At 41.1% G+C, this 144,179-nt stretch overlaps 5 protein-coding genes and 1 non-coding gene across 7 annotated transcripts; 2 read left to right on the top strand and 4 right to left on the bottom strand.

The window, feature by feature from the left end:
• Positions 1-952: 952 nt before the first annotated feature.
• On the bottom strand, positions 953-4,727 carry LOC124283212 (solute carrier family 46 member 3-like). Its single transcript, XM_046719243.1, has 3 exons — positions 3,590-4,727; positions 1,872-1,955; positions 953-1,113 (listed from the first exon to the last, which is right to left on the bottom strand). The coding sequence occupies exons 1-3, from the start codon at positions 4,725-4,727 to the stop codon at positions 953-955; spliced, it is 1,383 nt and encodes a 460-aa protein (XP_046575199.1).
• A 4,712-nt stretch (positions 4,728-9,439) lies between these two features.
• Positions 9,440-25,455, bottom strand: LOC124283170 (proton-coupled folate transporter-like). Of its 2 annotated transcripts, XR_006900309.1 has the most exons (6): positions 25,329-25,455; positions 16,161-17,310; positions 15,221-15,304; positions 11,938-12,094; positions 10,831-11,506; positions 9,440-10,798 (listed from the first exon to the last, which is right to left on the bottom strand). XR_006900309.1 is itself a non-coding variant. In XM_046719195.1 (5 exons), exons 2-5 carry the CDS (start codon positions 17,269-17,271, stop codon positions 11,413-11,415), a joined length of 1,446 nt encoding a protein of 481 aa, XP_046575151.1. In that variant the 5' UTR covers positions 17,272-17,310; positions 25,329-25,455; the 3' UTR covers positions 9,440-11,412. The 2 variants fall into 2 exon arrangements, 1 of the variants encoding a protein (XP_046575151.1); XM_046719195.1 differs by having other exon boundaries at positions 9,440-11,506.
• Positions 25,456-28,729: 3,274 nt separating this feature from the next.
• Positions 28,730-40,123, bottom strand: LOC124283169 (proton-coupled folate transporter-like). The gene is given in 6 exon segments (XM_046719194.1): positions 28,730-29,127; positions 30,802-30,958; positions 32,248-32,331; positions 36,028-36,371; positions 36,374-37,103; positions 39,798-40,123. Coding segments are annotated over 6 exon segments (1,452 nt in total). The 5' UTR covers positions 39,871-40,123; the 3' UTR covers positions 28,730-29,063.
• A 3,517-nt stretch (positions 40,124-43,640) lies between these two features.
• On the top strand, positions 43,641-44,336 carry LOC124283211 (putative proline-rich protein 21). The gene has a single exon (XM_046719242.1). It carries the CDS (start codon positions 43,641-43,643, stop codon positions 44,334-44,336), a length of 696 nt encoding a protein of 231 aa, XP_046575198.1.
• A 36,102-nt stretch (positions 44,337-80,438) lies between these two features.
• On the top strand, positions 80,439-140,106 carry LOC124283210 (xanthine dehydrogenase/oxidase-like). Its single transcript, XM_046719241.1, has 34 exons — positions 80,439-80,508; positions 90,814-90,871; positions 92,855-92,951; positions 93,792-93,900; positions 93,995-94,121; positions 95,575-95,636; positions 95,826-95,891; positions 96,523-96,597; positions 97,495-97,633; positions 97,944-98,111; positions 99,050-99,126; positions 99,226-99,319; positions 99,673-99,785; positions 99,871-100,058; positions 101,513-101,663; positions 101,998-102,178; positions 102,908-102,959; positions 103,935-104,082; positions 110,708-110,938; positions 111,692-111,755; positions 112,511-112,580; positions 113,446-113,533; positions 114,737-114,823; positions 117,031-117,222; positions 119,070-119,215; positions 119,890-119,971; positions 122,443-122,538; positions 123,236-123,364; positions 124,045-124,119; positions 129,203-129,255; positions 135,739-135,856; positions 137,020-137,106; positions 138,338-138,505; positions 138,729-140,106. Exons 1-34 carry the CDS (start codon positions 80,470-80,472, stop codon positions 138,912-138,914), a joined length of 3,816 nt encoding a protein of 1,271 aa, XP_046575197.1. The 5' UTR covers positions 80,439-80,469; the 3' UTR covers positions 138,915-140,106.
• Trnam-cau lies at positions 134,553-134,624 on the bottom strand. The gene has a single exon. It is a non-coding gene; the product is annotated as a tRNA-Met (tRNA).
• Positions 140,107-144,179: the final 4,073 nt, after the last annotated feature.

Here is a 144,179-nt window from a genome sequence, read left to right as displayed (position 1 = left end):
TAAAACTCTCTTCCTTATGGTAAAATACAACCACTTTCAGTTGAATGTGTACAACCACTTTCAGTTGAATGTTCCATCCACTGGTACACCACACAGCATGATACACAACTCTGACTTTCTTAAAACTCTCTTCCTTATGGTAAAGTACAACCACTTTCAGTTGAATATTCCACCCACTGGTACACCACACAGCATGATACCCAACTATGGCATTCATAAAACTCTTCCTTGTGGTAAAGTACAACCACTTTCAGTTGAATGTTCCATCCATTGGTACACCACACGACATGATGCACAGCTCTGACATTCATAATGGTAAAGTACAACCACTTTCAGTTGAATGTTCCATCCACTGGTACACCACACGACATGATGCCCAACTCTGACATTCATAATGGTAAATAAAGTACAACCACTTTCAGTTGAATGCTCCAGCCACTGGTACACCGCACAATGTGAGACCCGGTTAATTCTCGCCTTATACTTTCATACAACAACAGGATGTTTCTTCATAGTTAAGTATGTTTTCTGAGGTGGTCCTCCCAGCAATTTTGTTCCAGGTCTGTCTTCCTGTCTACATCCAGTACCAGGAATAGCTTCATCTTTACGTGGTTTAATAAGCAGGACATAGCCAGGTTGTTTCGGAGACCATACAATTACCACACTGAAAACAAAAAAAAGTATAAAACATGAGTGTTTTAATGTAGCTGTTAACAATGTTTAGTTATAATTTGTCAGAGTGAGTGAGTTTAGTTTTGATATTCCAATGTTCCTGCAATATCACGGAGGGTGACACCACAAATGGGCTTCACACATTGTGCCCATTTGGTGAATCGAACCCGGGGTCTTCGGCGCGACGAGTGAACGCTTTAACCACTAGGCTACCCCACCGCTCAGATGATTGAAAAACAAACACACACATCAAGCAGTCATATACTAATGAACAGGTTACCTACATCTTAATCACAGCGGCCATAAACATGACGGCCGCCATTACTAAGAACGCCATCCCTCTTATTGTATCGACCGTTGCGCTGTACAGGAAGGTGAAGGTCGCACTCCCAATAGCTCCACTCAGGGTTTCGACGGTAGCCATGCTGGAGAAGATTGCACCTGGTACGAAGGAAGTACAAGTACTGCATTGAAACAATACCTGTTCATCTACAGTGACAGTGTCAGCAATATATACCTAACAACAGTTACTGCAAGCCCCGAACAGTATACGATAAAAGCACAATGTCATTGGCAATAAGAGTAACATTAGATCTTCAATATTTTGGGCAACAAATATACCATAATCACAAGCAGCCTACATTTCTAGTGAGTGAGTATGGTTTTACTCCGCTTTCAGCAATATTCCAGCAATATCACGGCAGGGGACACCAGAAATGGGCTTCACACATTGTATCTATGCAGAGAATCGAACCCGGGTCATCAGCGTGACGAGCACACGCTTTAACCATTATGCTACCATACATACAGAAGCTCATTAATAAAGAATATAAACAGTACAGGGCTCAAAACGAACCCTTGTCGTAATCCACTAGAGGTACAAAAAATAACGTTTTAGAGCACTTTACACTCGCTTTTATATATTCATACGTACTTTTTAACAGATTGTACATTTTACCATAACATCCTTTTCGCAAGAGTAAATACATGTTTCCTGTCAACATAATCATCCGCTATTCGAAAATCAATGAATACACAATAAAAGTTGCCTTTTGGCCTACAGAGTTATTTTGAACTTAATGCCTGCAACGTAAAAATGTGGTTAATGGTGGAATATTGAGAACGGACACCTGATCTTAAAACGTTTGAATAACCGCTACCTATGTGCTACGGGTATTGTCACATCCATCAGTACATACCTTGTTCCTGAGGATCCACCATGTGCGACATCACCGACCGAACCACAGGCACCGACACACCACTGATTGACCCAACAACGGGCACTGAAATAATATGCCCATAAAATAATTGACTTAAACTTCTGACCCCTAGTCTCTTCAGATGATCAACATTATGAAAATTTTAGAAAAATATAATGTAAACAAATATAAATTAAATACAAATATAATATATATACAAATATCAGATATCTACAAATATCAATATAAAATTAATTAACTCATTATAATTCAAATGAATTGAGTTGAGATTTTAAGTCGCATCGGCAATATTTCAGCCATATACCGACGAAACGAAATTTATACACATACACATGTCCATCATTGCCACAAAATCATTTTTATAAATCTATGTTTTCCAGAGTTCGAGAACACAATGGCAAGTTTGGTAGATACACTTTACGACAAAAAGGGGACGGATAAAACTCTCTTAATTCGCGTTACTAAGACTGATCTAAATGTTCTAAGATGTTACTAATAGTATCTTTTGCGTTTATAATCGTGGGTAGTTCTCTCCAGCAATACACGTGAAATGTCAGTAACGAAAATCAGGACCTGGATTGCTATTGTGGTATTCAAGTTAGGGAGGTGAGGCTGTGGGAGGTGAGGCTAGGTGAAATGTGTGTCGGGTCTTATAAAGCGTGGATGTAATGTATGTGACTGCTAGTAGTGGTCCCAGAATGCGTGTTTTAGTGCCAGCTAGCCCTCTGAGATACCATTTGCAGTATCATGGATGTCCCGCTCTGTATACAGTCCTTGTTTTGTGTCCTCAATGTGCGCCAGACAGGGTAACAACAAGCACCATCTTTCAGCGCCATTTGGTATGCTAGGATTCCAAGATTCGAACAACTAACCTTCGGCTGACGCGCTCTCCACTAGACCACGGAGAGAGTGAGTTTAGTTTTACGCCACACTTAGCAATATTCCAGCTATATGGCGGCGGTCTGTAAATAATCGAGCCTGGACCAGACAACCCAGTGATTAATAGCATGAGCATCGATTAACGCAATTGGGATACGATGACATGTGTCAACCAAGTCAGCGAGCCTGACCACCCGATCCTGTTAGTTGCCTCTTACGACACGCATGGGTTACTGAAGATCAATAATATTCTAACCCGGATCTCTAGACCACTGATGTGAGACGAAAGCCCGAAGTGAAATGTTGCGAAACCTGGCCACTACTACTGACATGGTGCTGAGAAACCGTGAGAGATAACCAGAGGAAATCGGGTACAGAAACAGTGACGAAAATAAGTGTCATGGCATGTGGAGATCCTATCCTAAATATACAAGGGTTATGTGCTTTTGTAAGTAATGAGTGTAGCACCAGCGAAATACCGGGTCTTCAGCAACCCATGCTTGTCGTAATAAGCGACTAACTGCATCGGGAGTTCAGGTTCGCTGACTTGGTTGACATATCCAAATTACGTACTTCGATGCTCATGCCGTCGATCATTGGATTGCCTCGTCCAGATTCGATTATTTACAGACCGCCGCCATATAGCTGGAATAATGCTGAGTGCGGCGTAAAATAACAGACAAAAAAAAGTGAGTGTATAGTGTTCAAACACTCTGCTGAGAGCTTTTACCTATGTATTTAGGGAATATAAAAGAATTGTACAATTTGTAAAGTTCTGCATACTATTAGTTATTTTTAAGACAAACGTAGCATATTACCCGCATACATCATGGCGTCTGTACTGGCCAGGCCTTCCAGAATGAGAGACCCCATCTGTAAGAACATCCCTGTCACAGCAAGAATCTCCACCCTCACGCACGATGACCCAAGCTTGATGGCAACGAGACTGCAAATGGTCATGAATACTGTGGAATAGGCACCGTAGTAACCTATCTCTTCGGGGTCCCAGCAGAAGGGTCGACCAAGCTGGTACAATGTCTCAACTAATTTTATACCAATATTCACAATGCTTAGTAGGGCAAAGACAATCACACAGGAAATAAATATGGAACGTTTATTGTCTCGCCTTTTGCTGACGTAAAATCCGAACACTTTCTTTAAATGAACAACAGGCGAAAGTTCCTTAACCTCCGTTTTCTTTACTGTTTCCGTAAGGCCAAATATGACGATGGTTGTGGCAAGCAGGATTAAAGATGTATTAATGACTGATGGGCAGAAGTAGCCAAGCTTCTCAATAAGGAATCCTGTCATAAGCTGTCCTAGTGCTATGGCGATGGCCACCGAGCTATCGGCAATTACTATAGCGAATGTTCTGGTCGCGTGAGTCTTCGTTACGTCGGCTGCATAGGCCATGTTGGCAAGAAGGAAGGTGCTTGCTGAACCGGAAAAACCGTCCAGGAGGGTCCCGAGGATTATGAAGTTGAGATGAAGATGGAACTTGACAACCAGCATGAAACCTACATATTTACAAATACATCCTAGCAGCGGCAATATAAACAGCATCTTCCTTCCGATGTGGTCTGAGTAGGACCCTACGACTATGTTGACGATGATAGCAGGGACCTGAACAGACAAGCTTAACTTCAGTACCTCATACGACGTGGACTGTTGAATGTGCACTTGCAACTCATCAGCTTCTTCGCTTGTGTTGCGAAGACATGGTGAATGTGTACCAGGCGATGTTGACGAGGAGTTTGTGCTGTTCCTGTAGAAGTCCTCATAGCGAGAATGGATGTATTGGGTGAACAAAGCGACGGAAGGCATACTGGCACTCATGTACAGCATCAGAACGATGGTGGTTACAACTCTTTCCTTAATGTAAGACACTGGCTTTTCTTGATCACTACTTTTGTCATCTTTGGACGACGTTAAGTCGTGTTTTTTAATGTCATCCATTTTGACTTGCTTACTTCCGAAATAGCTTCATATATCTCTGAACTCGACCTCGTATACACTTGTAATGTTTCTGATACCGGGAAAAGTAATGAGTTCTCCACAATCAGTAATGACCCTGCGTAATAGTAATCGGTGAATGTTTCATTTAATTTCATGGACGACCTCTGATAATGTCCATATGTCGCTCGACCACGGGAAGGAAACAGATGGACAGAAGGTCTCAACACTCCATCATTTACACTATTATTGAGATGAGATTTCGATATTGGTCCAAAAGAGTAGATCTCTTCTGGCAGGTCGAAATATCAATGTGATTACTCGAGGATATTCCGATAAAACATCAAGGTGGTCCTATTTCTTCAGGTCATTCATATACAAGTGAGACAGACATCGGAATGACAATGTCAGTATTCGTTTCAAACTCTGGTTATCTTGGCATCTATCTGTGTCCTAGTACAACGACTCTTCATTAGATACCGTTGTGATGACCTCTGAACGCATTTCAGTACTCTGGCTCGACAATAAATCAGCATTCAGGATGTGGCGCCTTTAAACATGACAACAAAGGGAATTACTGATGTTCCTCGTCATGAATTACAGCATGAAGACGTCCGTTGTCCACAGAACAGCTGTTTAACTTCGTCACAATTCCATCAGCATATCCACAACCTGTAAAAGATATTGTTCAGGTGTTTTAGATTCGTCGGGTATGATAGTCACTCAAGCAGAACATTGGATACATTGTCGCATCCCTTGGCGGCAGATGATAACAAAGAAAATATCCCAAGGCGAATACACGTGATATTCATACAGTCAGTAAACACAATGACCAAATGTCACAGAGTTACAGAGAGCTATATGCGATGATGATTATAAGAGTTTACACTTTGTGGAAGAAGCTTTCGTGAGATTATTATGAATAAACTGACTTATGTACGTGTTGTTGATCCCGGCAGAGACCATATAATATTATGTGGTCTCTGATCCCAGGTGTTGTAACAAAGGACATTGTTAAGACGAACCTGTATGTGTCGAAAACCTCCGAAATCGGTCCGAGAATTCCAACGATATGTAATCCAAAGGTGCTGTCCCTGATCTACGACATGGTTGTCAGACTCACCCAACAGTCACGGGTGCACAAAACTTTGTGTGGGGAAGTATAAGGCAAGGCTTTCAAACAAAGTGTCTCAAGGCTCAGGGCGCACGTGCACACATGTGTCACCTGCCTCTTTCTTTCTTTCATTGGTCCGTGCGACGGCCAGCTGGTCAGAGTGGTTGTCATGGCTCACATTCCCTTTGACTGGGTTAGCATAACATCTATGTGGCCAGCGCAACCACTGATCTAAAATAAGCATTTAACCTTTGTATGACCTGGTGCTCGATGATATCAACCCAGGTCTACTCACAGTTTTCTGCTGCGGTACACAAAGAGAGACTAGTATTATCAGCTGCATCAGACGCTCTGGTCACTGCTGGTCACCGGTCACAGGTCATCGTTTTACATAACCGTGTAATTTGTGACTATACAAATCCGGCCATAGTGTAAACGTAAGCCGACTATAGACCCTAGCTATTTCGATATTGCACACCTGAAAACAAAAACCATATACCATATGGTCTATAAATGATACAAAAAATATGTTTAACATTAAAAAGAGAATATTATTTTCTTGCTAACATGCACTTTACACAAGAGATACATAATGGAATAGCGATCATGTATTGAAATACGAATGTGTACGTATGAGTGCATGTCCCACAATCCCAACATACTCTAAAGTGTGACAATGAACAGTCACGCTTAAATTTCAAATATTCCTCTGCTGATCAGCGTGAATGCCTAAGTTTATATCGCCAAATTGATTATTCTTACAATATCAAATAGTTATTCAGTCTGTCTAGGAGTCAAGTTTAGTTGACACCAGAACATTTTTCCTAGAATACAAGCAAACTGTACACAGTTCTTTATGAAACCACGTTTAGGTGCAACGACCTGTTGCAAAGATTCGATACCTATATATATAAAAGTTCTCAGAATTAAAAGTTAAAAAGTACTGAGACAGGGTAATTTTGAGAATTGTCTTAAGACCTAATTATAAAGACTCCTTATATCAAGAGTGCTCTTAGAATGAGCAAATGTCAGGAGTCCTTTGTGTCTATTTTCTCGACATTAGAGTGTTCTTTCACCTTTTACATACGGCCCCAGATATCAGATGTCTAATATCTCTCTCACATGGCGGACAAACTAATCGACACTGTTGGGCTGTCTTCTGTTGAGTGTCGTTGTGCTGTGTTCTCTGTGAGGTCTTTTAACGTGGTCATCTCACCCATAAAGGCAAAATCTTTTGTGTGAATTACTTGATATTCTCTCATATTCGAGTTAATAAAGAAGTTCCAGAGGTAACATCCCGGTCAGTTAAACCACTGTTCAATGTCCGGACTATGAGCCCTGTGGCGGCATATGAATAGAGGCCTCGTGGACCTAATGGTCTGCATCGAGGCGAGGAGCAGGTGACGAAAGGAGACAACATACAAACGTGATCGGTGAATTCTCTAACTGCAAACTGAAGTCGATCTGTAAAGCCTGACAAAGCATCGCCATACGCTCTGTGCTGTATACACATTTGTTTAGGGTCAGTTCAATGCAGGACAATTTAAAGAGCATGCATCCGTTGTACTAGGACTATTTCTGGTTAACTGGAAATAACTCATAAAGAAAATGGAGCCTTAAATTTAGTGATATCGATATCAATGATTTGGTTCACACACAGCTATTTTCTGTTTGCATTTGCATATTTGGGCATTCGAGCATAATAAAGTACGAAAGTATTGCTATTCATAATATTATCTATTCGTTCTTCAAAAGACACTTTCATCTGTGATGCGTTCTCACAACGCGTTAGACATTTTTGTGTTTGGTCGTGTTTCGTTTAAATTCACAACTATGCTTCTATTTCCTGAATCTCTAAACTCAGCTGGTCTCAATTTTACAAAGTATTGAAAAGAACAAAGTCTGATTTTCATTCGTGTGAACACATCTGAAATCTAGAGTCGGGTTCATTTTATAAACACCGATACAATATGCATTCTTTTTACTTTCCTGTATAAAAAAATCACTGAGTGAAACAAAGTTTAGTTATTCTATCTCTGAAATGTTAAACGATACTTTCAGGAAGTGTTAGTTTGTGAATAGCAGAAAAGCGCCAAGAGAAACCCTTCTCAGCTGTAGTCGTTTCCTGGTCAGCAGTTCACGGTCAAGCGCGGGTCAGCTTTTATGTAGTAGGGGTCAGCAAATGGCCAGCTGGTCACTGAGGCGTATTGTTGGTGACATAAGCGGTAAATTAGCCGAAGTTGCAGGGCGCGTGCCACACTGACGCGGACTAGGCATTGCCATAATAATAATAATAATAACGATAAAAATAACACACTTGCTTACTAAGGGCCTGATGAATTACGCCTTCGTGGTGGGTCTGGACAGAGGCATTATATATTCCCTGAACTGAACGTACCCAAACAAGATTTAGCCCCCATCAAGATATCCATCCCCTACATTGGCAAACCGTCACATCAAATCAGCCGCCTCCTGAAAGATCAAGCTGGCATAGATACCACCTTCTCCGCGTCCTCCAACCTTAACAACATTCTCCATGCCAATGGAAGAAAACCCACCACCGTAAAGAACAACAACCCAAAATGTGTCATCTACAAAATAAACTGTGATTGTGGGCAGAGCTACATAGGCGAAACTTCCCGACCCATCAACACCCGAGTGAAAGAACATCAGACCTCTGTTACCAATTCCGACAGCAAATCAGCCATTTCCGACCACATCAAAGCAAGCCCCAATCATCAAATAGAGTGGTCTGACATCACCATTCTCTCTAACAAACAAACAGACTTCACTAAACGCAAGCTCACCGAAGCCATCCACATCAAACCCCAAAAGCCCACCATCAACCGAGACCAAGGATACTTCATTCCATCCGCTTATGATGCACTCATCCACCAAGCCCAATCCACTGTATAAACTCACTGCTGTATAAACATGTCATTATCATTTGTACATCATTGGCTTCTACGCCTGTCCTTTGTCTACTCTCTGGCTTCATCAGCCTTCTGCCTAGCCAATTATGTTAATTATGTTGTTTTCTTTGTCACATTGTCACATCCAGTATATATACACTTCCCCCCCCTCTTCATGTCCCATTATGCTTGACAACGGTACAAGAATCTGTATCGAAACGTCGCACTCACGAATAAAAAGAAGTTGTTATCCATAAAGTTTGTTCTATATAATATCTTTGACCAACCATATAAAAAACACACTACTTGAGCGTGCAAGAGAGACTGGGTGGCCTGAAAATACACATACAAAGTGCATAAAAGAAAGACATTAATTTTGGGTCTGTCAACTCTCAGCGGCGGTCTGTAAATAATCGAGTCTGGACCAGACAATCCAGTGAGCAACAGCATGAGCATCGTTCTACGTGTTTGGGATACAATGACATGTGTCAACCAAGTCAGCGAGCCTGATCACCCGATCCCGTTAGTCGCTACTTATGACAATGTATGAGTTACAGAAGATTCAATTCTAACTCGGATCTTCAGGGGTCCGCATTAAGTAAGGCAATGATGTACCACAGCAGTGGACACAGAGGATCATATACAGGAAGGCGATATTAAGCGTTTCAATATGTTTAACAATTAAAAAACAGGAAGTCAGTGAAACGTTATTCAGTTTTATTACAAAACATTAACTTCAAGCATACAACGCATGCTTGGAAAACAAAAAAGCACACGATAGTTTACAGCACATACAATATAAATGTCTGCATAACATATATCAACAAATCAGATCAATAGTACAAGTCAACAAAACGTTATAAATGCATCATAGATTTGGTTACAAAAGCAAATATGAATAAAAGTGACAAAAGTCTGTCAATGTTTATAAGAAAGCTCTGCTAAACGTAGAGCTGATTGTGCGATTCCGACTATATTGCGAATATATGTTATGAACCCTCTTCAAATTGTTACCATAACAAATATTTAACCAAAACTAAACCATATATATATTATGGTGTTGTTTGTCCTTTATATCTTTTGTACAAGAGCTCTGTATTGGTGCAAAATGAATTCCTTTCGAAGAAATAAAGTAGTATTATTATCATTACTATTATTATATATTCAATATATGAGTTTGTAAAATTTCAGAAATGAAGAAATTCCTTAGAAAGGCAAACATATGCGCAGTATAGGTGACAATTAACCAATCACAATGGAAATTGTCTGTCTCTGGCAGGATAAACATAGATTTAAAAATTCATCTATCTTTGGATGAGCTGAATAAAAGGATTGATACCACAAGTACAAGTAGTTAAACTAGGGTGTCTCATCTCGAACCTTTCTTCGAGTGGCTTGGTGAATGTAGCATTGTGCTGCATTTAGCAATATCGATACCATGTCAGGCCAGGGTACACCAGAAATATGATTCACACACTGAACCCATGTGGGGAATCGATCCAATGTCTTCGGCGTGACGAGCGAACGCTTTACCCACTAGTCTACCCCGTCGTCCCTCACGACTACACGAAAAGACGAGGTCCCAAAGGATACATTAAAACAGTCAAGTCTAGATTATTTTGTTCATTCTGGATTACTCCTAAAATTAACCATTATGATTGTTCTGGGCTCCAGTTGGACGAATTTTCCGTTTGCAGAAGAATACTATTTCTCGGATTAGAAGTAAGCCAAGAATAAGGTAATCAGCAAGATTAAGGGGCTGAAAGAAGGTTTGAGTATAAACATCGTTGTCGTAATGGTTTTATTATGGGGTGCCGTGTTGTGATAACGCTGCGTTCAGAGAGTATTACCCAACATAAGGTGTGTGTGTGTGGGGGAGTGATAAGCCAAGAATAGGGTAATTAGCTAGATATAGGGGCTGAAAGATGGGTTTGAGTAAACATCGTTGTCGTAGTTGTTTTATAAGGGGTTGCAGTGTTGTGATAACGCTACGTTCGGTCGAAGTATTACCCAACTGAAGGGACTGTGAGGTAGATTAATCCTTGAATCTTTCGTCACGTCCCACATCGGTAAGGAGCACCTGTTTGCAAATTCATTTCTTCCTCATCTTTACATAAAGTAACCGGAACACAACATATATTTTAACAAACTGTCGCATGAAAGGTAGATAGTTAAACAGGTATAATTAAAATTTAGCAACATTTCTTTCAGCAATCGAAACGACGAAGCACATGACTGTGATCTCACCTTAGGCAAGTGAATTTGCTTAAAATTGCCGCTGTTCACCCAGCAGAAAATGGGTACCCGGTGGGATAAGTCATGTGACTACAACCTTCTAGCGCCTAACAGGCAGCTTGGGTTATCCGGGGTAATAATGTGCTGTGCTACTGATTTTTATCGCTCTGAGCATACTTAGCGCGGAGTGTGGCGCTATATAAATGGACACATTATTATTATTATTAATTACGTTTGAAATACACTGAAAACAAACTTGGAATACTTTCATCCGTGTATAATGAACGAAGAACGCAGTTGTCTGGTTTACATCTCTCATGCCACTGTTGCTGCTGAGAAGTTTAACTCTAAATCGTTGCTGTCGTTGTCGTCGATTTTAGTTTGGCTGTCATTTGCTGTCCAGTTGTCCTAGTGTCGTCGTCGGCGTCTAATTCACGACTCTGTGGTTGCTGTCGCTGCCGTCCAGCCGCGTATATCCCTCGAGACTGGCAGAACTGTGTCGACTGTACAAATTCAAAATGCTGTAAAGGAAGCAAAAATATTCAAGTTTTACTGCGGCGGTTTGTAAATAACAGGGTCTGGACCAGGTAATCTATTGATCAGCGTCATGAACATCAATCTACGCAATTGGGATACGATGATATGTGTCAACCAATTCCGCGAGCCTCCCGACCCCGTTAGTCGCCTCTTACAACAAACATGGGTTGCTGAAGACTAATTCTAGCCCGGATCATGATCCGTCTTCAGCCTAATGTGCGTAACCCTGTCAACCAATTCAGTGAGCCTGACCACCCGATCCCGTTAGACGCCTCTTACGACAAACATGGGTTGCTGAAGACCAATTCTAACCCGGATCATGATCCGTCTTCAGCCTAAGCTGCGTAACCCTAAAATTTCTTGTCAAAAGCATTATGGTCAGAGGGAAGCACTCGTCAGGTTACGTAATACTTACAAAAAGATACCGAGCACGACAAGCATGACGCAGCCCATGACGACGAACACTGTGTCTGGGTAAGAGGAAACCGTTGCCCGGTACAACAACACCGTCAGCGTCCCCATGACCGCCGCGCACACCATCTCCACACATCCCATCCCCGCATACAACGCACCTGCAGAGTAACATATGGCATACAAAACAAACGGCAACGTATTGTAGAACATCAGCAAACATACCAAAAACTAGAGGAGAAGTTGCACTTCATGATCATGAGTTATGTATACTAGCCACATAAAGAAACTGTGCACACAGAAAATTCTTTCAGAATTGGAATACAACACAGAAAAGACGAAATGATGTAAACACTTTATAAGCTGAAGTATCGGACCACAAGAAAATGTGGAAAGAGCAAGAACAATATCCGTAACGATGACGTCAGAAGTTCAAAATCGAGTACGGCGTCAGACGACGAAGTCACAAAGTCAATAACGGGTATGACCACCATGTGCGTGAAGCACAGCATTGCATCGACGACGCATAGAGGTTACTGAATGAGCATTGTAGGCCTGGGGAATGGTCTTGGACGTGGTCACTGCCTTCTTGAACCTGTGTCACCCGAATCCATCTGTCCTGTCTTGGCGTCGTTACGTCCGGGACGCCCATACCGTGGGTGGTCGGCGACGTCATTAGTGTTTCCATAACGCCTGACCAATGCAGATATCGTGTTACGATTGCATTGGAAATGTGCTGCCACCTGTTGTTGGCTCATTCCTGCTCGAACCATTCCATTGGCTTCATGAGGTTGAGCAGATGTTAATCTTAGCATGATGTGCATGTGACTTCTCATGTGAATTTGTGAACGTTTGAATGACCAAAGATCAAGCTTTTGATAGTGACAGCAATTTCTGAATTTCACATGTTGTGTGCAGCTGCACGGGCTGCACGTGCACTAACACATTGCAAGTCCATAGGTCACTATCAATGACGTCACGTCACCTGACACGTGCATGAGCGTTTGATTGTCTCAAATACTTACTATGTTCACACCTGTATTTATGTATAAAGACGCTGTGCGCCTATATCTACATTTTCTGTGTGCACAGTTTCTTTATGTGGCCAGTATAGACCTGCACTGACACATACAATGGACAATCCGCCTGCAGAGTAGCTCACAGTACACGATACGCTTGCAGAGTAACTCACAGTAGATGATACATCTGCAGAGTAATTCACAGTAGACAATGGGCCTGCAGTGTAGCTTACAGTAGACAATGGACCTGCAGAGTAACTCACAGTAGACAATGGACCTGCAGAGTAACTCACAGCAGACGATACACCTGCAGAGTAACTCACAGCAGACGATACACCTGCAGAGTAACTCACAGTAGGCAATGGACCTGCAGAGTAACTCACAGTAGACAATGGACCTGCAGAGTAACTCACAGTAGAGAATGGACCTGCAGAGTTACACACAGTAGACGATGCATCTGCAGAGCAGCTCACAGTAGACGATGCATCTGCAGAGTACCTCACAGTAGACGGTAGACGTGCAAAGGAACTCACAGTAGACGATACACCTGCAGAGTAACTGAGAGTAGACGATGCACCTACAGAGTAACTCACAGTAGACAATGGACCTGCAGAGTAACTCACAGTAGAGAATGGACCTGCAGAGTTACACACAGTAGACGATGCATCTGCAGAGCAGCTCACAGTAGACGATGCATCTGCAGAGTACCTCACAGTAGACGGTAGACGTGCAAAGGAACTCACAGTAGACGATACACCTGCAGAGTAACTGAGAGTAGACGATGCACCTACAGAGTAACTCACAGTAGACAATGGACCTGCAGAGTAACTCACAGTAAACGGTAGACGTGCAGAGAAACTCACAGTAGACGATGCTTCCGCACAGTAACTCACAGTAGAAGATCCACCTGCAGAGTAACTCACAGTAGAATATACACGTGCAGAGTAACTCACAGTAGATAATGGACCTGCAGAGTAACTCAGAGTAGACAATGACTCTGCAGATTAACTCACAGTAGACAATGGACCTGCAGAGTAACTCACAGTAGACAATGGACCTGCAGAGTAGCTTACAGTAGAAAATGGACCTGCAGAGTAACTCACAGTAGACAATGGACCTGCAGAGTAACTCACAGTAGACGATACACCTGGAGAGTAACTCACAGTAGATGATACACCTGCAGAGTAACTTACAGTATACGATACACCTGCAGAGTAACCCACAGTAGACAATGGACCTGCAGAGTAACTTACAGTAGACGATACACCTGCAGAGTAACTCACAGTAGACGATACACCTGCAGAGTAACTTACAGTAGACGATACACCTGCAGAGCAACCCACAGTAGACAATGGACCTGCAGAGTAACTTACTGTAGACAATGCACCCTACTGAGTAGCATAGCATAGATGATGTACCCTGCAGAATAACAGAGAGTAGATGATGCACCTCCAGAGAACATATCCAATTGTGGTCACTTGGGTCAAACAATAACAATCCACGTGCATATTCTGAGCTTCGATTAATCCCTTTGAAAAATTTGAATCCAGCTATACCTATACAAATAATATGCATGCTGCCTGTATCAATTTCTTTATATTCACTGCGACAGGCGTATTGTATTATCTGCCAAACAGGCCTTACTTTAATGTTACAATTCTATTGAGTGTCCAACATAACGGGGGCACGGAGAGATGACCTTTGTCATAACCACGACCATGCTTGTTGGTGTCACTGAAATATGTTCACAGTCCGATTCATAGCACATAAAGCAGTCACGCGGTGAAATCACTGAGATCTTTACAAAACGGAGTTTTAGTCAACTCACTCCCCCACGACGTCCTTCACTCGCCCACAACTGAGTAAGACATCTTTCCGAGCCCAGGAATAACCGGAACTCGCATTATAATGTGTCCATAGATGCAGCGGCCACTCATCACACAATACGAATAACGTCTCACAATACTTTCAAACTAGGTGTGACGGAACTGTATTGCGTGTCTTTAATTTGATCAAATTAATTTGAGCATTTGGGGAAGATATTATCATACCCAAGTTCTCGTTCGAATTAAAACTATTTCTTTCTGACAGAATCATGAAGTAACTGTTTTGAACAGTGTTAAAGTCAGAGGAGAGCAGGAAAATGTCACTTTTTTAAGCGCAAAACAATCTCCCTGTACTCAGTCGAATAAACAAAATCTTTCAAATATATTTCCGCTCATTCAAGAATATTTCTATACAAATCTAGACAGGAAATGGCTCACTGACCTTGCTCGTCTTGTCTGACACTGCCTGACATGATGGAGCGAAGCATGGGGATTGACAGTCGCATGAATACGCCGGTCCCGATAACTAAAATAAACATTCATATTGTATGCACTACCCGAAACAACAAGCATAACGGGGACACTTCATAAAATCTGGGGCGGGGCGGTATCCTAGTTGTCACGCCAAAGACCCGGGTTCGATTCTCCACAGGATTGAAGCTCATTTTGGGGTCACCCACCGTGATATTGCTGCGATACTGCTAAAAGCGTAGAAAAACACAAACCGCACTCTTTCATAACATGAAAACTACAAACTGCTTGCCCAGTATTGCGTTCAGTTAAAAACTGTAGTTAAACACAGTGGTCGAGGGTTCGAATCCAGAATCCGCCCTCATTTTGATTATCTGACTTTTCAGCCAATTTTTTCCTTGAAGATCCAGTTTAGAATCTTCAGCGACACAACTTGTCGTAAGATGCGACTAACATGATCGGATGGTCAGGCTCGCTGACTTGGTTAAAAGACGTCATGATATCTCAGTTGCGTACTCATGATATTAATGACTGGATTGTCTGGTCCAGACTCGATTATTTACAGTGCGCCGTCATATAGCTGGGATATTGCATAAAGAGGCTTAAAACAACAACGTTCATCCGAATGAATCAAATACCGGCCTACGAGAAGCACTGAAGTCAGTAATAGTCTTACTCAGGGCGACTGGGTGGCCTAGTGGTTAAAGCGTTAGCTTGTCACTCAGAAGATCCGTGTTCGATTCCCCACATGGGTACAATGTGTGAAGCCCATTTCTGATGTCTCCCTGCTCTGATATTGCATCCATATTGCTGAAAGCGGCGTAAAACCATAATCACTCACTGAGAGGCTGACTCACAGGCTGACTCACAGGCTGACTCACTCACTGACGCACTCATCCAGTAGAACTCACCTGCATACACAATTTTATCATTCGTTGCGAACGACATGATGAAGCACGCTGCGATGGATGACACACACCCAACGATCCCGATGGTCCTGTCCTCCATTCCTAGCACTATCTGGAACACCGGCATACAGCAGAGGATCACCAACCAGTAGACTATTACCTTCGCTGCCAGGACGATGTTGATCTTCTCTTGATCCCAACACAAATTGGGTTTGAACAGGTACGTGCTCACGATGTCTGATTTGGAGAAGTTGACAGCTACGGTCAAAATGAACGCAGTCATCCCAAGGATTAACTTTAGTTGTCTCCTGTCCTCAGTATCTTGACAATAGAAAACGAAGCATCTCTTCATGTTTTTGAGAATGGCATAGCAGGAGGTTCGGACTCGGACAATGAGTGTCTCTGAAAGAAGTATGGTGGTCAGTATTATGTTCACTACATTCAGAACCAGCGCGATAATAACACTGTTTCTGAATCCCAAGTACTTTATGCCGAAACCGGTTGCAAAGCCGCCCAAGGATGAAAAGATGGCTTGTATTCCTTCCACTATGGAGATTTTCAAAGTCCTGTCTCTACCAGGGAGGGTGAGATCTGCTACCATAACAAAGGAAGCCATTAGCATTGTAGCAAAACCGCCCGTCAAGCCTTCAATTGCATTACCAATGTATAAAATTCGTACAGGTAATTTCTTGCAAATGACCACAAGGTATATTATTTGTTTTACAAGTGTTCCAGTCATTGGTATGAGAAAACCAATCTTCCTTCCGAGTCTATCAAGGAGGGGTCCAATCAGCAATGTAGGAATCAAGCCTGGGAAGAACGATAAGAACGGATTTGGCGTCATAATCTCAGTAACCTTCTGCTGAAGCTCCATCTCCTGATGGCGGTGAGTGCCGTTACTGCAAGGATGTGAGGCACTAATGTTGTAGTGGTTCTCTTCGCTGACGACGTTGATGACGTAGAAGGTGAAGACGGGGAAGCATATCGCGTAGTTGAAGAAGTGGAGGCTCACAGACAGAAGGAGCACAAGGAAAACCGTGTTGGTAGTACATCGAGTGGTTCTGTCGTCCTGACTCGCCCGCAGCTCGGTGCGGGATGAGATCTGTGCAGACATGAGGCCTAAGAACACCGCAGCCTGAGTGTTTGGATTTCTCTGTAATGGTATTGAAGAAAAGACAATATTAAATGTATTAAGCACAGGCATACTCCTAAATTTTGAACTTTCACAACTCGATTTAACGCAATATCTACATCACACGTTATCACATAAGTATGTGTGTTAAATACCCTGTAGTGGGCAAATTTACAGCTTTTCGAGGCGACCTTGTATCAGGAATAAACATTTTGTACTTAAAGTCCCTAAAACGCACCAGAGTGGCATTATAACCTCTTGACCATATAATGTCATTCTTAACGTCTGTGCCCTGAGCTCTCATAAACGATACCAAAACATTGGACGTATTACTGTAATTCGTCCATAAATCACAAGAGCCAAAAAGTCGGTGATCAGTCACAGTTATTATAGACATCATCGTTCACACGGAAACTTGCTGATCAAACAGCGGCGTACAAATCAAAACATTGATTACACAACTGTCTCGTTTCCTTTTGACTGGGTTCCGTCCTATTGCGCAACTTAGTACAATAACCAGTCCAGAATTTTTAGACCAATTCAATTCACTGGATACATAAATATTAATCAGTATTATTTGATACATCTAAGCACTTGTAAACTCATGTCCAAAAGAAACGATACCAAATATTTTTTTCAATATTTTTAAATTAATGATACTTTTTGGAGAAAAAACATATTTCTGTGTATCCCACGTTCCTAACCAAACGTATTCGATCGAAAAACCCGGTAACATTTATTCACTTAAGAAGCAATCGCACGAATACTCAAAATGACGTTAAGTCGTGTACCACGAAATGCACGTGCAGATGAACTGTATAAAACCGCTGGTCCGACACGTTGTGCCCACAGCAGTTAAAAGCACACAAAAGAAATGGCACGTTTGACAGCGATCGAGAGAGAAAGAGCCGTTGGAATGGTCCGACAGGGAGCATCACACGCCGCTGTAGCAAGAACGTTTAGATGTGCGCGCATAATCGTTACCAGGTCAATGCGACGGTTGCGTCAAACAGGCCGAACAACAGACAGGCCGAGAAGCGGGAGACCCCGGGTGACCACGCCTATTCAAGACAACCACATCCGGTTACTTCACCTACGTAACCGCTTCGTTCCTGCGACGTTAACGGCGGCGACGGGACTGGGACACCGGATCAGTCGACAAACCGTCTACAGGAGACTGCAGGCACATGGTATCCGTGCACGTCGCCCCTACCGCGGAGTCTACCTGACACGTCAAAACTGAGTCAACCGATTGATATGGGCCAGGCGTGTTCGGCGGTGGCAACGTCGAAACTGGGCACGTGTCTTGTTTTCAGACGAAAGCCGGTTTTGCCTTTACAAGAACGATGGTCGGCAGCGAGTATACCGAAGAGTTCGTGAACGTTTGGCGCCGAACTGCATCCAGCAAGTCCATGCATTTGGAGGCGAAGGTGTAATGATGTGGGGAAGTATCTGCGATGATGTGAAAACGAGGCTCGTAATTATTCGGGGGAACCTGAATGCACAGCGTTACCAGGATGAGGTTTTACGACCAGTCGTGCAGCCATTCGCCCAACAGCATCCAGGAGGAATCGTGTTCCAGCACGATAATGCTAGGCCTCATACGGCAAGATTGACCCAGAACTTCCTTGCCAACGCCAACATACAGGTTTTGCCATGGCCAGCGTGTTCACCGGATTTGAATCCCGTTGAGCACATATGGGATCACCTCAATCGGAAAATCAGAAAACGCCCTGCGCCCCCAGCCAACCTCCAACAATTGGAACATTGTCTCCAGGATGAGTGGCAGCGAATCGCCCCTAACGTCATCCGACGTTTGACGTCATCAGCTCGGAGGCGTGTCATGGCATGTATCGCAGCTGCTGGTGGACATACCCGGTACTAAAGTGGCGTTAAGACTGTTTTCAGAGACTACCCTCACTAGCCTCCTCCACTGTGCTAAAATGAAATTTCAATTTTGGGCACCACACTTCGTTTAAAGCCCTGTGTTAATGATTGTAAATCTTTGGTTGCCATGACCTTTTGTACACATGCCGTAAAATCATTTATCTAATGAAAGATATCAATTTGAAATGTCTATGTTGTTTTGTTTTCATTTAGTGATCTTTGAAACACGTGGTATCGTTTCTTTTGGACACTAGTTTATATTGCAACACTACGCTCCTTATAATCCTTGCAAAAATGTCGTGCAGCGTGCTCTGTCGTACAGCGAGCACGGACAAACAGAAACCTGGAAATCGTGGAAATCTCAAAACGAGGCTCTGCGCGCTAGAAAGGTTTGGCGGTCTGGTACGGACTTGATATTATATCAATCACATTATGCGTTACGGAACTACACTGAATAAGCACAAAAAACACAAAACTGGTGTAACCAGTGAGCCAGATGCATTGTGAATCATTTTACAGCCTCATCATACTGGGGCAGTCTGTGACGTCTAAGTTAAAGTCATGCTGCCTACACCTCGCCATAAAATATAGAAATACGATGTTATTACAGTTTAAAATTAAAATCCATTTGTAAATGCCATGTTTTATGAAACAAGGAATTGGAATTCAGTGTAGCCATAGTTGTTTGTGATGTCTATTTTCACTTTCACACGAGGAAATTCGGATCAGCTGAAAAGTAGGTCATTGTCTGAATAGGTTAATGAGACTCATGTTTCGGTTTGTGACAATACATGGAAAAAACCGATCACCTAAATATAGTGTTAGCGATCATTTTATGTTGCAATCCGTCGATCCGTCCACAAGAGTAATCGCCCTTTGTTAAAGGGACGCTACTCTAGTCTATGAATGTCACGTTTATTCAAGTTGGTCAGTCATAAGGCAACGATCTGCAGTCAGATGTTCGACAAAACGAAATTAAAATAATTCTAAATAGGGTTGCGCAACAGAGAGAAAAATTACCAGTCTCCCTATTTGCGAGCAAAGCTAGCAAAGGTTGGCAACGTACTTCCCTCGCTTCGGTTCGAAAAATATTTTAAATGTCAAATTAGAATATAGCCACCATCAAAGAAAGACATCCACTTCCTCACAGGGTTGTGCTCTCAGATTTCCAACCTCATATTTAAAGGTCACAAGCAACCAAAAAATCAAACATAATTAAAACACAATTATCACTTATTCATGACATATAATATACATTTCTGGTTACGAAAAAATATATAAACAAAATTATAAGCGTACAATCGCAAATCGAAAGTGCAAAATTGTGTACTTCGGTTTACTTCCCAAGAAACGAAGCAGCCGGGATACCGAACCCAGTCAGAGCGGGTGGGTGTGCACTCAAGTGTAACGGCTGGTTCATTAGCAGATGCCTTCACGGCTCATTGTGTGTATATATATAGAGAGATGTTGGGTTTTGTAAATACATGCTCATTTTTTGTGTATAACATTTTGCAATCAACAGACATCATAACATGTCATGTGTTCAAGTATCACACCTGCCTGTCTGTGTAATTACATAATGTGACAGAGACCGAACTCGGGCCATAAATCAATGCATTTTGTTTATGGTGTATAGCCTGATTGGTGTTAAGTTCAAATCGCTTGAGGTCAGTGATAGCAGCTGTGTATTGAATATTGTCATTAGCAGACAGGCAGGCAGACACACAGGTGTCAATAAAACAAGACATTGAGTTTTGTCTGTGACAACGACATATCTATATCACAGTTAGAAATTCTGTCAACGCTAAATAATGACATTGTTTTTAAGTATCGAACTGAGAAAGTTTCTCGGTAAGAAGAACGTGTGGTGAAATAGACAAATGAAATTATATAAACAGTTAATTTACTGTCATAACATATAAAAAGCTCGCGCCTGTGAGATATCAACAAAACATTAGGAAAATAGCTCACACCAAAGCCTTCACCGAATATTCACCCGACAACCCGCATCCAAGCTGCGCGAACCTATTTACTTGCGAACGTGCTATGAGCGCAGCCCAGCTGTTGAAACCCGTTTTCCCCAGAATAGTCTGGGGAAAATTAGTGAAACGTTTGAACTCCGATTTCGCGCGGTTTTTTTCATCGCGATATTTTTCAACTTTATAAGTTGAATTTGCATTTTTGACGATTTGTTTCGGTATGTCCGTACCGAAAGGTATCAGAATCTGCAAAGTTGTGTTTTACGTTGCATGTGACCTTTAATAATTACTCACATAAAATATATTTCATTCCACATTTAAGCGCCAATCGTGGTATATCAAATCGTTCTTCGCCTCCATTACCCCTGCCAGTTTATGGTTCAACGGAGTGAAGGGACAGGGGAGTTAACTCTACATATACTTGTTGAATCACATGTCCACCATAATGGAAAGTTACCTCCCTTGCCTACATTTACCCACTACGTCCCAGCGACGGCAGCTAAGATAAGTAATTTTCAACAGTTTAATGGTGAAATTAGGCAAATTGATATTTCTTTTATTCTAATTTCTGCTTATTCCTAATCCTGCACTCATTCGTCGGTTCAATCCTGCCGTGAAAACTACCTTGAAAGTTTACTATGAAAGAGGTTATCTGGTCTTCAAGCTGCCGCCTTTCCGATCGCATTTATGACAGAACAGAAGTTTGGTTGTTTTCCTTTTCTTTATCGCAATCAGTGGGTTACATAGTTAAAGTACATTCAAAGTACGATACAGTATAAATCAGAACAGAAACAACTCTACCTGATGAATCGGCACTTATACCAAGCATTCGTCACCACTCGCCCCTTTCCGTAACCTGCAATTCGGCTTGTCCCGGAATAACACGAGTTGGTCACGAATGTTATACCAAGGTGAACATTGACATTGGTAGTAACAAGTGATCAGTTAAGACAACTGATCTAGACACATGCAAATAGCAATAGAGGTGAACGCTAATACATGGGCAGAAATAGTTAAATCATGTTTTGTAGTACATTCCATTTTCTGTGGAAAAGACTGATTCTATCATTTTTAATAGCAATTTATTTTTCTACTGTGAAGACGTCTTTTAGGGTAACTTTAAATGAATTAATACATGGTTGATGCCCTTTGATGTTCGTAACAAATATATGTTGTTTGGCTAGAATGATCATATGAGTTAATAAACTGTCAACACAAGAAGAAAAAAGAATGTTATTGTTTGTTATTTCAATATGTTTTCCGAAGATTATATCAACATAGTTGTTGAAATCCTCCCAGAAGGTTTTGACGCATGGACATTTTATATATACATGGTCAATATTTTCACCTTCTGACCCACGGAAAGAGCACACATCGGTCAATCAATTTCATTTTTAGTAGTGTTCTTTTTTGGTATAAATTATTCTATGCAAGAATTTGTATTGAAATTCTAAGAGTTTTGTGTCACTTATGGCTTTTCTATATCGTGAAAAAATACACTTCCAATCAATACATTTATCAACCTCTCTTTCCCATTTATTACAAACATTCGGGACGCTGGTAGCTGAGATGAGTTTATCATAGAGAAGTCTAGATCCTTCACAGGGATATTTAATGTCGTTCCAAGGACATACAGTTTTAATGTGAAAAAAATCTATTTTAATATTTTGCAATATTGTTCTCCATACCTTTGGGATGTTAAGTAATAAACGATAGTAAGCAAGTATAGTACCCTTTATATTGAAAGATGTTTTAAGGTTTATGAATGTAATTAATCTGGAATTAACAGAAGTTTATTCCCCCCAGGCCAATATACTCAGCATGTGAGGTACAAACAAACATTACAGAAAACACATTATAGGGGGCAGGGGTTGCTGGAGGATTGAACTATTTCATAAAAATACTGCAATATTTACTTAATTTCTTCATGACACCAGGGGCAATGGGGTAGCCTAGTGGTTAAATCGTTCGCTCGTCACTCCAAGGACCGGGTTCGATTTCCCATATGGGTACAATGTGTAAAGCCCATTTCTGGTGTTCCCCGAATTTGACGTGACGTCACTTCGAGATATCGATTTGGCCCATAGTTAAAGATACGTCAGCCAGGATAATAGAAAAATGACACTTATATTTGTGAAGGATTCCTAATATGATAGTCATCAAGTGAAATAGATCTAGACAGTAAATACATGCATCAATGGCCATGCGATGCAATCTGTCTGTATACAGAGTAGTAGTTATTAATTTAAAAATTTTTCACTTTGCCATTTCTTTACGTACATATCCCCTTCTTTGCTCATTAACTTATACGACTTATACGAACATTACCAACTGCATATCATGGCGTATGTGACGCATAGAGCAGGGCAGGAAGAAACTACTCAATAGCTGTGTCTGAAGATGAATGTTTTTCCTGGTTTCAGAAAATACGGGAATTTATGTTACACAACTGTACTAAGTACCCCAGTCTTTCGATTGATACAGCCTGGTTTCCTGTGAAGCACCAGCGCAGCATACCAAGAGAACCAGGCTGCGATTGCTAAACCAAAGCCTTTAAAGCACAGAAAAGTTGGTTCGAGTTTCTAAATGATTATTGTTTTGTCGTTAGAAATATCAGCATCCTGTTTGCCCTTAGCTGCAGGCCCTAAGGACCCAGAACCATAAAAGGTGGTGGGTCCTGATCAGATTGGGTAGGTCCTAAATTTTAGCTTTCCCATCAAACAAAAATGTGACAACTAACAAAGAGTTCAAGAGTTTAATTCAGAGATTTAAACTAGAAATTACTGAATGATATTTTCTGAAAATAATACTCATATTTATTGGTGATGAAAAAGCTGTCGGCTATAAGGACCTGCAGAAAGCAAAGCTGTGGGTCCGAGTGGTTTTCAGGCGGCTTCGGGCCTTAGGACTGACGTTAATTTCGAACGCTGTCCTAAGTATGATGCACACTGAATAATTGGGATAAAAATGGGGGGTTACTTTTAGAATAAATATTGAGCCACATCATGCCATGGTTCCGCATTTGTTTCCTTCTAACATTACACACCTATGTGAAAATCCAGCCCTGATTTTGATGTGACTATAGATAACCCTTGCACGATTTGCATATCCCGAGCCTTCTATAAATTCTTATTACCAATCAGTGATATATTATGTTACCCAGCCTATTGTATAACGTGCTGATTATCGCTCGCTAGTATAGCCGTAAACCCCACCACAAAACACATGAGGGCAAAACGGGGGCACAATCATTGCATTGTACAAAGGAAACAGGCACCGATTAATACCACGGTCAAGACGAACGCGGATACTTCCTGTTGAGACACGCAAGCGTGTATGTTCATAATGTTGTTTAACGAGTCAGGAAACTACATTCTCTAAAGTCTTAAACAACAAACATAACATTGTCAATAAACAACATACTTTCTAAAGTTTAATCCTTTTTTATGAATATAAGTCTCCCGAGCTCATCGATAATCGCTGACGCAAGCGAGATCGATCGATTGACATTTATTCGATCAATCGCTCTAACACTAACCATTTGTGTTATCCATCATTAGTGACTGAGTGAGTTTAGTTTTACGCCGCACTCAGCAATATTTCAGCTATATGGTGGCGGTCTGTAAATAATCGAGTCTGGACCAGACAATCCACCGCCTGTCCATCATTAACCTAAACTGTCTGGTCAGAAATATTCTAAGCAATTCAAGTTTAAACATTGGATTTATGATCGTATTACCAGTAGGGGCTGCTAGCATGGGGTAGGTTTCGCTTGATTAAATAAAACGACAAAATATTTCGTGAGAAGAATTCACTGGGTGTTGTTATACAACGCGATGAGTCAGAAAGTATTTTTCCTACTTTTTTCCGCAAACTTTCGTCATTAGATGACACATTCAAGCATAACAAGTTTAAAGTTGAGGCATGTAGTCGCTGCAAACGTGGGCAAAAAATAAAACCTGCAGGCCTTCTTCATTGCAGTGAGCGGTAGTGACTATACACAATATTGACATAGCACAGACAAGGAAGTTAATTATTTTAGAACAAATGAAATCTTAAACACTGCGCGCGTTTAGATTTATGGACCATGGAGACTCGGTCATCACTGCGATGTGGTAACTATCATTGACCAGTCCTCATTATAGATCATCGGACATAATTATCTCTACTCACCGCCACGAGACGATATCACTCTCAAACCTCCACAACTCTACTTCCTCTTTCAACCCGGTTGGATTGCCCAGACAGCTGCACAAGAACACAACAGTTACCCCCCTTTACCTGTATGATCCTGCATCAGTGCACGGGGAAGAAAGCGGGCATTACGCAACAGCTGTCACGTGATAAACAAGGGGAAGCCCCTTTTGTTTCGGCGCATGAGTTGTGAACTATTTTTATGAAAGGTCTGTTCTTGTAATGATTTATTAACAAAACAAACACTTGCGTGTTGTCCTGCGTAAGCACAGGACATACAATATACTTCTCCTTCCTTGTTGTTGAAAGTTGCTTGTGCGCAGGAGCAAAGCTGGTTTGATGTTAGACTGACGTATTACCAGAAATAAGGCTGTGTATACGATTGAATACATAACCACACGTGTATCTCTCTAGAGTGAGTGAGTGAATATGGCTTTACGCCGCTTCTAGCAATATTCCAGCAATATCACGGCGAGGGGACACCAGAAATGGGCTTCACACATTGTACCCATGTGGGGAATCGAACCCGAGTGTTCAGAGTGACAAGAGGACGCTTTAACCATTAGATTACCCCACCGCCCATCTCTCTAGTGAGAATTGGAGAAAAGGAAAACGCTTGTATAGGGGCACCCACAAATTCTTATCCTCCGCAGTGATATTACTTGAATATATTGCTAAAAGCGGCGTACCGCAACACTCACTCAAATTTCCTCAGGATGCTTACGTTATCGACCACATGTTTCAGCCTCAGTTACTTGTAGTATTTACTCCGAAACCATTACTTAAATAATAACAAAAACTGGATGTGGAGTTTATTCCTATATTCATTATTTATGTAAACACAACGTGACATCACACTGGCACAATATATGCATGCATATGTTAGCGACGACATGAATTCATTCATCCATATAGTGGGGCACTAGAATGCCCTCAAGCAGTAATACAAAACCCTGAACCCATGCTAAGCACATTTCTAACTTAAATGGAATCGTTCAAGCCCGGCAGGTGAATTTTGGAAGTGACACTGAAAAAACCAAAGATACATAACACACAAGTAGTGAGTGAGTATGGTTTTACGCCGCTTTTAACAAATTTCCAGCAATATCACGGCGGGGGACACCAGAAATGGGCTGCACACATTGTACCCATGTGGGGAATCGAACCGGGGCTTCGGCGTGACGAGCGAACGCTTTAACCACTAGGCTACCCGACCGCCCCTAACACACAAGTAAGTAACGCCCGTATGTGAGTATAAGTATGTATTGCACACGTTTATACGATGCTGTTGTTGTAGTGATTGATGTATGCAGGCACATATTACGACGCTAGAAGAGCAGGTGGTCCCGTAGATTGATTGATCTGTTTGTAGCTGTCAACAATGCTCATCATAATACATCAGCGTACATAATGACCGCCTCCGTGGTGTAGTGGTTAGAGCGTCCGCCCGGAGTGCGGAAGGTCGCGGGTTCGATCCCCGACCGCGTCATACCAAAAGACGTTAAAATATGGTACTTGTTGGTCCCTGCCTGGCGCTCGGCATTAATGGGTACAACAAGGACTGGTCGGCTCGGAGTCAGTATAATGTGTCTGAGTGGGGTATTCATGCTTCACTGCGGCATGGTATCTCAGTGGGCTAGCACTATAAAACCAGCTTCAGTCTGGGCTAGTACAAGCAGCCGCACATACACATACACACGCATGCACGTCGTCATATGAGCGAAATATTCTCAAGCACGACGTTAAACCCAACCACCACCGTACATAATGCTATTTTTCTTGAAGAGCAAAGGAACTTGATTGAAAAACAGGGAGAACTCGAAAGAATTGTTTTCTTGCCACTACAATTAGCAACAAACATATCTGGGCACACGTTGACCTTGGGTCTTTAATACAATGTCACTTGTGAAGTATATGTGCTATTTTTAAAAATGTGTTTGGTTGTTCTTTGACGCCGCATTCGGCAATATTCCAGCTAAATGGCGGTTGTCTGTACATAATTGAGTCTGGACCAGACAATCCAGTGATCAACGCAAATGGGATACGATGTCATGTGTCAACCAAGTCAGCAGGCCTGACCACCCGATCCCGTTACTCGCCCCTTACTACATGCATGGGTTGCTGAAGACCAATTTTAACCCGAGTCTTCATTGGTTCGGAAAATGTGAAAATGGACGTGCACGATTTAAAATGAAAAGACTCTTCATGGAGTCTAGTGCATGAGCACAGACACTCGCCCATCTACACACACGCACACGCACGCGCGCGCGCGCGCACACACACACACACACACACACACACACATGCTAGTACGTTGTAGTTCTCTTCTCTCTGAGTAGGTTCATAAAACCGATAGGGACGTGGAACGCTTAATTCTCAGCACCGAAAATCCTTCTTCATCACCGCATTGACGCTAAATGACTAGACTTTATCGACGATGTCATTCTGTCAAACAACAACATCTTACAATGGACTGAGTATGCGCATTGAACAGCAGACTGAAACATTCATAAGTTCCTTTCGGGTTTCAACACACTGTGAAAAGGAGTTAAGAATATTAACCCGTCAAAGCCAAATCTCAAACAATGTACGCATTTGATGTGTACCACTTAAACATGTTCAGGGCTTTACCACAGATTTGAGCTGTCGACTCACAGCAGAAACATAAAGTTTAACATGGTTAGAATTTAAACACGTTTAGAATATAAACACATTTAATTATATGAATTCGCTATGATTGGGCAATATGTGAAAAATTTATAAGATATATGCCATATATTAAAATTATGTCATTCACAAGCATTAACTGGACATATATACTACAAGGACAACGAACCTGGTACAATGTTAACATATAAAGGTAAACACCACCCAAGGTTGAAGGCTTGTCAGCAGTCTCGGTCTCTGACCACTACAAATCAAGAGATTGCAAAGTCAAAGTGTGTTCTTGCTGATCTTTTTCACAGGAGACAGTTGGAAAATAGAAAGGGAATACATCAAAGTAAACCTGCTCTAATATTTATGCGTTGGTGGTGTGTGCCTCTGTGCAGGGAGCTCAGATCATGAAAAAGTTGAATAAGCAACGTTGGTGACGGAGAGTCCTTAGATGGGTGACCGAGTTTGGCAGCTTGAGTCCTGAGAGTTTCTGGGACTTCTGTTCTGTCTCACAACGAAGCACACGTGACATATATGGTTTCACCCTAGGCAAGTGAGTTTGTTAAAACTTTGTCTCTGTTCACCCGGTGTTAACAGTGTTCACAGGCAGCGTGGTTTATCCGGTGTAATGCTGTCTTAGCGCCTTGAGCATGCACAAGTGCATGGATAACATCGCTTTATAAATAGCCATTATGCTATTATTATATTATTATTATGCTGTTATTATGTCCTGATTTTCACCCGCAATGCAAAGCATCAAAAGAAACCTGGAAAAACAACCCTTGTACTTTCATATGTTCCCTTATTTGTTTCCATCAGTATACCTATCTCATGCAGGAAGCGCAAAATTAGGAAAGATTTCAATTACTAGGAAAGACCCTTATCTTTGAGTGACCACCCCAGACCCCAGTAATACGTTTTGGATGCATTCCTATATATCCGTTATCATGTATAAGTATGCTTTTGATCATATATCATATAAGATGGACATTTGAACCATCAACACTCAAATATATTGCAAAGTCTTCGCTTCAAGGTGACTCCTTATGAAGGTCGTGTTCAGTTGCCAAGGTCGAGCACTGTGGTTTTGCCCTTCGTCTTGTGAAGGCTGCAGCTCAAAACTCTAAAAGTATAAGAAATAAAACAGTTTGTTTGCATTATTCTTGTGATGATGCAAACACTATTTTGCCATAGGGAAGCATTCGAAAGTATATGTGTGTGTGTGTGTGTGTGTGTGTGTGTGTGTGTGTCTACATACATACATACATACATACATACATACATACATATATATATATATATTATAAACAAAACCCCGTGACAAACTGGATCGGGTGGTCAGGCTCGCTGACTTGGTTGACACATGTCACCGTATCCCAATTGCGAAGATCGATGTTCATGCTGTTGATCCCTGAATTGTCTGGCCCAGACTCGAGTATTTACAGATCGCCACCATAAAGCTGAAATATTGCTGAGTGCGGCGTAAAACTAAACTCACCCACTCACTCACTATAATCGTAGTTGGGGCGGTGGTGTAGCCTAGTAGTAACATTCTTGGGACAGCGTTCGAAATTAACGTCAGTCCTTAGGCCCGAAGCCGACTGAAACCATAGAATATCAGTGTTCCTGATGTTGATCCCTGGATTGTCTGGTCCAGACTCGATTATTTACAGACCGCTGCCATATAGCTGGAATTGCTGAGTGCGGCGTAAAACTAAACTCACTCACTCACTCATCATAAACAAGAGCTGTCACGAGGGCAGGAAGCCTATTATCTGTTGAGGGAAGTTTATTAATAACTGACTTCCCTTGTTAAGTGCCCACCTTTGTTATATCATCACTATTGTTTATTTTTGCTTTCACATGTATTATAAAGCTTCCTGCTTCACAGCTTTCATTAGCCCGACGACTGATTTTGGTTTTACGCCTCTTTTAGCAATATTCCAGCAACATCACGGCGGGGTACACCAGAAATGGGCTTCACACATTGTACCCATGTGGGGATTCGAACCCGGGTCTTCGGCGTGACGAGCCAACGCTTTAACCATTAGGCTACGCCGACGCCCCCATTAGCCCGACGAAGGAGTAACAGCATACTCAGACACGTCGTGTTCGTAATAGTACAGAATTGGACATTGATACAAATTCCTACTTTTATGTGTATCCCTTCTAAATGCCATGCACAGGTTATAATCATAGTTACCCGTGAAGGTCCGGGTTAGATTGAACCTTCAGTAACCCATGCTTGTCGTAAGAGGCGACTAACGGGATCGGGTGGTCAGGCTCCCTGACTTGGTTGACACATGTCATCGGTTCCCAATTGCGCAGATCGATGCCCATGCTGTTGATCACTGGATTGTCTGGTCCAGGCTCGATTATTTACAGACCGCCGCCATATAGCTGGAATATTGCGGAGTGCGGCTTAAAACTAAACCCATGAAAATGCCGACTATATCTTAATCTCATCTATTTTTGTAATCTTTTGCTTAGTTTCTCCATTCAAATTTGGGTCTAGTGAATTATTTTGTGGGCTTGTAACTTTCAGGCATAGCTACCCCGACTGGCTAGCAAAATTTGGAAACTATTTCGCACACTGGTTATGACTTCTGAACTTACAGGGGCGGTGGGGTAACCATACTGATTAAATTGTTCGCTCGTCACGCCGAAATTCTGCTTTGAATCCCCACATGGGTACAATGTGTGAAACCCATTTCTGGTGTCACCTGCCGTGATATTGCTGGAATAAGTGGCGTGAAAGGCACTCACTCACTCACTCACTCACTCAGTCTGTACTTACATCAGAGCACCACTCAAACAGGCCATGAGGAAGGACAGGACGATGAACACCAGACCAGGAAAGAAGCTGACGGAGCTCGTGTAGCCAGCTGTGGCCGCCAAGCCTAGCACCGCTCCGGAGAACATCTCCACAACACTGATGCTGCCGAACAGAGCGCCTGCAACATAAGCAGTACCAGTTAAAGCCACCATACAAGTACCAGTACCAAAATAGGTTATAAAATACACAAATGATTCACTACACATAAGTCGACGGTGATCCCAAGTTTCCTGCACCGGGTTACAACGTACTACCATTTGTGTGTGTGTGCGCGCGCGAGTGTGTGTGTGCGTGTGTATATGCGCGTGTGTCTGTGCTCATGCACTAGACTCCATGAAGATTCTTTTCATTTTAAATCGTGCACGTCCATTTTCACATTTTCCGCACTAATGAAGAATCGGGTTAAAATCTTCAGCAACTCATGCTTGTCGTAAGAGGCAACAAACGGGATCTGGTGGCCAGGCTCGCTGACGTGATTGATTCATGTCATCGTATCCCAACTGCGTAGATCGATGCTCATGATGTCAATCACTGGATTGTCGGGTCCAACTCAATTTTTTACAGGCCAGTGCCTTATAGCTGGAATATTGCTGAGTGCGGCGTAGGACAACAAGCAAACAAACCCAAGACTTCCTGCTGGTTAAGTCCAGAAACCTGGCTGACTCTCCTCGAGGCTCTACATACAAGTGATAGCAGAACAGCAATACAGAAGTAAGCTTATATTTAGTAGTGTACAACGGTCAAGCGAAAAGGCAATGGTGTGGACATTGGACTTATACATCTAGATCGCCTTACCGACCATATTCAGGCTATAACGGATAAATGTCAGAACATCAAGTAACGATTTGCTGTGTTCGGTAGTGCTACAACTGACCAGTTTTACGTCCGCAGATTACACATGTGAAATTGTCTTTTCCAAACAATGTGCCAGTAGTGAGTGAGTTTAGTTTAGCAATATTCAAGCAATATCACGGCGGGGCACACCAGAAATCGGCTTCACATGTTGTACCCATGTGGGGAATCGAACCCGGGTGTTCAGCGTGACGAGCGAACGCTTTAACCACTAGGCTACCCTACCGCCCCTGTGCCAGTAACTAATATGTTGTGTGATGTTTATGTACTTTATTACATACGTGCTCCCTAATGCGGAAGATATATTTCTGAGCACGGAAATGAAATGCCGATTCAGGTATCGGATGTTGAGCACGTGACTACCTTGTACCTAACAAGCTATTGTGGTACAAATCACACATTACACAAGCTTCACATTTAACCCATCTGGTCATTTATAATCGACTGTGAAGATGAATTCCACCTCGGATTCGACTGATTGAACTTTGAGGTTGTTTCTGTGTATAATGTTACAGCTTTGTACATTCATGTCAGTGGGTCATCGTTTCCACATACCTTGCTCATCGTTGGTCACCAGTCTTGACATCACAGATCTCATCATAGGCGTCACCAACTCAATAAACAGGCCAACAGCAGCAGCTGAAAAATGATTCATTGTATATGATATGTATGGTCCATTACATCATTTTGCGCAAAATATTCAAACAGCTGCCAGTTAGAAAGGCTAACATCGCCTCATTATTCGACGTCCTCGTTATTACTGTCACGTCATTCGACGTCATCGCTGTTACTGTCACGCTATTGGATGTCCTCGTTACTACTAGCACGTCATTGGACGCCCTTGTTGTTACTATCATGTGATTTTCTTGTTGTTACTGTCACGCCATTGGATGTCCGTGCTACTACTGTCACGCCATTTGACGCCCTTGCTACTGCTATCACGCCATTTGACGTCCTCGTTACTACTATCACGCTATTGGACGTCCTTGTTACTACAATCACGTCATTTGACGTTCTTGTTACTACTGTCACGTCATTTGACGTCCTTGTTATTACTGTCATGCCATTGAACGTGCTTGTTACTACTATCACGCTATTGGACGTCCTTGTTACTACTGTCACGTCATTGGACGTCCTTGTTACTACTATCACGTCATTTGACGTCCTTGTTACTACTATCACGCTATTGGACGTCCTTGTTACTACTGTCACGTCATTGACGTCCTTGATACTACTATCACGCTATTGGACGTCCTTGTTACTGCTGTCACGCTATTGGACGTCCGTGTTACTACTATCACGTCATTTGACGTCCTTGTTACTACTATCACGTCATTTGACGTCCTTGTTACTACTATCACGCTATTGGACGTCCTTGTTACTACTATCACGTCATTTGACGTCCTTGTTACTACTATCACGCCATTGGACGTCCGTGTTACTACTATCACGTCATTTGACGTCCTTGTTACTACTCTCACGTCATTTGACGTCCTTGTTACTACTGTCACGTCATTGGACGTCCTCATTACTACTGTCACGCCATTTGACGTCCGTGTTACTACTATCACGTCATTTGACGTCCTTGTTACTACTGTCACGCCATTGGACGTCCGTGTTACTACTATCACGTCATTTGACGTCCTTGTTACTACTATCACGCTATTGACGTCCTTGTTACTACTATCACGTCATTTGACGTCCTTGTTACTACTATCACGCTATTGACGTCCGTGTTACTACTATCACGTCATTTGACGTCCTTGTTACTACTGTCACGTCATTGGACGTCCTTGTTACTACTATCACGTCATTTGACGTCCTTATGTTACTACTGTCACGCTATTGGACGTCCGTGTTACTACTATCACGTCATTTGACGTCCTTGTTACTACTGTCACGCTATTGGCGTCCGTCCTTGTTACTACTATCACGTCATTTGACGTCCTCGTTACTACCATCACGCTATCAGACGTCCTTGTTACTACTATCACGTCATTTGAAGTCCTTGTTACTACTATCACGTCATTTGACGTCCTCGTTATTACTGTCACGTCATTGGACGTCCTCGTTACTACTTTCACGTCATTGGACGTCCGTGTTACTACTGTCACGCTATTGGACGTCCTTGTTACTACTATCACGTCATTTGACGTCCTCGTTACTACCATCACGCTATCAGACGTCCTTGTTACTACTATCACGTCATTTGAAGTCCTTGTTACTACTATCACGTCATTTGACGTCCTCGTTATTACTATCACGTCATTGGACGTCCTCGTTACTACTTTCACGTCATTGGACGTCCGTGTTACTACAGTCACGCCATTGGACGTCCGGGTTACTGCTATCAAGCAATTTGACGTCCTCGTTACTACCATCTCGCCATTGGACGTCCGTGTTACTACCATCACGCCATTGGACGTCCTCGTTACTACTATCACATCATTTGACGTCCTCGTTACTACTGTCACGCCATTGGACGTCCGTGTTACTAACATCACGCCATTGGACGTCCTTGTTACTACTATCACGTCACTGGACGTCCTCGTTACTACTGTCACGCCATTGGACGTCCGTGTTACTACAGTCACGTCATTGGACGTCCGTGTTACTACTGTCACGCCATTGGACGTCCTTGTTACTACTGTCACGCCATTGGACGTCCTTGTTACTACTGTCACGCCATTTGACGTCCTTGTTACTACTGTCACGCCATTGGACGTCCTTGTTACTACTGTCACGTCACTGGACGTCCGTGTTACTACTGTCACGTCATTGAAAGTCCGTGTTACTACTGTCACGTCACTGGACGTCCGTGTTACTACTATCACGTCACTGGACGTCCTTGTTACTACTGTCACGTCACTGGACGTCCGTGTTACTACTGTCACGTCACTGGATGTCCTTGTTACTACTGTCACGTCATTGGACGTCCGTGTTACTACCATCACGCCATTCGACGTCCGTGTTACTTCTATCACACCATTTGACATCCTCGTTACTACTGTCACGCCATTGGACGTCCGTGTTACTACTGTCACGCCATTCGACGTCCGTGTTACTACTATCACGCCATTTGACACCCTTGTTGTTACTATCACGTCATGTGATGTCCTTGTTACTACTGTCACGCCATCGGATGTCCTTGTTACTACTATCACGCCATCGGACGTCCTTGTTACCACTGTCACGCCATTTTGACGTCCTTGTTACTACTGTCACGCCATTCGACGTTCCTTGTTACTACTTTGACGTCCTTGTTACTACTGTCACGCCATTTGACGTCCTCGTTACTACTGTCACGTCATTGGACGTCCTTTTTACTACTATCACGCCATTCTCGTTATTAGGGCTGTGTATTGGCAAATATATTGTATTGCACTATATAGCGATTCAGGTTCCCGTATTGCAATATATTGGAAACTTAAGTCTTTGACAGTAAGTGAAACTATTTGTACATGTCGATCATATTTTCTACATTATAAGTCCCTAAGCATACATACATGGTACTGATGACAGCAATCTCAAAAGTAGGTTGCATAGTCATTTACTCTATTTTCGTTTTTATACAATTGACAGTATTACAGTATGCCATTTTGTAATTGAATAACGAAGGAAAACATTTGTTGTGAATGAAAGTGTGTAGATTTTAATCACAAAAACTTCATAAATGTCCTTTACCCAATATGCCGTTTCTCTGAAAAAATATTGCAATACGTATCGTTTGAAAAGCGTATTGCGATATACCTTATAATACCGGTAATACCGTGAAGCCCTACTCTTTATTACTGTCACGCCATTCTCGTTATTACTGTCACGCCATCCAACGTCCTTGCTATTACTGTGCCCGACCTTACATACAATTGTATCTTACCTCACACATAAATGTCGCTTTCTGATTGGCTGAGCGCTCTTCTATTATTTTCAATGTACCCCGCTTACAAGCGAATAACATTTCAATGTACCCCGCTGTCAATGGCAACTCATTTGGTACTTCGTGGTAGTAATTCTTTATCTCGAATTACATTGACTCACGTATGATGTACGGAAATTACCGATGTTTTGCGAATGCAAATCGATGGAAGGGAGATAACTCTAAATTTGTTTTTCTTTTCAGCAAAATTTAGCGATGGCTACAAAAGATTTGTACCCGTGCTTCAAACAATTCAAAATTAACAGGTGCTCGGTAAGATAAATACGTTGTTCACTGGTCCCTCGGGGCCAAACAAACAAACATCGAGGGTACATCAATCCATGCCCCCCTCGTTACCAGTGGACAACTTATAATGTTGTATGGTTTACCTTATCAGTGTGGATTGTATATATACTCACCAGCATATATCATTGCGTCATTTACGGCCAGGCCCACTATCAGCAGACTAAGGAATGTGGATGTGGTACCAATCAGGGCCATGTGGACGTCAGAGAGGTAGTTCCCAAGACAGCGCGTTAGGAAGAGGATACACACCCAATCAACTACCATCGCGACAGCGGCGTATATAGTGATGTGTACCATTGTCCAACAAAATGGAGACTTGAGAAGGAACAACGTCATGATAGTATTTTGGGCTATACTTATAGAAAACGTGATGAAAAACACAGCAATAGACAGTTGCAACTTCCATCGCCGTTTACTCGGAGTATCGATGACAAAAACATAAGACTTCTTTTTAATCCTCTCAGGGGTTCCACTAATGAAAATGGTCTATCTGTTTTCTTCCTTGTTTCTGGGAGGATGAAGAGCACGACCGCCATGTTGAGGGCGCTAATGCCAATCATGGTGTAAAGTGGTTGGAGGTAGCCGCTGTTTTCTATCCACACCCCACTGGCACCAATGGCTACGGCTGATGCCAGAAAGAGGCAACCTTCCGTTGTGGTGATCCGAAATGCTCGCTGCTTGCCAGGCTCGGTGATATCAGCAATTGTCCCGAATAATGCTACCAACATAGCTCCATAGTACCCACACAAACCCTCCACGACGTTGCCAATGTATAGATAGTTGACGTTGGCATCCAGATTGAAGATGACGACGTAAATCAGTTGTTTACATGTTGATCCCAATATGGCCAGTATGCAGGCGATCTTCCTCCCGTGACGGTCAGTCAGGGACCCGAGAAAGATGGTTGGTAGGACGCCGCTGAAGGTGCTGGCGAAGAGCAGGTACATCATTACCGTTGAGGTTTCTGTTTGCACCTTTAGCTCCACTTCGGAGGCGGAGGAGTTGTAGAAGTTGTCTTCACATGGAAGAGGATCTGTGGTGTTAACGTGACCGTATTTGGCGGACACCTTGTCAAAGACGTAGAATTGTGTGTGGGGGTTAGAGAAGAACGTCGTGAAGAAATATAAGAACGACACGACTTCAACGGGGACATAGCCACGACGTTTGGCTGGAAGTTTGCTTCCGGCATCTGAAAATATAATGCATTGTTAATAGGGCTGTACCGACGCATCGAACTATCGATGGATTGCAATTGTTGAGTCTCCGATAACAATTAATCGATGGTAGAAACGAAAAACTATCGATGCATCGATAGTATGTGTGACTATCGAAAGTTTAGCAATTGACTTCCGTTCATAAATGCGCAGCGCAAAATACAGGAAGTACTATACCAGATTCGTTCACTTTGATTTTGAGTTTTCCGCCCCTGTAACCTCTTAAACAAACTTGATCTGGGTTTCAAGTTTCTTGTCAGCTATTAAAAGAGACCGAAACTACTTGTTTTCATTTCATACAAACTATACATTCATTTGGAAAATGACTTCAAATGAGACAATTCAAAGAGAAACAAACTATTGCAATAGTATTGCAATAGTTGGTCGCAATAGACAATCGCCATCGCAATAGTTGTTTCCCACTGTATAGTCACCCCTAATTGTTAACCATACACAAGACACGACAGATCTCTGTCGTAACTATCAGAACATGGCAGGGGCGTAGCTACCAAAACAAGCCCTGGCTTACACATGACTGTTGCTAAAAAGGTTGGGCAAGCCCTCAATACTTTCTAAAAATAAAGCTTTGCAACCTATCTGGCTGCTTACTGGCTTGCTACGCGCCTGCATGGCTCTTGATTATTGTATCAACCACTCCTGGGTACATGCAGAATTCAGAGCAAGGTCCCGTTCCATAACAGAGGTTGCAGCGGCCGTAACACTACTGCCATAACAGCCGTAACATTAAATGGGGCGGAAGCACAAACCCCTGTACAATTCACTTATACCTCCAGCATGCGCAGATGCAGTGAACGGTTGGGTCTTTACATCCTCGTATACACAGGCATAATTTGTGCTCATATCCTTCTAGCATACTCTGGTACATAAAGTGTTCAAAGCGGGCCCCTTGACTTATTCTTCTGTCAAACCCAGGTACATGTAATGTTTAGAGCGGGCCCCTTGACTTATTCTACTGGAATACCCAGGTACATATAATGTTTAGAGCGGGCCCCTTGACTTAGTCTACTGGAATACCCAGGTATATCTAATGTTTAGAGCGGGCCCCTTGACTTAGTCTATTGGAGCCCCTTTACTTGAATATCCAGGTATATCTAATGTTTAGAGTGGGCCCCTTGACTTAATCTACTGGAATACTCAGGTACATATAATGTTCAGGACGGGCACCTTGACTTATTCTTCTGTCATACCCAGGTACATATAATGTTCAGGACGGACCCCTGACTTCGTCTTCTGCCATACACAGGTACATGTAATGTTCAGGACGGGCCCCTTGACTTATTCTACTGGAATACCCAGGTACATATAATGTTTAGAGCGGGCCCCTTGACTTAGTCTACTGGAATACCCAGGTATAGCTAATGTTTAGAGCGGGCCCCTTGACTTAGTCTACTGGAATATCCAGGTATATCTAATGTTTAGAGTGGGCCCCTTGACTTATTCTACTGGAATACCCAGGTACATATAATGTTCACAACGGACCCCTGACTTAGTCTTCTGGAATACCCAGGTACATATAATGTTCACAACGGACCCCTTTTACTTCGTATTCTGTCATACCCAGGTACATGTAATGTTCAGAGAGGACCACTTGATTTAGTCTTCTGGAATACCCAGGTACATTTAAAGTTTAGAGCGGGCCCCTTGACTTATTCTTCTGGAATACATAGGCACATGTAATGTTCAGGACGGGCCCCTTGACTTAGTTTCTGGAATACCCAGGTACATGTAATGTTCAGAGCGAGTCCCTTTACTTAATCTTCTGGAATATCCAGGTACACGTACATAGAGCGGGACCCTTGTCAAGCAGGCCCCTTGTCAAGTATTCCGAGCGGGCCCCTTGTCAAGTATTCCGAGCGGGCCCCTTGTCAAGTGTTCAGAGCGGGCCCCTTAGTGTTCAGAGCGGGCCCCTTGTCAAGTGTTCAGAACGGGCCGCTTAACACACCCTTCAGCCATACCCAGGTACATGCAGTGTTCAGAGCGGGCCCATTCAGAGGTTGTGTCTATCACCTATGTGCAGGGCCGTACTATATCATTAATGCATATCAAATATTTAACAGATTTCAGAACAAACACTTTCAGACAACGTCATTTGCAGAAAGAATTCATACTTGCTTTGAAGAAGATATATTGCCCTTGTCAACATATAGCAAAGAGTTTTCATAATCCAACGACAATGTAAGTTATGTTCACATGTGAGATGCCATCGTCAATTTAATCTTAAACATTAATGTGCCAGCTTTCGACATGAAGATGTAAAAATCTGTGCCAGCACACCTCGGGAGCACACGTAACGGCTGGTCTACTTCGCGACTTTAATGTTATAGTTCCTGCCCCCGCTTCGTCAGCAAAATAAAAGTCCCTGATCCTAACTGTCTGGTACAGGGGTGAGCACCGCCCTCGTCACTTATCCTCCAACCAGGATCACCCACCGACACATCGCCCCTACCTCCCTTTCAAGCCTAACACACAGAGAGAGAGAGAGAGAGAGAGAGAGAGAGAGAGAGAGAGAGAGAGAGAGAGAGAGAGAGAGAGAGAGAGAGAGAGAGAGAGAGAGAGACAGACAGACAGACAGACAGACAGACAGACAGAGAGAGAGAGAGAGAGAATACAAAATTAAATAAAATTTAACACCGTCCCTTGGACTTTACCCTTGCCTTTCACTAAGGGGGTGCTCTCCGAGGCGGTACGCGTCTCGTCCACGGGATACAGGTCCTGCTTCATCGTTACTGCAACAGGCCACGACACAGTCAGACACACATATTACAGTAGTGTGTTAGCACACGTACTTCTCATCTCCGTCTCTCTTGGTCATTTAACCTAGTAAAGGACGACGACCTGTTACATCAGACGTTCTTAGCCGCGTGGCCCACTTTATCTCACCCACACCTGTGGTCTTACACGGGTATGGCCTCATAGCCCAGACCGTCATACAAAGTAGCATGTCAATAGGTATAGGGATGTCAATAGGGACAATAACCAGACCGGTAACTTTTGCTATTCATACGCACCCATTTACCTGTGTCACTTAAAAAGACCTGAGTATTTTTAGTGATATGATTTCTTTCGCTCGGCGTCACCTTATCCACGTTTGACATGAGGAATTTAGTATGTAAAATCTTTTTTTTGTTTTGATTTGTGACTTAGCTGTAAAGCCCATGCCCGACCTCAATCATTATGCCAAACTCTTTATCCATATTGTCTGCATTACTTGTGCCAACCCAGCTCATGCTCTCTTCCGGATAAATTTATGAGTGAGTGAGTTTAATTTTACGCTGTTTTAGCAATATTCCAGCAATGTCACGGCAGGGGACACCGGAAAATTGCTTCACACATTGTACCCATGTGGGGAATCGAACCCGGGTCTTCGGCGTGACGAGCGAACGCTTTAGCCACTAGGCTACGTATTGAATAAATATTGTAAATGTATACATAAACAATGCGGATTTAAAACCATGTTTTAGTGAAATGTGAAAGAAGGCCATCACTTATCTAAATGACAACGGTAATGAACTTATAAGCTGATCCATACTACATAGGACAATACCATATATTACATTACTGCGGTGAAGCTGTTCTGTACCGTAAACAATACGAGGAACGGAATGTTTTACAATCTTTAAACATGCGTCTGTTATAAACTATTCTCTGAGGGCGAATAGGTAGTAAATCTGTTCATATAGTATTTGATCGGTGGACTATCGAACAAATGGATTAGCTACGTATAAATTGAAGTACTTGAAGTATACTGAGTAAAAAGAAACTTCACATTCTTTCTTCAGGGCACTATAAAAGAACAAGAGATGGTAAGATGGTTAAATTGTTATTATTTCATTGCTGAGATCTGTGTGATGTACTCGATACACTGACAGTGCCATAATCAGTTCCATTAGGCTACACCGCCGTTCCAAAACATGGGTATACAGAATGTCAAGTCACAAGAATAAAAATGCGAAATTTCTCAGTTCAATATCGTGTATGGCCGCCCCGCGCATTCACCACTGCCAAACACCGTCTCCTCATCGACTGCTTGATGCTTGTGAACACGTGGTTGGGGATTCTGCGCCATTGCTCTTGCAAGGCAGCGCCAAGTTCCTGCAAATTCTGACGTTGGTTCCTAAGACCACCAAGCCTTTTCCCAAGTGCATCCCAAACGTGCTCTATTGTATTAAGGTCAGGGGACCTCGATGGCCAGTCCATGACGTTGATTCCAGCGTTTTGAAGGAAATTTCGTGTCAACATCGCGGTATGCAGCCGAGCATTATCATGCTGGAACTGTAAACCTGGGCCATGAGCTGCCATGAAAGGAACGAGTTCAGGGGTGAGCACCTGGTCGCGGTAAGCAGCAGCTGTGAGGTTTCCAAGGATGACCAGAAGTCGGGAACGGTTGTTCCCACAGAAAGCACCCCACACCATGCAACTTCCGCCCCCGAATCTGTCAACTTCCTGTACACAACATTGGGCATACCGTTCACGACGTCGTCTCCAGACTCTATGCCTGCCGTCCGCGAATCTGAGGGTAAACCTGGATTCATTGCTAAAGACGACTCGATTCCAGTCTCTCTGGGTTCATCGGAGGTGACGTTGGGCCCACAGCAGACGTTGACGTTGATGAAACGGCGTCAATATTGGCCCACGATATGGACGTCGAGAATGGAGATTGGCAGCCCGCAACCGATTTCGAATGGTCTGTGAGGACAGTCGACCTCTAAACATCTCAGCCCTGGTTCGTGTAGCCGGCAGAAATCTGTCACGTAGGTGACGTAGGACGATTTGACGGTCTTCTGCTCGTGACGTCACACGTGGACGACCCGACCTTGGGCGATCAGAAGTGGTGCCAGTTTGTTGTAGACGACCTCGCAAGTCATACACAGTACGACGGCTGCATCCCATTGCTCTTGCGACGTCAATAACTGATCTTCCCGCTTGCAACATGCCAACGGCACGTTCACGTTGCACATTTGACAATCGTGGCATTTCAAGTACCGTTAGAACTGTGGTTTAAAAGTGTTTTTTTCAATTCTTGAGGCCAATGCAAACACGTGCATATGAAGAAAACTTCGATGCGAAGATCACGTGATCGACTGCACGTGCAAAACCTGATTTGGCACTAACGTCATTTGCACGACGAATGGATGGGTTTGAGTGGGTTTTGCTAACGTTTTTCTAGAGTCGAAAGATAGGGATCCCATTTCGGATACATAGATGTATCATCAGAGAAAAAGTATTCATTATTTTTCCAATTACATTTTGTGAAGTTTCTTTTTTGACTCAGTATAGTTGTACAAACTCTCGGAACTGGTTTTCAATATCGTAGTAGTGTTTCAAAGCTATCTTCTATTTTCTTGACAATAGTTACAATGAAATTAGAATTCAAAACATGGAAGATGAATACGATTTAAATGTTTCTTACCTTGAAACAAGAGAGGAGAGAACTGTGATGTTTTCCTTGGGTGTATTAAAACGAATATGTTTGAGATTGAAAGCCCAAGTATGGCATAGTTGACAGTTCCATTCCTTTAAAATCGCAATTTTTATGTTGTAATTTTCTTATGCCCATCTGCCCTTTGCTGTCAAGATTAAGTGTATAAGGTCGGCCTTAGGAAAATAATCTCAGTATTGCCTAACAAGAGATTTTAAATATGGCGCAGCCACGGTCAAACAAGCTCCAGTTGATAACAATATCCATCAGCGCCTGACCATTGCACTTACGACTATAGAATGGGCTCGTAACATGGTATTGTCAGTATTGTTTGATAATTGCGGCATGCACCTGTTGCTCAATCACTGTCTGTCTGTCTTCTCTGTTTCACCCGTCTATCCTAATCTCTGCTTCACCCCCCCTGTTGCCATGTTTGATTCACCCGCCGGCCCCAATCTCACCTTTACTAATCTCTTCCAGTCTCTGCTCATCCTCACCAGGCTCAATCTCTGTTTTACCAATCTGTTCCAATCACTGCCCCCGCCCCATCTGTCCGAATCCCTGACTAAACGATCTATCCCACCCATTTGTCCCAATATTAGTCTGTCTCAAGGTCCCTGAACCGCATTATTTTACATTCCGCCTAATCCACACTGCAGTGCTAAAGCCCTGAATTAACCAGTCTAGATCGCTTAATGTTCTAAACCTCCCTTCTCACTGCGACTCCGTCTTAATTTTGAAGGAATTATTTGTTTATATATTTATATATATATATATTTGAGACTATCCAAACATCTGCATTACTCATCAGTCCCAATGTCTGCTTCACCTGTCTGTCCCCGTCTCTGCTTTATAAAACCGTCCATATCTGTTTGATCCATCTGTCCCAATCACCGTTTCACCCATATGTCCCAATCTCACCTTCACTCATCAGTCCAAATCTGTCCCAGTCTCTGCCTCATAACCCGTCCCAATCTGTTTCACCCATCTGTCCCAATCCCCGTTTCCCAAATCTGTCCCAATCCCTGCTCCCACCAATCTGTACCAGTCTCTGCTTCACCAATCTGTCCCAATGTCTGCACCACCAATCTGTCCCAATCTCTGCCCCACCAATCTGCCCCAATCTCTACCTCACCGACATGTCCCAGTCTCTACCTCACCCATCTATCTTAGTCTCTGCCCCACCAGCCAGTCCCAGTCTATGCCACATCCATCTAGCTCAGTCTCTGCCTCAGCGACCTGTCCCAGTCTCTGCCTCACCCATCTATCTCAGTCTCTACCTCACCCGCCAGTCCCAGTCTCTGCCACATCCATATATCTCAGTCTCTACCTCACCAGCCAGTCCCAGTCTCTGCCACATCCATCTAGCTCAGTCTCTGCCTCACCGACCTGTCCCAGTCTCTGCCACATCCATCTAGCTCAGTCTCTACCTCACCGACCTGTCCCAGTCTCTGACACATCCATATATCTCAGTCTCTACCTCACCAGCCAGTCCCAGTCTCTGCCACATCCATATATCTCAGTCTCTACCTCACCAGCCAGTCCCAGTCTCTGCCACATCCATATATCTCAGTCTCTACCTCACCAGCCAGTCCCAGTCTCTGCCACATCCATCTATCTCAGTCTCTACCTCACCAGCCTGTCCCAGTCTCTGCCACATCCATCTATCTCAGTCTCTACCTCACCAGCCAGTCCCAGTCTCTGCCACATCCATCTGTCTCAGTCTCTACCTCACCAGCCTGTCCCAGTCTCTACCTCACCCATCTAGCTCAGTCTCTACCTCACCCATCTAGCTCAGTCTCTACCTCACCCGCCAGTCCCAGTCTCTGCCTCACCCATCTATCTCAGTCTATACCTCACCAGCCTGTCCCAGTCTCTACCTCACCCATCTATCTCAGTCTCTACCTTACCCGCCAGTCCCAGTCTCTACCTCACCCATCTAGCTCAGTCTCTACCTCACCGCCTTGTCCTAGTCTCTCCTCACTCATCTCTACCTCTGCCATCTCTCAGACCTCAGCCAGTCCATGTCCCAGTCTCTACCTCACTCTACCTCACCAGCTAGTCCCAGTCCCAGTCTCTGCCTCACCCATCTATCTCAGTCTCTACCTCACACCAGCCTGTCCCAGTCTCTACCTCACCCATCTATCTCAGTCTCTACCTTACCCCACCCGCCAGTCCCAGTCTCTACCTCACCCATCTAGCTCAGTCTCTACCTCACCGCCTTGTCCCAGTCTCTACCTCACCCATCTAGCTCAGTCTCTACCTCACCAGCCAGTCCCAGTCTCTGCCACATCCATCTAGCCTGCCAGTCTCTAGTCTCTGCCACATCCATCTACATCTCAGTCTCTACCTCACCAGCCAGTCCCAGTCTCTACCACATCCATCTATCTCAGTCTCTACCTCACCAGCCTGTCCCAGTCTCTGCCACATCCATCTATCTCAGTCTCTACCTCACCGCCAGTCCCAGTCTCTCTACATCCATCACCTCAGTCTCTACCCTCACCAGCCAGTCCCAGTCTCTGCCTCAGCACCCCAGCCTGTCCCAGTCTCTACCTCACCCATCTAGCTCAGTCTCTACCTCACCCATCTTGCTCAGTCTCTACCTCACCAGCCTGTCCCAGTCTCTACCTCACCCATCTATCTCAGTCTCTACCTCACCCATCTATCTCAGTCTCTACCTCACCAGCCTGTCCCAGTCTCTACCTCACCCATCTATCTCAGTCTCTACCTCACCCATCAGTCCCAGCCCTAGCTTCACACATCTGACCCAATACAACTTTCATTATAACCCGAGGTTTGACAGTGCTTGATGGTTGTATAAACATGTCATATTGTCAAGTGTGGGCTAACATTAAACACAACTGTTTAACACAACTAAAGAACACATCCACTAACATCCGATGTCGAATTCAACTTTCAAATATCCAACTGGGAGTATGGCTGAACTGATTATTGGACTATATATGCCATCGCACAATACCATTAATTAAATCAACTGCTACAAATGTCGCTAATATGTGTGATGGAACCGCCCGAGTATTTATGGACACGTTTTGCAGCCATTACACTGTCATGATGAATATACTGTGACATACTCTCAACGCCATTGTAACAAAACAACGAACAACTCGTATTAATATAACGTCGTGTGAATTAAGAGGAAATTATTTGCGCATTTATTATTACTGGACATTGAAATAATCACTTTCAAAATGTTACTGTTCTAGTTTTACTGTTCTGTTTTGCATAAATGTTTTCAAAATAAATATACAAAAGGCAGTGTACAAAGCATATACATGACTCGTTGTTATGGAAAGTTATAAAAGTGTCCAGTCTAACCTGCCCGATGGACAAGAACCGACTCACACAATAAAAATATCAGTTGTCAGGCATCAGTCACTGACCCCTGTGGACCGCCGACCATTGTAGAGGGACTTGCTGACATAAAATCCGAAAACGTATTTCCTCAGACATATCAAAACTGATTATCTATTGTATACCTGTGTAAGTGGTAATATTGGAATGAATGCCTTTATGAAGGTAGCTAATATGATGAAAGCAATGCGCTTGGAACAGGTCAGGACCACCAGCTGGCGTCTGTGGTCCTCACATAGCGCTTTTTCCGGCACGCCAGTATCAGTGTTTCAAAGCTTGAAAACATGTTTTTGATTCAGGACATGAATATTCATTGAATAAATTCATTTCAGCGAATATATATCTCTGGTGATGGATAATATACTCACAGAAATATAAAAATCTTGGTACGACGCGATCATGTTTGTTCTGTACAAATGGTGCCGTCTGTTCTTTCTTTTTGTCGTCTGCTGCTCTCAGACGCGGGTTCGTCACATTCTTATGTACAGCAACATTGCCTCATCATATGTATTGACTATTGGTGTACAATTATACAATTAGAATGAGAAAAACGTTATTGGACTTACTGCAGCAAAAACGTCCTTCCGCGACACCTGTCTACAGCTCTTCCGCAGAAGGTTGAGATCCCTCTCGCTGATCCAAACAACCAATGGTGTACCTGAGATCACGTGACCGGGTTTTTTGACATGTGTATGAATTGTTGCTGAAGGTTTTAAAGTGCAATTAACGTTCGTAAAGGTCATTCAGCGATGAAATATGGACCACATTTCGGAACTGATAAACTGTTTTCTGCAGAATTAAAAAATATATTTGCAGATCTATTCTTTATTTACAGCACGTGTTTTGATGTGGTGTGGTGTATGTGCGTGCGTGCGTGAGGGCGGGCGGGCGCGTGTGTGCGCGTGAATGTGATGTTTGTGTGAGTGTGGTGTATGTGATTGGTGTATACACAATGTCATGTATGTGTGCTGTTTGTGTGTGTGTGTTCGCTGTTTGTGTGTGTGCTGTTTGTGTGTGTGCTGTATGTATGTATGTGTTGTATGTATGTCTGTATGTGTGTGTGCTGTATGTGTGTGTGCTGTTTGTGTGTGTGTTGTATGTGTGTGTGCTGTATGTATGTGTGTGCGGTATGTATGCCTGTATGTGCGGTATGTATGCCTGTGTGTGCGGTATGTATGTCTGTATGTGCGGTATGTATGTCTGTATGTGTGTATGTCCTGTTTGTGTGTGCTGTATGTATGTGTTGTTTGTATGTGTGTGTGCTGTATGTATGTGTGTATGTCCTGTATGTGTGTGCTGTATGTATGTGCGTGCTGTATGTATGTGTATGATGTATGCATGAGTGTGTTGTATGTATGTGTGTGCGGTATGTATGTGTGTATGTCCTGTATGTGTTTGCTGTATGTATGTATGTGCGTGCTGTATGTATGTGCGTGCTGTGTGTATGTGTGTGCTGTTTGTGTGTGTGTTGTATGTGTGTGCTGTATGCATGTGTGTGTTGTATGTATGTGTGTGTTGTATGTATGTGTGTGCTGTGTGTGTGTGGTTTACATGTGTGTTGTGTATGTGCGTGGTGTCTATACATGTATGTGTGCTGTTTGTGTGTTCGTGTGTGTGTGTGGTTTACGTGCGTGATGTGTATGTGAGTGTAGTGTATGTGCAAGTGTAGTGTGTTTGTGCTTATGATGTATGTGTGTGGGGTTTTCTGCGAATGTAGTATCACATGCAGTATACAGTATATCAAGTGCAATATACTGTATACCACATACACTATACTGTGTGCCACGCGCAGTGTGCGCCGGGCGAATTCCCGGCTGGGTCGTAACACCGATAGTCTCCCCCTCTCCCCTTAGCTAACACCGCATGGGGGATGTAACGAGGTCACAGGTCAGGCATGTACTGGTCAGCTGTTTGGCCGCTGGCCTGATAATGGGTGCATGATTTAAACATACTCTTGAAATTCTGAGACTGTGGCTTTCTGCTATGGTCTTATTAGGTCAAGAGTAGGATGATCCAGATGACCACTGCACGAGAGGCATGTGGGTTGTGGACGAGGTTCCACATGGTCTTGCCATAATACCATTTTAGGAAGACAGATTATCAGATCTGAGATATAGTCGAATTAATGAGCGTTGGTTAGTTAGTTTGGAACTGGGAGCTGAGCACTAAGCTCCTAGTTAAACACAGCTCACAATAAAACGTTGTGGACCCGCAGACGGACTTGTGTTGTCACTTTGAGGAATATCCGCCAACACACAACAACAACCAACACCTACAACAACATAGTAGTAGACAGCCTGAAACGTCTACGGACTGGTCCTGCTACGGCGGATATATTGGTGGAGACAAGATCTTCGGTACCTCCAAGCACCAAGCACAAAAATAGAAGTTATAACAAGACAAAGTCTTCGTCTGGGGCCCACAACAACAGCAACAACAGTGTAAACACAGAACAACAGCCACAACAACACGCAACAAGGCATTCTCAAGGTATTCTGTGTGATCTGTGCTCGTCATTGTATTTTCATCATTATCATCCGTCCTCGAAGCCATTGTGATTACCCTAGTGATCATCACATGACCACCCCCATTGCCGTTTGTTGGACCTGGAAACCCGAACGTATACCAAACAAACTGCAAGGGGAACGGAGGATCCGAAAGCTACTTCGGCCTGCACCAAGCCCCTGTGTACAGTTTTCACAAATAACTTCGGAACGGATCAGCAACAACTCTGTGACAGGGATCGACGACCACGTCATTACCTGAACTTTTAGAACTCTCTGCTCCACTCCTTACTGTGTGTTGGCAGAATAACCTACCCGAACACTTCTCAGGACAATAGTGACATTTGTTTTCAAACAGTGTGTTTGTTATTTAATTCTTTGGAACACTGTTGGTAAGAAATCTTTTCTGTTACCATTTTGTTTGCATTAAACATGGATGTTCTTTATGACCCATGGGGCTACCCATACAGCCCGATAACATCAGAATTTAACTCCTGCTCTTCAAGAGCGCCTGCTGGACGTCAACCGACCCCACATCCACCCACATCCAATACACACCAGCCCTGCGTCACATCCATATTGCATTTTCTTTTGCTATTGTGCATATGGACATACTTCACAATTATTGTACACAGTTAACCACCTTCTTTTAACATCTCACATATACACAATGCATCACCTCCGTTCACCGCCTCGGTACATTAATATTAATTAGAGTTGATTGTATAACCTTAAAGATATGTTTCCATATCTGAGCTGTTATTCCTTGATGATTTTTATGCAAATAAAGTTTAGATTTCTTTAGGAGATACTCATCGCACGATCGTGTATTACATTAATGTTATCTCTTTTGAGTTTGAATGTTAGTAAATGAATGGGAACGAGTGTAAGGTGATTTGATCGATTATGATGATTGGCCGTATGTACGATATCCTCCTCTGTGAATTATAGTTGTGATATTGATATTGATTTGCCCAAGTATAATATGATATGTTATTTTCAATTAAGTTGTATTTATAATGGCGGACACTGCGTGTGAGAGGATGGAGAAGAGAGAGAGCAAAGAAGAGAGAAAGAATGAATGGAGAAAGACGTTTGTGAGCAAGAGAGATACACATATTTTTAATCAAGCTACAAACAAATTCCTTTTCTAATGGTCAGCGTTGCACTCATCAAAATATAACTTGAGTACGAAAGTAGGCAATAAGTAAATTAACCAAAGAAAAGACTCAGACTAAAGACATAATATATTGCACACCTTAGTTCACCTACACACAAATACATGACACATGAAACTTTGTTAGTATGTACTTGTTTCTTGGGTCGTGGTAATTGTAATTCCATGTTTGTTTCTTAGTATGTAATGTATTTGTATTATAATTTGAAAACATTGTAATTATGTTGATGTGCGTATGTGAAAGTTACAACCATATATACAGCCTCGAATAATGAACAACAATGTACCAAAAACCTATAAGCCATCAATAATTTGACATGAAATTAGATATAATACCCAAGATATCATTTAGTTCGGTTATATGTACTATATCTATATTCAAGTATGAAAGTTAGACGGCTGAAAGATTAGCGCAGTTTTGTGTCTCGTCCGGGTGTTATATTTAAGAGTAGTACAGTGATGAGGTGAAGAAAAATAATAATGATGAAGTTATCGCCATGGTAAATGTTAATGTTTTGTAGTGTTTTTGTGTGTTACTGACAAGGCTGCGCTAAGAAAGGCGAATGAATGCTAATGATTTGTTTTAAGCACAATGTGAATGCCGAGCGTGGTTGGGTGGATGCAAGAGTGACGTGAGTGAGTGTACTTTCATTAAGAGGGTGTGTTTTGTTAAAACACAAGTGATGACTGATATACTACATAGGTCACATAAACACTAAAAACAAAACAGGTTCAACATTTGGCATTTTCCTCGCTAGCGGTACCCAATAGTTGTAAAACCAGCATTAACAGATAAATCTTTATATATTTATTTGAAAGACTGTATATCTTGGCTGTTTATGTATGTAAGTCAACGTCCTTCGTGTTTTATATATTATTAATGAAAAAAAAGTGGTCCACGGCAAAACATTGTACATTACATTAAATCTGATTATAAATCCATGTCCATTTCTAATAATGTCTGCTTTACCATTAGATTATGTTTATGTATGATTCATTTTGAAGTGGTATATCGGCAAACCATGGTACCTCATTCACAATCCTCAATAAGGACGTGAGGACACGTCCTTTGTCACGATAGGATCGTATATCACATGCAGTATACAGTATATCAAGTGCAATATACTGTATACCACATACACTATACTGTGTGCCACGCGCAGTGTGCGCCGGGCGAATTCCCGGCTGGGTCGTAACACCGATAGTCTCCCCCTCTCCCCTTAGCTAACACCGCATGGGGGATGTAACGAGGTCACAGGTCAGGCATGTACTGGTCAGCTGTTTGGCCGCTGGCCTGATAATGGGTGCATGATTTAAACATACTCTTGAAATTCTGAGACTGTGGCTTTCTGCTATGGTCTTATTAGGTCAAGAGTAGGATGATCCAGATGACCACTGCACGAGAGGCATGTGGGTTGTGGACGAGGTTCCACATGGTCTTGCCATAATACCATTTTAGGAAGACAGATTATCAGATCTGAGATATAGTCGAATTAATGAGCGTTGGTTAGTGAGTTTAGAACTGGGAGCTGAGCACTAAGCTCCTAGTTAAACACAGCTCACAATAAAACGTTGTGGACCCGCAGATGGACTTGTGTTGTCACTTTGAGGAATATCCGCCAACACACAACAACAACCAACACCTACAACAACATAGTAGTAGACAGCCTGAAACGTCTACGGACTGGTCCTGCTACGGCGGATACTAGCTATACCGGTTGTATATCTCAGCGAGGTCACTGACCGAGGCCCCGATGCCGGTATGTCTGCTTCGCTGTCATTTGGATGTTGCGTGAGAAGTCACCGTTTCAAGGTCGCTGTCGTACGGAGTGTTGCTCTTCCTGTTGGACAACGGACACGCACATGCGCTCGTATGGTAACTGGGCGACTGATTGGTCTACAGGTGTTCCTGAACACCCGGTGTCATTGTTCAGTTCATCGATCTGCTAATATAGCATTCACCGCTAACGTTACATTTGACGCCCTATTGACTTTGTACGTTCATTATTCTACTCTTTATAAGACACCTACCGCATTATTTTCACACACTGCTAAAGCATGCTGTACATGTCAAAAATGTGTTCAGGGATGTCTAAATCTTAAACGAAATGACCGTTCAAAGTTTTTAATGTTAACGTATTTAAAACTAAAACATGTGAAACAAGACAGTAATATCCGATCAAAAACATATCTGATGATGTTTTTTTCACAAAATGCATTTTCATGGAAAATGAGCCACTCTTCAAACGACAAAACAATTGATCATGGAGAAACTCTAACCAACTTTTCTGTGCATTAAAGGTGTTCGTTTAGCAATCGTAGCCTGTTCTCTTGGCATGCTGCGCTGGCGCTTCACATGAAACCAGGCTGTATCAATTGGAAGACTGGGGTACTTAGTACAGTTGTGTAACATGAAATTGTCGTATTTTTTTAAACCCGGAAAAACATTCTTCTTCAGACACAGTTATTGAATGTTTTCTTCCTGTCTTGCCTTATACGGCACAGACGCACCCATGAAGATCCGGGTCAGAATCGATCTTTAGTAACCCATGATTGTCGTAAGAGGCGACTAACGGGATCGGGTGGTCAGGCTCGCTGGCTTGGTTGACACGTCATCGTATCCCAATTGCGTAGATAAATGCTCATGCTGTTGATTGTCTAGTCCAGACTTATTTACAGACCGCCGCCATATAGCTGGAATATTGCTGAGTGCGGCGTAAAACTAAACACACTCACTCACTCACTCTGAAACAGGAGATTAACGCCTTAACCTGAGGAAATCTAGATTTGTTTCATTTCGGGCTGAAAAGGGTGAAGAGGGGAAATAGTGTTCTAGGCCAGTGAGACAGTCAACGAAAGTGAAAGTAGGGCCTAGCAACGGCATTCCACGAGTTATAACCGTTCAAGGAAATCATACATTGTGATTATTCCTTATGAAACTGAATCAGCTCAAGTGAACAGAATTAGCTTTACGGTAAAGATTGTCAAGCTTCAAAACAGAAACATTTCCTGCGGAAATCAGTGGTGGCAAGGCCCGACCATGTCTGTGATTTAGTTTTTCGCTTGTTGTTTACAAAACAATTATCTACAATTTGCACATTAATTTTCCTCGTCCTGAGGCCCAGAAAGGTGAACATGTTAAGCATTGTTTCAAGGCAATGTGAAACAATCTGGCAAGATCTCTAAAAACTGACACATAAAAGAATAATTACAACTAAAAAATGGACCAATGATGCGCTTAGGTGTGGAATGTGGAATATCTGAGGAAGCAAGGAATATTAGTAGCCTATAAAGGGGCTGTCTAGACACGCGATATGCAAAACAGATGACCTCACAGTCATAGGTCCCAGTTTAACCTATGAACATCTACATGATGTGAAGCATTTGGCCAGGTTTAAAAAAACAAAGAATTCGTTGTGTTACTTAAGATTTATGAAGGCTTAATGGTTTCTGTATCACGTGAGCGTGGTATTTTCGTGACAAAAACATATACCTTCTTTAAGAGGCATTTATTAGTTGGATGATAAGGAAGGATGACAATACAGTCGAGCACCGTTGTGTCGAACTCCGATAACTCGATATCCCGATTGTCTCGATATAACATCTCGGTCCCGGCAAAATTCTTCACAGTTTATCATTATTCTAGCTCTTTTAACTCGATACAGATGTCTCGATATTTCGGATATTTCGATATAATTTCATGGTCCCAACAACCAAATTACCCTTTTAACTCGATATTTGCAAAGAAATTCGATATTCCCCTACCTTTCATGGGCAAGTATCCCTCTGTATATGTATATGGATGAACAACTGAAAATAACTCTCACTGAAATTTACAAGTTGTTCATCCATATATTGTCATCCTTCCTTAAAAACAACATATGTCATAAAATATATTGGTTTTTTTTACACAACTTGATTAGAATGCTCCCTAGAGAGAGGGAATGACAATCGATTAATCATCATTATCCACACAGCTTTAGGTTCACAGTACAAAAAACCAACAGCGACATCAACAATGCATTTAGACCAAATAAATGTCAGTACAATCTCGAATTTTGTTTTGAATGTTATTACTGTTGACTTGCTTGTAAGAGCCATGTCTCCGTGTTTGAGTGAGTGAGTTCAGTTTTACGCCGCACTCAGCAATATTTCAGCTATACAGCGGCGTCTGGACCAAACAATCAAGGGATCAACAGCATGACCATCAATCTACGCAATTTGGATACGATGACATGTGTCAACCCAGTCAGTGAGCTGGCCACCCGATCCCGTTAGTCGCTTCTTACGACAAGCATAGGTTACTGAAGACCAATTCTAACCCGGATCTTCACGGGTTCTCCGGTTTAGAATCTACTACAGGGTCCCATTCGTAGCACTACAACATTCGTTAGCCTGTGAGTTACGGTAATTATAGAGTTGCAACAGGTTGTAACCTTTCGAACGCTTTGTGGATCTGCACTTAGGTTTGGGAAGCAATAATTCGGAGTCGTGTAGTATCTCTCCCAGGCTCTAGATCGTATATCCGCTCTAGATATCCACAGTCTAGAGTGATTTAGCTAATTAATGATTGTTTTTTGGCTCCATGTGGATTGATTTTAGTGGAGATCAGTGCACCAGAGACAAGTCAAGTCAAAGTGAGTGAGTTTAGTTTTACGCCGTGTTTAGCAATATTCCAGCAATAACACGGCGGGGGACACAAGAAATGGGCTTCATACATTGTACCCATGTGGGGAATCGAACCCGGATCTTCGGCGTGACGGCTACCCCACTGCTCCAGTCACGTCAAAGGTAGGTAGGCAGATAAGGTTTAGGCCGACCCAACACTTAACTGTTATATTTTTGTTCAGTTAAATTACGCCGTACTTACCCGTTTTAACGAGGAAGTCTAATACAGCTCTTTGTATGCAACCATACATTAAATTATCGCCAAGTATTGCGTTCATTGTAAAAGTATTTATGGTTTTGTTAAGCACAGTTTCTTTAAGAGCATTACGTGGGTTTTCATGAGCTGGACATTCAGTGAGGTAGTGCTGAACTGTTTCTGGGCAGTGTAAGTTACAGCTTTCACACAGAGGAGATAGGTCTTTATCTAAAATACTTCTATATGCCTTTAATCCACAATGTCCTCGCCTGAGGCGAGTTAAAACAACTTCATCTCTGCGACAACGCCGACGAATTTTAAAATGTTTGCTTACTACAGGACAAGTAGAGTACACGTGTCTATAGCTACCTGTAGTTTCATCGTCCCGTTTATTTTGCCAAGACGCAGTTATTAAAGATGAAATGACAAACCAGTAATCTCTTGGAATGGGCTTAATTGATTAAATATCTGGCTGTGGTCTGTTGCAAGCCATCTTAGCAAGTGTGTCAACTACTTCGTTTCCAGCTACACCAACTTGTGCAGGAATCCAAACAATATCACAGCTGATGTACATGGAGTTTTAAACAGTATCAAGATACAAGATGTCGTGTAGTATGTCACTGCGTGGACCTTGTACACCTGATTGAATTGCTTGTATAGCTGACAACGAATCAGTAAAAATTATTGCTTCTTGTTCATTATCTTTTACCCATTGTAAAGCTTGAAGTATGACTGTCAATTCTACTGCAAATACAGACAGATGATCAGTCAATCTAAATCTTTTGGATAAACCAAGATCGGGAATATACAAAGCTCCACCAACATGACCAGTTCTGGGATCCTTTGAAGCATCAGTGTAAATATGAGTAAAATTACTATATTTGGTGTGAATGTAATCTTGGGTTAGGATTTTAATAACACTTGGTGACATTTGTTTGTTTACAAGCTCCGATAAATCCTGTGAAATCGAAGGTTGTGTTAAAGTCACGTCAAAGGGGCCTGGATTCGCTTGTCGTTCTTGAGTAGGTACAACGCACCGCCATTTCTCTTCATCACCACCCCAAAACACAACGCATGTGATGCACGTGCACAACGCAGTTACCCCATACACGTGCATGGGGTGTCATTCTTGATTTTGACAGTTTTCAAGAAGGTCGATAAATCACTGAAGACCATTAATGTTGACAATCATCTTGCATCACACAGTTATTAGTGTTTGTTCCGCTGATGAAAATCGTACACATGCAAATTACACGTCATGCACCAATTATCTTTCAAGAGCGATTACAGTACAAACAGTTATGATCGTAGGGAAGTGCAAGTGGTGATGCACTCTCAAAACAGTGATTATGATCATATCAACATTGATGGACTCCGATATATCTCCCATTTGTTTCAATCGTAAATTAAATGAAGTTCCCCTACATTCTTTGAAGAGTATTTAATGACGATACGACATGCTTACCGGTTTGTCCAAGCTTAAGGAACTGACCTGTCACATACCTGTAATCTTGCATCACACAGTTATTAGTGTTTGTTTCGCTGATGAAAATCGTACACATGCAAATTTCACGTCATGCACCAATTATCTTTCAAGAGCGATTACAGTACAAACAGTTATGATCGTAAGGAAGTACAAGTGGTGATGCACTCTCAAAACATTCATTATTATCATATCAACATTGATGGACTCCGATATATCTTCCATTTTTTTTCAATCTTAAACATAAAAATGAAGGTCCCCTACTTTTTTCTGAGAGTACACATGTATATGTTTGACCTAACACCACACAGCCATTCGGCTACAACAAACAGCGCTGTCTATGTGTCTATTCCAATTCGTGACAAAGAATAACAGAAATTTCTACCTGTGAAAAGTGTCATGTATACGGGTTAATGAGAGTTATTTTATAGTGTGTGTGTCGGCGGGGAAACTCGCTCTGACTGAAAACGAAGAATAGGATGGCTGCAGTCGGTTACAATGATAATAATATTGTGTATTTATTTAGCGCCTGTATTTAAGCACCTGTGCATGCTCAAGGCGACATCACATTACTACCTCGGGTAACCCAACCTGCCTGTGAGGGGCTAGAAGGTTAACAGTCACATGACTTATCCCACCGGGTACCCATTCACTGCTGAGTAAACTGAGGCGACTTTTATTAAAACAAATTCACTTGTCTAGGGTGACACCACATTTGTCACGTGTGCTTCGTTGTGGGGCAGGATTGAATTATTGGAAACTCACAGGAATCAAGCTGCTAGGTCACCCATCCAACGACACTCCGTGACCAACGTTGCTTAACTTCACCTGATTTGTGACCTGCGCTCTCTGCCAAAGGCCACATACCACCAGATAATTGTAGGGCGCGGTGGGCGAGCTGGCTAAGGCCCCAGGCTACTGATCCTGCGAGGTTGAGGTGTCGGGATCGAGCCCACCTGTGACCGGGTGTAAAAACCTTGGAGTCAGCTTTGTGTGCAGACTCTTTCAGTGTTGTCACAACCCCTAGTGTACAGTACACAACCCTATGCACTTAAAAGAATCCGCGAATCCGTTGGTATTTGACCAGATGGTGGCCACATGAATACATGCAAACACCTAGTTGCGGTTACAGCAACGTGCAGTGAACATGGACAAAGTACTGTGACTATGTGTCCTTTTCCACCCAGCTGTGAATGGGTACCTCGTTAGGATGAGAAAGCCACAATAACTCTGTGCGCCTAGTGGCTGCAAGAGTTGTATACTCCCCAGGGAATTGAGATTGATAATGCGATGTGCCGTTGAGATTGACATCCAATGATCGAGGGAAAAGTACCAGCGCCTTGAGCATGCACTAGTGCGTGGATATGTGCGCTATATAAATATACTATAACTATAAATAAATAAAAACAACAACAGATAACAAATACAGTTACTAAAAGAAATAAGTCGTGGGAAAGCTCCATCTAATCCGACCGCCTCCATGGTGTAGTGGTTGGAGCGTCCGCCCGGAGAGCGGAAGGTCGCGGGTTCGATCCCCGACCGCGTCATACCAAAAGACGTTAAAATATGGTACTTGTTGGTCCCTGTCTGGCGCTCGGCATTAATGGGTACAACAAGGACTGGTCGGCTCGGAGTCAGAATAATGTGTCTGAGTGGGATATTCATGCTTCACTGCGACATGGTATCTCAGTGGGCTAGCAATATACAACCAGCTTCAGTCTGGGCTAGTACAAGCAGCCGCACATACACATACACACGCATGCACGTCGTCATATGAGCGAAATATTCTCAAGTACGACGTTAAAACCAATTTCACCTCACCTCCTACTAATCCAGAGCAAGAAGGGTTAAGCAGCAGGCTGGACTGATAAATACACAGGTAAAGTCGGAATCCTGGTCCGAATAACAGTGAGTGAGTGAGTGAGTTTAGCTTTACGCCGCAATATTCCAGAAATCACGGCGGGGGACACCGGAAATGTGCTTCACACATTGTACCTATGTGGGGAATCGAAGCCAGGTCTTCAGTGTGCCGAACGGAGGCTTTAATCACCAGGCTACCCCACTGCCCCAAGAGGGACCACTATATACCAACACACAACACAATACCTTAGTGGCCTGAGTGAATAAACGAGTTTATTAATCAGCCACAGAATGAAATGTGACTGATAAAGTGTACACTCTTCAAAAAAAAGAAACGCATATGCCAAAAATGAAGACTGACTGAGTTTGGTTTTACGCCGCTTTTAGCAATATTCCAGCAACATCACGGCGGGGGACACCAGAAATGGGCTTCACACATTGTGCCCATGTGGGGATTCGAACCCGGGTCTTCGGCGTGACGAGCCAACGCTTTAACCATTAGGCTACGCCACCGCCCAAAAAATGAAGAAATGTATTAAACGTATTTAAGTGTACATAAGTCAAGTAAGCTTGAACACAGATGGAGGAAATTCGACACACGGATGAACATATGTATTGTTGTCAAATTTTGGGCTAGTGAATTATACTGTGAGCTAGTAACGTTCAGGCATAGCCAGCCCGGCTGGCTAGCAAAACTTAGAAACCATTTCGCACACTGCGTAGCGTAGTGAGTGTATGAAGAAAGGCCTACCCAACTCCAAATTTGAAACTGAATTCGAAAGTCATTCAAGTGCAACTGGTTCGAAGATATTTCAACGAATCGTATATTGTGATCCTGGGATTTTGCTGTAGGTTTAACATACTCGAACGTGGTCAGTAAGTCCTTTCCAGTTTATTTATAGTTTCCAATAACATCTAATGTCATAAAATATCTGTAAAACTTTGTCTATTCCTCTCCATGTTAATAGATGTTGTATGTGTGAAAATAAAGAAAAAGAATCCTTCTTGGTTGAGTTCATTTATTCTTTGGTGTTCAAACACACTGAAGGTCCATTGCTCCAATTCCTTTCCAAAAGTCAAGCAATTTCTTTCTTAATACTAACAGATTAACTGAAACAAAATAAAAGGTGATTTTGAGTTAAATTACTCAAGAAAAATACCAAAGAAAATGATAGAAATTAGACCTACTAAAAAAACCAACTCAAAGAAATAGAATTTACTGAAAAATTACAAATGATAAATTCTAAAAATTACTTTATAACACTTAAAGAAAGATAAAGACATTTACTAAGTATATGAAATTGATTTCCTACCATTATTTTTTGGGTAATGTAGTCCTTGGCTTCTCATCTAAGTGTGCTGCATACTCAGGCAAGCACATGGTCCCAAACCAGTCTAAACTAGAGTAACCCACCCCTGGTTATAGAGTTACTAGCCCCTTGATATAAAGTCTTACAGAAACTGAGTAGAAACAGAGAGATGTGAGTTCAAACCCAGAAGTGGAAAACAAAATTTTGGCAAATTAATATTTTACCAAAGTAAAAAATTTGAGAAAAACAAAACTAAAATTAAAACAGAAAATAAAATTTACCAATGATAAAATAAAACAACTTTGGCCATTACAGATGTATTGATGAATCCTGACATCCCTAGGGTTAAGTATATAATATTGAAATACAGGCGTCTTAAAACAGTATGATGAAATACGTTCCTAATGAACTGCCCTATAAAAAATACTTGATGTGGGAGTAAAGATAAATAAATAAAAAATAAATAAATAAATACAATGCTGTAAAAACATACTCACTCACTTACTTTTCCATACTGACTTTGATGTTCAAAATATATAACAACGGCAACAGCCCCTTTTTGCCTTTGAGACGCTTTCTTTAAATTGGCAGGTAGTCTTTTGTTCTAAGCCAAAGGTACTGTCAGGTGTTGATTTGGGCAATTAGTGTTTCGTAGCTAACTTTGAAACAGGATAGGAGACAGCTGTGTGTTCTTTAGGTTTTTAAGCAAGTGCATGTCTAACATAACATTTGGAATACAACAATTCACAATGGCGTACACTAATATTAAACAATGATACAGTTTCAATATGAGTCAGTTATGTAGGCAATGTGTGGTCCCAATTGCATAGAACGATGCTCATGCTGTTGATCACTGAATTGTCTGGTCCAGACTCGATTATTTACAAACCGCCGCCATATAGCTGGAATAATGCTGAGTGCCGCGTTAAAAAACAACCAAACACAAACCAATGTGTGGTATAACAGAATGTGTACGGTAAACGCTTATATAGAATCATAATACAAATAGTGCAACGTTTACTCGAGTAACTATGGTACCGGTAAATCACATTAAGGGAAAATCAATTAATCAGGACAATTGCATTGACCAAGTAAGGAAAAGTGCGCCTAACAATTCAATTACGGAATGCCCTGCCTATTTTGTTAAGTACGGTAAGGATTATGGACGAGCGTTACAGTAATCCTGAGTAATCAAACTACGTGCGTTGAGTATACATGGTAAACTGCGCGCGAGGCGCTTAGATTAGACACGTGGCATTTAACTCCGGCAAAGACGGTGCGCATTCACATCTGTATTTTAGTAATTAATTCCTACACCAAATTATCTCGGAAAATACATTAAGTGTAATAGAGAGTGATCCGAATAAAGGCATATATCTACCCGGTAGAAGGATATACCACAGCTTTAGCTGGAGGTATAAAATGTTGTTTCAGGAGGTCAAATGGCACAAACGGCTGGTCGAGTTAACTTCATTAAATAGGGGAGAAAAGAATGTTAAAAATGTTGCGTTCGCGCGAAGCATGCATACATGGATTCGTTACACCACGAATCGGAAACATTAAACCATCTGTAGCTTCTTTTTTAATGAAAGTTTGGAGAGTGCTGACGATTTTTTTATTCAAACGGCGACCTTGTCTCGGTTGTTCGGACATGTTGACAATCAACTGACAAAGGTGCACCCCTTGACAATAATAGACAGTACCAGTTGTGACACGGTCACGCAATGCATTAGTATTCACTTGATCAGGTCAAGCTGAACAAGCTGTATATGTGCTTCTCTCCATTTGGTAGTAGTCACTTTTAGCTTGATATCGACGTAAGAATCTACATCGAAACGCCGCTTAATGCAATACACAAGAAGTTGTCATCCATTAATTTTCATGTTTCATTTTTGACTCACCAACGTCTGGAATGCCGAACAAACAATTTGCATGGGTAAAATGTTTAAAAATGCCTCGATAAAATAGAGCTCCTTTGGGCATATGTCGTTTCATATCAACTCACAGTGTAAGTGATATCAACAGCATGACCAGCGTCGATGTACACGTCCATGACAACGCTCTGGATCCGTCCGTCTTTGGTGTAGCCGACCTGAAGTCACACCAGATACTTTGAGGGAGTGAGGGGTGAGTTCATATTTATCGTCACATCGGCAATATTTCAACCATATCGTGACGAGAACAATTAATAATTCTATTAAAGATCAATAAAGTTAGAAATTAATAACCTGTTGACGAAGAACAGTAAAACTACTAGTGTAACACAGATATCCATTTAAAACTAGTAACTTAATCTAAAATATTTCAACTATAAATGACAATACAATATAGAAACGGGCTATAGATTGCCAACGACTGAAGGTAGATCACCATACTAGGGACCATGGGGACTTACAGTACATTTGTTTCCTGCACGGGCCCTAGCTGGATTTACATCATCCCTTCAGCCGCTAGCAATTTAGACAAATCTGATCAGGTCAAGCTGAACAAGCTGTAGCTATTGGGAACGGCCAATTCCGATATATACGGAGTTAGTAATAACCTAGAATAGAGACGATGCGGTAAACAAGCCCGAAACAAGCCGGAAGGTACATATTCCTGAACTACAAAACAAGACAAAAACTTCATTAAATGGCTATGGTGATGTACTAGGACGGCGCTGTTGCCATTGACTACGCGTATTTCTTTTTTATGCATACACCTTAATAAAAATATAATGAAAGTTTTAAGGGATAATTGCATACATAAGCCATGCGGGTTTGAATGTTATTGTCGGATGATATGAAAGAAGATAATAACATATTCAAATGACCATGGCAATGAAATTCGAGAACAAGCTGTTCTGTACATTATATAGCTACACGAGAAACGGAACGTTTTACATCTTTATTAAAACATATTTAATATTAAAACATCAAACTACAGACTGATTGGCTGTTGTAACGTTTTCTGTGACCGCGTATTGGAGGTAAATCTACTCGAATAATATTTGATCGGCAGTTATCGGAAATTGTGGATAAACTGACCTACATTTTAATTCATCATTGCTCGAAGCAGCTGTACGAGTGAGTGAGTGATTGAGTTTAGTTTTACGCCACACTCAGCAATATTCCAGCTATATGGAGGCGGTCTGTAAATAATCGAGTTTGGACCAGACAATCCAGTGAGCAACAACAGGAGCATCGATCTACGCAATTGGGAACCGATGACATGTGTCAACCATGTCAGCGAGCCTGACTATCCGATCCGGTTAGTCGCCTCTTATGACAAGCATGGGCTACTGAAGATCAATTATACCCCGGACCTTCACGGGTCCAGCTGTCTGAACTCTCGGAACTGCCGTTATGTTTAAGCTACCAAACGACAATCTAACTTGTTTATACTGATCTAGCACGCTTAAGGAATAAATCTAGACATAGACTGGGGATGTGCACATGTGGACAAATACAAAAGAAATATTCGTTTGTACAATATGGACACATGTACTTAAGGAGCCCACGATGCAATATACATGAAATATGACTCGATATAGTCTGTCTCACAGTGCCTGAACCATATTATTTTAAATTCCCCTACAGCCTAGCCCTCCCTGCACTGCTAAAGCCCTAAATGAAGCAAGTCTAGATTTTCTCCCTGGGTCTCCTTTTCAATAGCGCCGAAGTATAAGTCGGTCATTTAGAACTAGATTTTACAGTGGTAAGTATTTCAAAAAGTGTTTCAATATCGTAGCAATGTTTTAAGCTAAACTCTAACGTTTTCTGGACAATAATTAAAATGAAATAAGAAGTCAGACATAAAATAAGAATGAAATAAGAATAAGGTTTAAATGTTTCTTACCTTGAACAAGAGAGGAGAGAGTATTGAGTTCCTTAAGTTTGTTCAAACAAGGATTATGGGCACTGTGGTGGGATATGGGTTATAACAGGGAGTATAAACACGTTTGTATATTCCCTGAATTAAGTTACAGTTATATATTATCTAATTGTTCACAGTGTCAATATGAATGAAATAACAGCAGCCTATTAGCATGGCCATCAGCACAGCCATGGGCTGGTCAGCTGCGTGTAATTAACCTTAGTGTTTAGTCGGTTGGTGTTGGATACTGCAGGCTGACCATACATGTACCGTTATGCGATACAGTGCTGTCTGACAGTCAGAATATACGTTGAATTCTTGTTGTAAGAGGAACTTGACCCTCGGACAGCGGCTTGGCAGGTGGGATGATGTTGGCCTGTGGGATGCTCCGTGGCCGTTGCTGAATATCATGTAATTGTGTATTTAGACACCAGACAAAGTGTTGTAGACTCACCGATGGACTTCCGTGTTTGAAGAGGCAGTGTCCCAACCATATCAGGCCGAGATACACGTGTGCCTGAGATGGAAAAAACAAGGATCATAGGCGGATCCAAGCGGATCCCCTGACACCACCACCCCCTCGTCTCCGCCAATGCAAAAATCTACGCCGTATTTCATGGTTTACGGCGATCTTGGCAGAACTCCAATGTATATAAACATTTACCAACGTATTGTATCCTGTTGGCTCAAACTAACATATACTGATACACTTAAATTATCCCATGTGTTGTACAATTACAGTTTACATAAATACAATAAAAACTTTAAGTCGGATCCTTGGATTCACTTTATCAAAGGTTTATTAGATAGAATTGGATTATCAGATGTATTTGTAAATCCCTCGATATATACCACGTCTTTTCACGGACCTTATAGCAGACTGTGGCGAAAAAGCGTCATTAGAAACAAATTTTTATCCAATAAAATCGCTTCTTACAACTGCGAAAATACACCTGGCAAATACCCGCCATCAAATGAATCTTCTAGAGTGTTGTTCATACGGAGCTTCGAAAACAGAGGCATTTCCAAATGTTGTGTCATGCATATGTTACCGGGTGTAAAGCCACGGTTATCGGGAAATAGGCGACCATACATAATATTTAATTAACCTTTATATAATAATTTTCTGATTACGTAAAAATGTGAAAATATAAAAGAAATAGGTAAGAGGATATTATGACATCTTACAAATGGATTAAAATAGCGGGAGTGTACGTCTCCTTCGTGGTTTATATGGACATTTTAAGTGTGTAAATTTGTATTACTATTAGAAATAGATTTATTTAAGTTGAAGTTGTATTATTGGAATGATATGATAAACATACCTTTGGTATTTATCAACAGTTGGATTAGAATGTGCACTTCAAAATCATGTCACATCATTGTGACTTCAATTACATTTTTCTTGAGTAATACAGATGTGTACAGTAAATTCTATAACTCTTTAAATTATTTGAAATTCAACATCCTTTGCTGTTTAAAGAAGTTGAAGTATATAAATAGTATGGGTGGGTCGATGGAGGACATGGTGTAAGTTAGTTTTAGTTGAATTTGTCATATATATGAAATGAGAACTCATACATTTATCTGCGTTAACTTTCCTTTGGACATCAGTTACAATTCAAGGAAAGACTTGTTGAAAGTTTTTTTCATAGTAAAGAGTAGGCCTAGTAATTTTTGGAAAGGACTAGTAAAGGTTTTAGTGAGTGTCGATCCCTGCTGTTTTAAAATAGAAATATAAACATAAGAATGTTCTGGATTTTCCTTTTTTCACTTTGAAAGAAGCTATACAATGCACAATGGTTACTCACATATACTGAGATTCAATTTGAAGGTAAAAGAATATTACCAAGTGGACAGATCACAATAACTGTTTTTTCACAATATATTGCAATACGTTTCGCAATACAGAAGAGTGTATCGCAATATATCGCAATACGAAATTTGGGGCAATACACAGCCCCAGCCCGAAAGGAATGTATTATCAACATCATAAACAATTACTTGCTTTTGAAAAATACCTACTTTTACAGAAATATACTGAGGGAAAAAAGACAAGGGATCACATGGAAGCACAAGTGTGTCTTTATTTGTTTCCAGGTTTATTCACAAGCTATGCGATACAACGCTTGTGAAGAAACCTGGAAAAAAATAGAGGAACACTTGTGCTTTCATGTGATCCCTTATTTTTTCCCTCAGTATATGTTTCTGTTCCTATTTTAAACTTCAGAACTTTAAATCTAAACCTGCCAATTGAAACTGGAAGATGGCAAAGCATACCGAGGGATGAAAGATATTGCACACTTTGTAACTTAAATGTAATTGGTGATGAATTACACTATATTCTTAAATGTCCAGCACTAAATTCATATCGTGAACAATATATACCCACCACAAAATGTCTTAACGACATATCTAAATTAGTGTTTGTTCTTTCACCATCTACTATTAGATATAAGAAATTTTTGTCAAGTATTATCATACAGTTACAAAAAATGCTAGCAAAGCTTTAATAAGCGTTTGTATTTATCTACCTGTTAATACAGTCCAGCACCGTTGTGTCGAACTCTGATAACTCGATATCTCGGTTGTGTCGATATAACATCTCGGTCCCGGCAAAATCCTTCATAATTTATCACCATTCAAGCTCTTTTAACTCGATACGGATGTCTCGATATTTCAGATATCTCGATATAATTTCATGGTCCCAACAAGCAAATGTATATGCACTTATTTATGTATAGGGAACTGTACATATGTATCAGGAATTATTTATTGTATTCAATTGTCTATCCAAGGCGCATTCATATATGAATTGTACATGAATCGTTGTTAATATATGCTCTTGTACCATCGATGGTGGTTTTTTCAGTAATAAAATAGTCATAGTGTGCACAATGTCGTCTCAGAACCAGCACTTGTAGAGGAGAATTCTGAAATCACCAGGAATAAGGCACCGGTGTCCGAAGGTGTTGCCTTGCTTCCTTTTGAACTGTACAATTACAATCATTTAAGGCCTGGGAAAATTCTGATTCAAACAGGCCTACCATCCCATACTACCTACCAAATGCCTGTGTAACGAATGTACTATCCTTAAGATTTCTTAGGTTCACCTTTCTTGCGTTCCGGAACCGTTTTCATCAGTTTCTCTTCTACGTCAGCCATGGCATGATGCGTTTCGCTATAAGGAACATTATATATTGTATTTGAAGGGACGTAACTCCTGCAGGATTAAAAACGATGTTTTAAAGGTCTGGATATTTCAAATAATACCACTGCTTTAAATACATCTTTAGGTACAGTCTATTTCCACTTAATTGATAAAAATAGAATATCCTCAAAGTACATTTATTCAACGGTTCATTCTTATGGCGGTGACCAACTGAACTTTCCATAAAATCCTACAGGGACGTCATGCGATTTGTTCTCGAAGTCAGTCATGTAGGACACCCGTGAAGATCCGGGTTAGAATATTGATCTTCAGTAGACCATGCTTGTCGTAAGAAGCAACTAACGTGATCGGGTTGTCAGGCTCGCTGACTTGGTTAACACATGCCATCGGTTCCCAATTTCGCAGATCGAGGCTCATGCTGTTGATCACTGGATTGTCTGGTCCAGACTCGATTATTTACAGACCGCCGCCATATAACTGGAATATTGCTGATTGCGGCGTAAAACTAAGCTCACTCAGTCATGTAAGAAATTAAGAAGGGGTTGTCTCAAATGCAAATAGTCTGTAATAATATTGTGTTCACCAAATCAGATGTTTCATTGCATGACCTTCATGTGCAGTTGCATTGATCTACTTCATGGTTCATTTCCATCACGGTGTTATGTTTGTTTGTTGTTTTAAATTGAATATCCATAGACAAATACTCTCTCTTTCTGCCACATATTTAACTGAGGGGTAACACCAACAATAGCCCCAAGCTGAATGTTATCATTTCTTTCATTTCTGAAGCTATTGCTTTCAAAATATTAATTTTTTTTAATACAATTCATTTAAATATTTTAAACATTTACAAAAAGCGCACAAAATGGTGATGGGTATTTCCAACATCTCATCTAGTTTGAAAGTCAATAAATTTTACTTTTGAATTATGATCATGGTATGGACAAACAGAATTACCCATTGTCAGATTGATTTGATTACAAGCTGTCGCAGGAATGAGTAATAGTTGAACTAAAATAATCAATTTGAATAACAGCTCTTTCGGTTTTAATAAAGAAATAAACTCGGTATACTGTATATTGCCTGTCATTTTATGCAGCTGGTAACACGTGATGATCTGGTTAAGAATAGGTCTTTTTGCGACCCTCGCTTGTAAGCATCAACTAACGGGATTGGAGGGTCGGGCTCGCTGACTTAGTTGACACGTCATCGTATCCCAATTGCGCAGATCGGTGCTCGTGCTGTTGATCACTGGATTGTCTGGTCCAGACTTGATTATTCGCAGATTTTTTTCTTTCAGACTGTTCTTGTGTGACCCAGCGATGCAACCACCCTTATTTGTCTTGACCAAGGGTAGAACATCGAAGTTCTTGTGTGAATGGTTACTCTTTGAAACGTAGCTTGGTTGCAACTGACTCGGTTTCTATCCTAAATGCGAAGATCGAGAGCGCCTCCGTGGTGTAGTGGATAGAGCGTCCGCTCGGAGAGCGGAAGGTCGCGGGTTCGATCCCCGACTGCGTCATACCAAAAGACGTTAAAATATGGTACTTGTTGGTCCCTGCCTGGCGCTCGGCATTAATGGGTACAACAAGGACTGGTCGGCTCGGTGTCAGTATAATGTGTCTGAGTGGGATATTCATGCTTCACTGCGGCATGGTATCTCAGTGGGCTAGCACTATAAAACCAGCTTAAGTCTGGGCTAGTACAAGCAGCCGCACCTACACATACACACGCATGCACGTCGTCATATGAGCGAAATATTCTCAAGTACGACGTAAAACCAAATTTCACCTCACCTCACCGCGAAGATCGATGCTCATGCTGTTGACCACAGGATTGTCTGGTCCAAGCTGGATTATTTACCGACCGACGTCATAAAGCATGAGCATTGCTGAGAGCGGCGTAAAACTAAACTCACTCATTTAATAGTAGAATATACATGTGGGAATTATAGTTGCTATGAGGCCATGCAAAGTGTGTCTTCTCTCATCAACACAGCTGCTGTTGTGACGTCAATTTGCTGTCACCATTATCTGTTATTACTGAATGTACATCTGTTACATTAACATTATATAGAACAATGGAAAAGGGCAGCATTCCTCACACCTTCGTATTAAATTAACCATCCTAAAACCTATGGTGGACGTTACAGGTAACCTGAAATGGAGGGGAAAGCCATCCTCCTCGCATAGACTCATGTCCAAATATGGTCATCAACCATGAGATCAGTGCCAAAGTATGGCGACAGAGGATTTTGTTTTTTGTTTGTTTGTTGTTTAACGTCACATTCAGCAATATTCCAGCAATAATTATAACCAAGTCAGCGAACCTGATCATCCGATCCCGTTAGTCGCCTCTTACGACAAGCATGAGTTACTGAAGGCCAATTCTATCCCGGATCTTCACGAGTTTCATTATTACTGACTTTGAAATTAAGTAATACGTACGATGTCAAATGGAGTTCTAAAGTCTGATTCCAATTATTATGTTTTTGTGTCTATTTATCCAGTTAGGGATGACACGAATATATTTAATGACATTATTTGTGGTATTTTATAAAAAAAAAAAACCCCACAAATATCAGCCTTTGTAATAGTTAGTGAATGAGTTGGTTTTGTTCAACGATTGACAAACACATTGCAGTTAATCATGTGTGTCAGCTTAAAGGTCACATAAACCCTAGGGGGTAAAAATACATAAATCACTACCTGGCATCGTTATAAATGAAACCCCGTCATTACAACTACTCATTTCGACCTTTAATTGACTTAAATCGACCTTTTTGACAACAGTGCACAATTCTCACCCGCGAACGAAATTTCAACCAATCAGAGCGGCGCGACTCTGTGACGTCATATGAGGAATAGCTTTGAGGGCCGATGCAGAATTCATCTACATTTTACGGGGTAAATTATCTTGTTTACAGGCTTGTATAAACCTGAAATCGTGACAATTGTTGTGGAAAATGAAAGCTATATGTTCTCACAATCTACTTGCATTTAATTTTGTCTCCTGCTTTGCCTAGTTTCCGAGTTACAACTTGTTTTCATAGACGCTTCTGTCACAATTGATTGGTGTCGTTAGGCCCTATTTGTATAATGACTGATCCAAATTGATCCCATTTCTGTGTTTTTTTACCTCGATATTTAATCATGTCATGTAAAAATCTGTTTGTATTCTCAAAACAGTGTCGGCCCATAAGTTTTCACATGCAATACAGCAATAAATACTCCCTTGTTGTAACCCGTGTTAGGTGGTATAAACCTACACATGTTATTTGTCATCATTCACTTGATGGTCAGTTAATGAATTTATAACAGGTATAATTAGTGGTAACACACTTAGATTACCCGACAAAGGTTCCCATTTGGCATTTCTTGTGTCTGGAGTAATATTCAACATTATAAACATCGATCAAAGGATTAACCGATAACACGCTGATTGATTAATTACTTTTATCTTACACAGCGGATTTGTCAAAAGGTAGTGTTTATGTATGTAGATTTACTAATCTATACTGAATACACTCTGCCGTGTCGGTGTCTGCGTAAAAACAACGTCCTTCTTTCAAAGGATTAACCGGCAATACATTGATTGATTGCCCATTATTGGCTAACTAAATTACTGTTTTAATGAAAGGTGGACATTATGCAATTAGTTGCCAGGTGTGCTATCTTGGGTGACCAATGAGACTATACACCAATACCTGAAAAGATTTATCACTTTTTCGTATATTAAACGGTTAAAAGACACATCATTTGGAACAGTTTTGTGGATATTGATGGATACATTCCTCGAACAAGGTAATGGCCTGATATTGTTCCTATAACTTTAATCTGTTTTAATTTTAATATTTGCATTTTGTTTTTATTCATTTGTCGTAGCATTCAACAGAATCATTGTTTTCGCCGTGAAGTGTAATGAGACAGACAACATACACTAGGGTGTGTGTGCGAATTATGATTCACATTGGCAAACTATAAAATGTCTAGATATTACAGTTCTGTTATAAATTCACTATAAGTATCAGCAGATCGTCAGCTTTTTATTTAGTTTCAAAATGCATAAAAGTATGATAATAAACTAATTAGGATTATAAGACCAAATATAAAGACGCACATTGACTAGTATCTACATACTGGTGAGTGGACATTAACCATGTGAATGTAGCAAGAAATTTATCGCGCAGTATTGTGACTTCGACCCCCCACCTCGCTTCCATGGAAGAAATCGTTATGTTATAAGTTGTGTCATGCAAAATCCTTTTAGTTATGATTCCAATACATATTTAACTACGAGTAGAAAGTAGTTTTGATTTTCTAACTTGATGAAAACAAACTATAATCTCATTAATTCTAACAGATTTTTTTATCTTTAAAAATGGCGGCGCCCTGTCGGGAACATCCGCCAGTCTGAGGATAAATGGTATTTAGGTTTGTTTTCACCGAGTTACAAAATCAAAACTACTTTCTACTGGTAGTAAAATATGTATTTTATTGATGGCCAATAGGATTTTGCATGACATAGCGTATATCATAACAATTTCTCTCGTGGCAGCGAGGTGGGTGTCAATATAATACTACTTACAATATTATTGTTACTTCGACCACAACCTCACTTCCGAGGAAGAAATCGTTATGTTACAAGTTGTGTCATAGAAAAAATCTTTATGGTCATCAATCATATGCATATTTTACTACAACTAGTAAGTAGTTTTGATTCTTTAACTTCCGTGAAGCGATCTGAACACAAGTAAGATATCGTTTCAGGCTTCCACAACGCTCGCTTCGCACTCACAAACATAACCCATTTAGCACGAACTGTGGGGTCCTGTGGAAATCTGTGCATGGTGACACCATCACCCGACCCCTAGGAGCAATTGACGACAAAGCAACGATTCGGCATGTCGTCGTTCATGTCGAGAAATCATCAAGATGATGAGCGTGCTACACATTTTCTATACAACTAACTGAAAATCGTTCCTCATATGACGTCACTGCAGTGCTCTGGCGACAGAGTTACGTAACCTGTCTGTGGTTTCGTTGGCGGGCGAGAGGGAAGCAGGCGACTTTTTGGCCACTTTTAATCGCTCGGTATTAATTAACCACAAGTTTTTAAAGAATAAATTTGGTGTTCCGCATAAGACTAACCACAAATCTTTCATATGTAATGGTTAAAAGAGTAACAAAAAACAAAGTTTAGTGGTTCTTTAATAAAGAATGAAAAACCCTCATGATAAAGCTGGTTGTTAGTAGGTGAGGTGAGGTGAAATTGGGTTTTACGTCGTACTTGAGAATATTTCGCTCATATGACGACGTGCATGCGTGTGTATGTGTATGTGCGGCTGCTTGTACTAGCCCAGACTTAAGCTGGTTTTATAGTGCTAGCCCACTGAGATACCATGCCGCAGTGAAGCATGAATACCCCACTCAGACACATTATACTGACTCCGAGCCGACCAGTCCTTGTTGTACCCATTAATGCCGAGCGCCAGGCAGGGACCAACAAGTACCATATTTTAACGTCTTTTTGGTATGACGCAGTCGGGGATCGAACCCGCGACCTTCCGCTCTCCGGGCGGACGCTCTAACCACTACACCACGGAGGCGGTCGGTTGTTAGTAGAAGTACAATCACTGGTATGGTGTTCAACAGCCTGGAAAGAACGAATTTGGAATTTGCATTTTTTCAGTTAATCATGTATCAGTTTAATAAGCAGCGGCGTGGCTCCCATTATGAAAATTACACATGATTGTTGCTCAAAAGTTGTGCAAGCCCTCAAAACTATCAAAATATGAAGCTTTGCAGCCTATCGGGATTACACGAAACAATTGGCTTGCTACGCGCCTGATAAGGGACGAAAAGCCACGTGATTTAACACTGGTTGTTCGTGTAGGTTGTAAGTAAAAGATACCACTCACGTACGGGTAAGTGAGTGAGTTTAGTTTCACACCGCACTCAGCAATATTCAAGCTATATGGCGGCGGTCTGCAAATAATCGAGTCTGGACCAGACAATCCAGTGATAAACAACATGAGCATCGATATGCGCAATTGGGAACCGATGACATTTGTCAACCAAGTCACGTATGGTGTTGACGAGTCTTCAATCGGCAGATTTGGGATTCTAATCACAGCATCCGCTTTCTGACACAGACTGACTGACTGAGTATGGTTTTATGCCGTTTTTAGCAATACCCCAGCAATATCACGGCGGGGGACACCAGAAATGGGCTTCACAAATTGTACCCATGTGGGGAATCGAACCCGGGCCTTCGACGCGAGGAGCGAACACTTTAACCACTAGGCTACCCCACCGCCCCTTCTGACACAGAAGAATACATAAAGTCAATTCAAATAGCGCTGAATTCACGTTCAATGTCATGCTTAAAGCGCTATGAAGTAGGTAGGAAAGAGGTTTAGAGGTATGCCACCCGGAAGAGATGGGTCTTGAGTAGAGTTTTAATACTTGAAAAATTGTCACATGATTTTAATTAAGATTTTCTGGCAGTTGGTTCTATTGGACTGCTGTTGTGTAGGTGAAAGACCGTTTGACATAGGCCTTTGTTGTTGTTCTTGGGACAAACGAAGCCGCGTTTCACATCTAATCTGGCATAGGCAAACAAGTGGCTGAGAACTCGAACCATCCACTCAAACCATCAACCAATCTGTGACACATTTTGACCCCAAAATCTTATATTTAGTGTACCGTAATCTGTGTGAACAAGAATTTATATTTATAATACTAAGGCACGATCCTTTCCATGCGTTTTCCAAGGAATTCTTACTTCTTTATGACGTCAAAACTGATTAAGCAGATTTTCAAAATATATTTGCCACTCAGTTTGTTTCCCACTCTGTTGTTCTTCACGGGTTTTTCAAAAGCAAACTTACCAGGGAAAAGTCTTCAACAAGCTGGTTTAGATGTTGTCTGTTGTTGTTGTACATTTTCTGTTCTTAGTCATATGTCAAAAGTCACGTGGTTTGGCGGCCATATTGGATTGAAAGTGTGCAAAAAATGCGATATGCTATCAGAACGGCCTAAAACAGCATATATCTCTGTCAGCATCGACCCAAAGGGTCCATATTTGATATGTGTCTCTGCCATGAGATTCCGATGATTTTCGACCGCTTTGTTCCAAGGGGATACTGCCCGCCGTTTGGCCGCCATCTTGGATTTAAACTTATTATTTTTCAGATTGCCATAGCAACGAAAGTTGAAAAGTGAATGACTTGACATTTACTATATTAGTAGGCACAGTTAATGGGAAGCTTTCTGCACAATCTCAGTTCTGTACGTTGAATAGTTCTGGAGAAAATAGGGGGAAAATAGTTTGGCGGACAGACATGCGGACAGACGTCGGGATCAGTTTTCCCGAGTTTGACCATTCCATACGATACACTAGGTCCGGGCAGAAACACCAATTCCTTTTAACCCAGAAGCAGTAACAGCGGCGTCTTAGCTCGTCAAAAAAAGTACTTTTTCTTGTGACGGACCGGTCAAATGACTTTGACCCCCCGTGACCTTGTTGACCTTGACCATTAGAAAGTCTGTTGGGCAGTCTACCATGTCCAGGGGTTAAAACCCTGATTCAAAATTAATTCCAAACTTTCAACGTTTGACAGCAAACATCTCAAGAACTAATTGTTCCACCACTTCCAAATTTCTTGTACAGATGCACAATCGAATTCCCAACAATTTCGCCTGGACGGGTCAAGTGGCTAAAATGTACCGTTTGGCAGTTATTTTCGTTTCAGTCTTTTGGCCATGTTTTCCAGCAGTTTTCTGAGTAGTTTGCTTCCCACCAAAATGTGTTACAGATTCTGCACACAAAGTTACAACACGCCAGTATGGGTGTAGTATGAGTTGTTGCATAAAATGACATGCTTGAACGATAGAGAGTTTGTGATCGCCATAATTGTTCTTCATAACTATGTACAGTAGCATTTACAATTCTTCTCCATACCCGTTTTGGAGGAAATATGCCTTGAGCAATATAATTGTCAACAAATATATTTAGATTATACTTTTCAGATATTGATAAAAGATCATCACAGATGTTGTTAGATTTTACTGAAGTTGCAATAGCAGCACAAAAGATATGTTTTGCAAAGTTGTTACACTCAGTGTTACATAGTCGCCCAAGAAATAGTAGTTTACATTTATCAATATACCCAGTTAGTGACCATAATCCCAAATTTGCAATGGTAGATATTGATGATGACCTCTTATCAAGACCTTGCACAAGACGAGCAAAGTATCTTTGTGTTTGTTCAAAGGTGTCAGCCTGTTGGACTTTGATGTTTGGTAATACTTCACAGCCATAGAGACTAGTTTTAAGAATCATTCTGAGCCATATTTTAACACAAGTGATTGGATGTAGGTCAGAATCATTCAGTCCAATAGATCTAAGTGAGTTTACATTCTGTCTTGCTTTCTGACAATACTTTTCACTTCTAGTTTTTGTTGAGAGGTTACTTGTAAAGAGTACACCCCCATATACGGTAGATTCTGATTGGGGATTGGGATGTTACCAATGCTACAGTGGACGTTTACATCATAGCCTTTTCTTTTGCTAAAAACGATGATGGTACTTTTTGATGGGTTATATGTTAGACGCCATTTAGAAGCGTATGAAGAGACAATATCCAGTGATACCTGTAGGCCATTAGGGGATGTGCTTATGAGTGTAGTATCGTCAGCAAGCAAGACAGCTGGAACGTCCATACCAAAGACACGGATACCACAGCCAGCTTCTCTTAAAGATGTAATTAGGTCATTAATAAAAATGAGAAAAAACCAAGAGGATATAACCTCCCTTGTCCAACACCTTGTTTGACCAAGTACATATCTGACCTCGCCGTGGTATGCAACAAATGATTGGCTATTGGTGTAACAGTGATGTAACAGTTTCCATGTATTACCTCTAATACCAAGTTCATGAAGCTTATAGAATAAACCATCATGCCAAATTCTGTCGAATGCTTTTGCATTGTCGAGAAAGGCTGTAAAGACAGGGGAATCTCTATGGTTATAGTATTGTATACTCTCCATGAGAGTAAACACAGACATTATGGCTCTATGCTCTTTTCGAAATCCAAATTGTAACTTGTCAGGAAAGTCCGGATTTGATTTAAGCAAATTTTTTTCAATTCGTTTGAGCAAGAGCTTTTCAAATAATTTACCAAGGCAAGATGTTAGTGTGATACCTCTGTAATTTCGAGGGTCGGTTTTATCATTTTACCTTTGTATATTGATATTACCATTCCAATCCTATATTCGTATGGGACATATTGAGATTCAATCATATGATTGAATAGTTTACATACATAATTAATGAATACATCACCTGCATATATGATATGCTCGTTTGTAATTTTGTCGGGACCTGGGGATTTGTTTTTGCTAAGAGACTTAACAGCATCCTTTACCTCATCAAATAGAAAGTCTCTTTCTAGTTCCTCATCATAATCCTCAGTGCTGCTATTGTCAATTTTCTTAACCATTTGAGATATGTGATTTTTGAAATCATCATCAAATGTTTCTGACTCATGTGGTTGACCTAGGTCGGTATAGTATTTGCCCCATATTTTACATACTTCAGATGGCGTTGAGCCGCTCTCGCCTCCGTAATCAAGTGTAGATACATTTGTAACTACTGACCGTTGCTTTCGGACAGTTTTGTAGAAAGTGTTTACGTCCAATTCAGCAGATAATTCAATTTCTTTAAACATTTCTTTTTTTATGGGATCTTTTTGATTTCCGAAGCAGACATCGGAATTTTCTTTTCTCATCTTTATAGGTCAAACGTTGTTCAGAGTCATGTTCGCGAGGTTTACCGGAGTTTATCCATGCACGCCTAGCTACTCGCATATCGTAGTGAGCATCATTTAGGCAATTAGATTTCCAAAAAAGGTTTTAGGTATGGTTTGTAGTTACTGTGAGGTATAGAATTTGAGGAAGCATACAATAGAGCAGAGCTTATCATATCATTGAAGTGATCTATATTGTCTGGTTGTTTAAAATCTACATGAGAAAAATTCCGAGAATACATAACGTCCTCGAATAGTCTTTGGTAGGCGTTAATGTCATTTTCATTAGCTAATTTCCATTTTGGAATACCATAATGAAGATTGCTATAACATTCCTTTACTGGCATACTTATGGCCATAGAGCAAGGCAGGTCATCTGATACACTAAACGGACAAGTGTCATCTACCATAATACTGGTAACACGTGTGCTTAGATCGGATGGTATAACAATGTAGTCAATCATACTTTGAAATAAATTATTTTTTGACCTACAAGTATATTTACATGTATGTGAATTCGTAGGCATAAGTTTGAGAGCATTTATGAGGTCTCTATCTGACAAAGCACACTTCAAAGTTTGGTCTCTGTGTGATAAAATATGCTTACATATGTCAGAGTTTAGATCACCTAAAATAAAGGTCGAACTCTTTTCAGATAGATAGTCATACAAATCTAATAGCTCACTGAGAGCACTACAGTAAGTTGCATGCAAAACATTCGTTGATGGCAGACGACAAGCAATGACAAAGACATCACAATAGTTGAAACGGCTAAGCTTGATTGCAATGACATAATCAGAGTTGACTGTAATTCTCTCCGCTTTCCACGAGGAGTTTGAATTAACTAACAGTGCCAGACCGTGTGATCCACGTGAGCATGACGAGTCTGCTTTCACATAGTTATAAGTCACAGTTTTCAGTTCACAGAAAGCATTGAAATGATGCAAGTTACCTGATGTTAGCCAGTGTTCTTGTATAGCAACAACATCAACAGGCTGTGATATTGTCTGATTGATGTATTCACCACCGTGAAGTAGTCCACGTACATTCCATGTTAACAGAGAGAGAGTCATTATGATGACACTGTGGAATAATGGTATTCTAATACAGCTGATAACGTTATTGCACATCATGATATCAATACTTGTTGCTGTACGATTCACTCTCGTCATTATATGACCTGTTTCTTGGAACATAGTCTCTCACCCGGATTCCAGGTGGCCAAAGTCTCTATTACCGGAAACATAGTCCTCATAATCGTCAAAATCGAGATTTACTTGTACAGTGTACGTATCTTGATAGTTGGAACGAAAATTTTTCTTCATTAGCCTGACAAAGGTCACACGCACATTTTGATCATGAGTATATTCATGAATGAGTTCCTTTACTGAATCGAACGACTCCTCAGCACTAATGTTATACAGCACAAGACGTTTAGTTTTGACTCTGGGAACACCTTGAAGAGCATGATATCGTTTAGAGAGTGATCTGATAGGATGTGTAGTATTGTTCTTTACCTTATTATCACTCTTGTCTACGTTGTTGTTGTCCCGTTTCCGTGATGGGTGACGATCAACTTGGTTCCAGGAATCTGTGTTGTCTGTATGTCCTGGATCCATTGAGGGAGGTCAGCGTCGTAGTTGTCGTATACGAAGCTTATGGTGTTCCTGTTGTCCTGTGGTGGATGCACACTGTTGTCGTTGATCTGACTGGATATGACTGGAATATGACGGGGTTCAGGGTTGGACGTATTAGTTTTGTCCTTCTCCAGACGCGATGTTTGCTCCACCGCTGTTTCACTTTGTTCTGTTGTTGCAGGTGTCGTTGGTGTCGAGTCCGTGTTCGAGGTAGATTCACTGTTAAAGAGATCTACCTTTTACTTTGTCATTACAGTTCTTTATTTGACTAGAGAGGCTTGCAAATTTAGCATCAATTGTCTTTAATTTGGCATCGACAGAATAATTTGTCTTTAATAGTTCACTTTCTAAATGTAGAATGTGATCTCGATATGATTTATTTTCTTGACTATACAGTTTCAGTTCCGATCTCAGTTCTGACCTTCTGTTTTCAGAGTCACTGAGCTTAGATTGTAGGTCTGATATAGATTTATCCTTTTCCTGGATAGTCTCATTTAATCTCATGATGTGATCAGAAAATCTACTTTCCATACACTGTACCCTTTCCTCCAACTTGCTTTGTCCACGACAAACAATCTGTTTCAACTGTACAATGTGGCTAAGTATGGAACACGTTGAGTCGTTTGTCTCACCTGAAGCTCGTTCAGTGGGAGTAGTCGATGATGAAGATGTGCTGTTGATCTTGATTGGTGTATTGACGTTGGTGACGTCGTTGGCTGTTGATGGCGTACCTGGTGTCGACATAGATAGATGTCGTACACTTGCTCTGCTGAGCACCTTAGTTTGCAGGACATGTGCAGGAATAGTACCTTCAATGTAATGATATAGGTAGTACACATCTTGAGCACACTTGTATATGGCCGGCGCTGTTGTTGCCTGAGTATTTTTCTTCTCACAAGTAGACCAGCTTTCAGAATTTATATTTATAATACTAAGGCACGATCCTTTCCATGCGTTTTCCAAGGAATTCTTACTTTTTATGACGTCAAAAAATGATTATTCAAAGCAGATTTTCAAAATATATTTGCCACTCAGTTTGTTTCCCACTCTGTTGTTCTTCACGGGTTTTCAAAAGCAAACTTTTCACCAGGACGTCAAAGTCTTCAACAAGCTGGTTTAGATGTTGTCTGTTGTTGTTGTACATTTTCTGTTCTTAGTCATATGTCAAAAGTCACGTGGTTTGGCGGCCATATTGGATTGAAAGTGTGCAAAAATGCGATATGCTATCAGAACGGCCTAAAACAGCATATATCTCTGTCAGCATCGACCCAAAGGGTCCATATTTGATATGTGTCTCTGCCATGAGATTCCGATGATTTTCGACCGCTTTGTTCCAAGGGGATACTGCCCGCCGTTTGGCCGCCATCTTGGATTTAAACTTATTATTTTTCAGATTGCCATAGCAACGAAAGTTGAAAAGTGAATGACTTGACATTTACTATATTAGTAGGCACAGTTAATGGGAAGCTTTCTGCACAATCTCAGTTCTGTACGTTGAATAGTTCTGGAGAAAATAGGGGGAAAATAGTTTGGCGGACAGACATGCGGACAGACGTCGGGATCAGTTTTCCCGAGTTTGACCATTCCATACGATACACTAGGTCCGGGCAGAAACACCAATTCCTTTTAACCCAGAAGCAGTAACAGCGGCGTCTTAGCTCGTCAAAAAAAGTACTTTTTCTTGTGACGGACCGGTCAAATGACTTTGACCCCCGTGACCTTGTTGACCTTGACCATTAGAAAGTCTGTTGGGCAGTCTACCATGTCCAGGGGTTAAAACCCTGATTCAAAATTAATTCCAAACTTTCAACGTTTGACAGCAAACATCTCAAGAACTAATTGTTCCACCACTTCCAAATTTCTTGTACAGATGCACAATCGAATTCCCAACAATTTCGCCTGGACGGGTCAAGTGGCTAAAATGTACCGTTTGGCAGTTATTTTCGTTTCAGTCTTTTGGCCATGTTTTCCAGCAGTTTTCTGAGTAGTTTGCTCCCACCAAAATGTGCAGATTCTGCACACAAAGTGCCAGTATGGTAGATGGCGTCTTGGTGATTCCAGAACACTAATTGTTTTGACCGTAGACCCAAGAACAACTGAGATACAGCCTGTTAAAGAGGGAGCTATTTCTTCTCCGGAACTTCTTAAAGGTACATGACCCCGCGACCCCGGCTGTATTTGGAAGATCCGCTCGCCTGTCAAGAAACATGTTCTGGCTCCGTTTTGGACGATGATTTCTAGCCCTCAGATACAATAGATAGAACTAAAGCCAAGGAGACCTCATCGCTGCCTGCAACTGTATCAATACCTTACAATGTTTAATTTCATGAAATACATAAGAGAATTTCGATACATATATTTCGAGATCAGAGGGAACTACCTGTGAAGATCCGTGTTAGAACTGGTCTGCTTGTGATAAGAGGCGACACCAGAGGATAAGGTAGTCAGGTTATCTGTTGAATCGAAGTGTTTTAAAACATGTTGCTCAAGCAAGTGCATATTTACACGTATCCCTACTTGTCGTGAAAGGCAACAACCGGGATCGGGTGGTCAGGCTTGCTAATTTGGTTGACACATGTCATCGTATCCCAATTGCGTAGATCGATGCTCGTGATGTTGATCACTTGATTGTCTAGTTTCAGATTCGATTACTTACAGACCACCACCATATAGCTGGAATATTGCTGGGTGCAGTGGATCCGCAAATCATGATATAAACGAACGCAATGCACCCAACTAGTCGTCTAGTGTAAATAAGCCTCTAGGCCGCGTCTCACAGCAGTCAGTTATAAAAATTACCATTGTATTCATGAGCACTTCCACACGACGAGGACACCATTGCACGAGCACGTCATGGAAAGCACCCTGGTATTGTTTGTTAACGGTAGGAAGGTGAGTGGCAACAAATAAACCCAAAAACCAATATCACGATACCCAGGCATGCAGTCAACTTATTGCGCGGCACACTCGGCTCACATCTGCCGAGCACTGTCGCCAAGTCATTCACCACCGATTGACATAACCTGCAGTCGTTCGACGAACTCCTGGGGCAGAGTGCCACTTTGTATTATCTCTGTGTTGTATTCGCTCGTTTTAAAAAACACAATCATGCGCAAGTCTTGAGATTGTCACTTGTGACAACAGATCTTATCCTCTTTACTCAACTACATATCCTCATAACAACTTAGTATTTCACAGTGAGAAATTAACTACATCTCATCATCGCATGCATTAATCCCTGTCATTTTATTTTAACCCTGTTTTAACCTCTCAGTGGATGCACTAATCCTGTTTACTCAACTACATATCCTTATAACAACAGTCGATCAAGACTAAGTGAGTCAGGTTCATTATGAGAGTAGGAGTACATTTTCTAATCCCAATTCGTCGACATTGTTTTTGTAGGCGAATTGAGATGTAGGCGAATAGAGACTAAACCGGTCTATTAGGGGGACCGTTCATAATGTATGGCGCGCGGGTGGGGGGAGGAGGAGGAAGTGATATTAAGGGGGGTCACCCATTTTGTTCTGGGGAGCTAGGGGGTCAGCAATTTTGTACACACGTACTGGGTGTGTGAGGGGGTCAGCAATTTTGTACATAATTAACTTATTTTAAAATTATGATGAGATATGGGAAGGGGGGTCATTGATTTTGTACATGATATGCAGGGGTCACTACTTTTGTACATAAATTTTAGAGGTGGGGGGTCATTCACATTGTCCGTTTCTCCATAAATTCATCATCACCCCCCACCCCCACCCATAAATTATGACCGGTCCCTTATTTGTTTGCCAGAAAGAACAGAACGTGTTATAGTCAACAGCTGTACATATTTATTTCAAAATTCACCAAGCATTTCAAATACATTTTCAATTACGTTTGATACAAATTCAAGCAAGTAAATCAGATGGTGAGGGTACTGTGTTTGATTTTAATCTTTCTCTCCTTATTATACCCAAAGAGTAGTAGTGGAAAGATGCTATACGAACAACAAACAATTCTAGTATACCGACGTTATCTATTTGTTCTCCTTGGAACGATTTGATTAAACCTACTTAAGGCTCAAGTATATTCTATGATAATTTCATATCGGATTATAACCTTCCGAATGTGTGTCTCAAATGGAACGGGGAACTAGATGATTCGATAAATTGGAAAACCATATTTTCCCAATATAGACAATCCACTAGAGACACGAAACTCTCAGATTTTCAATATAAGTTTTTGTACAGAGCCATTTACACTAAACTACTAAAAATGAAATTGATAGATAATGACCTGTGTCCATTATGTGGCTCAGTAAGTGAGGATATTAATCTTGATTGTCCAATCATCAAAATGTTCTGGACAGATTTTAACACTTTTTTTATTCAAGTTCTTGGTAAAACGTATGAAATGTCAAACCCTGATATTCTATTCTGTTGTAGTGGTAACAATTAATGAACCACATGATATTATTGGTAAAGCGCCACATTTTCGTAATGAATATAAAAGGACAAAAACCTAGCTTCAACATTTACAAAATATTATTAAATGACGTTAATGAAATTGAGAAAATTATCGATAAAAAAACGACAATATGAAACATTTTTACAGTAAATGTAATGTTCTAGGTACAGTCCTGTACTTTAAATTTTAGTCTTTCACATTCTCTGTATTACTATGTAGCATTTCAATTGTTTAATCTATAATCCCAATACGATATACATTATACTGTCTGCTTTGTCATATGTAATTTGTAGTATTTTGCTCTACCCATATATCATGCTCAACTGTAACCAAGTAAAGTGAATAAAAAAAGCGTTAAAAAAACGTAAAACGGATGTAATAAAACTTGTACGATTGGGAGTCACATTGATCTATACATCTTTGAAACTCGACATCCTCAGTTATGTCCCTTAGTTATGACATCGTAGCTAGCCTTGGGTTCGAATCCCATATACGTCGAGATTATGATTCCGGGTGTGTTACTAAAGCTGGTGAGTTTGAACAAAGGCGATGTGCATGAAAACATTTAAGGTTTCTAAATATTTTTTAACGTTTTAGAGTGAGGTGCTGAAAAATCTGGTTTAAGGACGTATTCAAGATGATTTCAAATATATAAACATGCACGTGTGTGTGCGTATGTGTCTGTGTATGTGTGTGCGTCTGCTAATACCCAGACTCGTTTGCTTATAGTGCTGGGACAATGAGTCACTAAATACCATCTGTCTGCGCAGTATTCCCCCCACCCCTCGATATTCCGTTATCCAGGGGCGGTGGGGTAGCCTAGAGGTTAAAGAGTTCGTTCGTCAAGCCGAAAACGTCAGACCCGAGTTCGATTACCCACATGGGTACAATGTGTGAAACCAAGTTCTGCTGTTCCCCGCCGTGGTATTGCTGGAGTATTGGTAAAAGCGGCGTAAAACTAAACGCACTCGCTATTGATTTTTCAGTGTACAGTTTTATCAGTGTACAGTTCACGTTGGGGATTCTTTGAATGTCGGTATTAATTTTCCTATAAAATGATTCCACAATCTGTGTTTCATCATCTGTCGGGCGGTGGGATAACCTAGTAGTTAAAGCGTTAGCTCGTCACTTCGAAGACCCGGGTTCGATTCCCCACATGGGTATAATGTGTGAAAGCCCATTTAAGATGTCCCCCGCTGTCATATTGCTGGGATATTGCTAAAAGCGGCGTAAAACCACAGTCACTCACGCATTTTCGTCTGTTTTTTAACCTGGACGATAGCTGTACGACGCACATCCATTGACATAATAAAGCACACACTACTTCATCTATGGGTTTCAATTTCACAAGTGTCAGATTGTTAATTCCGCTGTATATATTCACAACTACGCATAAAAATTCGAAGTATCAAAAGCGCTATTAATAAGGTTGAATATAGGAAATAGTTGTTCCTAACCACATAAAATTATACAACGGACTTGTGTTATAGAAACAGCTGTGTTGCTGTCAATACACCAGGAGTTTATATTACACTCATAATGCTACTGTGCTATATAACAGCTGTAAGCAGCTGAAACTAAAAGAAATTGAACTAATTGATAAATTTCGATTGATATATTTTGTATATAGATATATATTTTATTATTGGTAGTTTAAATTAGCAACTGAGATCGTTACTGGCTGTATCCTCAAAGGGGGTTAAAGTATCGTAAAAGTGTTCTCTTTCTGAGAAGTCCCAAAAATTTGAAAGTCCATTTAGCTCTACCAACCTTTTTAATCGTAGAATATTTTGTTGTTTTATAATGGCTAAATATGAGTACAATCGCCAGTGGCTGAAGGGGTGATGTAACTCCTGCTAGGGTCCATGCAGGAAGCAAATGTACCGTAAGTCCCCATGGTCCCTCGTATGGTGATCTCCCTTCAGTTGTTGGCGATCTATAGCCTGTGTTTATATTATGTATTGTCCAAATAGTGTTATTACATGCTAGTTTTAATTCGAACTGTGATAGTCTAGATGTTTTACTGTTCTTTGGCGACAGGTTTTATAAAATATACATATTCTTTATAAACGTCAAATATGTTCTTGTCACGATATGGCTGAAACGTTGCCGATGTGACGTTAAATATTAACTCACTCACTACAGTGGTATAAGAGGTTTAAGTGGTATAATACTAGTAGTATACGACTCTGAGGTATAATGCTGTCATTTAATGTTTGAAGTTGTATTTGTTGACGTTCATCAGGCAATCATGCACGGTCTTCATCAGCGTCATCCACAAATACGACCCGTGAAGGTCCGGGTTAGAATATTGATCTTCAGTAACCCATGCTTGTCGTAAGAGGCGTCTAACGGGATCGCCGCCATATAGCTGGAATATTGCTGAGTGCGGTGTAGATCTAAACTCACTCACTCACTGTAACTACAGATAACCACTTGCTTCGTTTTGGGTGATTCTTCAAAGTCAATGCACATGATCTCTCTACAGGTCGTATGATGATACCGCTTCAGTGGAACGTTATTTTTAAATTAAAGAATTTCCCAAATGTTCAGTAACTTTCAAAGGGATTGGCAACGAATCACGCGATATGGTCTCTTTCGTGGGTAAATAGGCAGCTGGACACCCGCAGACTGATTTTACCTGCTACTGTCAATATTTAAAGTTGTATTTTGACGCTCAGCAGCTAATGATGAAATTCCAAGATACTTGCGAAGTATTGACAGTTTTGTAACTTTCTGCTAGATTGACAACGTAAATTAATATTGAAATCATCGGGAAATGAACGACAGCTGGCTTGGTAGTGCTCAACTGCGCAAGAACACTCTCTGCTGTCAATATAGGTAATACTATGTGCATTGTAAACCATACGGCGGGAAAAAATTGAAATTGAAACATTAATGGTACTATGTGCCAAAGACAATTTATAGCGCTTGCTCTGATGTTAACAAAAACTATCAGACACTTCATAACTGTCACTTTTTGCATTTAAAAAACGGACAATGAAAGCATCTCGGCGCTTCCTTACCACCTTGATACTGGCAACGTGATCTTATGTGACCTCGAGCGCCCAGTCAGGCCTTGTGAAAGAGGTTCGGACCCTGAAGTCACTTGGTATGCGCCCCCTCCTCCAAGAGCGCACATTTGTGATACAGAACGTTGTTCAACGAAGCTTGTTTTTTGTTATATGTCGCCCACGATGATCTGAATGACGTTGGTGATAGGTCGGTTAGAGTGTTGGCAACATGGGTACGGTATTGATGTTGAGCAAGTCCTGGATTCTTGGAGCCTGGCATTGTCATGCTGGAGCAGTATCCCTTGTGGTTGTCTTCTAAGAAGAAAGAACCGGATGAAGAATTACATCACTGTATCTTTGGGTGTTCACGTTTCCATGGATGATGACGATACGTATTTTCCTTGGCCGCTTAACACAATGACGCCGTCGTCTCCTGTAGGATGAACATTTTTAATGGTTCCTAGGTCCAATCGTTCAGCTCTTCGTTGATACACCCTTATCCGTCAGTCAGGATAAAAAAGTTTTAGTTTTCGCTACGTAGTATTCTTGATCAACCACATCTATGCAAACGTCGCACAGTTCGAGAAATTGATGTTGACGGGTCAAGGTCCCTCCGCGATTATGTCGGTTGGCTTGGATTCGTGCAGCCGCAAACTGTGTGGCGCAGAAAACAGTTGTACAGATGTCACAAGCGCAGATAGGGTCCTCCTTCAGACTGGCCACACATTGTTCCCGTTTCGTGGCCTGTTTCTCTTGTGCGCAGTCTTGTTGTATCGTTGACACAGTCTGGCAATCAGTCTTATCAACTATACTTTGTTTTCAATATTTTATTCATCTATGTACCCAGCAGGCACATCAACATTGTTTCAACGTTGAGAATAGGTTGGTCCTCAACGTTAAAATTAGATTGAAAATAGGTTGTATATGAAAGTTTTTTAGACGTAGGTATCCGACGTGGAATCAACGTTGAAGTTTGACATATTATGAACGTTGAAAATGGGTTGTTCCGTGGTTGTATATGAAAGTTTTTTAGACGTAGATATCCGACGTGGAATCAACCTTGAAGTTTGACATATTATTAACGTTAAAAAAAAAGTTGTTCCGTGGTTGTGTCTGGGAGGTATTACGCTTTCCTGTAAATAGACTCGCACTTCATCTTTAAACTACACTAAAGTAGCACCAAACTCATGCATCCAGCTAAAATACCCAAAAAGCTACCTGCAATAAACAGTGTTCAAACAGAAAATTGCAGTAAAAATATTTACCTGATTAAATACTTGGTTAAAATTCCACATTCAATATAATGTTCATTTAAGTTTTATTTAAGTTTTATGTCAGTTGGACGTATAATTCCACTAAGAAGAAAAGAGTATTCCAGATTAAGAAAAATTATTTACTGTTGTATTGTTATCTTGAGAAGGTGGAAATTGTGCCGAGAAGACATTTTGTCTGAATTTCAGCTATTAGACAGACCCCTGAATAAACACAATGCAATTATTTTCACCATGAAAGGGATCCAAGATGACCAGGAACTATACCTGAAGACAGCACATAAAACAAGTCACTTTTCATGAAATCTTTATGAAAACACACGCACATAGAGAAACGTGGTTTAAAGCATAATGTAAAACATCACACATGACATAGTCTGTAGGTGATCTCTGTTGTGCTAATAACACAATATCATCTGCATATAGCATTAAACTGACATTTACGCCACCAATTTCAATACCACAGTTCAGATTTTTCAACACAAATACAACTCTAAAAACACAATTATCAGCTCCTCTTCTTTCTGCCACTCCCTGCCTGGCGGTCAACTCTTTCTTGAAATTTGCTTCAGATGCATTCCTATCTCATTCCCATGAGATGGGACACATTCTGAAATTTTATATTTAAATACATGAATAATTTATAAAGAAGATATATTGTCTTAAATGATTCAAGTATTTGTTTAATCAATCACTTGAAAGGTTCATTTCACTGCTGTAACTTGGCATGTGAACATATGAACAGCATCAATACAAAATATGACGAAAAGTGTAAACTATTTATATTTTCAAGTACAGGAATGGAAGTTTATACATTTTCAAAGAAAATCCTCAATTGCAAGTTGATTATTCAATTAGGCTATGAATTAGGATGAATTAGACGATGCTTTAGTGTCATATATTATTTGCTATGGTCATGATGAAAATGCTGCATTTAGTAATTAACTTACCAGAGATGATTGAATACAACCCTGTATTCTTAAAAGAAAACTTGCCGTTTTGCCCATCAACATTCATTCTTGACATCAAATTGTTTGACATTGTCCTGCAAAACAATGGAAGATTGTTGTTATTCTGTCAGATTTAGTTTTCTTTACAGATTCTCAGAAACGATCATTTCAAATTAAATAGGAGTTGTACTGGTGTAGCAATTTTGCTAACAGGAGTCATAAATTGTAACAAAAGCCATTTTACATTAAATGATAAGAAAACAAAATGGGTGGTGCTTCACAGGTCAAAGAACAAGTCTATTGTGGGAGGTCTTCCAACGCCATTTGTTCCCAAACACAAGGAAGTATGGATCATGGAGTTCTGAAAACAATAATGAGCTCTCATAAGTATACAATATATTCCCTATTATCTACTCTCTCTCTTTGTCATTTGTACACTCATAAAACTCAGATAAATAACTTCTTCATAATTCAGAAATGTTTACACTTAATCTCTTATAGGAACGCTTAGAAAATCTCTCACATAATGAATTATGTGTGCGTATAATATCTGCGACGTCATAACTATGCTTCTCTGAATCATGAACAATAAAATAATGAGATTAAACTCTACACTGCCATTAATAATCTATCATACCCTGAATAATACGACATTGAATAACATCTCTTACAACTCCAATCTACACTCAAAAAGACTTAAATGTACTCGCAAACAAACATCGCTGGCACACCCAAATTCTTGGAAACAGTGTATCTCTGACTCTCAATTCCAAGAAATGGAAGTCCTACTCTAATTGACCAAAGGGGTGACAGGTGGCCAAAACATATTGAAATGTAGGTCATACACTGAAAATAACTCTGATTTAAAACACTACAAATATACACCTTCTCTCTAATATACTCGATAGATGATCTTGACAAGGGAACATGTACATAAAATGCTGATATCTAACAATACCTGTACTCTAAATAATGGACTCTTCCAAATCTCAGCATGTTTCACTGCACACACATTTAAATGCAAAATAATGAAAAACCTACACTTTGACAATAATAAAAAACATCATATTCAAATTCTACAGCTGACCAAATACCTGAAGAGTGTGTCTTCCAGCAATAAACATCTATATATCTCTATAAATTTATGACTTCTGTCCTCTCGCGTGCTATCTCGCATCCAGCTCTTTACCGCGAAAAACAATATGGCACCATGCAAGGGAGTGCTCATTAAACTAAACATCTCCGGCAGAAATCATTGTCAATTTTTTCTCTTACATGATCAACCTTAATATATAAATGAAGATAAAGACCAACTATTATCACCAAAAAAAACCAAACATTATCACAAATATTCAAAACAGGTGGTAATGAAAGAGCATTATCATCTTTCTCTTAAACTTTGTGGTGGATATACTGGAAACAAATGAAATGTTAAAAACTTGTTACCTTAGCATTGCTCCTTTTATGTGATCCACAAAATTGCTGCCACCCAGTCTTCGAAGATGAGATTTCTGCAAATACCATTAAAATTATATCTTATTTCATAATTAAATGTTCCTTACTAAATTACTTCTTTTGTATGTAACGTTTTAACCTTTAAGAGACATGAATCATCACATCCCTTCCAAACAAGTGTAAGAATGAAAGTCTGTGGATGCAGTTTTGTTAATTGTCCCATCAAAGAATCATTAGTGAAGTTACACATTTTGTAAATAAATAAAAGTTCAAATAAATATATACAATTTCATCCTTAACAAAGACTTTCAGAAGACATTTTGATGTGAATTTTCGTTGCATGATCTGAGAAAGATTCCATTTCGCCATAATATACATATGTTGACAGAGTTCAGAGCGTGCTCAATGCATAATTTACTGATAGATCTATTCAAACGAACAAATGTTCATAATAATGTGATGCAATATAAAATGTTGATAAATTCTAATCGATTTTGTATAGATGCCCTTAGGGACCGTTCATAATGTATGGCTTGGGGGTGATGATGATTTTTATGGAGAAGCATGTACAATGTGAATTACCCTCTCCCCCTCCCCCCCTCCCCCGTAAAGTGTATGTACAAAATAAGTGACGCCCCACCCTGCATGTCATGTACAATATCTATGACGCCCTCTCCCCTTCCCATAATTTCTAAGCATCATATTAAACATAATAGTGCGTGTGTACAAAAATGCTGACCCCTTAGCTCCCCTGAACAAAATGGGTCTCACACACACACACACACACACACACACACACACACACACACACACACACACACACACACACACACACACACACACACACACACACACACACACACACACACACACACACACCTTACAATAATCACCCCCACCCGCAGCCATATAATTATGAACGGTCCCTTATATTGATGTACTTCATGGATTATTTGAAAATGTATATTTGCAAAATTCAAATCAGGTGATGGGTACGAAAGGAAATCTTATTCGATTATATAATAAAATGCCAAATATATGCATGCAAATATATTTAAAAATAACAAAACAAGTTCATGGAAAACACGGGCTTCCACTAAATTTTGAGAAACATGTAAGTGACATACCGGTAATCTTGTGAGATAAAACATGAGCCCTAATTCGGAGTTTCTTGCTACATTGACCTGCTAGATTTAAACAACATTCTTACGTTTTCATTATACATGAAGGACATACTTACCAAATAAACACCAGCATGCCGTGAAGATGTTGAAATAGAACGATATTGCGTTGAACTTCGCCAAAGTGAACTGACAACGATCAGCTGCCTTTGCGCGCGCGATAATTGTGCGCATGTCCGGATATGGCCAAACGAGGCGATCGAAAGGTGTATTATCATGCATGTGTTTGAAAGCAAATTGTCGGGAATTATACAATTTTGACAGTTTTGTGGGAAAATATCAAATGTAATGCAATTCGGATAACTGATGACTTTATACCTAAAATCATTGATGGTTCCTTGTCTATGTACTGTGTCCAGAGGTGAAGAAGCCTAATTGCCTAATTAGGATTAACAGATTTAAGCACAAATACCATTCTCCATGCATACTCAATTAGTTGGGTGAAACAACTCTTGATTAGGGGTGCAACAACCCCTAATGTGGGATGAACTGACCTAGTTTTGAATTGGGATGAATCTCGCGTGAAACTACTTGGGGTGAAACGACCCGGGTGAAACAACTTGGGGTGAAACGACACTGGCGAAACTACTTGTGTGAAACCCTTCTCACAATTTAACGACATACACTGTTTTCTGAGCGGGAGGTGTGTGTGCGTGTGTGTCTGTGTGTGTGCGCGCGCGCGTGTCTATGTGTGCGTTCGTTTGCAACATATACGTAAGCATCAAACAATGTTAATGGGATACGATACTTTGAATTTTTCACCCACCGACAAACAGAGATAGAGAGATATAGGCTTGAAAGCGACATTAAATGCTAAATCATCCCTTTACTCAATCACCTGTGAAATGCATGTTTATTAAGGATTAATCTGTTCCAGGTGACAGAGACACGTCCCGACCCCCGGGCCAATCTCCTTCAGTACCTCAGACGTACACGTATCCTCCCTAAGAAGAGTCCGTGGATCAGTCCGTGGATGAGTACGCAGTCTCGATACTGCGATTTTAGAAGAATGGACAGCTAGTCGACAGACACATGTATATGTATTCACAAGTAGTCCTGTTATATTTTACTGAGTGACAAATACAATTGTCGAACTTCCCTTGTGCAAATAATGCGTAATGGCGACATGCACTGTTGGAGATGTCACTTGTCCTGACGAAGTGGACGCCACATTCTTTAAATTGTTTATAACGAACAGTCTAGCTGACGGATATAACGAACAGTCTAGCTGACGGATATAACGAACACTCTAGCTGACGGATATAACGAACACTCTAGTTGACGGATATAACGAACACTCTAGTTGACGGATATAACGAACAGTCTAGCTGACGGATATAACGAACACTCTAGCTGACGGATATAACGAACACTCTAGCTGACGGATATAACGAACACTCTAGTTGACGGATATAACGAACACTCTAGCTGACGGATATAACGAACACTCTGGACGGATATAACGAACACTCTAGCTGACGGATATAACGAACAGTCTAGCTGACGGATATAACGAACAGTCTAGCTGACGGATATAACGAACACTCTAGCTGACGGATATAACGAACACTCTAGCTGACGGATATAACGAACACTCTAGCTGACGGATATAACGAACACTCTAGACGGATATAACGAACACTCGGATATAACGAACACTCTCTAGTTGACGGATATAACTAGTTGACGGATATAACGAACACTCTAGCTGACGGATATAACGAACACTCTAGTTGACGGATATAACGAACACTCTAGTTGACGGATATAACGAACACTCTAGCTGACGGATATAACGAACACTCTAGTTGACGGATATAACGAACTCTAGTTGACGGATATAACGAACACTCTAGTTGACGGATATAAACGAACAGTCTAGCTGACGGATATAACGAACACTCTAGCTGACGGATATAACGAACACTCTAGTTGACGGATATAACGAACACTCTAGCTGACGGATATAACGAACACTCTAGCTGACGGATATAACGAACAGTCTAGCTGACGGATATAACGAACACTCTAGTTGACGGATATAACGAACACTCTAGCTGACGGATATAACGAACACACTAGGTCTAGCTGACGGATATAACGAACAGTCTAGCTGACGGATATAACGAACAGTCTAGCTGACGGATATAACGAACACTCTAGCTGACGGATATAACGAACACTCTAGCTGACGGATATAACGAACACTCTAGCTGACGGATATAACGAACACTCTAGCTGACGGATATAACGAACACTCTAGTTGACGGATATAACGAACACTCTAGCTGACGGATATAACGAACACTCTAGCTGACGGATATAACGAACAGTCTAGCTGACGGATATAACGAACAGTCTAGCTGACGGATATAACGAACAGTCTAGCTGACGGATATAACGAACAGTCTAGCTGACGGATATAACGAACAGTCTAGCTGACGGATATAACGAACTGTTTTTTGTTGTGTTTTTTTTTTTTTTTTTTTTGTTTTTGTTTTTTTTTTTTTTGTTTTGGGGTGGGGGGCACAGCAACTCGATGTATATTTCAGTCTAAATGCATATAACGAACTAAAATTAGTGGGGTCTCTTTGAGTTCGTTTTTACCATATTATTTTTTGTCAAGTGTTGTCAGAACACATACGAATAACGCATGCTTTCAATGTGAGTACAGTTATCAATGAAAGGAAGTGACATCATCCACTGTATCATGTCATTCCTGTAAACTTTTCAGTATGGGTGGGACTGTGCAAACTATTAAAACAGCAAGCATAATATAATTACAGTGGAATCTGTCTATTACAAGCTGGCCTGGGACCGACTCATTTGTCCGGATCATAATGGATTAGTCAACATTTTTGTATGTGTTGTGATCAGCATAAAGCGTCTGTAAACACACGTTCCTTGACGCTGGGCAGTACGTCTGACAGGCTCCAAGGAAGGATGCGGAGAAGGGCGGTGTGGATCTTGTACCGTTATGGTGTCCCGTTATGACAGGAGGGAGAAGACTATCAGGTATAGAAGAACATAGTTGCACATACAACATGTCTCCATTCTCACCTATCTTTAACTTTAAAGTAATTTTTTAAACAAACTAAATGTTCAACATGTTCAACTAGCCTTATCCTCGATAAGCAAAAAAACATAATATCTATTCCTCTCGTGGTAACCTCCTTGATACATAAATATACTGTGCCTCCCTTGTTATTCTGCAGACACACAATCTGGCACGACGATTCGTCACTCTGCAGACTGGAGTTATGCCTCCTTTGTTATTCTGCAGACGCTCAATCTAACGCTATGTCCTCTCGTTATTCTGCAGACACAATCCAACGCTATGTCCCCTTGTTATTCTGCAGACACACAATCTAACGCTATGTCCTCTCGTTATTCTGCAGACACACAATCTAACGCTATGTCCTCTCGTTATTCTGCAGACACAATCTAACGCTATGTCCTCTCGTAATTCTGCAGACACACAATCTAACGCTATGTTCTCTCGTTATTCTGCAGACACAATCTAACGCTATGTCCTCTCGTTATTCTGCAGACACACAATCTAACGCTATGTCCTCTCGTTATTCTTCAGACACAATCTAACGCTATGTCCTCTCGTTATTCTGCACACACACAATCTAACGCTATGATCTCTCGTTATTCTGCAGACACACAATCTAACGCTATGTCCCCTTGTTATTCTGCAGACACAATTTATTTCTATGTCCTCTCGTTATTCTGCAGACACACACTCTGTCGCTATGTCCTCTCATTCTGCAGACACATAATCTAACGCTATGTTCTCTCGTTATTCTGCAGACAGTTAGCCTAACGCAGTGTTCCCTCGTTATTCTGCAGACACATGGCTGTGAACGCTTGTCTGCTGCCGCTGTGTTCCCTGCACAACATGGCCGTCACCACTGTGGAGGGGGTTGGTGACACGAGGAGGGGACTGCACAAGATCCAGGTAGGTGACTGACGATATAATCAACACAATTTGTATATAGACTTTTAATGTCAACATTTCCCAAGTTTCCTATCCAAACCTCCCTATATTCCAGGAGAGTCTGGCTCAGGCTCACGGAATCCAGTGTGGATTCTGTACATCCGGCATGGTGATGTCCATGTACACACTGTTAAGGAACATCCTTCGGCCTTCCCAGGAGGACATCCAGTTGGCAATGGAAGGTATGTTGTATCCTGATCCTGAGAGTGTGGACTTGAACAGTCAATAAAACCTAGTACTGGAATTCCCTTCACAAGCCATTCATGTATAATGTAATGAACTCTTCATTCATGCACTTTATTTGCACAAATGTAGGCCAGAGGCAATATTGGTCCATATGAAATAAATAAATAAATCACAATATCAAGCAAGGATGTATCATCAAACCATACTTAAAGCATTCATATTGTATAGATGTGGGGCGGTGGGGTAGCCTAGTGGTTAAAGCGTTGGCTCGTCACGCCGAAGACCCGGGTTCGAATCCCCACATGGGTACAATGTGTGAAGCCCATTTCTGGTGTCCCCTGCCGTGATGTTGCTGGAATATTGCTAAAAGCGGCGTCAGTCAGTCAGTATAGATGTACATTTAGCATTATTTCCATAATTGTTTTATAGTTATATGTCGCAAAATGCCATTCTCGGAGCATTCCATAGTATCTGAATGCAGCAACATTTCTAATTACATGCTCATTTTCGCAAGACGTCAAGATGCTGAACTTTTGAAGAGTATGGTTTACATAGTATTTAATCGGCTAGAACTGTTTCCGGAGATTATCATACATCTAGCACACTAGCAAATCGTTTCATAATATCTTCCAGTCATTGTACGCAGTGTATGGGAACTGTATCAAAATCATGTGAGAGCATGACATTTATCAATTGAAATTACTGAAATATATGAATCAGTTTCAATTATAGTTTGTTAGGTAATGAATGAATAAACATGTTTGGTAAATGCCATTCTTGTATGTATGAAGATTGTAAGAAATTCAGATACAAATGAAACTGGGAAATAGAACTTCTTGTTGCAGTCAAGCAAGCAATTCAGTAATAGATATAGAAGCAATAGTAATAGAAGGAAGAGTTTCGGAACAAAACCTGACGCCTCAATACATTACCCGTAGAGATGGCCACACAAGGCAAGAGAAGTGGGGAGGCTTCTTCAAAGTGTTGTTGACATATGGGTTTGGGGCCTAGCTACGCATTATACGCGTATATGTGACAGATCATGGAACATATTGAACCATTTTTGAGCAAGTCATCTCAATAGCCCTTCCTTTATCTTATCCATCTAGTGCCTCGTGACACCTGCAGGGGTGGAAATAACTTAAAAATTGCTAGTGTACTCCGGTACAGTGGCACATGTAAAATCACTTGCCCTGATAATTCTCCCACTATACCAGCCGTTTTATTGTTGATTTTTTAAATAAACAACATAATTAATATTGCAAAGTCAACTGGATACCGGTACAGTGTGATATACAAATTTGCTTGCCCAACAGAAAAAAACCACTGGACTCGGGCGTCGGGCAATGGGTTATTTCCACCCCTGTCACCTGTTTGCATGGAGAGTATTGGTATGTGTTTTAGGACATTCGAATGTACCGAATACGATTTTTTGGTGCTTTTTTATAGGCAATCTCTGTCGATGTACTGGGTACAGATCAATTATTGACGGATTTACTCGGGCAGCATCGGTAAGTGCCGACTCGTATACATGTACACACGCAAACGTCATCCATTATAACGGTATCTTACATGGACATTGTGTTTGAAAATAATTTCGACATCACTTGTCTCAGAAACATCTACTTACCATAAGGATGAAAGTTCGAACTTTCAAATGCTGCGTTTGCACAGTGCATTTAATAGTGACAATTTTGCAGGCCAAGTGTTGTCAAGGAGACGAGGTCACGTGTGCATGTCGGTCACTTGATACAGAGGAATGTCAGGTAGGATGTAGTAGCTTCATGTTTTAAGGGTTCAAGCTGATGTCGGGACGGTGGGGTGAGTGAGTGACTTTGGTTTTATGCTGCGTTTAGCAATATTCCAGCAATACCACGGCGGTTGTCACCAGAAATGGGCTTCACACATTGTACCATATGGGGAATCGGCGTGAAGAGCGAACGCTTTAACCACTAGGCTACTCAAACGCCCCCACGATTGGTGACATTTAGATGGAGAAACATCATAACCAGGGGCTGGAAAACACAATCATAAAATACTGGTGGTCCTAAGGGAAGCAACTCTTCACCATGAACAATGTACTTCATGATATAACAACAGGGGATACTAAACCCCAACTGACTTACTCCGATTATTTACTGTTTTAGATCTAATGTCTGTTCGTTGTAAGACGCAGTTGACAGCAAGATTCCAGTTCCATTCAGGCAGCTTGTAAATGATTACGTGAGCCGGACATATTTCGATATTATGATTATATTTATACTGTACGTCGACATGTGACGATGTGCAACTAAACAAGTCATCGAGCGTGCACACAAAGTCCATTTAGAAGCCTCTTATACACTGTCAGGTAGTTCTACTGTAACTGGTGGGTCAGTCATGTCATTCTGTTGCCAGGAGGCCCCGGACAACCAACAACCGCCTTGGCCCCGTGAATCAACCCAGGATGTTATCTTCCCTCCAGAGCTTATGGTTAGTCCTTGTGCTGCATGTAAACCTCATGTAAAACTCCACAGGTATTGTCGAATAACAATGGCCAGTTTGTTTGTTGCTGACGCCACACTCAGCAATATTCCAGCTATATGGCGGCGGTTTGCATATACTCCAGTCTGGTCTAGACAATCCATTGATTGTGACATCATGAACATCGATCTACTCAACTTGGATGCGATGGCTTGTGTCAACCACGTCAATGTCCCTGACCATCCTGACCATTTAGATCAGAATCTAAATTCTTTTCTCATCAACCCAAACCGTGCCCACCCGTCTTCCTCAGTCGTTATCTTCAGCAACCGATGTTTTTCGTCAGAGATCTCTATTTATCTTTTGAAAAATATGAAGATTCGTTTATTGAACATTCCTACCATCCGTGACGTAAGTCACTTCTTACAACCAACAGGTTGATCAATTCTAATCCTTATCATCACGGGTATGGACTCTTTCAAACCTGTTGCATGTAAATGCTTTTGACAAATTAGAAAACAAAAATGGGCAATTTCATATGCAATATCGCAGTAATGTTATGAATGATCATATTACAGTTGACGTTATCTATTTCTAATATATGACCCGTGAAGATCCGGGGCAGATTAGGTCTTCAGCAAACTATGCTTGCCACAAAAGGCGACTATGCTTGTCGTAAGATCGATGCTCCTGCTGTTGATCACTGGATTGTCTGGTCCAGACTCGATTATTTACAGACCGCCGCCATATAGCTGGAATATTGCTGAGTGCCGCGTAAAACTAAACTCATTCACTTACTATTTCTATATTATGTCTTATATGTAACGAATACACATTGAGAACAAACTCAATATTGATATTCACATTTACTGTAACGGATGTTGTTTTCAAAAACAATAATTGCAGCTGGCTGAAGACAATGAACACTCCTTCACATTCGAGCACGAGGGAACTACGTGGATTCGACCTCCCAACCTCCAGGCGTTGCTGCAATGTCTTGCTATAAATCCCAAAGCAAGGGTCATCGCTGGAGGCACAACCATCTGTAAGTTAAATCTTAAAGACCTGTCACCCGAGTAGGTAAAGTTAACAGTTTTATTCCAGAGAGGAGACTGATGACTGCTGCCAGAAAGACTGTGTGTATACCAAAGGTACCTTAATCCAGAAAGACGGTAACATCCACTTTATCGGGGGAAAAGTACGTATTAGATTTTGTATATGTTACCTGTGACCTTTTTGTCGGTCTTGCGAAGTATGGGGTGAAAAGATGTGTTGGCCTTCCTTTACTGCAAGTTACAACATAGTCATGAAAACACCAGTGTGCTAGAGGGTCAAATTTCGTTCTTGTCCTTCAGTTCTTGACATGAAGCTGAAACACCAGCTGCCCCAGACTCTGTTGTCCACGTCTCACATCCCCGAGCTGACCAGGCTGACGGTGGAGGATGATCATCTGGTGGTGGGGGCAGGCGTCACATTGGAGGAACTCAGGACCAGACTTCCGGGTCTCGTCTCGCACCTGCCAGGTAAAGTAACTCTCAATCGGGGGGTATTACCGCACCTGTCAGGTAAAGTATAGTCCGTCTGACTTCATTTGAGACCGATGAATTGAAGTCAAACGGACAAACTCTGGGGTATTCATGAACCAACCAGGTGAGGTCACCATCACTCGGAGGTGTTCATTTACTTTTCAGTTGACAAGTAACTCAAGGTATTATATACATGATCATGGTCAGATGGATGTGGCATGGATGTGCCGTGTTGCATTAAAAATGTACTGGCAGAGACAGAGGATATTCTGTAGAAACTAATGCCACGACGTTGTTCTACGAAAACAAGTTCTCTTTAAAAACAAAATATCAAACACAAAAATACAAAGAAAACTTAAATAAATACTACACACATGAAGATCTTGGTTAGAATTGGACATGCTGCGTCAAAAGAGGTGACTTACGGTGTCGGAAACCACACCAAAAATGCCAAAAGAAAAACGAAACTCGTGGCTGATAATTCACAGCATATACATATATGGTGTGATATAATGGCAGAAATCTCCGTAGGACATGTTATGACCGATAGACATGGTAGCATTAACGCATAACCCACAACAAGTGGTATCATTGGTGAACTCAAATGTTTCCTTGAGCAATGCTAGGCCTACCAAAGAAAACTTTTCCACTGTGCAGAAAAACGCAGAAAAGGGAATGTAACTTTTGTCCAAGCTGGAAAATGTCAACATGCGGTCGAGACTTCCTCTTCCGTGTGCGCATGCGCAAAATCGAAGTTGCAGGCTCTTCGTTTCTTGATGCAGTTTTAGCTATTTAAAGTTGCCGTTTTTACTGTTTCAGTAGCGAGGTATTATGTTTATGTTGCTATTTCCACGATTAATGTGGGCTTTTCTGCGTTTTTCTGCACAGTTGGAAAGTTTTCTTTGGTAGGCCTGAATGCTCTCTTGCTTCGGTAGGTTGGAGGAGCCGGTCTCTGAGGGTTCTGGAGGATGCTCTCCGCTGGGTGGCTGCAGGACAAGTCAGGAGCGTGGCTGTGGGTAGCACTTCTTTTGTATCTGCAGTACTACTGTGAACCTAAATATGTATTGAGACGTGGTGCAGTTGGATGACATCCAACGAATTATTTTTACAGAGTATTGGAGGGAATCTTCTCAACCCCGCCACAGTTTCTGACCTTCAACCGGTCTTCCTGGCCATGGATGCCATGCTTCATGTCTGCAATGCCAGTAAGTCCTAAATATATCTGATGTATCATCCTGAAGTATTCATTCTCTTCACATTTTAATGACAAACATGAAATTGACAAAACGTTTCCTTCTTCAGTAATGGCGGACCACACAATATTCCCATGGAGCATGGGATTGTTAAAAAATATTTTGCTCGCAAAAATTGATGCAAGAAGAACCTTTTAACCGCAATAAATTTAACACTGGTTAGTGAAAAAAGTCTTTTGATTGACGCGAAAGAATGGTTCACCTTACTGATCTCTAGAATTGTAAGTAAATGTATTGTCACTATGAATCCCGACTACTTGTAGTTTGTGTCAAGTTGGTATCCTAACCCCAATTTCTGCGTCCAGAAAGCGGTGAGAGGACCATCCCATACGGTCACGCAGTTGTGATCTCGCCACCAGAGAAATATCTGGCACCTGGCGACGTCCTCATCAACATCAGCTTCCCCTTCACTAAACGGGTATGTCTCTGCTCGATCTTTACACATCTGTTATTTTCATTGTGATGCAACCGACCCAGCTTCCTATCTCTTTTCATATTCACAGGCTGATCACGTGATGTTCTTGAAGCAGCCAGAACGCAAAGGCAGTGACACAGCTGTTGTGAACACAGTACCAAAGATAACCTTTAAACCCGGAAGTGATATCATTGAGGAGTTGCAGTTCACTTTCGGTGGCAAATGTTTCCAACCAATTGTGAAAACCCCAAACTGTATGCAGCAGATAGCTGGAAAGTAGGTATCGATGTAGACCCAGCTAATAGTTAATAGTTTAAAATTAATTCTACCATGACATTTAAGTATGTTCGTTTTTGATTTTGCTGTTACTAAAAATTTAGAAGTCAAAAAGTTTCAATAACCACTTCTGAGAGCCGGTTCACTGCGCGTAGTGTCAAAACACTACGCGAGTGTAATGAGTGCATATTTAAAACGCGTTTTATTCATGGTGCATATGTCATGGTAGAATGGAGATAATCCTATTGTGTTTACCTTTTGGAAGTGATTATAGTTGGTTGAACGCTGCTAAATGTCATTTAAAACCTAACGCGTTCGGTTTTAAATGACAATTAGAGGCGTTCAGCCAACTATAATCACTTCAAAAATGTAAACACAATAGGATTATCTCCTAATTATACCGCCCCCCCCAAAAAAAAGTAAAAAACAACAACAAACAAACAAAAACAACAAACAAAAAAAACAAAACAACAACAACAAAACAAACAAAAGCACACCAAAAAACACACAAAAGAACAAACAAACAAAAAACAAAACAACAACCACCCTCTAACAGACTGGCGTCCTTAGACTGTACTCTCCGCTTATCTAGCCCTTCAAACGATTAGTCTTCCATTACAGATGTATTGTTTCGGTTTTAGATATTGTTGCAGTTTGGGAAGTTTATTTTCCTATTTTGGTTATTTTTGTTCTGTTTTGGTGTATATGAGTTCAGTTTTGATGATTTGTTCACCGTTTGTATGGTAGGCCTGACTAATGGAATCTGGTGGTCAGTCTCGTTGACATATGTCATCGGTTATCTCCCAATTGACAGACACCCATTTGACAGACGTATCCCAATTACGTAGATGGACGGTCCGTGCAAACATTAAGTTCAGTGTGGTCTTTAGTCATTTCAAAGGGGTTGGGCTAGGGGGGTTCGAACACCCGAACACAACCCCCCCTTCCTTGGATCCACCAATGCTTATGATGTTCATCACTGGATTGTCCGGTCCAGACTCGATTATTTACAGACCGCCGCCATACACCTGGAACATTGCAGAGTGCAGCGTTAAACAAGAAATAGAGAAACAAACACATGTACTGTATGCAATAAGTAAACGGTTGATTTATCACTCAGTTTTGTTTACAACCCATTGGCTGTTAAGGGCTACGGGGTAGCCTGCTTGTTAAAGCGTTCGCTCGTCACGCCGAAGGCCGGGTTCAATTCCCCACATGAGTATAATTTGTAAGGCCATTTCTAGTGTCCCTCGACGTGATCTTGCTGGAATATTGATAAAGGCGCTGTCAAACCTTACTCACTTACTCACATCTACGTTTCAATTAATGTGTTACTTGGAAATGATCAGGAATGTGACGTGATTCTATTTAATCCTGGCAACTAGCCATGGCATCTGATGTCAGTTATTATTTCCATGTCTCAAATATATGACTTGTCCTTCTCATTTTCTCAGGAGCTGGTCTTTGTCACTGGTGCCCACTGTGCTTACCTCCCTTGGCAAACTCCTTGACAACATCACGACCGTCACTGACGACGCCCTGCATGTCGTCATGGCCCATGCTTTCAAGTTCATGTTTGCTGTAGAAGAGACGCTCAGTGGGAAGGTAGGTTATTTGCACCAACCTGATTTTGATGGTGATGATACTGAGGGCATTGCAGCATAGATATTCAGTCATCCGTTACCAATATATGTATATTATCAGAAGAAAACTAGAGTTGACTGAGTCAATATTTATATAAAAGTCCAGCCAACTAGGACTAGGGGTAACCGAAGATCCTGGTTCGATTCCCCACGTGGGTACAATGTGTCAATGTGTGAAGCCAAATTTCTGATGTCCCCCACCGTGATATTGCTGGAATGTTGCTAAAAGCGGTATTAAACTAAAACTCACTCACTCCAATAATTTGTGATCTGAATGTTAAGCCTTCTCTGTCCAGACTGCCCCGAACGGCCCCTCTGCGCTGTCTACTGTGGACTACGAGAGTACCCGAGTGTTTGACACTGTCGGTCCAGATCAACCTCCGGAAGATGCCATACGTCGTCCTATCCCACACTCCAGTGCCCTACAGATGACGTGTGGAGAGGCTGTGTACCTGGACGACATGCCGCGATCTGAAGGTAGCTATGATAACTCGTTTTACGTTCTTGTTCCGTATTTTATGCGCTTAGCAACGTTTCACATGGTGATCGTAGTGCTAATATTTGCTTCATGAAACGGGCTAATGCCGCGATTACAGTAAGCCACGATTAGGCCATGATTAGGCCACGATTCGGATTTTTGTTGAAAATCGTAACTCATCTTATGAAGTGCGAGAGATCGCAGATCCAAATCGTGGTGATCACAAGAGATCTCCATAATCGTGGCAAAATATTAAACATGTTTAGTATTTTGCCACGATCATGCCGATTTTTAAGCTGTCGTTTCAGAACGTAGTAGAGTGTGGGCATCGGAACAAATCGTATAAGAGCGTGAAAAAGCGCAATGGAGCGTGTTGGGATGATTGTAATACATCATAATAATGAGTATCAGATGTTTGTTCCCATGGTCCCCACGATTCTACCAAGATCTATTGCAATTCTATTAAGATCTCCTGCGCTGTATCACATTGTACACAATCTGTCGCTATCTAATGCGAGTCAATGCATTTCTATGAACATTTTAACATGCTGTACTACGATTAACATCCACGATCTATCACGATCTATCACGATCTGTCAGGATCTATTACGCTCCCTTGTGTTGCGACACGTTCTGGTGCTTTTGGTGTGCTTTCCTATAAATTGTGTCACGCTGCCAGACGAAATTCATTGTTATTGTTCACTATTTTATCGTCATTTTCATTGTAGAATATAGGAAATGTGAACGAAAAAGTCCAAGGGCAAAGGAAAAGGCTCCAAAGTAACTCATGTTGTCGGAGAATCGTGTCACAATCGTGTTTAATCGCCCTTTTTTGTCTAAACAGAAGGCAACAAAAGGTAGCAGATCGTTATGAACGTCTCAAAACGTAAGAAATCGCAACAGATCGTATACTAAATCGTAATGATCGTAAAAAAGTGGCTGCAGATCGTCAAGTATTCGCAACAGATCTTCATTGAAGCGCATCTGATTCAATATCCACTCGTAAGAATGTCTACAGATCCTATCAGAGCCTATGAAACCGAACAAGAGCGTCACGAAAGGGAAATTGGATCATGAAGATCTACTACGATATTTGGTTCGCGTCGGATCGGCATAATCATGGCCTAATCGTAGCCTAGTGTAAACGCAGCAATCTTTCTTCATGGAAAATGGGAACAGTTATCACATGTTATGCAAATATTCATTTCATATTAACTATAGTCCGTTTGGCTCAAAAGCGGACCGATGAATTGCAATCTAACTCGAAAACTAATAAACATAAAATACTCAATGAAACACTGATCATAATCAAAACCTCAGACCAACTCTGTGAGGTTTTTGCAGAATTTATGTCCTAAAAATAAAAAAGTTGTTTAACAAACTATCATTAAAATATCGACACAGTTCACTATTTGTTACGAGAGAGGAATGCAGAGAAAGGGACAGCCGGGTGTGCGAGATTTTTTTATAATCAAAACATGAGAATATGTTGTTTTACACCGCACTCAGCAATGTTCCAGCTATATGGCGGCAGTCTGTAGATAACTGAATCTGGACCAGACAGTCCGGTGATCAACATCATGAGCATCGAGCTACGATTGGGATACGATGACATGTGTCAACCGAGTCTGACCACCCGATCCTGTTAGTCGCCTCCTACGACAAGCATGGGTTACTGAAGACCAATTCTAACCCCATATCTTCGCGGGTTCATATCATTGTAGATGAGTTGTATGCTGGACTTGTGCTGAGTAGGAGGCCGCACGCTCGGGTCGTGAAAGTAGACACAGCGGAGGCCCTCGCGTTGCCAGGGGTGACAGGATACGTGGATTACGAGGATGTGCCAGGGACGAACCTTTGGGGATGTGGTTTAGGAGAGGAGGAAGTGTTTGCTGAATCAGAGGTAAGGCCAAAAAAAAACCCGGTTAGAAATCATAAATATTTTTTTAGGATTTTTGTCTTGTTATGGTCACTGAGCACACCGAACATATTTATAATACCAAAATGTTGATGTGCTATATATATGAGAAAGTATGACTTTACGCTGCTTTTAGCAATATTCCAGCAATATCACGGCGGGGGACATCAGAAATGGACTTCACACATTGTACCCATTTGGGCAATCGAACCCGGGTCTTCAGCGGGCCCAGCGGACACTTTAACCATTAGGTTACCCCACCGCCCCGTTCAATATGTGAACATATGGGGGCATGTCACATATTCTCAAGCGCTGTATAGTTTTGCTTACCAGATAAAGTATTATTTGCCAGACTGTGTAAGCGTCACCTTTCAACATTTAGAATGCTTCAAATCAGCGCTTTATTAATAATTTGATCATCAAATCATCTCGATCACATACAAAAGAATATCATACACCGGTTATTTGAAACGGCAAACAGCCTGAATATTGTGCCAACCTTTTGACAATCGTTAATTTCAACGAGGCATTGTCCACTGCTCCAGATCGTAGCCATCTTGCAATTACTGTTGCAAAGGACTTTGGGATACGAGGTTCTATTCCACCCACCTAATTCTCCCGGTCTAGATCCAAGTGGATATCACTTACTTTCAAATTTGAAGAACTTGCCTGTAAGATGTTTTACATTGACCAAGAACTGCTCTTGGGGAACTGGTTGAAACACGAGGATTTATTCTGAACTGCACGCGTACTGAACTGCAGTGGACACACATTTAAGCTGGATAGCGAAAATATTTTATCTATATTATATTGTTCAAGGTTCATAAAACATTTTGATGCTTTCTCATACGACTTCTTCAGGTAAGGTGTTGTGGTCAGATTATCGGCCTTGTGGTTGCCACAGACCGCCAGGTTGCACTGGAAGCGGCAAGACGTGTCAAGGTACAATATGAAGATCTTCCGGCGGTTCTTACTTTAGAGGTATATTCATTTGTGCAATATTCACTAATCTTTTGTAACTTATCAATTCAAACACTGTATTTCACATTTAGTGTATAGGCATAAACAGGCAACGTGGGTAAAAAAAGGACGATGAAGAATAAATTATAAAATTGTGAAATATTTGAGCGAAAATTATAAGGCATATTGAGCGGCTTACACATATCATGTCTCTTTTTTACATTTGCAAGTCTTGATGTTATGACCTTTAATTAAACAAGAATGACTAATGTCAGTGGGGAGCTCAAAGTTTCAAAACCAAAATAGAACCTAGGATGTGTTTGAGTACATATTTGGTGAAAATTAACTTAATACACGTCTACACGTTTTGCCAATTATATTGATCCATGATGGTCTGTATATCACAACTCAACTTTGAAATTACATATGAACACTTGTATCACATATCAGCCTCAAGTGTATGATAATAATTGTATTAGTACTATGTAGAGTACAACGTAGCAGTTGAATTATCGGTGGATATCTGTATCTTGTACTAATTTCTGAATGTATAATGATTATTGTATACTACATGTACTATGTACACTGAACGCCAAAAGAAACGTTACCCTCCTTCCATAATGACGGAGGTTCCTATCTTCAGCTGGCGGTGTGATGCGTGGACGTCCACTTCTTGGTGTGTCTACGGTGATCCCAGTCTCTCTGTAGCACTGAATAAGTCTTACAACCGTGAAACAGTGGCATCCGAGGGCGTTGGCAACATCATTGTATGTCAACTCCATCTGCACCATCCCAATGGTTTTGTTTATGACGGCATCAACACCTGACTGACCTTATTTCACCGGGGTGGGGTGGGGGTTGGGGGGAAACAATGACCTTGTACTGAGCTGATCTAAGAAATCACAGTCATGGCGTTGGTCTCGGGGGCAATGACCTGGACTGTGTGACCGTGGGAAACCGCATAGCACCTATGCCACGCTTCCATCCTGATATCACGCGATCGTTTTGCATCAATTGGCGTATAGTGTGATTGTTGCACACATGACGCAATGGATTCCTGTGTGACATCATCAAATCAAAATCATATGATGCCAATTGAACCAATCAACGAATAACAAATATCGACCTGATATCACGCGATCGTTTTGCACCAATCAACGTATAGTGTGATATTTGCACACATTACGCCATTCATTCCTGTATGACATCATCAAATCAAAATCATACGATACCAGTTGAACCAATCAATGAATAACAAATATCGAATTCACTGGAAAACCTTTAGGTACAATTGAACAATAACTGGTTTAATCCGTATTAATATTTTCCTATATAATGAGGGATCAGATTGCAATTTTTTCTTATTTGATTTTATCCTGTCACAAGAACATTACAGACACAGATTTCCAAGACAATAAGGTAAATTTGCATCCTTTCATAAATAGTTTTCTGATAACGAACAATCTCAACGTCTCATAAAGTGGTGTGGGGCTGACATGAAACGACCATTATAATCGCTCTCAAGCAAGGCTTGTCTCACTTCACTCAGCCAAGATGTAATGTGACACCTCCTCAAGTTGTACTCATAATCGTAAGCCTAACATGTGGACCCATATGTGTAAAAAGAAAATTACACAGGTTCAGTTCATGGGTTTTATAACACATTTGTTAAATGTGATATAGATCAGCGTGCATTGCCGTCTGACTAAATAATAACCATTGAAATGTGAAATTCAAATGTATACAAAGTCCTACCTTCAGTCAGGAAAACACACATTGTAAAATCCACATAAAATCTGAGGTACATTAAGCTTATACTATAACCTCATGCTTTTGCGATTAAATTAATTGATTAACGAACAATTTAGCATAAGATTAAAATGTAAACGTTTATCAAATAAGGCTATATTGTGCGACCTGCACACAGCGCAAGGATATCACTGTTAAGAGAGGCGATGGAGCTCACGCACTGAGACCAAGGACTTTTAGCGTGAAAAAAGCCCACGCTACTACACAGGATTAGGGGTGTTGATGCCATTACAAAACGTATTTAACGTTCCGCCACGAGAGGCAAGTTCAATCCTAACTTCCACAAGTAAATGTGCCAATCATTATAGACTTACATGTAGTCACTCTTGCATTTATTTGGAAGATAGCGATAAGCATCTGGGTTCATTTTTCAAGAGGCTATCATATTTCAGTTTAGGCTGAAGTAACGGAGAAATATTGAATGAACGGTTCTGACACAGGCTTAGAATGTTGGCGTTTGAGTATAAATTAAGAGATTGGTAATGAGTTCCAAGAGGTAAACTTTAATTAATCAAATTCCTATCATTTATGTGTTTTATTGGTTTACTATGAGTTATGTCACCCGTTCAGTGTATATGATGTATTTGAACATTCACAAAACGAAACGTTTCAACTTGATATTAATAATAGTTTACTTGCAGATATTAAAGGGTGTACAGGGTCTGTCTTTCACTGGATAACACTATTGTATACCTAATGTCAGCATCAAGGTAAAATGTACATTAGCATGCATCTAAGTGTCAATAATAATGTATGAGCTTGAACAGAATTGCAAACACATAAACCTGACAATAACAACTCATTCACATTAATTGTTGGTGTGTAGTGTATAAATTGCAGCAGATCATCATCATCATTTTCCATTTCAGGACTTTGTTTATCATGTAAATGTTTTTGTAAGTTGTGGCTATCGCTAAACTCTTGACAGCAATAGTTACAATCTGGCAGTGGATGTGGTGCCTTCACAAGAGAGAACTTGTTGTCTTCCTCACACTTCCTTTTGAGACCCACTTTGGATGTCCCTGATGGACCCACCAAGAACTTTTCCAGACACCAGTTTCTACTGTGTTTTTGTAAATCGTGCACGTCTTGAGTTCACAGTCATTACAAGATCGCATTGTTGGGAGGTTTTCTTCACACGTCTGCTCTCTCTGAAAGTGTAACTCGCACTGAATTTCCCTTGCATGATGGGTTGTTTATTGATAGGGTTGTTGAAAAGAAGCATATATCGTGCACGTCTTGAGTTCACAGTCATTACAAGATCGCATTGTTGGGAGGTTTTCTTCACACGTCTGCTCTCTCTGAAAGTGTAACTCGCACTGAATTTCCCTTGCATGATGGGTTGTTTATTGATAGGGTTGTTGAAAAGAAGCATATATCGTGCGTCTTGAGTTCACAGTCATTACAAGATCGCATTGTTGGGAGGTTTTCTTCACACGTCTGCTCTCTCTGAAAGTGTAACTCGCACTGAATTTCCCTTGCATGATGGGTTGTTTATTGATAGGGTTGTTGAAAAGAAGCATATATCGTGCACGTCTTGAGTTCACAGTCATTACAAGATCGCATTGTTGGGAGGTTTTCTTCACACGTCTGCTCTCTCTGAAAGTGTAACTCGCACTGAATTTCCCTTGCATGATGGGTTGTTTATTGATATGGTTGTTGAAAAGAAGCATATAATGATAGTTTCTTTGTTGTGTGGGATCCTTACTGTAACACAGATTTTGGTTCATGGCTATCACTGAGAGATTACGATGATGACTTCCTTCGGTAAAAAGGTCTGTAATGCATGGATCTTTGCTCACTGTCGACATTAAGTTATCGAGGATAACAACGTTTACAACACTTGGGTCCAGAAATGCATCCTTTTCAAGATCAGAAGGAATGATTTGATGAAATTCAACATAGGGATAAACACATGTTTACAGTGGCTGCCATCATTTGTAGAGCCATATAATACCTTCTGGATATGGTTTACTGTTCATCCTTTCTAGAAGCTGCTTCACTATGTAGGTTTTCCCTCAGGAGGTTGGCCCTGAGATTATCATGGTGAATGGATGCAATAGCCTAACTTCTTCCAAAGACTGGAGGGGCGGTGGGGTAGCCTAATGGTTAAAGCGTTCGCTCGTCACGCCGAAGACCCGGGTTCGAATCCCCACATGGGCACAATGTGTGAAGCCCATTTCTGGTGTCCCCCACCGTATTGTTGCTGGAATATTGCTAAAACCGGCGTAAAACCAAACTCAGTCAGTTAGTCAGTCTTCCAAAAACTGGAGAGCACTTTCTGATGAATGTGGTTGCTGTTACTGCCAAGTTGGCGTTGATGAAAGAGGAGATCCATGAGGTGGAGGAGGAGGAGGTCCATGGGGAGGAGGAAGAGGAGGAGGAGAGGGTTGTTGATGTTTCTGTCTTCTGTGTCTCAACATATTGTCTGTCCTGGGAAAGGTCTGATAGCACACAGGACATGTTGTTGACTGCATGGTGATCCGAGTCTAAATGGCAGCAAACCTGCCTACTAGCTGCTTTTATCTAAAACATTGTCTTCCATTTCTTAGGGCGTCTCTGGGAAGAAGTATTTTTTCAGCTTCAGTTCCCCTGTTCTTCTGCATCTGAATACATGCTTTGGCCTGTTGAACGACTTGTTGGGTTGGAGAAGTGAGTGCAAAAGTCTATTTAGAATGGGATAGGTCCATCTTGAACCCTTGTTTCTCTTAATAGATCACATAATCATCGACGTTAGTAAAGGGATTGGGATATCCTTTGGCATGCAAATAGTAATATTTGGTCCATTTCTTATGATCGTCCAGATAGGGTCTCCAGTATCAACTGTTCATTTTCTTGTTGCGAATGAATACTGACTCTCAGACAGAGGTTTCAGATGAAGTGTCACTATCACTGGTCCAGTGATAAATTGAGCTAAATCACCATTTCTGTCCTTTATATAGATATCCACAGTCTGTACATTTTTTTCAGTTTAACTGATACATAGACATCTCTTAAGGAGGAGGACCACGTTAACTATAAGTGGCACATAATGAAAACACATATCTATACACTAGCATATCATTTAATCTTGGGTTGCAAGTAAAATGATTCAGAATATCATTCAGTGAATATCCTCTGGCTTTCATCATCACATAAAACAAAGCATACAGTCCACAGGTTTTACTGTTTTTACTTTGAAGTATCAGTGTATTGTGTTGGAAAGATGCACCATTCCTTTGTAGAAATATGTGGGATGTCCTTTGATTATACTCCAGAAGGCTTTCTTCCAAAACTATCACAAAACCTGTGTGTTTCGAATCTTGCATCCAAATAGCTATCCAATGTTGTCCAGGTTGATGAGAGGCTTGGTTATTCAAAATGTATCCTTTGGGATATGTGGACATGGTTCATGGTAACTGATTGGCAGCGAGCACTTTGGTTTTCATCCTTAGTAACACTGTCTTTTTGCAAGAGGCATTGCAGTTGTCTTGTATTCATGGTGTAGATAATGTTACCTGCCTCGTCCACTTAAAAAATTGACTGATCCTCGCTGTAAATGAGACAGTTGATGCCTTCCAGAAGCGATGACTTAAAATGTAACTCCGAACGAAGGTTGCCTTGTTTTAAGGTATTCAAACAGTCCCCTTCTGTCCGGTCTTCCCTTAGTAGCTTCACCTCTATGATGTGTATCACATTCCACTTGAGATTGATTTATGTAATCATCTACGATTGGAAACATTGCCCTACCTTTAATACCAGTCAAAAGAATCTGTCCCATTCACTCGTCATGAAGTTATGCTCCACAATAAGCTATTGGCAGTTATGAAGTAGGTAGTCACAGAATCGATTCGTATTCCAGGACGCCATACGTGAGAAGGCTTTCTATACTGAGGAAGCAGCCAAGCCCACCATCGTGTTCGGTGACGCTGAAGCCGGGTTCGCTGCGTCTGATGACGTCATTGAGGGACACGTGGACATCGCCGCCCGTGAACACTTCTACATGGAGAGTCAGAGTGTTCTGGTAAAGCCAAGACCAGAACATAACGAGGTGGACATCTACTGCACGTCACAAGACCCTACTGGAACACAGGTACTCTTACAGAGACACCCGTCTCTAACTAGCAAAAAACCACACACTTGCATGAATATAAAAGTCGGTTATGCTTCTACTGAAAGATCGTTCTGACAACGAGAATTATCGTTTTAAGGGGAGATGATGTATCCAAGTGGTTAAAGCATTGGCCTGTAACGCCGAAGATCCTGGTCCGATTCCCCACGTGGGTACAACATGTGAGGCCCGTTCGTGGTGTCCCAAGCTGTGATTTTGCTGGAATATTGCTATTACCATTAGTAAACAACACTTACTCGTACCACTAAGACTGCCGTATAAAATGATATGTATGATCCGAAGTTCTGTCAAACTATTCATCTGTTAATTTTTTCAATCTCAGTCATCATTTTGTCTGTGATAAGTCGAATTGGCGGCTTTAATATTTAGGGCTATTAAATTTGGGCATGTTGTTTAAAAACACAGCAAAGACTCCGTTTAACATAAGTCACTTTTTCGCTTGTATTCATGATGTTTCATCTCACGCAATACAATTATGTTTTAACATCAAATATTTTCGCATCCTTAGTTTCCATTGATTCAATGGCCTTGCGAAAGAAGCAAACTAAGATCTATTCAGGAAGACGGAAATATGGATGCTGTTTGTCGTCCTTGTACCCTTTGTGTCCGGTAAAATGATTATGTATGGATTTAGATCTTTTTTGACATCACATTTTCTTTACAAGGCCCGGAGTCAAACTGTTATGCTTCAACATGTTCTTGCATCATATTCAGGGCAATATCGCCAGGGTACTCGGAGTTCCCCTCAACCGTGTCGTTTGCCACGTCAAACGAATTGGTGAGTATGATATGGGTAACTACTGGCGGAACGAAGAGAGGCAGTGACGTACCTGTAGCAGGGTTTATTGATGTATGTACAGCAGGGTTAATTTGGTGTATCTACAGCAGGGTTAACTTGGTGTATACACCACCGCCCTGGGTTAATTTGAAGTTTCTATAGCAGGGTTAATTTGAAGTATCTGCAACGGGCATTCATAATAATAATCAAATACACAATGCCATTTTAGAAAGTGGTCAAATGTAACATATGTTATATTTGGGATTTCACTTTCTCAGTAAAGTACTGAGAAAGTATATATAAGTACATATAAAAATACACAATGCCATTTTAGAAAGTGGTCAAATGTAACATATGTTATATTTGGGATTACACTTTCTCAGTAAATTACTGAGAAAGTGTAATCCCAAATATAACATATGTTACATTTGACCACTTTCTAAAATGGCATTGTGTATTTCATAGCTTTCGGCCGTGGGAGCCGTGCCAATTAACGCTTATCAGAGGGGTACACAAAGTCCGCAGTCTAGAATACCAGTTGTCCGACTTCCATTTTTGTGGAAGCCGCGGTGGCTGAGCGGTCTAGGCGTCTGACTTTGTGTGCTGGCGATTAGGTGCCTGACTCTGAGGGTGTGGGTTCGAAGCCCGGATGGGACTCAACCCCCCAAAAAGTACTAGAATCTGTACGTTACTGAGAAAGTGTAATCCTAAATATAACATATGTTAAATAATCAAATGCATTTGTTTACTTTCAGGGGGCGGTTTTGGTGGAAAGGGGACCAGGAACGACGCCCTGTCTCAGCCTATAGCCGTAGCTGCGTACAAGTAAGTTGTACAGCTGAGTGGAATGTGTCAATGAGTGAGTGAGTAAGTATGGGTTTACGCCGCTTTTAGCAATATTACAGCAATATCACTGTGGTGATCACAAGAAATTGTTAACTTTTCATAGGGAAATCGAACCTGGATCTTCCGCGTGACGAGCGAATGATTTAACTACTAGGCTACCCTGCCACCCCTGTTTAACTCTTAATCAGAGAGACACCGTTTTAAAATATTGTATAATACGCTACTCGAAGGAATCGAACCGTTATATTTTAGTGGTATATATAGTGCATTGCACGAAACAATTAATCCAGTCAGAAAATACATGCCCTGTGATATCAGCACAGACCCGGTTTTTGAATGGACAGCCCTCTGAACGATTGCTGCAGTAAGAACAACCCTGTCGCTTGAATGAAGTCGGAGGGCCTGAAAAGTGAAACAGAAGGTGTTCTTTGTCCTGCTCAGGAGCTGTCACCTTCCACTCCACGCCCGTGTGCGTAACAGAAACTTTTAGCGATTGTGGGTTCGAATCTCAGATTCTTCTTGCTCGTGCCGCTTGGTTCGTGAGCACCGCACTAGTGCGTGTAGGTTAACCCAAGTAGTATACGTTCTCGGACGTCCATAATTTCGGACATTACTTCTACATTATAGGGGAGGTGGAAAAGCGTACTGGATCGGTTTCGATTCCATACATGAGTGCAATGTGTGAACACCATGTCTGGTGTCCCCCCGCCGTGATATTACTGGAATATTGACAAAGTGCGAAAAACTAAACTCACTCACTCACCCTACATTATATTGACACTCTGATATGGCCACAACGCAGGCGGTAGAGGGTGGACGTGATGCCGTTTTGTCGCTGTTGCAGGTACCGTCGGCCGGTGAGGTGTGTGCTGGACAGGAGAACGGACATGACCATCTCGGGGAAGGCGCCCGGGTTTCATGCGGATTACAAGGTGGAGACATTAGCATGCACAAATTGTTTAACAGTTGACAATGTAGTTGTTAAACGTTACGAGTGAGTGAGTGAGTGTAGTTTTACGCCGCACTCAGCAATATTCAAGCTATATGACGGCGGTCTGTAAATAATTGAGTCTGGACCAGGCAATCCAGTGATCAACAGCATGAGCATCGATCAGCGCAATTGGGAACCGATGACATGTGTCAACCAAGTCAGCGAGTGTTACCACCCGATCCCGTTAGTCGCCTCTTACGACAAGCATGGGCTACTGAAGGTTCATTCTAACCCGGATCTTCACGGGTAAACGTAATGAGACTACATTATCCAGTTGCCATTCTTGATATGGGATTTCTCGCAATGTATTTGGATACAATGTGTGAAGCCCATTTCTGGTGTCCTTCTTCGTGATATTGCTGGAAAATTGCTAAAGGCGGCATAAAACTAAACTCACTCACTCAATGCTGAATGGTGTGGACAAGGCGTCCGACTTCCGATCAGTACGGGACTCGTAAATGTTATGGCCGCTACATATGTAACAAACCTATAGAGACCGCCTCCGTGGTGTAGTGGTTAGAGCGTCCGCCGGGAGAGCGGAAGGTCGCGGGTTCGATCCCCGACCGCGTCATACCAAAAGACGTTAAAATATGGTACTTGTTGGTCCCTGCCTGGCGCTCGGCATTAATGGGTACAACAAGGACTGGTCGGCTCGGAGTCAGTATACTATGTCTGAGTTGGGTATTCATGCTTCACTGCGGCATGGTATCTCAGTGGGCTAGCACTATAAAACCAGCTTCAGTCTGGGCTAGTACAAGCAGCCGCACATACACACGCATGCACGTCGTCATATGAGCGAAATATTCTCAAGCACGACGTAAAACCCAACCCCACCTCACCTCACCTCTACTCTACTCTACTCTACTCTACTCCAGTACCCGAACCAGGATCTGTTGTTTGAATCTATGATTCGGCTCGATATGGATATCTAAAAAATCTGTTTAGGGCATGCCTTACACAAAACTGACACCCATGTGTCGAATGGAGTGATCCCAAAACATTACGATTTTCAGAACAACGATGTAATCATACCTTGATATGGTCAAGGTATCTGGTACTGTGTTGAATATTCCATCACAAGGGATAACTATTTTAAATATTAACTCACTCACTCACTCACTCAAAGTATCTGGTGTGACTTCAGGTCGGCTACACCAAAGACGGACGGATCCAGAGCGTTGTCATGGATGTGTACGTCAACGCTGGTCATGCTGCTGATATCACTTACACTGTGAGTTGATATGAAACGACATATGCCCAAGGAGCTCTATTGAATCGAGACATTTTTAAACATTTTACCCATGCAAATTGTTTGATCGGCATTCCAGACGTTGGTGAGTCAAAAATGAAACATGCAAATTAATGGATGACAACTTCTTGTGTATTGCATTAAGCGGCGTTTCGATGTAGATTCTTACGTCGATATCAAGCTAAAAGTGACTACAACCAAATGGAGAGAAGCACATATACAGCTTGTTCAGCTTGACCTGATCAAGTGAATACTAATGCATTGCGTGACCGTGTCACAACTGGTTCTGTCTATTATTGTCAAGGGGTGCACCTTTGTCAGTTGATTGACAATATGTCCGAACAGCCGAGACAAGGTCGCCGTTTGAATAAAAAAATCGTCAGCACTGTCCAAACTTTCTTTAAAAAAGAAGCTACAGATGGTTTAATGTTTCCGATTCGTGGTGTAACGAATCCATGTATGCATGCTTCGCACGAACGCAACATTTTTAACATTCCTTTCTCCCCTATTTAATGAAGTTAACTCGACCAGCCGTTTGAGCCATTTGACCTCCTGGGTCATGCATATGTAGAGTAGCTCAGGTCAAGCTGAACAAGCTGTACATGGTATGTTATGACAGACAGCAGATTAGCATTACCAACAGCATGTAATTGAGTAACAAGTGGTACAAGACTGGAAGAGGTCTGTAGGGGACTAAGAACAACAAAGCGCCAGTGATGAAGCCAACAAACAAGGGGAATGTAGTAGTAACAACAAGATGATAAGGTGCTTTGACAGTCTATAGCTTGATTAATTGTTCATAGGCCGATGGTAGGCAGTTTCCTTGGTCTCAGTTCATCAAAGGTTTGTGGTGGCGGATTTCGATGGCAAAATTCATATTCACACGCACGCACGCTCGTACACACGCACCCTCCACCCACCCAACACACACACACACACACACACACACATTCAAAGAAGTTCACCTTCACCTGCACAGATCACACAACGAGGATATGATCTTTTTGAATCAAAGGAATTTATGATATGCTACTCATTCAAAGTTCATATTTACACTCCCAAAATGTCACATGTACTAGTAATATATTATCGAAAAGAACCCAACCCAATCGAGTCTGGACAGGACAATCCACTGATCAACAGCATGAGCATCGATTACGACAGCAAACGAAAATCTTAATATCATAACAGTGCTTAATATTCACCACCACATGCATTAGGTACACAACCTAGATCTATACTATCCAAAAAAAAGAAACGCATAGGCCAGAAATCTGTTGCGAAAATGTACTTTCAAACACGTATAACTCGTCCACAAATAGACTTTAGTACATGAATTTTCATGAAGGAAATGTCTATACAACCAAGTGGATAATTTTAGATAACGGAGACGTTGAGCGCGATAGTGACGACGTAGCATGGTCCCGACGTCGTGTCTCCTGGCTCTCAGTCCAATTTCTCTCAACCTGTTCCGTACAGTTTGACCGGATATCCTCAGAAGTCCAGGCACCCTGGCTGCTGTGCTCTCACACGTGGCAGTACGACCACGCAAATGTAGTACCCGGATGTTCCGATCTTGGGTTGCAGTGGTGACTCGAAGTCTGCCTGTACGGGGACAGTCATTTGTTATACCTGTTTGGTTGTAACGAGCCGCAAGCCGTGATATCGTGCTCAGACTAACATTCAGACGCCTGGCAACAGAAGGTTGGTAATCTCCAGCATGTATTCTTTCAATGACGATGTTCCGTGTCGAAGAGTCAAGACGTGGCTTACTGATTGACCTTGAAACTCCTTGAAAAAGAGTGCCGATTTCCGAACGTAATTTGGATTTTTATAGCCAGACAGTGCATGCTCTTTGCTGCACAATTTCAACTGGAAGGGGATTTTTGTTTTTAATCATTATAGGAAATCTCATAAAAATCAACATTTTCAGGTTAAGTTGATGTTTTACTTGTGTAATTGTACAAAATCATGTTATCAACACTTCTGTTGCATATTTTGACGATTGCTTGAACACAATAGGTAATTAATAGATTTTTATAAATATAAAACACCTATGGGTTTCTTTTTTTGGATAGTATATTTGATTATCTCTGATACTGCAGCAGAGGAAAAAATGTATAAAACACTTTGAATCACACCAAATGTTTTGAGAATAGTATGACGCAGAGAAATGTGATGTCCTTCAGGTTCTTCAAATATGTGTGTTGAACTTCGAGTCAGCGTACCGCTGCCCCAACTGCCGTATAACGGGATACCTTTGCAAGACAGACACTCCTCCTAATACAGCGTTCAGAGGGTTCGGTCAGCCTGACATTAACCTGGTGTCGGAGATGATGATAACGGAGGTCGCCAGAAGACTCAACATCGCTGACACTCAGGTGAGTATTTATACCTTCCCTGTTCCCTCTCACTGGTACCCGAGAAGATCCGGGTTAGAATTGGTCTTCAGTAACCCATGCTTGTAAGGAGCGACTAACGGGATCGGGTGGTCAGGCTTGCAGACTTGGTTGACACATCGTATCCCAATTGCGAAGGTCGATGCTCATGCTGTTGATCACTATATTGTGTGGCCTAGACTTGATTATCTACAGACCACCGCTATATAGCTTGAATATTGCAGAGTGCAGCGTAAAACTAAACACACAGACACTTACACGTTCCATGCAGGGATGACAAGCATCTCACTGGCATTGTTCCAGTTTGCTGACATGCTCTGGATTGTGTTCTGTTCAGCACCAAATTCTTAAAGTAGGAAGTTTAGTGTAAGTGTTGTGAAAACACGAATACGATCCCCTCGCAGAACCATGTATCCGATTGTTGTTGACCCAAGCATTCAAGAGGATACACACTATAATGGGTCATCTATCTCAGGTTCTTCTGAGTGAGTGAGTGAGTTTAGTTTTACGCCGCTTTTAGCAATATTCCAGCAATATCACAGTGGGGATCACAACAACACGCCCATTTCAGGTGTCCCCGCAGTGATATTGCAGAAATAATGTTAAAGGGGCGTAAAACGAAACTCACTCACTCATTGATATCAAGGCATGTCAGATTGATTGGATTGTGAGGGAATCCTGAACTGATCCTGATCGTAGTCCGATCAGGTTTGGAAATGATATACAGGACCAATCTTCTATCCTGCAAAGGCTAAGGGACGCAGATTTGCAATGGAAACCGATGTTGATTATATATTTTCTTTAGAATCAGTTTTGGGGCCAAATATCCTGTATGGGTCCGTACAACGGGCAGTTTTAGATTTTGTTTCGTCATTTAGAAAATATGATATGATCTAGAGAGGCTCTCAAATGGCTTAGACAGATTTAGTTCTGTGGTTTTAAATCATTTTAACGCTTTGTCATCTTAACCTGCTGTTTTTTTAATGAATGGGTATTTCATGTTTCAGAAATGGAAGTGATTACTTAAGGTTTTTAATCCGTAACACGAAGCAGTGGTTATTCGATATATGTATACGTCTATCCAAATGAATATTAATAGTGCTGTCGTTTCTTTTATGTTATCTAAACGATTCCTTTCTAAGCGATGTAATAACCTGTGATTTATATTAAGTCAAGTCAGTGTGTGCAAAATAGGTGCAAATAGGCCTCTTTATAAAACCAACCAACCAACCGATGCGCCTTAAACGTCTGTACCACATGTAACTCCCAGTACAATTATAATGGGGCAGTGATGTAGCCTAATGGTTAAAGCGTTCGCTCGTCACGCCGAAGGCCCGGGTTCGATTCCCCACATGGGTACAATATGTGAAGCCCATTTCTGGTGTCCCTCGCTGTGATATTGCTGAGATATTGCTAAAAGCTAAAAGCGGCGTAAAACTAAACTCACTCGCAACAATTATAGTGCACGCAGGTGACACCAGCGTTCGAAATTAACGCCGGTCCTTAGGCCCGAAGCCAACTGAAAGCCACTCGGACCCACAGCTTTTGTTCTCTTATGGCCGACATGTTTCATCCCCGATAACTAAGAGTATTATTTCCATATTAAACTATAGGGCCTACACATTCTGATCGGGACCCACAACTTTTTATGGTTCTGGGTCCTTAGGGCCTGCACATTCCAGGGTTTAAGGGCAAACACTGTGTGAAACAATGTCAGTTCTGCCGCTAATACAATGCTGTTTTGGGATGCTGTTGTAGATAGATTTTTGTTGTATATACTCTTTCCACGATTATGAATTCCGTGTCATCTTCTTCGTGGTACCCACCAGGTGCGTGAGATAAACCTGTTCAGAGAGGGTGACGTCACGGTGACGGGGATGTTGCTGGACAACTGCACGCTGTCTCGCTGTTGGCGTCAGTGTCTGGAGGAAAGTCAGTACGAAGTCCGGAAGACAAAGGTGAAAGAATTTAACAGGTGAGACAGGCGCAAGAGTTCAGGTGGCTTGACTGCAAGTTCAAGTAGTCGAATAGGCGAATCCGATTCAAGGTTTAATAGGTGAGGCAACTTCAAGAGATGTAATAGGCGAATCCCACTCAAGACTGGTGAGTCATATTCAAGAGTTTAACAGGTGAGGCGACTTCAAGACATATACAGTGTACTATGCGAATCCGAGTCGAGGGTTAACAGGTGAGTCATATTCATGAGTTTAACAGGTGAGGCGACTTCAAGACATATACAGTGTAATATGCGAATCCGAGTCGAGGGTTAACAGGTGAGTCAGATTCATGAGTTTAACAGGTGAGGCGACTTTAAGACATATACAGTGTAATATGCGAATCCGAGTCGAGGGTTAACAGGTGAGTCAGATTCATGAGTTTAACAGGTGAGGCGACTTTAAGAGATGTACAGTGTAATATGCGAGTCCCAGTCGAGGTTTTATGGGTGAGTCAGATTCAAGATTTTAAGAGGAGAGGCAACTTCAGATGTATTTAGAATCTGATTCATTATTTAACAAGTTAAAACAAGTACAGTCAAACTGGGTGGATATTTGAAGCATCATGAAACAGTTATTTAGTGCTAATCCCGTTTATTGTAAAAGGAAAACATGAATGTTCAAATCACAATTAAAACCTACATATGCTTTACAGGAACAACGAATGGAAGAAAAGGGGTATTACCATTGTTCCATATCGGTTTGGAGTCGGTTTCGAGACCAGACTCTTGGCTAAAGTAAGTTTTATAAGTTTATATAAGCGTCGTTACCATTCATAATGGCCACGGCGGTGGGGTAGCCTAGTGGTTAAAGCGTTCGCTCGTCACGCTGAATACCCGGGTTCGATTCCCCACATGGGTACAGTGTGTGAAGCTCATTTCTGATGTCCCCCGCCGTGATATTGCTGGAATATTGCTAAAAGCGGCGTAAAACTTAACTCACTCATTTACATCACATTTGATGTAAATGTGCTTGATAACGATTGCCAATGTCCGTGATGCACGAAACAAATCGCCTAAAGGAATTTTGTGGCCCCTACTCTCAGAAACACGAAGGGGGCGGTGGGGCAGCCTAGTGGTTAAAGCGCCGAAGACCCGGGTTCGAATCCCTATATGGGTACATTGTGTGAAGCCCATTTCTGGTGTCCCCCGCCGTGATGTAGCTGGAATATTGCTAAAAGCGGCGTAAAACCAAACTCTGTCAGTCAGACCGTCAGAAACACGAAACACATGTCTTAGTCGGATACATGGGAAAGGTAGTGCGATCGTGCGAAAAATCAGTATAAATGGCCTGTCCAACACTACAATATCACTGCGCATAAAGTCACACAGAGAGAATGCCAAAGTTAACCCAGGAAGAAAGAGAACGAGCAGTAGTGATAGTTGAATGGCTGACCCTCTTAGTTATTTCACGAAATGACTGATTTCACAATCTGACTGTAACATATATACTGAACCGCAAAAGAAACGCAAGTTGATTTAGAAATGTCAATATTTCTGAATCTGTGGAACAAACAATCTTAACACTACGAAAAAACAACAGACAAGTGATTGTTGAAGAAATGAGTCGTGATCTCTGGTGAAAACAACACTCAAGTTTACTGTAAAAGCATATGTTATCACTCCACCCTCACACACCAAAAATGTCACGAAACAGTGTGTCAATCAGTAGCGCGTGTGACCACCATTGGCTGCAATGCAGGTAGCACAACGACGTCTCATCGAGTCAACAAGTGTCTGAAAGAAGGCTTGGGGAATTTGATTCCATTCCCTGACCAATCTGGCTTCCAAATCTCTAAGGTTTTGAGGTTGAGCAGCTGTATGTATCCGTGTACCAATTTCATCCCACACATGCTCGATTGGTGCCATATTCGGGGACAGAGAGGGCCAGGGCAGTACAGCAATGTTGTTCCCTCTGAGGAAGTCCATAGAGACCCGTGCAGTGTGAGGACGAGCATTGTCCTGCTGGAACGCCTGGAGCTGAGGTTGGGCCTGGAAGAGCGGTACAACGTGGTGTTGAAAGACCTGGTCTCTGTAGACTACAGCAGTCACACGTTGACGAAACACGTGTAAACGTGTTCTGTGGTGGTAGCTGAAGCCACTCCATACCATGTGTCTTCCACCTCCCCAGCGGTCAGCTTCCACAACACAACAGTTGGCGTAACGTTCATTACGTCGTCTCCATACACGTAATCGGCCATCGGCGTGGGACAAGTTGAATCTGGACTCATCAGAAAACAACAGTTGTTGCCATTGTTGACGTCGCCAACGCTGGTGTTGTCGCGCCCACTGTAAACGATTTTGGCAGTGACGTTGCGTCAGAATCGGTCCGACGTAAGGACGGCGACATCTGATCCATGCTGCCCTTAGACGACGACGAACAGTGTCTGCAGAGATGTGACGTTGTGGCCCTTGAATGGTTGCAGCTGTCTGTGTTGCTCGTCGCTGTCGGTTACGCAGATGAGTAACCCGGATGTGACGATCTTGCGCTGGCGTTGTTACCCTGGGACGTCCTGAACGTGGTCGGTCTGGAACATTACCGGTTTGACGATGCCTTGCAGATAGTCTTGTGATTGTTGTCACGTGACATCTGAAGTGCCTGGCCACTTTAGTTGGTGTGGATCCGGTCTGCAACATTCCAACGGCGATTTATCGTTGCTGTTCAGTTAGACGTGGGATGTTTTCTCCGCGTTGCCACAGTCAATTTTGTGTTCTATGGTGGTTTTTGAATGACCTGCCTTATAAAGCTTCAAACTGGAGTGAAATACACGCATTTTTGTGTGAAACACAAAAACTTCATGCAAAAAACACGAAAAACATAAAATGATTGCGTTTGGGCGATATGGTCAAGAATCAGCGGCAACAACGGCAAAACCATCTTCGAATGCCTGGTTCTATAATGGTATACTTTGTTGTCCTAAAAGGAATGCATTTGGAACGTATGTTTTAAAAATAGTAACTTGCGTTTCTTTTGCGGTTCAGTATACATATTAGCCACAAGGTTTGAAAATGTTTAATATATAAAGCTCGTTTTGCTCATGTCATCATGTTGTAGTCAATGAGACAATTTTTCCCGTGTAATTGTGTCAATATGAGGATATATATGATAAACCAACCCAAACAGATGTCCAAATCTGGTCCTCTTGATAAAGCGTGTGTTCTGTGACTGCGAGGGTAAGTCGATCTAGAGTACGTGTGGTTTGTTACAGGCAGGTGCGCTGGTGCACGTGTACGTGGACGGCTCGGTGCTACTGGCCCACGGAGGGACGGAGATGGGCCAGGGACTCTACATCAAGATGATACAGGTGGAGCATCATATTGATATGTCCATGCATATATCTGTACATGTTACCTGCAGTGTCAGTGAAGACAAATCTTTATTCAGCTTCTTTATTCGATGAGACGTTGTGGTACTTTACCTTTATCAAGAATTGATGCATCTTCTCTATTCTTTCAGTGTGGCGTTTTATCATGTGCTTCCTTCACGTTTCGCGATAGATGCAAGCTGTCTTCATCAATCCCTGCCTGAAAGAGGCGACTAACGGGGTCCAGTGGTCAGGCTCGCACATGGTGGACACATGCCATCGTATCCCAGTTGCGTTGATCGATGCTCATGCTGTTGATCACTGGATTATCTGGTCCAGACTCGATTATTTACAAACCGCCGTCATATAGCTGGAATACTGCTAAGTGTGGCGTTAAGCAACAAACATATATATCAGCACAATTGTACCTATCAATGTCATACGTTGACCACATGTACTGTACCTATAAACAAGTAAAGAAATGTTAAATAAAAAAACAAAAAACCAAACAAACACACGAACAAACAAATCTATAATATCTTAAACGTCCAGGGGTACAGTTAGCCCAGTCATAGAACGTGTTCGCTCTAAACAGTTTGTTATGTACAACTGATCAATGAACGTGAGGGCAAATTTAGCGCTCCCAACTCAAGTGACTGAAACCATTGTCCAAGGGTCGTGGTACGTCACATTACAGGTAGCTTCCCATGTTCTTGGAGTGCCAGCCAGGGACATCCACACCACCGAGACGAGCACCAACACCGTCCCCAACACCCCGCCGACAGCAGCCAGCACATCTTCAGACCAGAATGGCAAGGCTGTCAAGGTCAGTTCATGTAATCATATTACAAAACCCAATAATACAATCTGTGGCAATATAATGAAGAACACTGGACACCCCAAGCAGTGTTATTGGTGTCACCACGGATAAATGCATGCATATTCGTAATATATATCTTCACGAATACATGACGTTTTATGGATAACAATTTCTTTATCACGAGCTATTTCTTCCTCCTTCATCATTCACCTGATCATCCCCACATTCATCAGATGAATGAAGGAGCAAGAATTACTCTGAAACGTCGTGATAAAGAAAACAAAAGAATTTATCCATAAAACGTGTCATGTATTCATGTTCGTCCTTACAAATGACGTTCAAGAACTATACATATCTTCATGTTAACATGACATGCCCGATTATCAGTTTGAATATGCGGATTTGATTTCCCAACTGGACGCCCATCTTTGCTCTAGTATATTAGCTTGAACAAGCTATGCAGAATTGTCGTTCCTTGGCTGAGCCAGAAATCTGTGGTCATGGGTTCGAAAACCCAGGTGATGGTTCCAGGTGCGTCAGTACTATACCAGCTCGTAGATAACCTCTGAAACCTTATCCCTCTTTGTTCTTCCTTCACTGAGTTGGCACGTGGTGACAGAGAAACAGAGAAAGAGACATAGATATTATGTTCAAACTCACTCACTCACACACTGTTCTCGCTGCAGGCTGCATGTGAGGAGATAATGCATCGGCTTGAGCCGATCAAGAAGAACAACCCCGACAAGACATGGAAGGACTGGGTAGGTCAAGTCAAAGATATTTATTGTACTTAAGGCCTCCTGCGCATATACAAGTAATACAAGTATATATACAGAATATATATACAGACATTTTACAAAAAATTACAGTTCAGATAAGATATTGCTTCTAAGGATAACAGCATGTTTTACAAAAAGCGCTAGATTACGTATTACATTTTTCATTTTCGGAGGATAAAATGGAAACAGAGGCAGTTGAAAGATATTTTAACAAGTAATTATTTGGGATATATTTTTTTCTTAAATCAGCATAATGTGGGCATACAAACGCCAAGTGAATTTCATCTTCTATAGCCGTTTTACATAATGGACATATCCTTAAACTTCTCTCAATTGAAAATCGTCTGCCTTTATTTACTGATAAGTCTAACAAGCCCAATCGAAAATTGATAAATGTGCGACTGATATTTCTAGATGTCAGTACAGATAGATATACTGGTTGTATTAAGCTCTTATGTGATCAATACAACTGATATCTTGAACTATTGTCTAGAGAGGAATGCAATTCTTGATAATACATGCTAACAGATTGTTCTCGAAATTGCTTAAAGGTCACATGCAACCAAAAAATTAAACATAATTAAAACACAATTATCACTTATTCATGACATATAATATACATTGCTGGTAATGAAAAAACATATAAACAAAATTATAAGCGTACAATCGCAAATCAAAAGTGCAATATTTTGTACTTGGGTTTACTTCCCAAGAAACGAAGCAGCCGGGATGCCGAACCCAGTCAGAGCGGGTGGGTGTGCACTCAAGTGTAACGGCTGGTTCATTAGCAGAAGCCCTCACGGCTCGTTGCGTGTGTATATAGAGATGTTGGGTTTTGTAAATACATGCTCATTTTTTGTGTATAACATTTTGCAATCAACAGACATCATAACATGTCATGTGTACAAGTATCACACCTGCCTGTCAGTGTCATTACATAATGTGACAGAGACCGAACTCGGGCCATAAATCAATGCGTTTTGTTTATGGTGTAAAGCCTGATAGGTGATAGGTTCAAATTGCATGTGGTAAGTGATCGAAGTTTTGTATTGAATATTGTCATTAGCAGACAGGCAGGCAGACACATAGGTGTCAATAAAACAGACATTGAGTTTTGTCTGTGACAACGACATATCTATATCACAGTTAGAAATTCTGTCAACGCTAAATAATGACATTGCTGTCAACGCTAAATAATGACATTGCTTTTAAGTATCGAACTGAGAAAGTGACTCGGTAAGAAGAACGCGTGGTGAAATAGACAAATGAAATTATATAAACAGTTAATCTACTGTCATAACATATAAAAAGCTCGCGCCTGTAAAATATCAACAAAACATTAGAAACATAGCTCACACCAAAGCCTTCTCCGAGTATTCACCGGACAACCCGCTTCCAACCTGCGAACCTATTTCACTGCGCATGTGCTATGAGCGCAGCCCAGCTGTTGAAACCACTTCAATTCCTCCAAACGCTGGGGGGAAATTAGTGAATCGTTTGAACTACGATTTCGCGCGGTTTTTTTCATCGCGTTATTTTTCAACTTTTTAAGTTGAATTTGCATTTTTGATGATTTGTTTCGGTAAGTCCATACCGAAAGGTATCAAAATCTGCAAAGTTTTGTTTTACGTTGCATTTGACGTTTAAGAAATAGATTAATATTACAAACTGTTTGATTTAGCCACACAAATCCAAAGCCATGAGAAAATAAAAGATTTCTAATATGAGAGCCCATGTTGTCTTACCCCTATCAGACGGTGTTCCTGATCAGTGTATAGTTTCCTACAGTTGTACAAGTGATCAAACTAGATTGCCATAGAAATCAGCCCAAAATTTAAGACTACTTCGTCAGCTGCTGTCAACACATCCTCGATATTCTCCAGGATGTACGTTCCGATAAATCTCCACTAGTACCCGGGATGCATATACCACTCGGTCCCATAATTGAATTACCTCCCTTTGCTGGCTCCCCCTTCTCACAGCAGCTAATCAGATAAACCGTTACAACCGAGCTTGCTAGTATCAACAAAGATAGCGGTTGCAGCCGTGAAGGTTTGCTCTCTGTGCGACTCAGATTTAGGGACAATTCATACGGACAAATTGACAAGTCTGAAACCTTCCAAAATATATGCAAGAACTCCTCTTACCTCTTTCAGGGTACCTCAACAACAATTATGTTGCCAAGTTTAATCGGTTAGATAAGTGTGTTAATATAGAAGCCTTGTGATTGGTAGGCTCAACTTCCCAGCGAAGACAACTGATTGGATAAAATGCAAGCTGATGGAGGTAATTCAATTATCGTGCCAGCCGTAGATGCATATCTAAATATTGTGAATACAGTTTTATGCATGGTAACTATAGTCTTTTGCAGTATGATTACTTACATTTGTGATAGTTCAACTTCAATTAATGTGTTAGACCCTACCTACTTCTGGTCAAATTCGCCCTAAAACTATCTCACCATCAATCAGGTGTATGTGTTGTTTCAAGTGTCAAGTATCTGAAAGGTCGACATGTTGTTTCAGGGTCAGGAATCAGTCAGGTATATTTGTAGTGTCAAGTGTCAGGTATTTGACAGGTGTGTGTAGTGTCAAGTGTCAGGTATTTGACGGGTGTGTGTAGTGTCAAATGTCAGGTATTTGACAGGTGTATGTGTAGTGTCAAGTGTCAGATATTTGACAGGTGTATGTGTAGTGTCAAGTGTCAGGTATTTGACAGGTGTATGTGTAGTGTCAAGTGTCAGGTATTTGACAGGTGTATGTGTAGTGTCAAGTGTCAGGTATTTGACAGGTGTATGTGTAGTGTGAAGTGTCAGGTATTTGACAGGTGTATGTGTAGTGTCAAGTGTCAGGTATTTGACAGGTGTGTGTAGTGTCAAGTGTCAGGTATTGACAGGTGTATGTGTAGTGTCGAATGTCAGATACTTGACAGGTGTATGTGTAGTGTCAAGTGTAAGGTATTTGACAGGTGTATGTGTAGTGTCAAGTGTAAGGTATTTGACAGGTGTATGTGTAGTCAGGTGTATGTGTAGTGTCAAATGTCAGATATTTGACAGGTGTATGTGTAGTGTCAAGTGTCAGGTATTTGACAGGTGTGTGTAGTGTCAAATGTCAGGTATTTGACAGGTGTATGTGTAGTGTCAAGTGTCAGGTATTTGACAGGTGTATGTAGTGTCAAGTGTCAGGTATTTGACAGGTGTATGTGTAGTGTCAAGTGTCAGGTATTTGACAGGTGTATGTGTAGTGTCAAGTGTCAGGTATTTGACAGGTGTATGTGTAGTGTCAAGTGTCAGGTATTTGACAGGTGTATGTGTAGTGTCAAGTGTCAGGTATTTGACAGGTGTATGTGTAGTGTCAAGTGTCAGGTATTTGACAGGTGTATGTGTAGTGTCAAGTGTCAGGTATTTGACAGGTGTATGTGTAGTGTCAAGTGTCAGGTATTTGACAGGTGTATGTGTAGTGTCAAGTGTCAGGTATTTGACAGGTGTATGTGTAGTGTCAAGTGTCAGGTATTTGACAGGTGTGTGTAGTGTCAAGCGTCAGGTATTGACAGGTGTATGTGTAGTGTCGAATGTCAGATACTTGACAGGTGTATGTGTAGTGTCAAGTGTCAGGTATTTGACAGGTGTATGTGTAGTGTCAAGTGTAAGGTATTTGACAGGTGTATGTGTAGTGTCAAGTGTCAGGTATTTGACAGGTGTATGTGTAGTGTCAAGTGTCAGGTATTTGACAGGTGTATGTGTAGTGTCAAGTGTCAGGTATTTGACAGGTGTGTGTAGTGTCAAGTGTCAGGTATTGACAGGTGTATGTGTAGTGTCGAATGTCAGATACTTGACAGGTGTATGTGTAGTGTCAAGTGTCAGGTATTTGACAGGTGTGTGTAGTGTCAAATGTCAGATACTTGACAGGTGTATGTGTAGTGTCAAGTGTCAGGTATTTGACAGGTGTGTGTAGTGTCAAATGTCAGATACTTGACAGGTGTATGTGTAGTGTCAAGTGTCAGGTTTTGACAGGTGTATGTGTAGTGTCAAGTGTCAGGTATTTGACAGGTGTATGTGTAGTGTCAAGTGTCAGGTATTTGACAGGTGTATGTGTAGTGTCAAGTGTCAGGTTTTGACAGGTGTATGTGTAGTGTCAAGTGTCAGGTATTTGACAGGTGTATGTGTAGTGTCAAGTGTCAGGTATTTGACAGGTGTATGTGTAGTGTCAAGTGTCAGGTATTTGACAGGTGTATGTGTAGTGTCAAGTGTCAGGTATTTGACAGGTGTATGTGTAGTGTCAAGTGTCAGGTATTTGACAGGTGTATGTGTAGTGTCAAGTGTCAGGTATTTGACAGGTGTATGTGTAGTGTCAAGTGTCAGGTATTTGACAGGTGTGTGTAGTGTCAAGTGTCAGGTATTGACAGGTGTATGTGTAGTGTCGAATGTCAGATACTTGACAGGTGTATGTGTAGTGTCAAGTGTAAGGTATTTGACAGGTGTATGTGTAGTGTCAAGTGTAAGGTATTTGACAGGTGTATGTGTAGTGTCAAGTGTCAGGTATTTGACAGGTGTATGTGTAGTGTCAAGTGTCAGGTATTTGACAGGTGTATGTGTAGTGTCAAGTGTCAGGTATTTGACAGGTGTGTGTAGTGTCAAGTGTCAGGTATTGACAGGTGTATGTGTAGTGTCGAATGTCAGATACTTGACAGGTGTATGTGTAGTGTCAAGTGTCAGGTATTTGACAGGTGTGTGTAGTGTCAAATGTCAGATACTTGACAGGTGTATGTGTAGTGTCAAGTGTCAAGTATTTGACAGGTGTATGTGTAGTGTCAAGTGTCAGGTTTTGACAGGTGTATGTGTAGTGTCAAGTGTCAGATATTTGACAGGTGTGTGTAGTGTCAAGTGTCAGGTATTTGACAGGTGTGTGTAGTGTCAAGTGTCAGGTATTGACAGGTGTATGTGTAGTGTCAAGTGTCAGGTATTGACAGGTGTATGTATAGTGTCAAGTGTCAGGTATTGACAGGTGTATGTGTAGTGTCAAGTGTCAGGTATTTGACAGGTGTATGTGTATGTTGTCATTTCCAGGTGATTGAGGCCTACATGACGAACGTCAACCTGTCGGCAGCTGGATACTATGGGTACGTAACTCTTCCTGTTACACTTAGATAAATTTGTCGAATTCTGATTGGTTGATAGCCAAAGTATACGGAACCATGTAGGCGGATTTACATTCGTACACCCCGTCACAGCTGTCACGTGACATACTACCCTAGATGTAGAAATGACCTTGTCCTTACATGGAAAGTGGCTGCCAAACGGCTGATCGCTTCGAAATTCTAGTGTTGGTGTCTACAATTATGAGTATAAACAGAGTAATAAACCTGATGCCATAATTTCTTATTTGTTTGTGTCAATAAAAAAATATTTGTAAAAATACAATGTTTCTGTATTTCATTTGTTTAACAAAACCTCAAATTCGATCATGTGTATCATAAACTAAGCCACCACGAGTCATCTCCCTTTATGACCGTTCAGGACAAATCATGGCAAAACGTTTTGCATCTCATGCTGTCGAAGACTGAATGTTGTCTTCTAAAGATGAGATAGATATAGAGATCTTAAGGGTATTAATGTCGTTACACGGTGTTTTGAAAGGGTGTACAGGTCTGTAAGACCCTTATAAATTCCGTATTTATTGAGGCGCAGTTGGATACTACGGGTACGTACCTCTTCAATTACAGTTAGGTACAACAGATGTTGCATTTCAAAATGACTGACGACTTACTTTTAAATGACTGGTGGCTGAACTCTGTGGCCTGAGATAATGTGTTTTCCTGTGGGAACAGTCCAGAAATACAGATTTTAACTCACTTAGACCTTTCCAAGTAACCTGTTTTATTTGAAATTATGTGATTTGAGAAGTAAACCATAAGCTTTTCTAACACCTTGCTGTGATATGGTTGCGTTCTGTTTATAGGGACACATCGATTTAAACACAAATATTCTTTTCTGAATACAACCAAAACCATTAATGAAATCGAATATGGCTCGCAATTGCGTTGTGGATTACATTTATACCTGTGTACATGCTTTTAATACAATGCACTAAGAACATCGTGGAATCTCCGAGTAAGAGTTGCAATCCTGTATTCTGTAGGCTGATGTATTAAGTGGGTGAGTGTGGTTTTACACCGTTTTTAGCAATATCCCAGCAATATCACGGCGGGGGATATTGTGGGCTTGACATATTGTATACAATCTCGAACCTTTGACTTTGACTTTTGATGCGGACGCTGTAACCATTAGGCTACCTGTTGTAGAGAGGGGGGTATAGCAGAAAATGACGCCATCATCGAACACCTGGCTGACCTCATTTCACAGGGGGCAATGACCGCGTACCCGTGGGAATCGGATCCGGCGCCACATCATAGCATCACACCATGACATCACGTCATTATTTTGGACCAATCAGCATACCGCGAACTCACTCCAGTGTCACTCAAGCTGACTTGGGGGCAATGACCGCGTATCCTGTTGGAAACTGATGACACATCCAGCACGACATCATAGCATCACACCATGACATCACGCCATTATTTTGGACCAATCAGCGCAGATCTCACTTGACCACAGACCACAAACTAGTTTCATCCGGTTTTAATTTTAACTATAAAAAACCCCTCTGACAGTCAGTTGAAGTTATCATTTTGTCCTCTTACAAAATGTTTATACTTTCCATACTCCATAACCTTTTCTGTCGCCTTTGGAGAAAATCTCAAATGTCAAAGCACGCGCGGTTGAGGCATGGTGAATTACACTGGCTGCCTCTTCACTCAGCCAAGGTGCAATATGATACCTCGTCAAGTTGTATTCAAAATGGTTGGTCTAACATTAGCCTGTCTCACGGTTCCTGAACCATATTGTTTTGCCTACAGCCCAGCCCTCCCTGCAGTGCTAAGGCTCTAAATGAAGAATAGATTTCACTCAGGTCTTCAGGGACTCCTTTTCCATTTAAATAAGTTACTATCAAAATTATATATTGAGAGACTAAACATTAGTCTAGTCTGACATGTGCACACATAAGTGTAAAAGAAATTATACGGGTTCAGTTCAAGGGTTTTATAACACATTTGTCCAATGCAATGGAAATGGTTTGAGTTTGTCTTGACCATCACCAAAACAACCCAACTAAATAGAATTTCAAATGTATTTCAAACTAACCGGTATTCACATTCCATATTTGAATGTCCAATCCATATTGTCATTGTATCCTGCCTTGTAATGCTAACATATGTTTGTGATTATGTCAAATTCCATACTATCCCAGTGTATCCAATAGGGGAAATTCAAGGATGATATTGAGATGTTATACCCAAATCCCATATTTTTGTGACTGTATTGAATGAATCAACCACCAAATAAGATGAGACTGATATGCACTTCCATGTAAATATAACATATGTTTACATTTGGGATTGTGTCGTGCAAAACGCGCTCTCTCTCTCTTACAGTGCAAGCAGAGACGCGATCTGGTGACCCACATTTGCGTGTGCGGGACTATGCTGTGGCGGCGGGGGGGGACTGCTGTGGCAGGAGGAGGGAGGTTTCTGTCGACAGTTAGCCTGGCGACATTTCTTGCGAGTGTAAAAACATCCATAAATAAAATGCTACATGCTCGTTAGAATCAACACTAGCTTGGGCATGTAAGCTTTGACTGTAGAAATGTGCCTTCTCGTCATGGGGATTGTACGTGCGCTTCCCAACCTATTTAGGAATGCAACTTTCAACTTTGGAAGGGGGTGTAATTGTATAGTGTTAGCATGAAAGAGTAATCATAAATGTATGAATGACAACGCATAGGTGTATATTATTATTATATGGGTACTTATATAACGCTATAGTCCATCCCGCATGCATGCTCAAAGCGCTGGTAAATTTTCCCTTGGATGTCAATCTCAGTCATATTACCATTCTCAACTCCCCGGTGAGCATCTTGCTGCCACTAGGCGCACCAAGTTAATGTGGTTTTCCCATCCTAACGAGGTATACATGAGGTAAACAAGATAAACTGATTTCATTATTTTTTTATTAGCTCCGTTTCAAACGAGTAGAAGTACGGGATAGGAGCGCTCCCAGAAGTCTACTTTACATCTGTTGTGAACTGTCTTATTGCCCCTCGTAATCGTCCTGTCCTTCACTCTCTTCATCAGATGTTATGTCTGCATTATCATCTTCAGTCAAGCCTTCGACCCAAGACTTATATTGGTACAGATTTGAAAACACGTCATGATACAGATTATTTGTGTCTCCTACTTGTTTCAGTATTCCTTGTGTATTTGGACCATACTGCATATGGTACAGATAAGTAATAAATCAGGCAAACGTCTCTTTAAACATGCTCCAGATGAATTTGTTCAGTTTGGCTTGAATCGTGTCTTCGTTTAAACCTCTTTTCATGTACAGCTGTCGTTTCTAATCCAAAAAGTCCTTATTCAGCTCACGTGTACGTGAATACATTTGTCTTATACCTTGCTCTTCGAGATCAGCCATCATTTTTTTCCTGTTGTTTGTGTGACATCGTTTAATGATTCATCATCATCATCATTTTCCATTTCAGGACATTGTTTATCATGTAAATGTCTTTGTAAGTTGTGGTTATTGCTAAACACTTGACCACAATAGTCACAATCTGACAGTGAACGTGGTGCCTTCACAGGAGAGCAGTTGTCGTCTTCCTCCCACTTTCTTTTAACTTGGGGTATTCCCGGTGGACCCACTGAAGACTTTACGAGACACCAGTTTCTTCTGTGTTTTTGCAAATCATGCATGTCTTGAAACATGAGTCCACAGTCATCACAAGATGGCATGGTTGGGAGATTTTCTTCACACATCTGCTCACGCTGACAGTGTAACTCGACTGAATGGTCTTAGCTTGGAGGTCTCCTTTTAAACTGAATGCATTGGGACAAAGTCGTAAATGGGGAGGTGTTTTGGGTTTTAGATCAACCAACAAGTAGCCATATGGTTTCTGGATAGCCCTTTGAAACGGCTCCATGAAATTGTCTGTGTTACCTGGATACATTTGCGTCGCCAAAGTCATGATGGGTTGTTGATCGATAGGGTTGTTGAACAGAAGCAGATAAAGACTGTTTCTTCGTTGTGTGGGATCCTTACTGAAATACAAATTCTGGTTCAAGGCTATCACTGAGAGATTAGGATGATGACTTACTTCCGTAATCAGATCTGTAATGCGTGGATCTTTGCTCGCTGTCGACAATAAGTCGTTGAGGATAACCACATTCACCACATGGGGGTCCAGAAACTGATCCTTTTCCAGGTCAGAAGGAATGCCTTGATGAAATTCCACATAGGGATAAACATGGGTTTGAATGGTGTTATACAAGGGCTGCCATCGTTTGTAGAGCCAAATAATACGTTCAGGATAAGGCTTAATGTTCATCCGTTCTAGAATCTGTTTCACTAAGTAGGTTTTTCCACAGGAGGTGGGCCCTGAGACAATCATGGTGAATGGGTGTATTAGTCTAAATTCTTCCAAAGACTGAGTAGTACTTTCTGATGAATGTGGTTGCACTGGTTGCTGCTGCTGCTGTTGTTGTTGTTGTTGTTGTTGTTGCTGCTGCTGCTGTTGCTGCTGCTGCTTGATATCTTCTGAATGTTTAGTTCGAATATGACCGGACAAGTCATGAGCCCAAACATATTGTTTGGAGCATACAGGACAGGGATGCATAATGATGTTCACACGTCGACAGTCCTACTACAAATGACACATTTAGCCTTTTGTCTCTATTCAAAAATATGTTTTCAATCGCTTTGTTGACACTGCTTCCATTGTGTTTTCCCTATTGACGACACTTTCCCTTTCTCTCTTCAACTTGGCTTTAGCCTGTTGAACCACTTGTTGGGTGGGAGACGTGAGTGCAAAAGTCTCTTCAGAAGAAGGGGGTAGGTCCATCTTGACGCCTTGCTTCTCGTAATAGATCACATAATCATCCACGTCAGTAAAGGGATTGGGATATCCTTTAGCCTGCAAATAGTAATATTTGGTCCATTTCTTAGGGTCGTGGGGCGTTGGGGTAGCCTAGTGGTTAAAGCATTGGCTCGTCACGCCGAAGACCCGGGTTCGAATCCCCACATGGGTACAATGTGTGAAGCCCATTTCTGGTGTCCCCCGCCGTGATGTTGCTGGAATATTGCTAAAAGCGGCGTAAAACCAAACTCAGTCAGTCAGTCTTAGGGTCGTCCAGATAGGGTCTCCTGTTCATTTTCTTGTTCAGAATGAATACTGACCCTCACACAGAGGTTTCAGATGAAGTGTCACTATCACTGGTCCACGGCTAAATGAAGCGAAATCACCGTTTCTGTCCTTTATATAGATGTCTGCTAGCCCTAATTCTAACTCCTAAAACCATGTTGGTAGCAGAGCGTGGTTTCGATCCACGGCCCTCTGGGTTATGAGCCCAGTGCACTTCCACTGTGCCACTCTGCTCTCCCTTCACCTACCTTTTGTTAGGACTTTTATACACCAAATCAACCAATGACAACCAATATTGATTTATTCTCAAATAGTCACAAATACATACAGTATTGTACAATGAACATCACACTCTTACACATGTAAATCTACATGGCTACCCCAGCGGAACACCTCTTTCTGAGGTACTCCTACCAGGGCCAAATACGGACAGTTTGGAGACCATTTTTCATGTTCGACCCAAGGATCATCCTCTACGTGCCAGTTCTTGAGAACAACACCACATTGAACACACTTGCAAGCGTCCCCTCTGATTAAGTACACAAATCCTGCCTGGGCCATTTGACTAGGACTCTGTTTCATCTGCACAGGCCAAGACTGAAAGAATTCAGCCATTCTTGGAACTGTGTTCGAGGTCTAAGAGGGATACTGTCCATACATAGGTACCCACCTAGATCATCATGACCATGAGGATACTCTGTCTTGTCTGTCTCTAGTCCCAGCAATGCCATGGGTTGTATCTCTCCGCATTCCTCCAAAGCTTTACAGAAGAGGGTGTAAGTTTGGGGTCCTCGCCGGGGAAGGGTATCTAATAAAGCTCTGACCCGGTCAAAGGAGGTTTGTGGTTTTTCGATAATCTCTGCCTTCATGAAGATGGTAAGGACTTTAAACTGTACCAGTTTGTCGACCACCTCTTCTACACGCTGTATAGCTAACACGAGGTCGGAGCGATTCTTCCTCAGGATATCACGGTGAGCGGCTTCCATTTTCTATCTTCGAGGTAAACGGCTACCAGAACCAATAGAGTCAAGAGCATGCGTGCGTTCTCTCTGGCGACTGAAGTGTAAATGACATGGGGACTGTTTGAGGGCCTTATATTACCCACTCGAGTCTAAAAATACCTCTGGGAAAGTGGTTTATCCCAATGTCAGCTCAGTACAAGGTCATTGACACCCCTTTGAAATGAGGTCAGCCAGGTGTTCGATGATGACGTCATTTTCTGCTATACCCCACTCTCTACAACAGCTACCCCACCGCCCCTCGTGGTTGTAACACAGTCCAGAACGCTCTGAAGAAAAACAATGCAATGAATCGTCTGTCTTTGAGACAATTTCTTTTGTTTTCCCAGGTCGAGTGAACTGAATAGCTTTGACATAAAGACCCTCAAAGGGAAGTCAGCTGACTATTTCACATATGGTGCTGGGTGCTCAGAGATAGAAGTGGACTGCCTAACCGGGGAATGCCAGGTACTAGTATTGAATACAAAAGATTAGTGTGTAGTGCAGATGTATTTTCCTTAAAAGGGAGTCAAATATGTACTTACAAAAGGAAGAGTCAGATAAGTTTGTTCCAGAAACTGGTGAGATGATTTAATCATACATTTTAAGAGAGTATACTATTGTTCGGAAGGATAACAATAACTTCTTTGAGTGGCATTTTAGAATTTGGGAAGTACAATATAGAACAAACTTTATGGAACAAACTTTTTGGATACAGATTCTTGTACCGTTGTCAAGCATTATGCGGTACAAGAATCTGTATCGAAACGTCGCACTCACGAATAAAAAGAAGTTGTTATCCATAAAGTTTGTTCTATATAAGGATAACAATAGGTGTTCGGTAAAAAAGTCCTAGGTAAAAATGTCCTCCGGAAAAAAGTCCACTTTTCATTTTCAAGTCGGATGTTCAGTGCCACAGTCAAACCTATCCCTGTCCAGCTTCAAACCACCCTTGTTGGTCTGAATGACTTCCATCATGGAATGGAATTGAGAAATGTTGTACCGGGGTACATATTATTAAACCAACAATATGAACAGAAGCCAGTGCACGTAATTCATCTCCTTAATTAATATTCCTGTTAACAAGAATTAAGATTCTTCAGTGTTTTTACTGGTAACTAGTTCTGGGTGAGATGCAATCAAATAAAATTACACTATAATTGGTTATCAGTAAACACACTGAGACACTTACAACTGTTACGGTTTTACTAGATCAAAGGTCAGTTTAGATATTTAATCTGTGAGCATATCATGTTTTTAGATGTTGTATAAAAGATCAAACATCAATTAATCTGTCATTATATGTGATTTCTTCATGGGTTTTTTCAATCTTTGATGTCAGTCTTGTCAAATATATATTAACTAAATCAGTTTAAAAGGACTTTTTTACCAAGGACTTTTTACCGGTACTTTTTTACCAAGGACTTTTTACCGGTACTTTTTTACCGAGGACTTTTTTGAAAAAAAATATATAAAATATATGGATGAGCAACCTCTTATTGTTCACTTGGCGCATCGAATGTTCTGAAAGTAATATGTTGTGGTTTAAAAAAATCTTTGCTTCAAATAAACATCTCCGGGCACACATTAGGTTCGTTCCTATATCTGAAATCCATAACCTATTTGGGCAGATCCTCCAGACGGACATGGTCGTCGATGTGGGTCGGAGCCTTAACCCGGGGATAGACCTCGGACAAATAGAGGGCGCTTTCCAAATGGTGAGGACGTCTCAGATCTGACAGTCTGTATTTAAAGATGACAGTTTTGTTCACAATTATACTGATTCTGTTACAGATCTCAGAAATGTAGGATCATTTGTTCTGTCAAACATTGTCTGTTTAAAACGTTGATATTTTGGGAAAATAGTTATTAGCGTTTTATACTCCCCATGCTTCTAGCTTGTTGTAGTAAACACGTCAGTAATATGTATTTGTTTCAGTCTTCAGAAAAATTAGGGTTTCTTGTACAGGACACATCAGTTAACTGGGGCCGAATTCACTGATCTTCTTAGAATATTATTAAGCCTTAAGAATTCTTAAGTCTACGAAGAATTCTTAGTTTCCATAGCAACCTATCTAATACTAAGATTTTTGCTTAAGCCATATTCATCAAACCTCTTAGTGCTTACGATTTGTGGTTACTTAAAACATTAAGAAGTTTCTTAAAGTAAACAAACATGGCCGCCAGTGCATTCATGGATAGAACCAACATTTTAGAAAAATACACAGAAACCGAGTTGACAGGAAGATTTAGATTATCCAAAGATGGTATTACAATTTGTGGACACTTTTTCAAATGAAATTTCACCTGTGACTCAAAGAAGTAATCCTTTATCAGCTGCTGACAAAGTTCTACTGACGCTGCGTTACTTTGCCACGGGCAAGATGCAGCTGTGTAATGCGAACCACATTGGTGTTTCACAGTCTTCAGTGAGTAGGGCCATTAACCAGACAATAACTGCTCTGTGTGCCCCTGCCATTGTTCGACAGTTCGTTTCGTTCCTACCAGTCCGACTGAAATCCGACGAAACCAACTTGGTTTCTATGGCTAAGTGGTTGGGGTAATAGATGGCACCCACATTCAGATTATGGCACCATCCCAGCACGGACCTGCTTATGTGAACAGAAAGTAGTACCACAGCATCAAATTCTTAACATATATTTGTATCCCATAATGCCATGCGTTTCTAACTTAGAACATTTTGAAATATCTCAGCTAAGATTTATGTTTAGTCTCATGGTGGATTGCTACTAAAGATAAATTCTCAGCTAAGAATTCTTAGGAAACTTAAGCATAAAGACGAAGAAAATTCTTAGAAGTTTGGTGAATCCGGCTCCTGCTAAGGTTTCATGCTGCTACCAATGTTCTATGCTTGTTATTGGCGCGACAGTGATCTGCCCATGTATCAGGCTTGTTACAGTGAACATAAAATATCTGCCCATGTTCCAGGGATGTGGGCACATGTTGCTGGAGAGCGCCGTGGTGTCTGAGGATGGATGGATGGTGAAGGAGGGACCTGGTGAATACAAGATACCCACCGTGAGGAACATCCCCCGGAAACTCAACGTGTCCCTGCTCAAAGACAGTGCCAACCCGCATGGTATTTTTTCCTCAAAGGTACGTTTAGCCATGGATAGCAAAATTTAATGTTTCAAGTGAGGTTCCCTTATTGGATGATTTTCTACGGTCCAATGATCCATACCAATGTTTCAAACATTTCGAGTACCAATTAAAAGTCTAAAACCATACCATTGTTCCAGCAAAGTTGTGTTTTAGTTGCAACGCCTTCCACTCGGTTCTAAACAATCATGTAACACATGTATGTTACATTTCTCCACAGGGAATCGGCGAACCTCCAATATGCATAGCTATGTCAGTATACTTCGCCCTGAGAGCCGCCATATTGGATTGCCGCTTGTCAAATGGCTGCAGTGGCCACTTTGATTTGCACGTGCCAGCAACTGCAGAAAGGATCCGAGAGGTTTGTCGTTCGTGTATCTACACGTTGAGAGACCCAAAACCTTAATCCTTAATACCTTCGCTACAGTTTCGAGGCGATGCCTCAAAGAGGAACTGTTTGTACTCGGGCATGTTGTCTTCATGGAATAACAATAGAGAAATGGTCTAACAGAATAAAAATACCACGTGATGTATGGAAATAAGTCAACAAAGACCATAGCTTGTACCTGAATGCAATGACTTATAAACATATTTGTTGTAAACCAAGGAAGTATTTTTCACATTTTGACATTATCGAGTGCCTGTATGCAATCACGTATAGACATATTCGTTGTAGACCGAGGAAGGATTTTTCCAACTTTGACATTTGCTTCTGCCTGAATACAATGACTTATAAACATATTTTTTGTAAACCAAGGAAGGATTTTTCAAATTTTGACATTCGCGACATTTTTTAATTATGGACAGTTATCAAGCTGTTGGTAATTTAGAGAAAAGTGAAATTGATCTTTGCAATGCTTGTAGTAGCGGGTCTTTAAATGTGGTCTAGAAGCCAGAGCCCCAAAATGGTGAAAATGTGGTTCAATTCTGGCGACCGAATGGGAATTGATTTTCCACAATCAGGAATGATTTAGCTTTGATTTAAAGCCGATTTCCATCAGCTACCGTGCGTAAAAAGGGGCCCTTTTAAGGTGCAACATATCACGTCAGTTATGACAATATTTTAACTGATAGCTGGATGGTTTAATTTAATAATTTAATTCGGATTGACCGAATTTCATCTAAATAGTAGTTTTGGAATGCTGAGATCATGATTTAAAATTGTGGACAATAATATTACATACTGTATATGCTCATCGAAAAAAACAACTGGTAAGGTCAAAGGTCAATTTTAATAGAAAGGGCATTTGATGAGAAAATATGAGTTGAACTTTACAAATTAAAGATAATTTTCCAATATTATGTTTTCCTAAATCAGCTATATCATTTGCAGGTCATTTATTCCTTTGGTTGGCACTGTATGCATAAAAACACGTTACAAGGTAACAAAGGTTGGTGCTTTGTATTTAGATAAGCAAGATATTACATAATGTCTGTTCAACAGTAACAGCTCCATGCTTTACATAGTATCAACGACACCAAATATGTCGAATATACTGTTAGACTATCATTAAAATTACACAACATAACAAAGCTCTTGAATGTATAATTCTATTATTCCAGATGTCTTTCTTTGCTCATTAAAGAATGACGAGTCAGTCATGTCATGTCATAGTGTATTCCCAATTGACTGCATGTTAGTCAATGTCAACAATGTCAAGATCACGGGAACATGTTTCAAGTCCACATCCACATGCTGAAGTACACAAGAGGTTCAACCTCTTTCTGCTACAAATTCCTGTATACATGCACAGATATGAAGTTTAATGAGGTACACGGAACAGATTTAGTTTTAACTTATTTGCAACTTTATCAATTTTACAAATCTAAGGTAATTTTACGAAAATTATGTTCTTTCTAATTCAGCTATATCATTTGAAGATCATACATTCCTTTGGTTGGCACTGCATGCATGAAAAACCATTACAAGGAAACGAACGTTGGTATTTTGTATTTAGATCAGCAAAAAATATAAGATAATTTCAGGTCCATGCTTTACAAACTATCAACAATACTAAATATGTCGAAGATACTGTTGAACTATCATACACATTTCCGTTTATTGACATTCTGGCAGATACAACAATTCAGCTGATGGCAGAGTGAGATATGTTTTGATAAGTGTCAGTATTGTTTATATTTGTGTCACTTCACACTCCAGCTGCACTGCACTGCCTTGAAACCCCTGAAGCTGATGGATAATAATATGACATCCTAATGGAAGGTTTGCAAGTGACATTATGGTGTGCCGCCAATTCTTTCTGTTTACAATTTTGAAATATTACGACTTTGGTTTTCTTGATTTATTTTACACCGGCAATCCTTAATACATTGTAAAAGATATGGCACACTGATCAGAAAGGCGTATTGGTACCTTACCACCAAGTATACACACTCCTCATATACCTCCGAAATACATAGTATTTCCATTACATTCCTGTTGATTGTAATAGGTGATGTACTTTCCGATTCTTTTCTAAGTTTAAATGGATTCGAAATAAGAATATTTCCTTAGGTGGGGAAACATTTGTAAATTTGTAAACTTAAAAACCTGTAAGCTTAAAACCTTGTGCATCATTCTGGATATCAAGGTAGTGTATTTGAACACTTTCTATATGCTCATGTCACCAGTACCAAAACAAAATGATCACAGAAAAACGGGGTTCACATTGTCAAGCAAGCGGACAGGTTTCCATTAGGTCGCCAACTTAATCACTTCGCTTCAACCCATTGTCAGTTCTTTAGACAAATGTGAGTAGGAGAAAAGGGCTACAAATATTACAGGCTTAAATGTTGTCATTCATATAGAGGTTTGATAGTTGTTTAGGCTATGCAATATGTCATTACTCTCTCCTGGTTGGGTGTCAACTGACAACATTACAATTTGCGACATGTTTCGCATCCATGCATTACATAATGCAGTTCTGGATTCATGATTCATGCATTCGATCAATAACAAAACATCTGTAAAATACTTGTGATCGAAACCGGCTTAAAACTGCATTACTCACAGGTACTTTCACACAGTGTTGTTTTACTTTTCAAAGTTCTTTAAGGTAAGCTTGTTTACAAATGTATTGTTTTGGTATTTTAAGCAACGCTGCAGGTTATCTGGAGGTCTGGTCGTATCAACGCATTAGCGCCTTGAACAGATACCCCCCACCTTTCCTCTATTTCCACTATTTGAATAATTGGAGAAAATAATCATGCTAATTAAAAGATCGCACAAGCAATCGTACATACAATGTATTTGGATTAGCCTTTCAATGTTCCATAAAATCAAGCAAATATTCAATATCATAACTGTACGACGTTTCCGGGCTACTTCTTACCCATTCATCAGGTGAAGGGAAAGGCAGCAGCCCAGACACATCGTGTTGTAAATAATAAAGAAGTTGTAAATCCATACCATACGTTGTTATGTTTCCAACTTCAAAATGCCCATCAAGCATCTACATGTTGATCAGTTTATAGTGCAAACATTATGAAAATTTACCCATGATTAGATATATTGGTTAGGATGTAGTTGTGTGGCATGTCACCAATCAAGACAACAAGATCAAGAAGACAACATCTTCATTTGAAGTGTGTTTGCGGAAAAGGTTAGCACGTTTTGCCCCTTTAGTACCCATTACAAACGCACGCACGCACACACTATAATTACACACTATACAAAGCCATAGCCTCTGGAAATAGGAAATATCGTGATAGAAATATATAACTCCGTATATACTGAATTAGTCCCAGTGAGCTCGGAGATTCAGAAACAGTGGGGGTCTAGACTGGTTTCATTTTGGACTATTGCATTACAGAAAGGGTTGGGCCGAATGTTTGGAATATGACGCATTTGAAAAACCTAATCTCCTATAGTAATATTAGCATTCATATTTCGGAAAATAAATATATAGATCTGGGCAAACAGAAGATGTCCTTCATTTGAAACACGCTTTGCTGGTGACAGCTGGTGGCTTCATAGTATATGTTGCAACAATGCAGTTGACTACAGTTGACTTGGTAGTGTTCATCTAGGTGAGGTCTGTCAATATTTTAGAGCTGACGTTGTATTGGCGACGTTCATCAGCTGATGAAGTTAGTGATTCACATGAGCCAATTCCATGATGTGATAACTATTGTCAATTCATTAACGCTCTGCTTGAAGGACAGCAGTCATGCGACATTCTGAAATCGGGAAATGAACGACAGTTGGTCTTTTAGTATCCATCTAGGCGAGGTCAGCCACTACTGTCAATATGTATAGACGATTTTAAGGTTGTCCACGCAAAATCGAAAGCGTCTGTCAACGTATATACCAACTTCTGTGGATGTATTGAATAGCTGATAGTAATTAAATGTAACTTGACAGTTGGCTTTCTGAGATACGACTTATGCAGAGACCAGTTGATATTGGCGACATACATTGTGTTGTCTATAATAGCATTTGGAATGATCTACAATCCATATCATGAGACTGACTATGCATTTATTCATTAACCATTCTCACAGGTTCACAAATATGCTGGGTCAAAATTGATCTTCAGCAACCCATGTTGTCGTAAGAGGGAACTAATCTGATCAGGTGGTCGCTCCCACTGACTTGTTTGATGCATGCCATCGTATCCCACTTGCGAAGATCGATGCTCATAGTGTCATGACCATGTTATGTGTTACTCTTTGTGTATATCATTACATATTGCTAAAACTGAGACTGAAAAGTAGGCACTTAATGTTTTGTATTTAAAGCAATACGTTTCTGTCGTAATATATCGTCATCAAATATTCCTCTGTCATAAGGGCGGTGGGGTAGCCTAGTGGTTAAAGCGTTGGCTCGTCACGCCAAAGACCCGGGTTCGAATCCCCACATGGGTACAATTTGTGAAGCCCATTTCTGGTGTTCCCCGCCGTGATGTTGCTGGAATATTGCTTAACGCGGCGTAAAACCAAATTCAGTCAGTCAGTTCTCTGTCATAAAGTTGCAAATAGTTTACGACTAAATCGTTTCCGTTGACCTTCTTCAACTTCATATCTGTGCATGAATATGTCAATGTACAGGAAGGTGTAGCTGCAAGAGGTTGAACCTGTTGTGTACTTCAGCATGTGGATGTGGACTTGAAACATGTTTCCGTGATCTTGACATTGTTAATACTGACTAACATGTCAACTGGGAATACACTATGACTATTAAGAACAATAAATACAAATTGATATGAAGGAAATGTTGCTTGCGTTATGATAACATGACTGACTCATCATTCCTTGATGAGCAAAGAAGGACATCTAGAATAATAGAATTATACATATAAGGGCTTTCTGTTATGTAGTGTGATTATAATGATAGTCCAACAGTATCTTCGACATATTGGTATCGTTGATACTATGTAAAGCATGGAGCTGTTACTGTTGAACAGACATTGTGTAATATTTTGCTGATCTAATTATAAACACAAAGTACCAACCTTTGTTACCTTGTAATGGTTTTTTCATGAATACAATGCCAACCAAAGGTATATATGATCTTCAATGATACAGCTAAATCAGAAAAACATAATTTTGGAAACATTACCTTTAATTTGTAAAGTTCAACTCATATTTTCTCATCAAATGCCCTTTCTATGAAAATTGACCTTTGACCTTACACAAATATTTTTGCGACGAGCAGATATGTAATATTATT

Source organism: Haliotis rubra, unplaced genomic scaffold (genome assembly GCF_003918875.1).
Source record: "Haliotis rubra isolate DU_JTF1 unplaced genomic scaffold, ASM391887v1 Scf310, whole genome shotgun sequence".
Lineage (NCBI taxonomy): Eukaryota > Metazoa > Mollusca > Gastropoda > Lepetellida > Haliotidae > Haliotis > Haliotis rubra.
Note: the sequence above shows the minus strand (reverse complement) of the source record. Positions and strands in the feature narration are given on the sequence as shown.

Bases quoted from the DNA above. Each gene is read 5' to 3' on its own strand.
- LOC124283211 (XM_046719242.1), top strand. From the start codon at position 43,641: ATGTCTGCACCACCAATCTGTCCCAATCTCTGCCCCACCAATCTGCCC.
- LOC124283212 (XM_046719243.1), bottom strand. From the start codon at position 4,727: ATGGATGACATTAAAAAACACGACTTAACGTCGTCCAAAGATGACAAA. The intron at 1,956-3,589 runs GTAATATGCTAC...ATATTATTTCAG, and splicing joins AGACGCCATGATGTATGCGG to TGCCCGTTGTTGGGTCAATC. The intron at 1,114-1,871 runs GTATGTACTGAT...CCTTCGTACCAG, and splicing joins GGTGGATCCTCAGGAACAAG to GTGCAATCTTCTCCAGCATG.
- LOC124283170 (XM_046719195.1), bottom strand. From the start codon at position 17,271: ATGTCTGCACAGATCTCATCCCGCACCGAGCTGCGGGCGAGTCAGGAC. The intron at 15,305-16,160 runs GTGAGTTCTACT...TGTTTATTTTAG, and splicing joins TGATAAAATTGTGTATGCAG to TTATCGGGACCGGCGTATTC. The intron at 11,507-11,937 runs GTAAGTATTACG...CTTCCTTTACAG, and splicing joins GTCGTGCTCGGTATCTTTTT to CATTTTGAATTTGTACAGTC.
- LOC124283210 (XM_046719241.1), top strand. From the start codon at position 80,470: ATGGAAAGCACCCTGGTATTGTTTGTTAACGGTAGGAAG. The intron at 92,952-93,791 runs GTATAGAAGAAC...GTTATTCTGCAG, and splicing joins AGGAGGGAGAAGACTATCAG to ACACATGGCTGTGAACGCTT. The intron at 98,112-99,049 runs GTAAAGTAACTC...TTGCTTCGGTAG, and splicing joins TCTCGTCTCGCACCTGCCAG to GTTGGAGGAGCCGGTCTCTG.